The 125,987-nt window shown below is 44.2% G+C and overlaps 1 protein-coding gene across 6 annotated transcripts; it reads left to right on the forward strand.

Annotated features, from left to right (window-relative positions):
- Positions 1 to 9,934: 9,934 nt before the first annotated feature.
- Positions 9,935 to 113,887, forward strand: AIFM3 (AIF family member 3). 6 transcript variants are annotated; one of them, XM_083151536.1, is made up of 22 exons: positions 9,935 to 10,149; positions 35,248 to 35,459; positions 57,036 to 57,249; positions 57,892 to 58,001; positions 59,481 to 59,590; positions 64,921 to 64,965; positions 69,341 to 69,437; positions 70,016 to 70,128; positions 70,323 to 70,409; positions 73,324 to 73,415; positions 74,182 to 74,312; positions 77,212 to 77,327; positions 78,328 to 78,399; positions 80,174 to 80,237; positions 81,574 to 81,650; positions 84,304 to 84,421; positions 93,068 to 93,166; positions 93,781 to 93,856; positions 103,855 to 103,959; positions 106,199 to 106,219; positions 109,151 to 109,228; positions 110,231 to 113,887. In XM_083151536.1, the coding sequence occupies exons 2-21, from the start codon at positions 35,429 to 35,431 to the stop codon at positions 109,188 to 109,190; spliced, it is 1,818 nt and encodes a 605-aa protein (XP_083007662.1). In that variant the 5' UTR covers positions 9,935 to 10,149; positions 35,248 to 35,428; the 3' UTR covers positions 109,191 to 109,228; positions 110,231 to 113,887. The 6 variants fall into 6 exon arrangements, with proteins under 6 accessions (XP_083007662.1, XP_083007661.1, XP_083007663.1 ...); XM_083151535.1 differs by lacking the exon at positions 109,151 to 109,228; XM_083151537.1 differs by lacking the exon at positions 109,151 to 109,228 and having other exon boundaries at positions 9,935 to 10,117.
- Positions 113,888 to 125,987: the final 12,100 nt, after the last annotated feature.

A 125,987-nucleotide genomic window follows, 5' to 3' on the forward strand; every position in this document is an offset into this window, starting at 1 on the left:
GCCCCCGATATTAAGTCGCACGATTTTTCATCGCATCGCATGCCATACACCCGATGCACAGCGATGCGATTTAACCCCCCTATTAAATTTTAAATTGTGTAAGCACCCTAATGGATGCTTTTAAGCATCCTAATGGGTGCTTACAATGTTAAATGCACCCCCACGCCACCCCCCAGTATAAACGTAAACCTCGAAGCGTGGCGAGCGCAGCGAGCCTGCGAGAGGTGGCGGTACGCGTCCTCCGACCTTTTCATACCCCCACTATCCACGTCGGCGTGGAGTTGATTTTATAAAGCGTGGCGAGCCACCCAGCCCAAAGCGTGGCGAGCGCAGCGTATACCTGTGAAGTTATGCGCGTTCCCTCGCGGGGCTCACTGCGCTTGCCACGCTTCGGGCTCGGTGGCTCGCTGCGCTCGCCACACTTTATAAAATCAACTCCACGCCAACGTGGATAGTTGGGGTATGAAAAGGTCGGAGGACGCGTACCGCCGGGTTCACGTTCATACTGGGGGGGTGGCGTGGGGGTGCATTTAACATTAGGGTGCTTATACAATTTATAATCGCTTCGCATCACATTGTATGGCATTGTATGCCATATACAATGCCATACAATTTTAACATTGTATGACATTGGGGAACATCGCGGGACATCGCATTGCATAGCATCGCATGCCTTATGGTCTGCAATGCGATGGGCGCCGTGATAATACACAAGTACCAAAAAATTTATTAAAAAATAAACATAAATAATAACAATGAATAATGTTAAAATAGATTACATGTGTATCAATACATTGAAAGGGACAATGAAGGCGTATAATTGATATTGCTGGAGTTCTGATACTTTGTACTACTCCTGTGGAAATAATATGCTTATTGTTCCACTGGGTTTGAAGCCACAAACTGATTTGAAAAGTCACATATCATGCCAGATATTGGAATAATGCTGGAGGAAGATCTTGTTCTCCGATGTAGAGATGTCCTTACGATAGTGCGATAATTGTAATCCAAAAAGGGCTGATGGCAATGTCCCATATGACAGTGGAAAGTCCGGGTGACTTCCAAAAGTGTGGTCCCAGGATTAACAAGGAGTATTGTGTAGCAGTGAGTCTAGTAACCTTCAGAGTCCAATGGTTAGATGAAGCAATGCTGAATAACATGTTTCGTTGTAACCTTACGACTTTCTATAAGGTGCCAATTTAAAACCAGAATGGCAGGTCACAGGTCGCATATTAGTGCAGCACTGGAGGGTAAAAGTGGTCCCTCGGAACAACCTGTTCCGAGACACTTCAGGGAACTTAAACATAATCTGGTGACATTGCGCATCAAAATGATTGATCACATCCCCCCCAGCCTGAGGGGAGGAGATCGTGACAAACTACTCCTTCAACTGGAGACTTAATGGATCCACCGTTTGAATACGGTACAACCCTTTGGCCTGAATGAGTCCTGCAGCTTCCACTGTTTTGTTTTTTTATGTATCTTGCTCAATATACGGTTATTGCGATGTTATGCAGCCACAGATCACCAGCTTGCTTATAAGGCAGTTACCGTACATAGATAGATTGTTGATTTGTTCATTGGGTAGTTTCAATGATGATTTACTATGCGGGTCACACAGTGTTTTTAACTTTATATGTTGTATTGTGTTGTTCACTAGGTCGCCTAGCAACCAGTTCCGAGGTCCGGATGCACAGGCGGGTGCGCATCTCTAACTGATGACATCAGATGATCCGGACAAATGGATGGAGGCGGTCGACTGACACATGGGGGTTGGTGAGTAGTAGTTATTTTTTTCTATTTATGTATGTTCCTATGTACTGCACGTCTGTGAGACTGCACTGGCTTCACTGTGACTGGCACTGACTTCCTATTGGAAGTCCGACCAGCCAATCACTAAAGGCAGTCCCATTGGGAGGTGTTCCCTCCCTCTGGGATGCCTCTATGGGCTGCTGCATGGCAGCCCATAAAATTCAGGGTCTGCACAGTACCTACGGCAGTACTGTCTATGTGCTGGTCCCTATATTGTACAGGCTCCAGGACTGTGATTTCACCTCTAGGGCTGTTGCCGAAGCAGTCCATAGAAGCTGGCTACATGCGCAGTACAAATGTTGGTACTGGGCATGCGCTAGTCCTGGTGCCTGTCATCATTGTACAAGTACTGGGAACAATGCAGCGGGAACCAGGAGGAGCAGCGGTGGCAGGGGGGAGCTGGCATCACAGCCAGCGGCAGCCCCCGTCCTACCATAAGGTAGGAGCCACCACTGACAATCTCTATTCACAATATCTCCATATATGGAATTAGAGATGCCCTTTGGGTGGTGCATGACACACCCCCTCATAAGGTGCCGTGCAAAATTCTACTACCAACTGTAATCTCCCTGAAACTAGTTTTCAAAAGTAGGCAAGTATGCGGTGAACCCTCTCCCTATGCTATATATATGCCAGCCCTCTGACGAAGTCCAGCGTGACGAAACACGTAGGGGCGTGGCCTAGCGTCAAGTACGACCGGAGCCTTGAGTGTAACCTCTCCAACGCTTGTGTGCCCAGCACCGTCCTATGCCTGATCTGTGCGGCGATTTGTAAGCCGCTGTATATGGTACGTTACCCATCTCTTGTCTTGTGCAGTTTTTGAATAAATATCTTCTTTTAAAAAAGTGGTAATTTTTGCACTATTGGAGTGCCCACATTTGTCTTTTCTAGATAAAACAATTCCCGTGTTTGGATCCGGGAGAACCGCTGTGTTCAGATTGTGGAGCTGCCGGCTTGAATATAGCAGTGCATTTAAACAGTGTGGAGCGGTGTCCCACCTGTGTCCATCAAGGACGGATTAAGACTGTGTGGCTATCATATGGACTGGTATTTAATACCACATTACTGACATTTTATTCTCTTTTGCGCACTGCATTGTTATTTGTGTATATATATATATATATATATATATATATATATTGTGACAAGGTCAGTGGTATAGTGATGAAAGGCAGGTATATTTCTCCCAAGTTTCTCACATATGTGGTTTATCAACCCCAGGAATTTTGCTGGTCCTGTTATGAGCCATTGGGCTCTTAATAAGAACCATATAGGATCCTGGGGTTGGGTGCTTGACAAGAGGGAGGGTCCAACATCCATTAGGCCCAGTTTGGGTCTTTGGACTGTTAGCCTTAGAGAAGCTAATCAGTACCTCCAGCTGTTTGGGTTTGGCAAAAGGCTGGTACGGTAGATGTGCCTTAAGATCCTATCCACGATCCGATCAGATAGGATCGTGGAAATGATCTTAAGGCACATCCGATTTGCATCCTATCTTGACTATATAGTGCAGATCTGCACTATATAGACAAGGCAGCCAAGACTTTCTGGCTTCCGATACGTCAGCGCGCATCGGGATCGGATCAGGATTGCAAGGGTTAAAACCCTTGCGATCTGCATCCGATTCCGATCCGATGCCGATCCGATGTTGACTATATCGTCAACATCGGAAAGGAAATCGGACCATGTGTACACAGCATGAGAGTTAGAGGTTGGGGAAAGGAGACACTATTCAGTTCTCTATGTGGAAGACCATAGACAAAAGTATGTATGTGGTACTACATACTCTAACTGGTATGCTATTGCTTTTATTTTCTAGTGATTTAGGAGATTATTTTGTGTATTAGCTAGAGGCAGACTTCAAGGATTTATTTTGATGCTTTATTTCTGTTTTGTTTGATTTACTAATAAAGCACATGTGTCTAACAGGTAAGGCACTCAAGGAATTGTATTGTTCTGAGGACGGTACTGTTGTCCCAAAACGTTAATCTGAAAACCCATATATTGAAGTTAAAAGTTTTCGGGACAAAAGTCCCATCCTCAGAATTAGAAGTATGCCAGCACTGGCTGAATAATATGCACAATACAGTTCACATTTATAAATTATATTTAATAACTGAAAATAAAAGAAATGTAAAAAGCAATAATAATATAAATAATGATAATGGTAAACACAATTTCTAAAAATAAAAAAGGGAGAGTATATATCACATACGTGACTTCAATTGTGGTATATATTGTTAATAATTATTGATATTTAAAAAGTCACAAAGTTCTTTTTGCCGTGAAATCACACATTTTGAAGTGGCGATTTTTAGTCACACTTCAATTCACATGTTTTCCCATTGTAAAGTATCTAACTTGAACATGTAACAGGGTGCAAATTTGGTAAATGTTACCAAAAATCGCTAAAAAGTTAGACCAGGTTCTGACTGGCGAATTTGACTGAACCATGCACAGATCATTGTGATCTGTGCATGGTTCTGTCCAAAAAAGGGTTAAATACAAAAGAAATGGGGAAAAAACCGGCATGGGGTCCCCCCTCCTGAGCATAACCAGCCCCGGGCTCAAAGAGCCGGTCCTGGTTTCATAAAATCACAGGAACAAACAAGTTGGGGTTCCCTTGATTTTACAAAACCAGCGCCAGGCTCAAGGGCCAGTCCTGGTTCCCAAAATACTGGGGACAAAATGACTAGGGGTCCCCCCGTATTTCAAGAACCAGCACCGGGCCCAACCAGCCAGCAGGGTAATGCCACAGCCGGGGGGAAACTTTTTATACAAGTCCCCCCAGCCAAAGTCCTAGGGAAGTTGGGACCCCCCCAAAAGAAGGGTTTGTCCCCCTCCAGAACTTACCTGCCCATCTTGAAGCCCGGGGCTGTCCTCGATGCCCCTGGGCGGTGGGCATCGACCTGATAAAATGGTGTAAAAAAATAGAAAGAATCCTATTGTATATTGCTGTGGAACTATGAGTCCCAGCAAGCCTGCACCGCATGCAGGGATTTGGAGTACCACAAGTCCCAGCATTCGGGGCAATAAAGGGCCTTCTGGGACTTATAGTCCCACAGTAGCACAAATACATACCTCCCAACAGTCCCGATTTCAGCGGGACAGTCCCGATTATCAGGGCCTGTCCCGCTGTCCCTCCCGCGGTCGGCAGTGTCCTGCCGGCTGGGGGCATGGCTACAGGCTCACAGAGCCTCTGGGTCATGCCCCCATAGCGGCAAAATGGGAAATTAGGCCACACCCCTGACATTTACAACGCGCCTCCGGCGTGAAGGAGCTGCGTCCCGCATCCACGACGACAAAAGTTGGGAGGTATGCAAATAGTTAAATAAATACACACACACACTGACAGTAAAACTTTACTACACACAGAGCCCATTCATCCAATACTCACCTATGTTGTCACGGAGCATCAGTCCCCTTGTCCAGTAGTATCCATTTGGGTACCTGTGGATAGAAAACATACTCAACAGCCGTCTTCAGGGCTTCTCCGGGACCGCTGCACCGCTGTAAGCATGCTCCGGTCTACTGTTTACTTCTGGGGCTCTGCCCCCGAACTAGGACTTAGGCCCTCCCACCAGCCAATCATGGTCCTGGATTTCCCGATTTAACTCACAAATTTTTCTTTCACTCATGGATAGTGGTTGAGTAAAGCCATTTATTGTCAAACAACTGTGTTTACTCTTTATAAATCATAATGACAACAGAAACTACCCAAATGACCCTGATCAAAAGTTTACATACCCTGGAGATTTTGGCCTGATAGCATGCACACAAGTTGACACAAACGGTTTGAATGGCTACTAAAGGTAACCATCCTCATCTGTGATCTGTTTGCATGTAATCAGTGTGTGTATAAAAGGTCAGAGAGTTTCTGGTCTCCTGAAAGACCCTTGCATCTTTCATCCAGTGCTGCACTGACGTGTCTGGATTCTGAGTCTTGGGGTATGTAACCTTATGAGCACAACTGTATATCGTTTAGAAGGGCCCTCCTGAGTGATCTCTTTTACATTCTCATCTAGTGTGTATGGGGCTTAAATGGAGGGATCCTTTATGAGATCATCATCATTTTGTGGTACACTTCATATGGAAAACAAAATCTTCTGCACATAAATACTAATGGAATAAAACCTCGGAGTGACACATGAAATAAAGAATTTCTTTATGATATACAGTAACTCAGTCTCACAAGAGGCACTACTAAAGAAGAAAGAAAAAAGGAAAATATTGACTTTAAAGTGAGAGATTTAAGCCCGCACACACTAGGGGCTATAATGAGCCATATCGCTATTTCGGCAGTTCTGAGAGATATCGTTCATTATATTGCTCGGTGTGTATGCCCCCCAACAATGAATAACGCATACTCCCGTGGTTTGTTAATGACCCTGGGTACTTGTGTACTATCACGGCGCCCATCGGGTCGCATCGTATACCACTAATTAAGGTATATGATGGGACCCGATTTCTGGCTTTTAAGAGCCGACTATACAATTTTTTAATCTCGTCACATCGCATGCCATTACAATGGCATGCAATGTAATGGGACGCGATTTCCCATAGAGTCCTATGTTAAAGGCACACCCAGACCCAATTTTTAATTGTACACCCACCCAGATGGGTAATTACTATGTGAAATGTCCCCCAATGTTAATGCCACCCTAGTATCAATGCCAACCCGAATCGTGGCGAGCACAGCGAGCCCACGAGGAGTGGCGGTACACATCCTCCGACCGTTTCATACCCCCACTATCCACGTCGGCGTGGAGTGGATTTTATATAGTGTGTTGAGTGCAGCGAGCCACTGAGCCTGAAGCGTGGCGAGCGCAGCGAGCCCCACGAGGGGACCCGGAATACATGTGAAGTAATACGCATCCCCTCGCGGGGCTCGCCACGCTTCGGGCTCGGTGGCTCGCTACGCTCGCCACACTAGATGAAATCAACTCCACGCCGACGTGGATAGTGGGGGGTATGAAAAGGTCGAAGGACGCGTAACGCCGCCGCTTCAGGTTGGCGTGATAGTGGGGTGGTGTTAACAATTGGGAGGGGGGGGGGCATTTAACATAGTAATCACCCATCAGGGTGGGTGTACAATTAAAAATTGGGTCTGGGGGGGCATTTAACATAGGTATCAGCCATCAGGGTGGCTGTACAATTAAAAATCGGGTCGCATCGCATCGATTGTGATATGATTGCATGCGATGCGATACGATCGATTTTTTGGTCGTACAATGCGATACGATGGAAATCGTGGGCGCCGTGATAATACACAAGGGGACGCGGAATACATGTGAAGTAATACGCGTCCCCTCGCGGGGCTCATCATGTCAAGAGAGGAGACCAACATGTGATCTTCTTGTCCACGCATCCGAAGAAGGCCTTTGGTAGGATCGCTTTTTAGAAGGTCTTATCCGCAGTATGGGATTGGGATCTCACTGTCTTCATCGTATCTTGGCTTTATATCGCTCTCCCTCTGCAAGAGTTAGGATCATTTGGGCTCTTTTGACCATTTTATGATATGCAGTGGTAAACGTCAGGGCTGCCCCCTTTCCCCAGTTATCTTTGTTTTGTGTATGGAGGCCTTGACAAGGGCAGTTTGCGCCAATACAGATATTAGGGGTGTTATGGTGGGTGATCGCAAATACACTTTAGCTCTATTTACTAAATATTCTCCCCCAAAGTTCTCTATCTTTTGCAAACTTTGCCTATTGTGATCCAACTATCCTATTTTAAGTCATTACACGGCCTAATAGGGTGATTTATCTGGGGAAATAGTTCGACTCATCTTTCTCAGGCAATTCTAATACAAAATCAAAGTAGAGTAAGTCTTCAACTTCCTCATTTCTTAAGCTACTACTATGCAGTCTACATAGCTAGAATAGTTGATAGGTCCATAATCCCTGCCTATAAAAACAATGGACACACATTGTATGTCATGACACTAACTTACCCTCCTCCACCTTCCCCTAGATCATTAAAGTACCTCACATCCTACATTAGGACCTACTATTAAATGTTGGCAGAAATTTAAAAACATGCTTTGTTTAGCCCTGTACTATAACTCCTTGCATAACTTTGTTTTCAGTAACCCTGATTTCCCTCCTGGTCTCTCCGCCTCCTCTCTGGCAAACTGGTCCTACTGGGGACATCTGTAACTGGCACTACTGGGGACATCTGTAACTGGCACTACTTGGGACATCTGTAACTGGCACTACTGGGGACATCTGTAACTGGCACTACTGGGGACATGATATGTAACTGGCACTACTGGGGGCATGATATGTAACTGGCACTACTGGGGACATGATATGTAACTAGCACTACTGGGGACATCTGTAACTGGCACTACATGGGACATGATATGTAACTGGCACTACTGAGGACATCTGTAACTGGCACTACTGGGGACATGATATGTAACTGCCACTACTGGGGACATGATATGTAACTGGCACTACTGGGGACATTATATGTAACAGGCACTACCGGGGGCATGATATGTAACTGGCACTACTGGGGACATGGTTTGTAACTGGCACTACTGGGGACATCTGTAACTGGCACTACTAGGGACATGATATGTAACTGGCACTACTGGGGACATGATATGTAACTGGCACTACTGGGGGCATGATATGTAACTGGCACTACTGGGGACATGATATGTAACAGGCACTACCGGGGGCATGATATGTAACTGGCACTACTGGGGACATGATATGTAACTGCCACTACTGGGGGCATGATATGTAACTGGCACTACTGGGGACATGATATGTAACAGGCACTACCGGGGGAATGATATGTAACTGGCACTACTGGGGACATGGTTTGTAACTGGCACTACTGGGGACATCTGTAACTGGCACTACTGGGGACATGATATGTAACTGGCACTACTGGGGGCATGATATGTAACTGGCACTACTGGGGACATGATATGTAACAGGCACTACCGGGGCATGATATGTAACTGGCACTACTGGGGACATGATATGTAACTGCCACTACTGGGGGCATGATATGTAACTGGCACTACTGGGGACATGATATGTAACAGGCACTACCGGGGGCATGATATGTAACTGGCACTACTGGGGACATGGTTTGTAACTGGCACTAAATATGTTCAAGTAACAATTGCTTGGCATTCATAATCAGTGCCTAAGATAGTACACAAACTTTGTGTCATGCTCAAATGAAATATATTTGTTTGTATTTCATGCATTTGATGTGTTTATACAACATAAATGCAAGATACATCATTGAAATATAAGAATATTCAAAAATACGAATAATCCATTATCCAAAATACTTCTAGTCTCGAGCATTTTGGATAAGGAATACTCAACCTGTTTGGGAAATATTAATAGTATGCTGGATAAGGCGAGTTTGCACGTGCACTTTTAAAATGGGTTTGGTTCATAGGGGCAGTTATTAGGTTGACTCTAAAAGGTCAACATTCATGATGTTGACATGAGATAAAGGTCCACACGTGAAAATGTTGACATTAGTTTTGACATTTTTGTGATGTCATTTTTGCATGGATTGTATGCAATAGGACCGCAAACAATGTAGGTGACTGACATAATTAACCTATTACACTATAAGACTAATGGTGTGACTATATAGTCAAAATCGCATTGGGATTGCATGCAGATCGCAGTTTTTTTTACCTTGCGATCCCAATGAGCGCTTCTGTGGCAGCACAAATCAAAACCCAGATGGACTGGGCTGCAATGACTATATAGTGCAGATCTAGTGCAGTAATTCAGTAAGGCTATTATCTGTATATGACTCTATGTGCATATACCAGACAATGCCCATTCCATTTCTGGACACCATCTGTCAACATAGTACTACTTGACCAGATATATGTTGTAGGCTTAAGATATGAGTACTGAGGTCAGTCTGACACATTACATCTGCAGGAGAGATAGGTAAGTGTTTATCAGTCTATCAGGTGCACTGTTATAGGCGAGTCTCCTGACTGAGAGTGACACAAGGTTTATTACTCCAGGGATTTCTTCTCTTGGAAGTGGATCTGGCTCACACCATGGGATAGAGTAGGTGGGAGGGGGCAGAGTGTTTGACAATTCTTGCTGTGCTTGCATCCTGACTTACTTCATCAATACTGCATGCAGCTGTAGGGAGCTGGCTGTGTTCTGTGCTGCAAACCTAGGGCTAGCAGTTGTCGCTCTCTTTTCCAGCTATACACCTCCAAAGATACTCTAAGTAGAATGCAGTGAAGAGAATTTGCTGTCCAGTTAATGTCAGTTTCTGCAGCATTTGGATGAGCCAGAGGAAGGTCAGTGGCTGTGACATATACTGTTTTATAAGGTAAGAGGCTTCTTCATTTCATAGTGACAGTTATCTTGCAAGTGGACAGTGAGAGTCGCATCACAGAACCTGCAGACTGGAGATCTGTGTTTTGGCTGCACACCTATTGCAGTGCAGGCTTGGAGTTTGTCAGAATGCAGGTGCACACAACATTGCCTAATGTAATGGTACAATCATCTTGCTATAGTATTGCATACAGTAGCGTCATATGTTGGATTGTATGAACCATGTGGAAATCAGGACAGGGCAGGATTTTTTTCTGTCTGGACAGGGATACAGTTTGTATAATTTGAGTATACACCAGATTGTGCAGCCCGAGTATCTGTCAGATTCTCTTAGCTACAGCAGAAGCCGCAATTGGTGCAGATCAAATGCCTGAGCACACTGGCCTCTTAATATCTGCACCAATAAACTTATTTATGGAGTTCCTTACATAGAAAGCATGCATTTCTCACTGACATTTGTAAGGGGAGAACAGCAATGCTGCTTCCATATCTGTGTAACTACTGTATAACAGATTTACTACATAACACGTCTCATTGTAGTACATCATTATAATGATGTAGGATATAGTGATTCATGCGAAATGACAATATCGCCCTCTGGGTTTCAGTATTGCTGCCAATGTCATATAATTGCTAATGCTGATAGTGTCACAGAGGTAGTATTGCTGCTATTGTCACAGAGTTAGTATTGCTGCTAGTGTCACAGAATTAGCATTGATGCAGGTGTCACACAATTAGTATTGCTGCTAGTGTCACAGAGTTAGTATTGCTGCTAGTGTCAAATAATTAGCATTTGTGCTAGTGTACTGTTACTAGTGTTACATAGTACTGTTGCTAGTGTAACATAGTTCTGTCACTAGTGTCACAGAGTTAGCACTGTTATTATTACTGTCAAAGAGTTAGTACTGTTACCAGTGTCACATAGGGGGTTATTTTGGTTCACTCTTTCTGACAAATTCCTTCTTAGATGGACAAAACCATGTGCACTGCAGGTGGGGCAGATGTAACATGTGCAGAGAGAGTTAGATTTGGTTGGTGTTTTACTTCAAAGTGAGATCTATATTGCAGTGTAAAAATAAAGCAGTCAGTATTTACCCTGCACAGAAACAAAAATAACTCACCCAAATCTAATTCTCTCTGCACATTTTACAACTGCCCCCTGCAGTGCACATGGTTTTGCCCATCTAAGAAGGAATTTGTCTCTAAGAGTGAACTAGAATAAGGCCCACAGTTACTTATTTTGCTAGTGCCACAGAGTTAGTACTATTGCTAGTGTAACAAAGTTAGCACTGTTACTACTGTCAAAGAGTAAGTAATGTTACTAGTGTCACAGAGTTAGTTCTGTTGCTAATGCCACAGAGTTAGTTCTGTTGCTAATGTCACAAAGTTAGTACTATTGCTAGTGTCAGAGAGTTAGCACTGTTACTACTGTCAAAGAGTAAGTACTCTTACTAGTGTCAAAGAGTTAGTACTGTTGCTAGTGTCACAGAGTTAGTACTGTTGCTAATGCCACAGAGTTAGTTATGTTGCTAATATCACAAAGTTAGTACTATTGCTAGTGTCAGAGAGTTAGCTCTGTTACTACTGTCAAAGAGTAAGTATTCTTACTAGTGTCACAGAGTTCGTTCTGTTGCTGGTGTCACAGAGTTACTTCTGTTGCTAGTGTCACAGAGTTAGTATTGCTGCTAATGTTGCAGAATTAGTTGTCACTCTGCCTGTAAAACAGCGAACATGTGAGCTATATATAGTACAGCATATGCACAGGGAGATTCAGATGAATGTGTAATGTATATCTTTAAAAGTGAACACAACCCTTTTTAACTATATAACTTATAGGGTAGATCCTATTAAATGGGACAGGTGCGATGCGCCATTTGCCATGGAATTTAAACACAAAGGCACCCGATCTTGCATCCATTCATGGATTGGTTTCAGCCTGAATTTGCACAAAACTGCTTGCAGCGCTATGGGGCAGTTACCACTTCTGTGCGACTTCCGGCCACCTTAAAGTGCATCTGCAATAAATCACACCCTTGAATTCATCGTGGCTAATGGGATCGACCCCATAGTATTGTTATTTTCATTTTAATTTTAGCAAATTTATGCCGTCTTCTGGTGGGAAAAGATAATAATTTATTCATGTCTTATCTTCTTGTGGCTGAAGATGTGACATTACTTTCAGTGAGCCCTGCAACCCTATTTCTATTAATTTTACATTGTTGAAAGAAAGCTACAAGTCACTGCAGATCAGCCAACCCTTAGGCTGACTACCCCCTTGCAGTAGTAAAACTACAATGACAACGTACAGTACAGTATGTCAGATACAATCACCTTACTCTTACAGTCAAGGTGGTAATTTAGGACACTCTAATGATCCCAATAGAGTAGGCAGCATTGAACACCAGTGTCTAAAGGTACATTGTTCTCTGAGATCACTGGCATGGTCTCAATATCCAAATCCATGCACACACTTCTCCTAGTGTCAGAATGTTTTAGTTATGCCATATGTAAGGGTACCAATATTGCGGGCGAGGAGCATGGGGTGGCGGGCCAGGGTATTCGCCCATGGCAATGCCCAGCGTTTCATGCTAACTTTGGGGATCCGAGTAGAACAGAGTCCCAGCTTGGATCACTTTAAAGATCTATGTGGCCCAAGTCCTGAGTCAGATCTTCCCTTGTTTTTAGAACTCCAATACAAAAAAAAAATCTGGGGTATTGGATTGCATGTAAGTCCCTCCCTCCTGATCTAAGGAACCATTTCTCTCAGGAGGGTGTATTAATGGTATGAATAATAACATAATACTATAGGAAGAAAAACAGGTCCAAGTTCTGTGATTTTATCTGATTTTTTTTATTGTATTGAGGCATCAGATAAAAAGTATTACAGCAATCTGTAATATTAGACAGCAAGCACTGTAGATTAATACAATCAAGGTTAGGGTAAACAGTATTATCATTCAATTTCAGAACAATTGTTGTCACAATAAAAATAAAATCATTTTGATGAAAAAATGAAATCTGTTGTCAGTTGTAAATATCCAGCCTAAATGCCCATACACACAGGGCGACTTTGAGCTTAAAGCCGCTCAAAACACCCAGTTTGAGCGGCTTTCAGCTCAAAGCCGCCCAGTGTGTACTGCCTGGCGGTGAGTGGGGGACTTTCTGGCGGCGAGGTTTCCCCTGAGCGGCGAGGTTTGCCGATATTGCAGTGTGACCGCTGCACTTAGCCGCAAGCCTCGCTGTTTTGATGGCCACACTTGCCGTTTCTACCTCACTGGAAAAACCCAGCTAGGTGGAAACGGCGAATGCAGGGGTCAGTTGAATACTGACATGTGAGCTGTGACGGTGAGCTATTGGCACTCTGCTCACTGTCACAGCTCGCCAAACAGCATTGAATATACCGCTTAGTGTATGAAACATAGAAGAAGTAATTTCATATTGTTAAAATAGAATCTATGTGAACCGCCCTGGACTTGATAAATTATAGCGAGCAGCTAAAACCAGATATAAAATCAGTTGATTCTTCGGGATGATATTTATTTAAAGGTGTGTTGTGTCTTTCATTTCTACCATCTAGTACATAATGTAACCGTTTTAGTGATAAGTACATGGGCTTTCAGTTCAGGAAATGTGAAACACAGTCTGATTGGGTAAATGCTAAAGCTGTGATTTTAGTAAATCAAAGGGACAAAATTGGGGACAAAATTCTATCCCAAAAAATGTGTGGACCATGTATTACAGTAGCTGGACGCATCATAGTTTACTGGTGGAACGCTATACAATATCAGACCCTCCAACACGACACTTTCCAACAAGTACATACTGTAAGTCTCTACTCCCCATCCTCTTACTTCATTTAAAACTGCTGTCACCTGTTTGAGAATTAATTGATGAGAAGGGTGTTTCACTGCAGGTGACTGCAATCATAAATGATGTGGGTAGAGCAGGAGTATAGCATTTTGTACATGGTGTAAAGGTATACATGTTGCAGGCTCTGTAATATATAAAGATACAGTATTTAGAGCAGACCTGGCCAAAAGGTCGAACGCGATCTACCTAAAGGTTGTGGGGCACCCGCTAGATCACAACCAACTGAATTAAAATAAACCTGGTATGACACCTGGGGTCTCGGATGTCCAGCTCCAAATAGTGCAGTGCACCCCTGACATCTGCCAGCACTGGCACATAGGCTCCTCACAGCACCAAGCGGCTCCTGGAGGTAGTTGATTGCTTTATATGTGTGGTACAGGGACTCTTGGGTGATGCTGCCAGGGCCAGAGGCGGATTAAGCATGGGGCAACAGGGGCGGTCGCCCCGGAGCCCCCACACCGGCACTGTTGTGTGGGGCTCCTGTCACCCCGTGCTCGGGTAGCAGGGTCGGGCAGCGTAGAAGGGTGGCGCAGCACAGGCGGGCATGGGGTCCCTGCATCTGGCTGGGTATTAAGTGTTGTGGTCCCTGCTGCGGATATAGGATTACCACCCGTCCGGGATTACTCCGGACAATCCGGTAATTGACACCGGCGTCCGGAGTCCGGAAGGGTGGCTGTCCCGGACTATACTTAGTCCGGGAATCAATTGATGCCCGCCCGCCCGGCTGGCACCGCCGATTACAGCGGGCAGCCATCATGCATCCGATACGTAAGTTACCCGCACCACGTGAGGAAGCCAGGGGAGGGGAGCAGAGATTGATGTTGAGTGACAGAGTCACTCCGCCGCGGCGCTTGCAGGGAGGAGGAGGGAGGCGGGACACACAGACTTGTGAGTGTCACTGTGATGTGTCTGTCTCCTCCTCCCCGGCTCCTCTTGCAGCGGCTGCAGCACGTGACACACGACGACGGGACGGGGACAGTGACACAGTGCGGCTGGACAGTACATGACGTGACGGACGGGACGGCGCTGGCCCGGCGGTGAGTTGTGGCGCCGCGGCCCGCGCAGCAGACAGGCATTTATACTGGGCAGAGTGCAGGAAGGCAGTGATACTGAGCAGGGGACAGGCCGTGAGACTGGGCACACACTGCATTACACTGAGGGGGCACTGCAATGGGGGCATAGCACCGGGCAGGCAAGGGAGCAGCTGTCTCTGGGAGTTAGAGTGAGAGGCTCCTGCTGCAGTAATCCTGGGCCGAGGACTCCGGGACTGTCGCATGTGGGATCCTGACTTCTGCACCCGGGAACAGGACTGACTGCAGCTGACAATGGCAGCCCAGGGGTGCGCACCCTGACACCCAGGCTGTGCTGGCGTAGAGGGAGGCTACCTGTGGATCACCTGCTGCTGCTGCCACCTCCGTGCCCACTGGGAGGATCTAGGTGTTAGGGGAAGACTGAGAGCGGATCCTGCGGGAATGAGGCTTCTGAAGGGCTGCTTCCTGACACTGCTTCTCCTCCTGTGTCTGCCAGGTGAGTGCCACTGCCACCACTACCACGGGCAAGCTGCTGTGCCCTGTACTTCTGTTACTGCTATGCCCAATTCTGACTGTACCTGGTTACATACTGGTGGTGCCAGGTAGTCAGGACTATGTGTTACTGTGGCCTGCTCTTCACTGCTCTGGCTGTAATGTGTACACCAGGGGCACTGCCAACTACTCTATCCTGTGCGATTAGGGCATTTGCCCACTGTGGCTGCAACAGGTCTGCCCAGTATCATGCCCAGTGTGTGTGCACAGCAAGCCTGCCCAGTAATGTGCCCGGTGTGTCTGCAGCAGGGCTGCCCAGTAATGTGCCCGGTTTGTCTGCAGCAGGGCTGCCCAGTAATGTGCCCGGTTTGTCTGCAACAGGGCTGCCCAGTAATGTGTCCGGTGTGTTTGCAGCAGGTCTCCTCTCTGTGCCAGTGTGTCTGTTGCAGGGTTTGCCCACTAATGGGCCATTGTGTCTGCAACAAGTCTCCTCACTGATGTGCCCAATGTGTTTGTGTGTGTATGTAGGGCTGCCCAGTAATGTGCAGTTGGTGTGCTGCAGAGCTGCTCAGCGTGTGTTGTTCTCCTCTTCAATATTGTGCCCAGCATGACTGTAGGTAGCTACTTATACTGTGTCCAGTGGTCTGTAGTTGGTTAATCATACTGTGCCCAGTGGGTCTTCAGGTACAGTACAGGTACAGGTCATTGGGCCATTAGGCCTGATCCTCTCTACGTTTTCTCAATACAGGTTGAGAATCCCTGGATACTGTTGCTATTATTATCCCAGGTGCTGTGGTTTTTCTTTTTCCTGGTGGTACCAACCTGGGTTTGCTGCTTTAAATCTAAAGCCTATCTCACCGGAATTGCGCCGGCTCCTGTAACTTGCCGGCCATTACATTTAGGACCTTATTCTGGTTGACTCGCAAGGCGGCATATTCGCAGCCTTGCGGGTCCACCAGACACCGCCCTACGAATGCCGGGGCGGCCGCCCGACATTCGCTCGCTGTGCTTGTTTGCCCGGCATGCGAATGGATGTTTTACATAAACATCCATTCGCAGGCCAGGGGGAAACTTTACAAAATATTTGAGTCCTGGCATAACGAGTAATGGGCATAATGTATAATGGGCATTACGGTGTGTGGCATAGCATGTAATGGCCATTATGGCATGTGGTATACTATGTAATGGGTGTGTGGTGTGTCAGCATTATGTTGAAAATTTTGAGGGCGCGCCTTCGGCGCGCACTGTCCATGTTTTCCCTCGTTTGCAAAAATGTTGTTGAGTCATGGCATAACGTGTAATGGCCATTGCGGTGTATGTCTTAACATGTAATGGGCATCACGGTGTGTGGCATAACTTGTAATGGGCATTACTGTGTGATGTAACATGTAACTGGCATTATGGTGTGCAAAATCAAAACTGAAATTGAAGCAAAGGTTAAAAAAACAACAACATAAGGTGGGTCGAGGGGCGGGACTGGGGGCGGGACTGGGGGCGGGTAAGTGGGTGGGCTGTGGGTGTGTCAAGGGGCGGGCCACTGTCCGGGAATCTCTCAACACAAAGGTGGTAACCCTATGCGGATATGAAGTCAGCGGCGGGGTTCCTGCAGCGGATGGGAACTAGTAGTCAATACCACTACTAGTTCCCATCTGCTGCAGGGACCCCGCCACTGACTTCTATGTATGTGTGGATGCAATTTCATAAGTGTTCGTATTTGCAAAATTTAGAAGTTGATGTCTGTATTGGTCAGGCGTATTGGCGGTGGTAGATCCCCACTAATTAAGTGAACAAAAAGTATATCTTAGGTCACAACAGTCTGGCCACCTCTGATTTAGTGGATCTTACATTGCATTTCTTTAATCTTTACAGCAGCGTATAACTTTAGGACCACTAAGGGAAACCAAAATCCAATAGATGTATTTCACAGTGACCGGAGCAATTGCCAGCCTAAAACATTCAGCCAAAAATCTCTTACATCTATTTGCTATGCAATATTTCTTCCTTACTAACAATCTGTGCATTGCAGTTTAGATATAGTGACAGTCATGTTTTGGACAAATAGGGAACAGCGAATCTGCTGCCAGTGATTTAATTCTTTGAGTGTCAAGTGAATTTGTCAAAATAGGTGTGAAATTTGCCAAGCAAATATTATTATCCATCATAATGACCTGTAATGTTTACCTTCTATAGGAAATATAATCATTTTTTATTTTCATTTATTTAACAAATGTGATAGCTGCTGCCATTTTTAGCGGATATTTTGATCATCTTTCACAGAGATGTTGGCACTCAAAGGGTTAAGAGTCGATTTTTATTAAGTTTGTGCCATGTTTTTTCAAAATTTTTTGTTGTTGTTGAAAGAAGGTGTCATGAACCTGACCTGTTTCACATTATTTTCTGATGTTCCATGCCTGTCTGTGTCCTAGCTGCTGCTGCAGCTACAGCTGCTCTGCATTCTCAGTGATTAAGACTCCAGTGAAGCTCCCTGAGTTCAGCACCAGTCACATGATCCAGGTAACTCAAGGCATACTTCCTGGTTCTGTCTGCTGCTGCAGGCAATCAAGTAATCACCTGGAGGAATATAAGCCAGCTTCCCAGAGTCCTCCTTGGCTTGAACAAATGTTCTTTCTGCTTCCTGTGTGGTTACCCCAGAGACAGAGAATCCCAAGGCTCCTGGCTATCCAGTCTCCAGTGATACCTTCTCCGAGTGTCCTGCTGCTACTTACCTGGTTCTGTTCATCTCCAGAGACTCCTGCTAATTCCATCACTGCGGTTGAGTTAGCAAGTTATCCCCTGCAGAGGATACCGCTGGCACTGGCCAGCAAATCCCCACTAGCTCCCAGGCTAGACCTCTTGGCTCCCAGGCCAAACTACCTTCAGACTTTTCAGTGACTTTATACCATCACAGTCCTGATCTGTCGACAGGCACTGTCTACCTCACAGTCGACACTCAGCTTCTGCCGTCTATCCTTGACTAACATCATCCGTGTCATCCCTGACGTCCATCAGTTGCTGCATCCAAGTGTTGTCACATTATCGTCTATTGTCGACATTTGTGTCAACTGTTTCCCAAAGTGCCTCCAGAGACTCTGTGCTTCTGTCGTCCCCTGGTGACTAACATCATCCGTGTCATCCCTGACGTCCATCAGTTGCTGCATCCAAGTGTTGTCACATTATCGTCTATTGTCGACATTTGTGTCAACTGTTTCCCAAAGTGCCTCCAGAGACTCTGTGCTTCTGTCGTCCCCTGGTGACTAACATCATCTGTGTCATCTCCGACGTCCACCAGTTGCCGCACTCAAGTATTGTCATACATACACCTGTTGTCGACATCCTGTGTCAACTGTTTTCCAAAGTGCCTCCAGAGACTCCGACATTCTCTCCTGGTTATCGATATCATAGATCAACGACTCCCAGGTCGTCATCTCCGGCTCCCAGGCCATCCTGCAGCTCCCAGGCTGCCAACTACAACCTCGGCTCCCAGGCCGCCTCGCAGCTCCCAGGCTGCCAACTACAACCTCGGCTCCCAGGCCGCCTCGCATCTCCCAGGCTGCCAACTACAACCTCGGCTCCCAGGCCGCCTCGCAGCTCCCAGGCTGCCAACTACAACCCCGGCTCCCAGGCCGCCTCGCAGCTCCCAGGCTGCCTGCTATCATCCCCGGCTTTCAGGCCGTCTGCAAAGACATTCTCAGCATCCCTGGTCATTCCACTCCTGCCAGAAGTCTCCACGTGTTTCCATCTGCCGTGTGATCCTGTCTTCTCGTGCAGCCCAGGTTACTTACTCAGTGTCCGGTTATCCGTGGGTTCCGTGCCCATCTCCCCTCGGCTCTCAGGCCGCTCCAGCGATCCCCAGAGATCTCAAGTACCGGCTCCCTAGCCGCTCCAGCGATCCCCAGTGATCTCAAGTACCGGCTCCCTAGCCGCCCCAGTGATCCCCAGTGATCTCAAGTATCGGCTCCCTAGCCGCCCCAGTGTCTCCAGCATTCCCCCTGTGCTACCCTCGTGTCATCCTCGGCTTCCAGGCCGCATCTCTCACTCTCAAGTACCCTCTGTGTTGCTGTATAGCATTCAGTGCCATCAGCCACCATCGATGGTTTAAGTACCCCGTAAAAGACTCTTGTGTTTCAAACCCTGCCAAAAGCCACAGGGGAACCTGGGCAGAGGGCAGCGACCTGGTCGGCAGTTGCAGCAAAGTCCATATCCCCTTGCGGGGGTCCCTGGTGAATACCACTGTCGGCTTAGACTCCGCGCCTCTGCTTTAGGTCTCAGCCAATCCTCTGTGTCCCCGGCAGGTCGTCTTCCTCCATCCTCCGTGCATGAGTTCCGACTAACCTCCTGTGTCCTGCTACCCAGCGCCCTCCACTGGTCCACCACGGTCACAGCCGGGAACACAAGGAACCCCGGTGCATGACAGATTGTTCAAGGCCGATGGACTCGGCTCACGACCCAAGTGTGGGACCAGCGGCTCTTCCAGATGTCTTCGCCCGTATGAAGATCCAAGAAACCACTCAGCAGTGGATAACGAAGAGTCTCCAGGGAGTATCCACTCGATTGGACACTATACAGCAGTCGTTGACACCTCCTGCGTCGACTGCCCAAAGTTTTTTTGCATCACCTGCTGTCCCTTCCTGTTTGGACGATCTCCAGCAATTCCTGCGTACTTCTAGTCCATGTTCCAATTCAACTCCGGTTGTTCCAGTTTCCTGTCCCCTGTCACCCATGAATTGTCCACGGATTTCCCAGTTCCCTTGTCAAAGGGATTCTGAGCCTCTGAGTGTTCTTCATAGCTTGTTGGAACAGCTGCAAAGTCTTCTGTCCACTATAATAATGCTAATACCAGAGATTCTTCAGAGTACACAAGTTACCGCAAGAAGTTCTGCTCGACCCACTGCAAGGAAACAATCTCCTGTTATAAACTCCCTCAGAAATAATCCATTCTCTTCCATGCAGTGTGAAGATAAAGTCATTAGATTCTCGCATCCCAAATGCTCGGAAGCTGAACGCCAGCGTCGCAGACAGCTCCACCTATGCTTCTATTGTGGCAGTGCTAGTCACCTTATTCGAGACTGTAACCTCTGTACATCCAGGAAGGGTGACAAGCCTCAATGCCGCAGGCCTCTTATGCATAAGTATTCTAAAACATCTGCTTCCACGTTCTCTGCCTCAGTCACGCATATTCCTAGTTCCAAGTCTGAGAACCAGAAGAGGATGTACAAGTCTCGCATCGCTAAAAGGATCTCAGATTCCTTAGTCCCAAGTAAAACATCTGTATCTGTAGCCTCGGATGAGGTACCTGATCCCGTAGCTCGTGTTAGGACATCTGAAGCTACAGTCCAAGGAAGTATATTGAAAATATCAGCCTCCAGTGAGGCATCTGATGCTCTGACCCCAGCAGGGGTATCTGTTTCTCCAGTTCCAGAAATGGCACCCAAACCATATACTCCAGGTCATCCTTCTTCCAGTGCCATGATGTCTACATCCTGTGTAGTCCAGGTCCAAGATGGACCATCTGAATGCCCGGATTCAGTCCGTTCCGGTTCCAGCCCGGATTCTGTCTGTCCCAGTGTCAAACTTCAGTCCGATCCTCTTAGTAATGAACTTCCCATTGTAAACCCAAAAGGGGGTTTAAGTTCAAATTCTTCAATAGACAGTCTGCTCCCAACGGATGAAGTTATTACCACAGTCCCAGAGACTTCTTCCATCGTCCCAAGTACCTCACCTAAAGATGCTACTGTAAGTAGTTCCTCGTTATACTTTGAAGATGATTTTGCCCAATTTCGCTGTATTGTTCAAAAAATCCTCGCACAGATGGATTCTGATCCATCATTAGTCATAACTCCTGTTAACGCAGTTAGACTTTTACTGCTCTCCTTCAAAGGTAAAGCCTTGGAATGGGCTAATCCCCTCATCGAATCTAAGGATCCTATACTTAGTGACCTCTCGGCATTTCTAAAAGCAGTTCAGAAAGAATTCCCTCCAAAACCAGCTCCTTTGGGATCTTTGAAAAGTTCCACCAGGGTCACTAAGAGCTTATCCACTACAGCACCATCACTTTCCGAACAAGAACAAGTTATATTGGATCAAAGCATTTCTCAATTAAAAAATTGGAATTCCCCCACTGTATATCAGCAGTCTCAATTTTCTGGTGTATCCAAACTTGAAAAAGACCAGGTTTTCCAGGATCCATATATTAAGAATCATCATATCTCCAGAACTAAAGATGTTTCTATACCCCATTCTCCTGACTTGAGGTTGGGTGTAGTTTCACTCTGCTCTTCTACAGGTCCTTTGAGAAATTCTAGTCCCATGGATGTACCAGCTAACATCACTTCTGTCCCTAAAGAGAAGAATACTGATCATTCAGACTCTGCAATCTATATTGGTTCTTCTGCTTTACATTATTTACAGGACTCTCTATCTGATGCCTCCAAGAGAAAGAATCATATACGTCCATTAGAATTGGACTCAGATTCCGATTATGACCCAGTTTATGATGAAACTCCCTTCCCGGGAGGTTCTATCCTTCCCGACCATGTTTTTCTCCAGGAAGATACTCCAATAAATTCAGTTTTTGTCGATGATGGATGGTCCACCTGTTCCGAAGATGAAAACTGAGAACATCTGTGAAAAAGCTCAGTTTGGGAGCTCTTCAGCTCTCCTACCTAGTTCATTGGGGTGTTCGGAGTCCACCCCTAAAGGGGGGGGTACTGTCATGAACCTGACCTGTTTCACATTATTTTCTGATGTTCCATGCCTGTCTGTGTCCTAGCTGCTGCTGCAGCTACAGCTGCTCTGCATTCTCAGTGATTAAGACTCCAGTGAAGCTCCCTGAGTTCAGCACCAGTCACATGATCCAGGTAACTCAAGGCATACTTCCTGGTTCTGTCTGCTGCTGCAGGCAATCAAGTAATCACCTGGAGGAATATAAGCCAGCTTCCCAGAGTCCTCCTTGGCTTGAACAAATGTTCTTTCTGCTTCCTGTGTGGTTACCCCAGAGACAGAGAATCCCAAGGCTCCTGGCTATCCAGTCTCCAGTGATACCTTCTCCGAGTGTCCTGCTGCTACTTACCTGGTTCTGTTCATCTCCAGAGACTCCTGCTAATTCCATCACTGCGGTTGAGTTAGCAAGTTATCCCCTGCAGAGGATACCGCTGGCACTGGCCAGCAAATCCCCACTAGCTCCCAGGCTAGACCTCTTGGCTCCCAGGCCAAACTACCTTCAGACCTTTCAGTGACTTTATACCATCACAGTCCTGATCTGTCGACAGGCACTGTCTACCTCACAGTCGACACTCAGCTTCTGCCGTCTATCCTTGACTAACATCATCCGTGTCATCCCTGACGTCCATCAGTTGCTGCATCCAAGTGTTGTCACATTATCGTCTATTGTCGACATTTGTGTCAACTGTTTCCCAAAGTGCCTCCAGAGACTCTGTGCTTCTGTCGTCCCCTGGTGACTAACATCATCTGTGTCATCTCCGACGTCCACCAGTTGCCGCACTCAAGTATTGTCATACATACACCTGTTGTCGACATCCTGTGTCAACTGTTTTCCAAAGTGCCTCCAGAGACTCCGACATTCTCTCCTGGTTATCGATATCATAGATCAACGACTCCCAGGTCGTCATCTCCGGCTCCCAGGCCATCCTGCAGCTCCCAGGCTGCCAACTACAACCTCGGCTCCCAGGCCGCCTCGCAGCTCCCAGGCTGCCAACTACAACCTCGGCTCCCAGGCCGCCTCGCAGCTCCCAGGCTGCCAACTACAACCCCGGCTCCCAGGCCGCCTCGCAGCTCCCAGGCTGCCTGCTATCATTCCCGGCTTTCAGGCCGTCTGCAAAGACATTCTCAGCATCCCTGGTCATTCCACTCCTGCCAGAAGTCTCCACGTGTTTCCATCTGCCGTGTGATCCTGTCTTCTCGTGCAGCCCAGGTTACTTACTCAGTGTCCGGTTATCCGTGGGTTCCGTGCCCATCTCCCCTCGGCTCTCAGGCCGCTCCAGCGATCCCCAGAGATCTCAAGTACCGGCTCCCTAGCCGCTCCAGCGATCCCCAGTGATCTCAAGTACCGGCTCCCTAGCCGCCCCAGTGATCCCCAGTGATCTCAAGTATCGGCTCCCTAGCCGCCCCAGTGTCTCCAGTGTCTCCAGCGTTCCCCCTGTGCTACCCTCGTGTCATCCTCGGCTTCCAGGCCGCATCTCTCACTCTCAAGTACCCTCTGTGTTGCTGTATAGCATTCAGTGCCATCGACCACCATCGATGGTTTAAGTACCCCGTAAAAGACTCTTGTGTTTCAAACCCTGCCAAAAGCCACAGGGGAACCTGGGCAGAGGGCCGCGACCTGGTCGGCAGTTGCAGCAAAGTCCATATCCCCTTGCGGGGGTCCCTGGTGAATACCACTGTCGGCTTAGACCCCGCGCCTCTGCTTTAGGTCTTCTTCCTCCATCCTCCGTGCATGAGTTCCGACTACCTCAAACCTCCTGTGTCCTGCTACCCAGCGCCCTCCACTGGTCCACCACGGTCACAGCCGGGAACACAAGGAACCCCGGTGCATGACAGAAGGTAGTTGTTAAAAAAGCAAAACTGCTTGATTCTGTTAAGTAAAGCGGCTTAAAACTATTAAGGTACTTCAAATAAAGAATTAATTTGAAAACTGGAGCCAGTTCTGCTATAGTGAAGATCTGATGTGAAAATAGGACCTGCGAGAACTCGCAAATCAATTATAAAACCTTGGCAAGAAAAAACTATAAATATTTTTGGTCCCCAGTGAAGTAAGGGATAAATTATAAAATTCAATTACTTTCACCTTTTGAAGTATCTTACTACTCTAGGCCACTTCTGTTCTCTGTATCCTCACAGCTCATTTATATAGTGTACAATTGAATTTTACAATTGGTACTTATGTAGTATCTGGACGCCCGATTATCGCATCGCATCCGACCAAATTGCATGCGACGCGATGGACCCGATTTTTCCATAGGATTCAATGTTAAAATGGACTGAGTCCATTTTAACATAGGATTCTATGGGAAAAAGGGTCCTTTTCATTTCCCCACTATCCAACTACGCATGGAGTTGGATACAAACCTGTGGCGAGCCCGAAGCGTGGCGGGCGCAACGAGCCCCGCGAGGGGACGCGGATTTGTTAAAAAGTATTCCGCAACCCCTCACGGGGCTCGCTGCGCTCGCCACGCTTCGGGCTCGGTGGCTCGCTGCGCTCGCCACAGGTTTATATCCGACTCCATGCATAGTTGGATAGTGGGGAAATGAAAAGGACCCTTTTTCCAATAGAATCCTATGTTAAAATGGACTCAGTCCATTTTAACATTGAATCCTATGGAAAAATCGGGTCCATTGCATCGCGTCGCATGCGATGTGATGCGATGGACCCGATTTTTTAATCGGGCGTCCAGATACTACATAAGTACCTTACAATTTTACAATTTTTCACTATATTAACTGGGAACCAAAACAAAATATTTTTTCTCGTCAAGGTTTTAAGATAATTTTTTCGAGAACTCGCAGGTCCTATTTTCACATTAGATCTTCACTATAGCCGAATTGGCTCCAGTTTTTAAATGAATGAAAAATTATAAAATTCAATTATTTACTCCATTTGAAGTATGTTACCAGTCTAGTCATTGTCAGGGAGGGGTCCTTTGAATAACTCTCCAAGTAATTTATACATTCTGTAGCCCCAACCCCAAGTCTCATTTGGAAGCTTGGTGAATTCCACAGTAAATGGAATAGAAATGGGGGCTGCTTTTGCAAGCAAAAAGTGTTTCGATTATCATATCAATATTTGCAGGTACTTCTCATGAATGGGTGTTTCTGGGGGATATCTGTAAATGTTAATTGATAGTTATGCCACTAACTTCAACAAAACACAGATCAGTTTGTTCAGTAGCTTAGAAATTTAGAAGGGGTGGCATTGGAATGAGGTCCAAAGGAAAGATACAGAGGAGCCTTGTTAGTAATGTGTACGTAAGTCAAATACGATTTTTTTTGGCGTATTGTATTTTTGGAATTTACTATGCCAAAAATACAAATATTTGTATTCGTATTTATGGCACATTCGTATTTGTATTTACAAATATGAATGTATACACCATCGAATACGAATCACCATTCAAAATAATTTTCAATACGGACGCTAATTAGCATAAAACAGCCGCTAATTGCCGGCCAAATACCCCAGGAAAATACACTTCATTTTCCTGTCGTATTTGGCTTTAGCCTACACGGATCCGTCAGATCTGTGCAGGCTTCAGTGTTAAAAAAAACCCGAAAAGTAAATAAATAAAAAAAACAGTGTGGGGTCCCCCCCACGGCCATAACCAGCACCAGGCTGAAAGAGCCGGGGCTGGTAATAAAAAAATCAGGAAACCGGCCAAATAGGGGCTTCGCTGAATTTTTAAAACCATCCCAAGGCTCCAGGGCTGGGGCTGGTTCCCAAAATACGAGGGATAAACTGACCAGCGGTCCCCCATATTTTAAGAACCAGCCCCAGGCCCAACCAGCCAGCAGGGTAATGTCACAGCCGGGGGACACTTATTATATAAGGTCCCGCGGCCAAAACATTAACCCTGAAGACTAGTTAGCCTGGGCAGGGGTCCTGGGGGAGTGGGGAAACCCCCAACGAAGGGGGGACACCCTGTTTCTGTCCCCGGTACACCTGAGCTGTGGGTACCGGGCTGATTCCAGTGTAAAAAATAGAATAAACCATTGGGTTTTGCTGTGGAACTTTGAGTCCCAGCAAGCCTGGATCGCATACTGGGACTTGGAGAACCACAAGTCCCAGCATGCGGCCCATTAATGGGCTTGCTGTGACTCTTAGTTCCACAGCAAAACCAATAGTTAAATATAATAACACTGACACATAAGAAAAATAAAACTTTAATACATACATAGCCCATACATACTGATACTTACCTATCTTGAGCCCGTAGGTAGCCCTCAGTCCTGGTCCGGTGTCCTGGTCCAGGGTCCTGGTCCGACGTCGGCGTCCTGGTCCTGGTCCGGGTCCGGTGTCTGAAGAAATCCATAGGGGACCTGTGGAAGCAAATTATACTTACAAGTCTCCTCCGGCGAAGATCTGTCCTCTTCTTTCCTGAAGTAGTCCGGCAAGTCCCAGTATGCGATCCAGGCTTGCTGGGACTCATAGTTACTCATATTTTTTACACTGGAATCAGCCCGGTACCCACAGCCCAGGTGTACCGGGGACAGCATTAGGCTTCAGCCTGGGCAGGTAAGTTCTGGAGGGGGGGACCCCTTCATTGGGGGGGTCCCCACTCCCCCAGGACCCCTGACCAGGCTGACTGGTCAGTAGGGTTAATGTTTTGGCCGCGGGACATTATATAATAAGTGTCCCTTGGCTTTGACATTACCCTGCTGGCTGGTTGGGCCTGGGGCTGGTTCTTAAAATACGGGGGACCCCTGGTCATTTTGTCCCCCGTATTTTGGGAACCAGCCCCGGCCCTGGAGTCTGGGGTTGGTTTTAAAAATTCAGCGAAGCCCCTATTTGGCCGGTTTCCTGATTTTTTTTTATTACCAGCCCAGCTCTTTCAGCCTGGTGCTGGTTACGGTCATGGGGGGGACCCCATGACATTTTTTTTTCTAATTGTTTTCACACTGATCTGTGCAGATTGCCTATACGTATATACGGCCGCTAATACAAATTCATACAAATGGATACGCCATCGGAGGTTTACAAAGCAGTCATATCTGACTGCTTTGTAAATTACCCTCCGGAACTCGAATTTGCATATGGCTGACACAGCCATATGCATTCGTATTCATTTGTGTTAAGAATACGAATACAAAATATGGTATTTGTATTCTTAGTAAATTTCCCCCAATATGTCTACCACATACTGTGGTTGCAAACAATGTTTTTTACATTTTGTCTGGAAGTATCATTAAAATCATGCATTTATCCAGCAGTGGCTCTGCACGTATAAGGCAGGGCCATCTCTTCCATTGGGTTTTTATGGGCAGTTGCTCCGGGGCTTCGGAAGGCTAATGGCTTGTGGCTGATAGCAACCCCCTTGAATGAATAGCCACACCCACATGCATGCAGTATAACCTACTGACACTGATAGCGAGACCCCCCCCCCCCCCACACACACACACACTATAGTTTGTGGGCTTCATAGCCACTGCCACCGATAGTACCATTTCCACTGCTGGGAAGGAGCCCCTGTACATTGCTCAGCCTGGGGGCCTACACTGTTGTTAAGATGGCCCTGCTGATATACTGTAATGTGAGATATAGCATACTGTAGGTGCAAAAGTTCATTTTATAAAAACACTTTTAACTTATCTTGTTCTTGATCACCTATTATATGACTTTTTGACTATTACCCATTAACAGTATATAAACAAGGTGTTTAGGTTTGCATTGCAAATAGGAAAGACATACAAAATAGCTGCATTTACTTACCAGCCCAGAGTTGCCCCTGGGGATAGATACACTGGTATGAACCATAAAGGTGCAATACAGATAGATACCCTAAAGCTACCAACAACCAATCAGCTTCTAATTGTCATTTTTGTAGCACAGCCTTTAATATGATAGAAGCTGTTTGTTTGGTACTTTGGGCCTCATCCAATTTCTGAAGGGTGTTGTATGACGCTCCGACAGTCGGGATTCCGACGGTCAGTATACAGACGTCAGAATCACCACCACCGGATCTCTGACAGGGGTGCGGGCACTAATATGCCCCTTGCAGTATCCCGGCGGTCGGAATCCCGGCGGTCGAAATCCCGGCACTTTATCCCTCTATGGGTGTCCATGACACCCAGAGGGAGAATAAATTAGTGTGCCGAGCGTAGCGTGGCACCGGGAACGCTGCGTGGCGAGCACAGTGAGCCCGCAAGGGGGGGCGATCCATGCCCCCCCCCTTGTCGGAATTTTGACCGCCGGGATTCCCCTCCCATGGCTGGCTTCGCTTGGCTAGATATTGTCAATCCACTGACTGCATACCACAAGTCTATGGGCTTCTTTTTGCCGGAAGTCCTCTCAGAGGGATACAAAGGAAGAGCTGTCCTAGCAGATACAGTAAGTATAGTAATAAAGAAAATACAACTTCATATCACTTTAAAACATATGTCAAAATGTTTAATAGAAAATGCAATATAAAAGTACAAATATTGTAGAAATGACATAGCACCTAATACTGGTATACAATCAGACATAACAAAACAACTTAAAAAAGATTCAAAAAGTAAAATTTCCTAAACATTCATGTGCCAAAGATTCTCAAAAGTACTTGGAGTATAACTTAATCGTGTGCCAAACTCTGAGTCGGGAGCTTGCCCTAAATGTAAGCACCATAGAGCAACATTTTTCCATAATTTTTAGGAAGTGTACTAAGATTAGACATATCTGGAATATTATTTTTTTTTTCCTTTTTTTTTTTATAAATACTACATTTCAATTTAAACTGACACCGATAACTGTTGCCCTTTTAATCCTTCATTTTTCTGATCGGGATCTTGGCTCACAGAAGATGAAGATACTCCCATTGCTTACGTTCATTATAATAGTTTCACAGAATAGTATTTTAAGATGTTTGTTTGAGAAGAAGGCTCCGTCTTTGTGTAGTGTCAGGAACTCCCTTTTACAATTGCTGTGTTATGTTAGACAGGCTACCATTCCGCATATAGAAAAGGAGGTTTTGCACTTTTATAACAGATGGGATTTTTTAGTGTTATGTGGCTATTTTGTCCCCAACACCCCTCCTCTTTTTGTTTGTTTTCTTTCTTTTTTACACTTTCTTGTTTTTTTTCTTTTTCTTTTCCCGATGAAATTTGAATTTATATTTATTAAACAGATTATTTATAGCAGTTGTAATGTTTGTATTTGTTTAATTCAGATAATTTATGCTTAGTACATTCATGACTAATTGTCAATTTTGGTAAATTTACTATTTGCATTATGACAAATGATTGAATGTACTAAATACAAGGAAGAGACAGTCATACTCTCAAATTTGTTGCTGAAACTACCTTATTGTTTTATACATTTGTCAACTTAATCAATGTGCATTATTTATACTGTTTACATTAAAAAAAAAAAAAAAAGTAGTTCCATAAAAAAACGAAAACAACCCTGAAATAGCCAGACAAGGTGAAAGGCATTGGTGAGAGGAGCTTGGGGTCCAGGAACTAATCTTTCTGGAGGCCCCAGTTTTAGCAGCAAAACTTTCCTCTGATTTGAACCCTATATATCTTTCAGCAGTATCAGCTTGGACACCACAATATACAAATAGGTGACTTTCATACACATCTCTGCGGTGTACCCTTATTACACTTAGTTATATTTATTAGTATTAGCACCGCACAATGGACCTATTTTTTTATTGGAATCTTGAATACTATTGTATCAGTTACCCTCATGGATTATAGAAGACATTTTTCTGCAAGTACGTTTAAGCACGTGTATGTATAATTTATTTACTTATTATTTATTTTTTGTATTTTTTATTTTGAATTGTATCTTTTTTTATATTTATCATGTTCTGTTGTATCTGTTTGTATACCAGTATTAGGTGCTATACAATTTCTATAAATTCTTTGTACCTTTATATTGTACTCTCTCTATTAAACATTTTCACATGTCGTATGACATTGTATTTTCTACTCCTTTTTGCACTGAAATATATCCATTTGTTTCTACTTCATTATACTTTACTTAGGGTTTGGTGGAACCCTAGATTCCATTGCTGCACACATACTAATGTGAAAAAATGCATGCAAATACAGGAGCTATGGGTATGGTATTAAAGTATGCAGTGTTGACTCTCCTGTGTGATGAACTCTTTCTGTAAAGTCAGTGCTCATTGGGACCCACTCTCATCATACAGCATATAACGTCATCCATAAAAATACCTCAGCAAAATAAAAAATAATCTTGGATATTGGTTTTATTTTAAATTAATTAATGACTTTTCCATCAGATTTTTGTGACTCAGAAATAGCAGTTGATTAGCGGTCTTCTTCTTTTTTGACTTATGCAATAGTGAGTACAGTAGGAACTACTTTGTGAAAGCGATATGACGTCCTCTGTTACCTTACCAAACATGCTCACATTCAAATTCAAGCCATGCAAATTGGAAATCAATTTCTTCACATTATGCGGAAAGATTCATTTTACTGCTATGACTTTTTTTTATTTTATTCTTTATATATGCCTATTGCAGTGTGTCTGTTCTTTTCACTTTAGCTTACTGCATATTGCATACATTAATTCAATAGTGTATGGAAATTAGACATTTAGGGGGAAATTTACTAAAGGAAATTTGTAAAAAAATAGGTGTATTTGTATTTAGAAATACACTTATTTTTGACATTTACTATCCCGAAAATACGGCAATTCGTATTCCTATTGATAGCACCTCAATAGGAATACGAATTGCCGTATTTTCGGGATAGTAAATGTCAAAAATAAGTGTATTTCTAAATACAAATACACCTATTTTTTACAAATTTCCTTTAGTAAATTTCCCCCTTAGGATACAAGCTCTGTGTCTCTATTCACATTGACATTGATTGCCCTCAACAGAATTACTGGTTGTCAGTGAGGAGATTGTAGAATTATAATGTGACCACAATTTGAGAAATGACTCTATGGTGCAGTTATAAATATAAATACAGTTGTGTCCTCATACATCTAGCCTCAAAATGCCTGTTGTGAGTGAGTCATCTGGTCTTGCTAGTATCAGGCATTTGTTTTGACAAAAATGCATTGAAAAGGTGCATACACACGTTGCGATTTCAGATTGGGATTTTGGCTATATATGAGACCTGGCGTGCCATGAGGTGCTTCACGCAACCCTCGTCATGTTTTCTGTGGTCAACTGCTGACTAGGTCAGGGTCATTTTTTTGTTTATTTTTTGGCCCCCTCATAGTTAAAGGCAAAAGCCCAAGCTGAAATGTCCTGAGTCTCACTACTATTATGATTATTCAATGCTTTGCATTTCAGTTGATGCTAGCAACACCAATATTTTAAGAGCTGATTATAGAAAAAACACAAGCAGACTGGTCATGCTAATGTACCACTGTGGCTTCCATCGTTTTTAAATAAGGAAATTATGTCCGTTGTAGCCTTTAAAGCTTCATTACAAGCAAATAAAATTGTTTAACTAATGTGTTCCTCCCCTAAACTGAGCCAACAGAGCTGATCAATGTATCCGTTTTTCCTGGGTTTTTTCTGTCCCTCCCACAGTCTTGGCCAAACATATAGGGGAGGCTGTGTAATCAGAGGAGCGATAGCAAGTCAAAAATCAAAAGACTGCAGCTTAGGACTAGTCTTCCTGCTCAGAGTGACACCCCTACCCCTATGCTACCATTGCAAAGTGGTTGCCAGCATTGTGTCTCCTGTTTGTTTTTTTTTTTTGTTTAATTACAGAACTTACAGGGCCAAGGTTTAGCTATCTGCACTATGGAAAGTAGAGGGTGGAGTACTTTACATATTGGAGTACTTTACGTATTACAATAGGTGGTAGTGTAGCTTTATATTGATTTTTTTTTCTTCCAAGTTGATAGTAACTAAAGTAATAGATCTCTTGGAGTATGGGTACAACAAAAGACAGGAAAATATGCAGCTTAGACAAAAACAATATTGTAGAACAAGCAGTGCCTTTATAAGTACGCGTGTCTCTGTGAACCCACAAGAGGATTAGTATTGCAAATCTGAATACATAGAAATATGGTACTTTGCAGACAGGGTCACTTATAAGAAATGCAGAATTAAAGCTGGGATTATATTGTCACTGTTCCAAGCATTCCGGCCTATTGCCAAGTATTTTAATACACGGTACCTCCAACTATAGTGAATGAACCCTCTGGGAGATGATGTTGTAACTAGTTAAACAATGCATGTTGACTTGCCAGCTTCTTGCCATTGTATTAGTGGAGACAGTTCATTTTAGTCTTTCCCCATCATTTCTAACATTCACATTTCCTTTATTTGTTAGGGGGTTATACTGGCTTTGGTTAGACAATGCCATAGCGTGGTGTCTAACTGCTGCTATGGGAGCCGGTTCAGATGTGTTGTATTTAGGCAAAGGCTGCATACAAGATCATTGTGGCAGAAATACCTCATGGAGACCAATGTCTTCTCAGGAAAAATAAAGCACGGATAATGGACATAAGTAATAATGGCACTTATTATTTTCTGCCACTTAATTTACTTCATTTGTCATAAAGGACAAGACAAAGATGATACTTTATGGAATACTGACATCTGATTGAATGCATGATTTAAATTTAGACTTGTAATTGTTAGGTGTTCTATCCAATCTCTCTATAATGACTACTTTAACATCTACATTAATTTAAATTACAATTAGTAACATTATTTCCACATTTAGCATAAAGATCACATTAACATTTTGGGGTTTATTTAAGACAGGAATTAAAACTCTATCACCAAAGCATTCTAAAACCTATTTAATATGTACCACCACAATTCCCTGAAAAGACCAGCTCCGTATTGTGATGTGAAAGCAAGAAATAATTACTGAAAATGTTTTTATTTATACATAAAAAAAAATAGTGGGGAATTTATTCAAATAAATTTCCACCTGTGTTCTGAGGCTGTTTCCACCCTTAATGTTCTGATGACCACGGAAGAGACCTCAGTCACCTCCTTGAGGTCAGCATCTGCCCTGGCCTGATTGCATTTGTGTAAAAAGTTGATAAGCACCCCTGCTCCCTGTCTTACTGCCTTGTTTAATAGCAAATGGGATGGGGCCACTTTTGTTTCAGTCACTTCTGCCACTACAATTACAGTTATCTGTAAGGAAGGTAAGTTCTTTCTAGACTCTTGACATCAAGTTGTTTGCCAAGATCTTACCTACTCACTTGAAAATATGACTGCCTCACCTTATCCAAACTTACCAGGTGGGGTTTGTCCTGGGCCATCAAGTTCTTGATAATGCCAGATGGAGGGATTGATTTCATTTAACATATCAATACTACTAGTGTCCACTGATGAGAAATGTAGTGCACTGTGAAGATCCGGGCCGGTAGTTTGAAACCAGAAGTGGTCATTACTGGGGCTGGAAAATATCTCTAAGGTTTCCTTAGTATGCTTATATTGTAGTCTTGTCCAAAAACAAGATTATTTGTGGAAATGAGAGTGCAATAAATTGGGAAGGTGCAGCCCACTACAACATAAGAAAGGGGGGTACACCACCTCCCACAGGATCAATTTTGTAGTCTTGTGGAAGTGAACCAGATCACTAGAAAGAGTGTAAAAAAATATATAGACAAGATAATTTTATAATAGCAGTGCACATACGCATACGGCATATGAGCATGGCATTTATTTGGTGATCACCAGTTGCAGATCAGCAGTGATCACCTGCTCCCCCAACCTACCCCCATGTGGGACTGGTGGGAGGTTTGGAGAGGGAACAAGACAGCGACAAGCACTGCTCAAAAGCACCCATCATCACAGGGGGTGCAGGTCTCGATCCACACGGTTAAAGGTGGACAATAAGCTGGAAGGAAGGTTTGAGCTGTGGTGGTGGTGGGGGGGTGTACGGTAGGGGGCAGAGAGGAATGACAGGATGGGCTCAGGACAATACATTACAAAGGAAGGAGCCAGATGCTCTGATAATAAAATTGGGGAGCCAGACAAAATAGACTCTGCGCTCCCCGGATGACCTGCAATATTTCTGTGGCACCGCTACCATCACCCTTGTTACAGCCCTGCCCCCAAGTCTCTGTAAATTTTTTATTTGTTTAATTTCAAATTGTATTATTTTTAAACACTGCAATGCAATTGTCGGCTGTAGTGTACTAACTAAAGGCAAATTGCAGCTGCTAGGAAGTCCCCCATGCAGATGAATATGTCTCTGCTGTTCCTGTTAATTCTGATCTTTAGCAAAGTGCTCAGGATGAACAATAATATGAGATTACAGTGTTTCAATAGACATCCTCCGTGATGACTTGTGCTGTTGGATAGATGCAATGGCTGCATCTACAGATATCTGTAACTTCAGCAAGTAATCAATGTGAATGTCTTGTGAATTACTTTATGCATTGTTCCATGAATATCTTGTAATTGAATTTAAGCTGTGACTAGTTTACTTTTGTCCGAAATGTGTCTCCTCTGTTAGATAGATGGTCTGGAGAGCATACTGTAACTGTTTTGCTGCATAAGTCAACCAAAATCAAACAAGGGACATTAATCTATGTTGTGCAGACGCAATGCAGATGTTTGCGGGACCAAGTAAAAACCGGAACTGGACCGGACCCTGAACACCGGACTGGAAAGGCTCCAATCAGCAAACTATGCCATTCCAGAGCTTGTAGTGACAGGTCTGGGGGGGTACCTCTCCAGGTATGGGGTGGGGATCCCATCAGGGGGGTGCATGTGACAGCGGTCACCTGGGAGATGGGGAAGGAAAGATTACAGCCTCCCCATATGGTCTGGACCATTCCAGTTTATACTGCATCCCTGGACCATACAGGAAAGCTGTAATCCCTCCCTCCACTTCTCCCTGGTGACAGCTGTCACAGGCACCCTCACCGGATGGGAAACTCCAGGCCAGACACCCCCCAGACCAGACACTACAAGCTCCGGAATGATTCAGGTTTTCACCCATTCCCCATGTTTGCCCTAATTTCTTTGTGTTAAAAGGAAGCCATGTTCATTTAACAAATAATGTAACTTTTGTGTCTTGTACAGGTTGTTAAGGAACCTTGCAGAATGAACAGACAGGCTCCAACAATACAGATGTTCTTTGTATTATGTTCCAGGCTTATACAGTATCCCCACCACTAAAGTATGGCTTAACAACATCTCACCTGGAATCTGTTTGGAACCATTGAATTTTTGGTACATTTTCTTGTCTTTCATTTAACTCATCATGGGGAGATGCTTCTCCAAACCTAAACCAGGTGAGAAACATTATTGATACTCTGCATCTTTCATGTCCAGCTGCCATGCACTGCCGTGCCGACCTTCGTCCGAGCGCCTCCCAGACCATCAAATGTTTTTTTTTTCCGTTTGGATATGTAAGTAAGTCTAAACTGACTTTTATTTCTGGGGGAGAGGGCTGAAAAGGGGCTGGGTGCTGATGTCATGTGATGTCAGCCACCCGCACCTAGCGGGCATCGGCCTGCCTGTGTTCCCAGGAGAACGCCCAGCGGTTTCATGTGGACACCCATAAAATGCTGGTATTTCCCCTGCAACAGCCCCTTGTCCGCCCCCTTCCCTACCCTGCCGGTGCGAAAGCCTTGGCGAGTGTGATACTCACCAAAAGGCGTCCGCATAGGGGGTCTGCACATGTGCATATTTGCGCATGCGCAGACCCGCACAATCAAAAAAAGGGCTGAATTAGGCCCCGACCGATTGGGTCTGAATCAGGCCCAATGTTCCAAGACAGACGTGTACACTCTGCGGGGCTACTGCTGGAAGGAATGTTAATTCTGCGCTCTTGCAGGGAGGATTAAAGAACGCTCTAGGTTACAATTAATCCAAGGAAAATGTTACTTGCTTTCTTTCACGTACAGAACATTCAGCTGGAATGAGCACAGAATGCTTACTATAATGAGATTGGACTAATATAGTTTGTACTCTGCGTGTCTAGGCCACAATAATGATAAAAATTCCAAATCCTATCACTCTTGTAGCAGTGGGGAGCCGTTTGATAAGTACATCATTTTGGCAGTTGATGCTAAATAGAAAAATAATTATTTTTAATTGGAAAGGCAATTAATATAGTTTTATAACTTGTCAAAGTACTCTTAACCCCTTCCTGACAGAGCCAGTTTTTGCGTTCCTGACAGAGCCCTTTTTTTCAAATCTGACATGTCTCACTTAAGTGGGGATAACTTTTTTTTGCTTTTACTTATCCCAGTGGTTTTGAGATTGTTTTTTCGTGACACATTGTACTTCAAATTAGTGGTAAATTTGGGTCGATACAGTCTGTGTTTTTTTGTGAAAAATACCAAAATATCGTGAAAAAATGGAAAATTTAGCGATTTGCAAAATGTTAAATTTTCTGCTTGTGAGACAAATAATCTTACCACTCAAAATAGTGAATAACTAACATAGACCATATGTCTACTTTATGTTGACATCATTATTTCAACTTCCTTTTAATTTTTTGGGACACTAGGAGGCTTACAATATGAATAGCAAATTCTCAAATTTTCAAGAAAATTTCAAACACTGATTTTTTTAGGGACCAGTTCAGTTCTGATGTGACTTTGAGGGACTTGTATGTGAGACACCCCCATAAATGATGCCATTTCAAAAACTGCACCCCTCACAGTATTCAAAACAGCATTTTGGAAGTTTGTTAACCCTTTAGGTGTTTCACAGGAATTAAAACAAAGTGTAGGTGAAATTTCAAAATTTCTTTTTTTTTGCAGATTTGCAATTTTAATACATTTTTATAAGGAACACAGTACATTTTACTAGAGAAATGTGACTAAAAATTGATTCCCCCAATTCTTTTGTTTTCATAAATATCCTATATGTGGCCCTAGTGTGCACGGTGACCAAACCACAGGCTTCATAATAGAAGGAGCACCTACTTGATTTTGGAGCCTCCTTTTTATGAGATTATTTTTTAGGCACCATGTAGGTTTCAAGGCACCATAAGATGCTAAAAGTTAGGAACCCCCCCACAAGTGACCCCATTTTGCAAACTACACCCCTCAGGGAATTCATCTAGGGGTATAGTGTACATTTCAAACCCCCAGGGGTTTCACCAATTGTGGTACAACTGGGCAGTGAAAATGAAAAATTATTTTTTTTACACAAAAATGCAGTTCTGGCTCCAAATTTGTCATTTTCAGAAGGTATGAAGGAGACAAAGCACCCCAAAATCTGTGCCCCAATTTCTCCCGAGTACGGCAATGCCTCACATGTGACCAAAAAATACCAGTTGGGTGCATGGCAGGACTCAGAAGGGAAGGAGTGATTTTTGGATTTTGCAGCTCAGATTCTGGTGGAATTTTGGTGGGTGCTATGTCGCATTAGCAAGACCCCCCAAGCACCAATACAGTGGAACCCCCCCACAAGTCACCCCATTTTGCAAACTACACCCCTCAGGGAATTCATCTAGGGGTATAGTGTACATTTCAAACCCCCAGGGGTTTCACCAATTTTGATACAAGTGGGCAGTGGAAATGAAAAATTACATTTTTTTACACAAAAATGCAGTTCTGGCTCAAAATTTTTCATTTTCAGAAGGTATGAAGGAGAAAAAGCACCCCAAAATCTGTGCCCCAATTTCTCCCGAGTACGGCAATGCCTCACATGTGACCAAAAAATACCAGTTGGGTGCATGGCAGGACTCAGAAGGGAAGGAGTGATTTTTGGATTTTGCAGCACAGATTCTGGTGGAATGAATGGTGGGTGCTATGTTGCACCAATACAGTGGAACCCCCCCACAAGTCACCCCATTTTGCAAAGTACACCCCTCAGGAAATTCATCTAGGGGTATAGTGTACATTTCAAACCCCCAGGGGTTTCACCAATTTTGATACAAGTGGGCAGTGAAAATGAAAAATTACATTTTTTTACACAAAAATGCAGTTCTGGCTCAAAATTTTTCATTTTCAGAAGGTATGAAGGAGAAAAAGCACCCCAAAATATGTGCCCCAATTTCTCCCGAGTACGGAAATGCCTCACATGTGACCAAAAAATACCAGTTGGGTGCATGGCAGGACTCAGAACGGAAGGAGTGATTTTTGGATTTTGCGGCTCAGATTCTGGTGGAATTTTGGTGGGTGCTATGTCGCATTAGCAAGACCCCCCAAGCACCAATACAGTGGAACCCCCCCACAAGTCACCCCATTTTGAAAACTACACCCCTCAGGGAATTCATCTAGGGGTATAGTGTACATTTCAAACCCCCAGGGGTTTCACCAATTTTGATACAAGTGGGCAGTGAAAATGAAAAATTACATTTTTTACACAAAAATGCAGTTCTGGCTCGAAATTTTTCATTTCCAGAAGGTATGAAGGAGAAAAAGCACCCCAAAATCTGTGCCCCAATTTCTCCCGAGTACGGCAATGCCTCACATGTGACCAAAAAATACCAGTTGGGTGCATGGCAGGACTCAGAACGGAAGGAGTGATTTTTGGATTTTGCAGCTCATATTCTGGTGGAATTTTGGTGGGTGCTATGTCGCATTAGCAAGACCCCCCAAGCACCAATACAGTGGAACCCCCCCACAAGTCACCCCATTTTGCAAACTACACCCCTCAGGGAATTCATCTAGGGGTATAGTGTACATTTCAAACCCCCAGGGGTTTCACCAATTTTGATACAAGTGGGCAGTGAAAATGAAAAATTACATTTTTTTACACAAAAATGCAGTTCTGGCTCGAAATTTTTCATTTTCAGAAGGTATGAAGGAGAAAAAGCACACCAAAATCTGTGCCCCAATTTCTCCCGAGTACGGCAATGCCTCACATGTGACCAAAAAATACCAGTTGGGTGCATGGCAGGACTCAGAACGGAAGGAGTGATTTTTGGATTTTGCAGCTCAGATTCTGGTGGAATTTTGGTGGGTGCTATGTCGCATTAGCAAGACCCCCCAAGCACCAATACAGTGGAACCCCCCCACAAGTCACCCCATTTTGCAAACTACACCCCTCAGGGAATTCATCTAGGGGTATAGTGTACATTTCAAACCCCCAGGGGTTTCACCAATTTTGATACAAGTGGGCAGTGAAAATGAAAAATTACATTTTTTTACACAAAAATGCAGTTCTGGCTCGAAATTTTTCATTTTCAGAAGGTATGAAGGAGAAAAAGCACCCCAAAATCTGTGCCCCAATTTCTCCCGAGTACGGCAATGCCTCACATGTGACCAAAAAATACCAGTTGGGTGCATGGCAGGACTCAGAACGGAAGGAGTGATTTTTGGATTTTGCAGCACAGATTTTGGTGGAATGAATGGTGGGTGCTATGTTGCACCAATACAGTGGAACCCCCCCACAAGTCACCCCATTTTGCAAAGTACACCCCTCAGGGAATTCATCTAGGGGTATAGTGTACATTTCAAACCCCCAGGGGTTTCACCAATTTTGATACAAGTGGGCAGTGAAAATGAAAAATTACATTTTTTTACACAAAAATGCAGTTCTGGCTCAAAATTTTTCATTTTCAGAAGGTATGAAGGAGACAAAGCACCCCAAAATCTGTGCCCCAATTTCTCCCGAGTACGGCAATGCCTCACATGTGACCAAAAAATACCAGTTGGGTGCATGGCAGGACTCAGAAGGGAAGGAGTGATTTTTGGATTTTGCAGCTCAGATTCTGGTGGAATTTTGGTGGGTGCTATGTTGCATTAGCAAGACCCCCCAAGCACCAATACAGTGGAACCCCCCCACAAGTGACCCCATTTTGCAAACTACACCCCTCAGGGAATTCATCTAGGGGTATAGTGTACATTTCAAACCCCCAGGGGTTTCACCAATTTTGATACAAGTGGGCAGTGAACATGAAAAATTACATTTTTTACACAAAAATGCAGTTCTGGCTCAAAATTTTTCATTTTCACAAGGAATGAAGGAGACAAAGCACCCCAAAATCTGTGCCCCAATTTCTCCCGAGTACGGTAATGCCTCACATGTGACCAAAAAATACCAGTTGGGTGCATGGCAGGACTCAGAAGGGAAGGAGTGATTTTTGGATTTTGCAGCACAGATTCTGGTGGAATGAATGGTGGGTGCTATGTTGCACCAATACAGTGGTACCCCCCCACAAGTCACCCCATTTTGCAAAGTACACCCCTCAGGGAATTCATCTAGGGGTATAGTGTACATTTCAAACCCCCAGGGGTTTCACCAATTTTGATACAAGTGGGCAGTGAAAATGAAAAATTACATTTTTTTACACAAAAATGCAGTTCTGGCTCAAAATTTTTCATTTTCAGAAGGAATGAAGGAGACAAAGCACCCCAAAATCTGTGCCCCAATTTCTCCCGAGTACGGCAATGCCTCATGTGTGACCAAAAAGTGGCAGGACTCAGAAGGGAAGGAGTGATATTTGGATTTTGCAGCACAAATTCTGGTGGAATGATGGTGGGTGCTATGTCGCATTAGCAAGACCCCCAAAGCACCAATACAGTGGAACCCCCCCACAAGTGACCCCATTTTGCAAACTACACCCCTCAGGGAATTCATCTAGGGGTATAGTGTACATTTCAAACCCCCAGGGGTTTCACCAATTTTGATACAAGTGGGCAGTGAACATGAAAAATTACATTTTTTTACACAAAAATGCAGTTCTGGCTCAAAATTTTTCATTTTCACAAGGAATGAAGGAGACAAAGCACCCCAAAATCTGTGCCCCAATTTCTCCCGAGTACGGCAATGCCTCACATGTGACCAAAAAATACCAGTTGGGTGCATGGCAGGACTCAGAAGGGAAGGAGTGATTTTTGGATTTTGCGGCTCAGATTCTGGTGGAATGAATGGTGGGTGCTATGTGGCATTAGCAAGACCCCCGAAGCACGGTGAAATTATGAACCTAATATTCCATAGATGTGTGGTATATTTTAAAACACTCCTTTATACATAGGCCGGGTTTGTCGGGGCAAGTGTCACACTGGAAAATAGTTTGCTTTCTTATTCCCTTTTTATAGCAAACTTTGCACCTTTTTTGTGTCCTGCCCTTTTTTCCAGTGGAGGGGATTTCATCAGGAAAATGCTGCCCTGGTACAATACGGGGGCCAGTACTAGAAGTACTGGGGCCCTCTGCCTGCTGGTTCCCAAATATTAGGCCCTTTATGACTTCCTCTTGAAAGTGCATAAATGTCCCCCTCTGGCCGGTAGAACGGAATAGCACGTAAGCGTTATACAGTGCCATCTGGATGATATACACGGCCACCTTCTTGTACCAGATTTTTGTTTTCCGCAGGGCACTGTACGGCTTCAGTACCTGATCTGAAAGATCCACTCCGCCCATGTACCTATTGTAATCCAGGATACAATTAGGTTTTGAGGTGTGGGTACTGGTACCTCGTACAGGGACGGAGGTGGTACTGTCTCCGTGAATTGTTGTCAGTATAAGGACATCCCTCTTGTCCTTATATTTGACCAACAACATATTTTCGTTGCATATTCCCCTGCTTTCACCCCTTCTCATTACTTGGGCAATGTGCGTTTTTGGGAGGCCTCTTTGGTTCTTGCGCACAGTACCGCAAGCTGCTGTACCTCTTGAACCAAGGGCCTTAAACAGGGGGATGCTGGTGTAAAAGTTATCCACATAGAGGTGATAACCTTTATCCAGGAAGGGGTGCACTAAATCCCAGACAATTTTCCCACTAACACCTACGAGGGAGGGGGGGCATTCTGGCGGTTCAATTCTTGAATCCTTCCCTTCATAAACCCTAAACCTGTGAGTGTACCCTGAGGTGCTTTCACACAGTTTATACATTTTTATGCCATACCTTGCCCTCTTACTGGGAAGGTACTGTCGGAATTTAACCCTTCCTTTAAAATGTATAAGGGACTCGTCGATACAAATAAATTTTTCAGGGATGTACACCTCTTCAAATTTGGCACTGAAATGATCAATGACCGGCCTGACTTTGAATAGCCGGTCAAAGGTGGGATCATCTCTGGGTGGGCACTGTGCATTATCGGTGTAATGTATAAATTTAAGAATTGTCTCAAATCGAGCCCGGGGCATGGCCATACGGTAAAATGGAGTACTGTACAGAACATCTGTACTCCAATATTGCCTAATTTCTGGCTTTTTTACTATGCCCATATGAAACACCAGACCCCAAAACGTCATCATCTCTACTGCATCTACAGGGGTCCACCTAGCAAATGATGACGTGGGGTTTTGAGCAATAAACTGCTGGGCATATAAATTAGTTTGGTCCACCATTAAATTTATAAAATCATCAGAGAAAAATAATTTGAAAAAGTCAATTTCTCTGAGACCTGTGGAATCAAATTGGATTCCTGGCATGGCCAAAAACTCAGGAACCTGGGGCTCAAAATTGTCTGGTGGTGGGGTCCATACGAGATCAATTGTTGGGGGGGGGGGTCTCAGCTGCTCTACGGGGGCGTCTTTGAGGGGGTCCCTCATCACCAGAGGAGGAAGAGGAGCTTAAGGCGAATCCTTCAAATTCCCCGCTTGCATCACTGGCTGTGTCAGAGTCAGAAGCAAGCATGGCATATGCCTCCTCCGCTGAATACATTCTCCTGGATGACTGGGAGGACATTTGGGAGGACATTTGGGAGGACATTTGGGATGCCATTTTTATTTTTGTGTTACTGGTAGTGAAATGTTTCAACACGTGTATAGTGTAGGGGGGGGTACAAACTTTATTTCAATCCGGGGGGTATGTAGTGTGTAGTGTGTATGTGGTGCAGAAAAAAAAAAAATACTTTATACCAATAAAAAAAAATAAAAATGAAGGGGTTAAAAATAAAAAATTTAAGGGGTTAAAAAAAAAAAAAGGTCCTGCGCCAAAAATTGAGCACAGATGTTGGTCAGTAACGTCTGTCACTGAACAGCGCTCAAAGGCAACAGGAATTTGATCAAAAAAAAAAAATATAGATCAACCCTGTGCCGAAAAAGATGATCAGTGATGTACGTCACTGATCAGCGCACAGCGGCCACAGGACACCCACAAAATCACAGTGTGTGTAAAAAAAAAAATTAAAAAAAGACCCCACAGCACTCACAAAAAAAAAAAAAGGTGATCAGTGATGCGACACTGATTACCAGTGAGGTGCAGCAGGTGCACAACCTTTGGTGCAACTGACAGGTATATATATAAAAAAAAAAAAACCTCTGTACCCCCAAAAAAGTTGCTGATCACCTCAGATATAGTGATCAGCACAAAAGGCGGGGGCAGCAGACACAAAATTTAGCACTCTCTATCACTCTCTGTCACTATCTCTCTCTATCTCTCTATCTCTCACTATCTATCACTCTATGACACTGCAGCAGCAGCACTGACAGGTATATCTATATATAAAAAAAAACCTGCGCCCCCAAAAAGTTGCTGATCAGTTAATTTATACTGATCAGCACAAAAGGAGGGGGCAGCAGTCAGTTATATCAAAAATATATAGCACAATCTGTCACTATTTCTCTCTATCTCTCTCTCTCTATCTCTCTCTATCTCTCTATAACTATCACACTGCAGCAGCACAAAATATAGCACTCTGTCACTAGGCCTCTCTATCTATCTCTCTCTCTCTATCTCTCTCTATCTATAACTATATCACACTGCAGCAGCACAAAATATAGCACTCTCTGACACTATCTCTCTCTCTATCTCTCTCTCTCTATCTCTCTCTATCTCTCTATAACTATCACACTGCAGCAGCACAAAATATAGCACTCTGTCACTAGGCCTCTCTATCTATCTCTCTCTCTCTATCTCTCTCTCTCTATCTATAACTATATCACACTGCAGCAGCACAAAATATAGCACTCTCTGACACTATCTCTCTCTCTATCTCTCTCTATCTCTCTCTATCTCTCTCTATCTCTCTCTATCTCTCTCTATCTCTCTATCTATCTCTCTCTCTATCTAGCTAGTACACTGCAGCAGCACAATTTCACAGGAAGGCACAAGTAGCAACAGGATCCAGGAAGCAGTGATGAAGCAGCGATCAGGTAAGTATGGAGCAAGTATGGAGCAAGGTTCTGGTCAGTATGGCGGCAGGGGGGTACGGTGACCGCACTGCACGCTATTCCAGACCGGAATGGCGTCTGCAGTGCAGTCACCGTTAGTTTAAATCCCCCTCCTTGGCTGTGATTGGTCCGTCGGTCCGACGAACCAATCACGGCCTTTGGGGGCGGGCGGGGTGAGGTGGGGTGACACCAGTGTCACCCTTACACCCCGCGGTGATTGGTGCTGTACTTTACAGCACCAATCACCTCTGATCCCGTGTCACCGGCGAACGTTATTCGCCGGTGACACAGGAAAACGCTGTAATTGGCTGTTCACACTGAACAGCCAATCACAGCGATCGCCGACGGGGGGGGCGGCATCGCAGCCCCCCCTGGGCATGCACGGACATGTCTGCTGTCAGGGACAGCAGACATGTTGAAACTGTCACCGCGTCTATAGACGCGGTGACAGTTTAAATCCATGACGTACATTTACGCCATGTGTCGGGAAGTGCTTCCCGACCATGACGTAAATGTACGTCAAATGTCGGGAAGGGGTTAATAATAATAACTGGGCACATAGTTTTATAACATAGGCAATGACAATTCTAATTGTAGAAAGCTGAAAACAGCTTTAATAAGTAAAAATGGTGGCAGAGCCCAAACTATGTGGAAAATTCAGGAATAGGTACCTTTCACTTCTATGCTGTTGGCATAAATAATAGACACTGCAGCACCCTCTCTATCGCCTGTTGGTGTAGTCGCAGATGCGATAAAATGCCAGTGCCAGTTTCAGGCTTCTAGCATGTATCTGAGAGTGTATGCCCCTGTATGCAGTGGTTCTAAATCTAGATAGTCTCACTATAGTCACTTGCACTTGCCTATGACATATGCATTGTCTCAGTTTTATTACGCAATCAGCTTTCACTGACACGCCCACGACACTCCCATAACATGCCCACATGCTCGATTTATTTTTTCAGTGTTAAGTTCAAGCCACCGTCAGTAATTGCTTAACTACTCCATTTCTGATACCAGTGGGCCAGTATGCAATTGCACCTGTGTGCGCACAGTAAGGGTAATGCTTCCAGAATATTATGCATGTGCCCAGTAGTAAATTACCAGTACCATCTGTGCGCCGCACGCCAGTGTTTTCTGGGAGAGAGAACACACAGGCGGCGTCCTGCTGTTGGGAGGCAGGGTCGCTGGCGTCAGCAGTGGCCTCTGTCTCCCCATGGCCATCGCAGCTTTGAGTAAGCTTCGACTTACTCGCCGGCTACAAACAGGGAGAAAACCATTTGATGGTGGGTGATTGCAAATTGTTTTCCCTCTGTGTGCACGTCTGCAAACGTTTTCATAAACCGTTCGTATCGTTCATAAACAGTCCCTAGAAGTATAATTCTCAGAAAAAATATAACTCTTAAGGTGCTTAAACACGGTACAATTACCGGGTGTGATGAGATGCGCATATCCCATTGCACATCACATGTGCTGCATGTACTTTGAACTAGATTGCATTACATCTGTGTATGGGCACCTTTACAGCTTTAGGGTTACTCTGGGAGTCACTGTTTTCCTGTTATGTGTCTGATGCTGTGTGTATTGCAGAATGCTGCGATGACCCAAGTGAGCATCTCATTACAGTCTCTTTGGTCTGCTCCATTAGCAGATTTTTACAATACACTGTTCACTGTATGGATGTCGTTTCTATCATCAAAATTTAACAGTGACCAATAGATTGAATACAAATCAATTTATACTGTATTATAAATCTAACAAAGCAGGAGTAATAGAGCCTACACACAGCAATTTTAGGGCATTTTATAAGCAATCTCACTAGATCTCTTAGAAAATGCCTCTACATCACTCCAGATCGTGTGTAGGGGCATAGCGAAGTGCGGCCCTACTCTGGCCCTTACAGATCGCTCAGCACACAGCGCGACATGTCGCTGTGCAGTCCTGTGTGCTGAGCAATCTTGTTGTGCCATCTACATTGCTCAGATCGCTCAGCAGTGTGTAGCCCCATAACACTCATCTGATCATCATCGTGTGTCTACGACATCTGTTATTCATCTTCTTAATGTAAAAGACCGTCTTCATATACCAGGAGCCCCATCATCTCTCTTATCAGATGCATGGATCAGTCAGTATACACAGACAGGCACCATAATGCAGGTCCTGGTAACAGCAGAAGAGCTTTTGTCTATACAGCATCTTGCATTATACACCAAAGTCTCAGGGGTATAACTAGAAGCTTGTGGGCCCCATAGAAAATTTTTGAAAGCCTCCCCCCCATTGTCAATGTATAAATCGATTTTGGCGCTTATATAAGTAAATAAAAGATAATAAGGGTCAATGAAATGACCTAATCGTAATCTCAGCAGTACATAAAACAAAGATCACAGCACTAGGAGCACAAAGAAAAGCTAATTAGTAGTCTAGTATTATAATAGTATTCTACAGAGACTTGCATGTACCCCTGTATGTGACAGGACCCGCTTCGCCCATTTACTGCAGCGGAGCGGGTTCCTGTAATGGCAGTATGTATGAACCGCCACTTTGCTGAAGAGGGAGAGTGTTAAAGTACCTGTGGTCCGATATGCACTCTCCCTATTTGGCTGCTCCTATTGGTGCTTGTATAGATAGTATGCATGTGCTGGTCAGAAACCCCCAGTTGCATCCGCGGTCGCATTAAAACTTTTTTTAAATTGTTTTGTATGCACAGTTCCTGGCTGTCTGAGTTAGGGAAGCCAATCCCGGGGCATTTTTCAATCCCGGGATTGAATAACGTGCCATCCCGGGTTGTCTCACATTTCAGGGCAGTAGGATAATATGGCTTTCATTTCATCAAAAGGTGAGCTGCTGAGCTAAATAACATACAGTCATGGAGAAATTGGTATGTTTATAGTGACAGACCTCTAATCATTTCAGTTTACTAAATCTTATTTATGACACAATAGGTGTCATGGTCCCATTTCTGGGGATATCAGGCCCTTTTAACCCCTTCCCGACATTGCCTTTTATGCTAATTTTTTTTTTTTTTTTTCCTCCTTGCGTTCAAATAAGCGTAACATTTTTCATTTTCCGGCTATATAGACACATGAGGGCTTTTTTTTTGCGGGACAAGTTGTACTTTGTAATGGTACCATTTACTATACCGTATAATATTCTGGGGAATCAGGAAATAATTCAATGTGGGGTAAAAAAAAAAAAAAACGCCATTCCACAATTTTGCGCTGGTTACGTTTTTTTTGGAGTTCATAGTTCGTTTAAAATGATGGGTTATCTTTATTCTATGGGTCGTTACGATTCTGGTGATACCAAACTTATATAGTTTTCGTTATGTTTTACCACTAAAAAAAAAAATCGCAACTTTTACGGTTTTTCTAATTTGCGTTGCGTCGCCATGTTCTGCGGCTTATAACTTTTTTATTTTTCCACCTACGGACCTGGGTGAGGGCTCATTTTTTGCGGGCTGAAGTGTACTTTTTAATTAATTTAATTATGGGATATGGGCGACTTTCTGATCTCTTTTAGTTATTTTTTTTTGGGTACGCGATGCGACCAAAAAACGTAGTTTTGGCGTTTGGAATTATTTTCCGTTTACGCCTTTAACCGTGCGGGATAACTAATGTTATATTTTAATAGATCGGACTTTTAGGAACGCGGCGATACCAAATATGTTTATTTTTTTTATTTTTTATTTATTTTTATTTGTGAAATGGGGAAAGGGGGGTGATTTGAACTTTTAATATTTTTTTATTTTTTTTAAATTTTTAAACTTTTTTTTTTTTTTTTTTTTTACTTTTACTACAAGGCCCCCTAGTGTACTTGCCCACTAGGGGGCGCGATCGCCTGTACTAGGTTCAGCCATAGAGCTGAACGTAGTGATTTTATGCACTTCCTATTACATCCTGCCTGAGGCAGGATGTAATAGGTATGCATACACGGCCAGCACAGGGGTCTACATTAGACCCCTGGCTACCATGGCAACCGATCGGCACCCTCCGATCTCGCTGCGGGGGGCCCCGATCGGCGCCGGAGGGGGGCGCCCCCCCTCCGATCAGCTATTTAAGCACTGCGGTCGCTTTGCCCGCGGTGCTTAAAGGGTTAAACGGCCACGATCGGCGAACTCGCCGCTCGTGGCCGTGAGAGCAGGGACCTGGCTGTAATATACAGCCATTACCTGCTCTCTTTCAAGCCAGCTCACTCCGTGAGCTGGCTTGATTCCCCCTCAACCGACATATGACGTAAATGTACGTCATATGTCGGGAAGGGGTTAAAACACTCCCAATACCCATTTCCTACCCTGGAGAAAGCTGGCTCTTTTTTGTACTTCCCTATTGCCATTGGGAGGTATGATGTAAATATATTCACCATATGAAGCAGTACATTGCCATACTAAGGGAGAGTGCTACTTTAGCCAATCAGGTAGACCTGACCCAGCATCACCTACAGTCTGCACAGCCAGGACAATGAACTCCTTACTGAACCAATCTCTGTACCAGAGCCATGGTTCATCAATTCTGTGCATTCCCTATTCACTCTGCATGCTTTCTGCCCCTAGCAGAGTGTGTTGTGGCATGGCCCACGGTGCAAAGCTGTTAGGGGTCAAGGGTGCAGGGGTAGGAGGAGGATAGGAGGAGAGAGGACTACATTGTCCATTCTTTTTACCTGCTGCCTCGTGTCCTGACCATCCCTGCCATGCTCACTTCTTGCCTCAGGTTTCCTTACCTGCACCTCATGTCACCTGTCTGTCTCCCCCACCCTCTAGATTGTAAGCTCCTTAGAGCAGGGCCCTCCTCCCTCCTGTTCTCAGTGCACTCTTCTTGTATTTCAACTACAGCGCTCTTACTCTTCTACAATCTATACCTGCATCTGTTCTCATTCACTTCCTATATCTCAGCTGTATTGTGTACTAAGAATTGTGCTTTAATTGTGTTATGTCTAGTTCTGTGTACCCTGTACTGTTCTTTTGTGTTCTATATGTACAGTACTAGCTGGTGCAATCACCATGTGGCGCCGCTGATTGGCTGCCTGGGTGCTGCACAGCTCAGTAATTATATGTTCCCCATGTCTGTGTCCCTCATTAGAGTACATCTAGTATATATATCTGTACTGTTACTGGCTAGCTAGCTGGCTGTGCAATCACCATGTGGCGCCGCTGAATGGCTGCCTGGGTGCTGCACAGCTCGGTAATTATATGTTCCCCATGTCCGTGTCCCTCATTAGAGTACATCTAGTATATATCTGTACTGTTTCTGGCTACCTAGCTGGCTGTGCAATCACCATGTAGCGTCGCTGAATGGGTGCTGCACAGCTTGGTAATTATGTTCTCCATGTCCGTGTCCCTTATTAGAATGCGTTTTGTGCATATCTGTACATGTGATGTATATCTGTACTGCCATTGTTGCCTGTTCCTTGTACTGATAACCCTTTGTATTGCAGTATGTGCACTGTTATTTTTTTTTTTTAAATAATAGATTTTTATTAGGTCACGGTATTTGATCACAAAATGTGGAATACAAATGTGTGCGTACATAAAAACTTATGCATCATATTTAAGCAATGCAAAGAGTAAAGTTATATGTCTAAATATTACAATCCACAATCACAATAATAAACATTGACCTATATTTGGACAGTAAGGGGATCGAGATTGAAAGTATGGGAGAAGGGGAGAGAGAAGAGGAAAGGTGGGGGGCCGCCCCAGTCGGCCGGCCAAGTTAGTATATTGTAGAAAGAAAGGAAAAGAGGGGAGATAGACACAAGAGGAGGACAGGGGGGGGGGGGAGTGGGTAGCGGTGCTTGGGCAAGCGGCCCTCCTGTTTAGGTCACAGGTCTATCTGAATTTGTCAGAGTCAGTACTCTTGCGACAGGGGGGGGGAGTTGAGGGCTGTCAGCTCCTGTGTCTCCCCGCCGAATGGGGGGAGGGCCCGGGACTCCTGGTATTCACTCCATTTAAACCACCTCAGATGGATTGAGGAGGCCGAAGAGGAGTATCGGGCGTTAGTCGTCTCGAAGAGGAAGTGGCTATGTACTTTATTAATAATTTGTCGCACCGAGGGGATTTCCGCCGATTTCCATAATTGTCCGATTGCCGCCTTGGCGGCAATTAGTATATGTCTCATAATGTATAGGTCCCCCCCTTTAATTGTGTCGGAGTGATGTAGTAGTGCCACTACTGGGTCTAACTGGTGCTGAGCTCTGAGTACATCACTAATAAGGGTAGCTATTTCGGCCCAGAATGGGGTTAGGAGTGGGCATTGCCAAAATATGTGTAATATAGAACCTACTCCTCCGCATTCCCTCCAGCACATGTGTGAGACATTCGGCCAAATAGCATGTAGTCTCTTGGGGGTAAAATACGTCCTATGACAGAGTTTAAAAAACATTTCCGCATGATGTAAGTTTTTGGACATTTTGAAGCCAGAATAAAGAATAGAGTCCCACACTTCCTCGCTGAAGGATACCTTTAGGTCTACTTCCCATTTAAGCTGGGCTGGCAATTTCCCCTGCTTAGTTTCCGAGATTAAATAGTCATACCACTTGGAAATGCCTCCCTTGTGTGTCTGATTATATATTCTGGAGGTGAGGAGGGCCGGGGCAGGCACAACTGGGGTCTGGTCTGTTCTAGTAGCAGATAGCCAGTGGCGTATTTGTAAGTATTTGTAAAAATCCTTTTTAGGTAGTCCGTATTTCCCCTGTAGATCAGAGAATTGTGAGAGGGTTCCTGCCTCGCACAGATGTCCCAGGCTGGAGATCCCTGCTCCAATCCATGAGTCTAAATTCAGATTGGGAATAAATTTAGAAACTGCTACAAGCGAGATTTCTGCCCCAGGCAGGCCCAGTCCTCTCACCCCCCCGAGTACCCCGTGCCATACCTCCAGTGTCGCCCTTGTGGCTATGCTAAGTTCTGATCTTCCCGGGATATCCCGAAGGGGCACCCAAAGGAGATCTGCGAGTGGGATGGTTGTAGACATTGCCCGCTCCTGTGTGACCCAAGGTTTCGGGTTGCTAATATTTAGCCAGTCCCTAGCTTGGCTAAGTATGCAGGCCATGTGGTATTTTTCAATATCAGGGTACCCTACTCCCCCCAGAGCTTTTGGGAGTACCATAATCTTCCTAGCTAATCGGGGTTTTGAGCCTTTCCAGATATATTTAGTGAAAAGGGAGTTGATTTTACAAGTCAGGGACTTGGGGAGTTTCCTGGGGATTGCTCGGAAAAGGTAGATAAGTTTAGGGAGAAGGACCATTTTTGAGGCTGCAATTCTACCCATCCATGAGATTTCATGGACATACCACTCAGTTATTAGTTTTTGGAATGAATGTAGGAGCGGGAGAAAGTTGCATTCAATCAGGTGCGCGTCTCTAGCGACATGTACTCCTAAGTATTTAATTGCTCTCCCTTGCCACGCGTATCGGTATCTATCTTTCAAGCGAATCACCTCCTCACTGGGGATATTCAATGGGAGAGCTTCGGTTTTTGACGTATTAAGCTTATAATACGAAACTGAGGAGTAAGCCTCCAAAGCCTCGTGCAGTGCTTTCAGGGATCTTTCCGGCTCTAGTAGGCATAATAAAACATCGTCTGCAAATAGACAAATTTTATGTGGGATATTTCCTATGGTCGGGCCAATTATTCGGTCATCGGATCTGATCTTCTCAGCTAGGGGCTCCATTGCTAACACAAATATAAGCGGAGAAAGGGGGCACCCCTGCCTTGTACCGTTAGTTATCGGGAAGCTTGAGGATAGACATCCATTCACGAATACTCTCGCGGACGGACATGTATATAGCGCGAATATGGAGTCTAAGAACCAGCCTTTAAGACCAAAGCGTATCAATACTTCTCTTAAATACCCCCAGTGGAGTCTGTCAAACGCTTTCTCCGCGTCTAGTGAGAGCAGTAGTAGTGGGGATTTAGTGCGGTCACACATATCTACAACGTTGAATACCCTACGGGTGTTATCCGGGGCCTGTCTTCCCGGTACGAAGCCCACCTGGTCCCCTCTCACTAGCGATGGGAGTAAGGGGGCTAGTCTATTGGCTATCAATTTAGCATACAATTTCAAATCTGTATTTAGCAGAGCTATGGGCCTATAGTTCTGGACCGATGTGGGTGTTTTGCCGGGTTTCGGAATGGTTACTATTCGGGCTTCGAGCATTTCCTTTGGGAACCCTTTCGCCCGTGAGGCCTCGTTAAATACTCTAGTCAGAACTGGCCCGAGCTCCGCTTTAAAACATTTGTAGAAATTTGAGGGATATCCATCAGGACCAGGTGCTTTATCCCGGGGTAGGCCATCTATAGCTGTTTCCACTTCTAACAGGGACCAGGGAGCATCAAGGGTTTGACAGACCCCGGGTTCTAACATTGGTAGCCTAATGCTGTCTAAGAAAGTGTTTATTTCGGCTTCTGAGGGCTGAGGGGTGTGCAGATCTGTTTTAAGATTATAAAGTTTAGTATAATATTCCGCAAATGTGTCCGCGACTTGGAAGGGATCCACAACTCTGGTGCCTTTAGAGTTAATTAAAAGGTCTACTCTTGCTTTGGCTCTTCTACCCCTCAGTTTTCTGGCTAAAAGCCTTCCGGCCTTATTACCATAGAGGTAAGAGTGCTGGTTTAGTCTAGCTATGTTTTTTTGTACTTCTCGAAGAGAAGCGGCATTGATTTTATCTCTAACCTGTAGTAGTGCTGAGTGTGTAGCCCTGTCCGAAGGGTCAGCCTTATGGGCTGCTTCTAGTCTAGAGAGCTCCTCCTCCGCCACTCTCAGTTCCCTGGCCTCTGCCCTCTTCACCCTGGCTGCTGTCTGTATAGCGGAGCCTCTCACTACTGCCTTCAACGCGCACCAATGATTGAATGTTCCTGTGTCCTCTGATTTATTTGTAGTGATATAGAGGGAGAGAGAGTCCTGAATGGACTTTCTTGAGTCCGTATTTGTCAGAGCCGACCCTCCCAACCGCCATGGACCCGGTGGGGACCTGTAAGAGCTCGAATCCCACACCAGTGAAACCGGGGAATGATCTGACCACGTGATGGGCAATATCTCGGCTTTACGAATAGAAGCCAGAGTCCATTTATCCGTGAGGGCGAGATCTATCCTCGAGTACGACCGGTGCGGGTGAGAAAAAAAGGTATAATCTCGTTGTCCAGGATGCCTAGCGCGCCAGGCATCCTGGAGATCGTATTCATTAATAAGTTGTTTAAACCTTTTGGAGTGGTCAGGGGATTTTTGGTCTCTACGGCTTACGAGGCGGGATCTATCCATAACTGAGTCCAATACCATATTAAAGTCTCCTAGTATCAAGAGGGCCCCTTTAGTGTGTTTCTGCACAGTGGAAAGGAGTTTCCTGCTAAATGCAATTTGCCTAGTGTTCGGGGCATAGCAAGTGACGAGTGTAGTCTCAATCCCATCTATCTGGCCTACTAGAATTAAAAATCTGCCGTCCGGGTCAGCGTACTGTGAGTTGATTGTACAAGAGCAGGAAGCAGATATCAAGATAGCTACGCCAGCTTTTTTTTTGTGGGCCGTTTGCGGTGTAGCAGTGTGGGTATCTGTTATTGGAGAATTTTGGCGGGGCTGTTTTAATGAAATGTGTCTCTTGGACTGCCACGATATGTGCCTTTAGTTTATGAAAATAGGCCAAAGCCAACTTCCTCTTCTGGGGGGAGTTCAAACCCTTGGCGTTTAATGTGACAATGTTAACCATAATCAAGTTTCCTGGTAGGGAGCATATGAAACGTTACAAGGTAGCGCCTAGTTGCCCAAGGTGAGACCGCATGAGACATACAGGGGTGGGGACAAGACACATGGGGGAAAAGGAGGGGTGAAGAGATTGAAAAGAGAAAGAGAAGAATAGAATTAGCGACTCCGTATGGAGCCGTAGTGAGAGTCCTGACAGAGGACATCTCAACCAACTCGTGTGGGGGTAGTGGTCATTCACCCCACAATAAACCTGAGGAACAAAACATCTTAACTCAAAGTACATCACAACATGTCTTAGTTTGGAACAATAACATTGAATTAGAGTTTGAATTTGCGAGGCATGCATGTCTGAGTAGCAACTGGGCACTCCTGTGCATACAGGGCTGACTCAAAATAGCTAATGTTACTGTCATCTAGTTCTATACTCTAACCTTAATATAACTTAACGGTATCTCTATTAAATATCAATAACACTCTATAATTTGTATAGTATGTAAGTCTGTCGGGGAGCTCGGGACAGTCCGGGCTGCACCGCCAAGTACCTATGGGGCCATAATGCCTATCATTTGGTCTGGATAATCCAGTCAACTTATCCTTATCTATGTCTTTCTGGTAGTAACTCAGCGAGATAAGGATACATATTTCACATAGTCTATGACTTGCAGAATGACACTTCTAGAGGTACTTAATATGGGAGGCTGGTCAAATATTTACTACTCCGCCAGCGACCAGTCCTGCTGAAGTCGCCGGGTCGGAGGCTCTAGGGAGGCCCCTGCAGGGGTGTCGCATAACTTCCAGGCATACATAAGCTTCAAACCTTCCTCAGCCGAGGATACAGAAATTGTAGAGCCTTCTCTCTGTATGAGGAGGCGGGTGGGGAAGGCCCAGCGGTACTGGATATTCGCCTTCCTGAGGACCGATGTGACGGGCTGTAGTGAACGTCTTTTAAGTAGAGTTGCTCTGGAGAAATCTCCATAGAGTTGCAAGGAGCCCAGGACTGAAGCTGACTCCTCTGTGGGCCTTGCGGCCTTAAGGAGTGCCTCCTTAATGTGGAAGAAATGTACTCTCATCAGCACATCTCTCGGGGCGCCCTCAGGGGCCGATCTGGCCTTGGGTAGTCTGTGTATCCTATCCAGAAGAAGATCTGCTGAGGAAGCCGATGGGAGCAGTTTCTTGAAGAGGTCGACTGCGAAGTCGTGTAGACTGCTATTGGCAATGTTCTCAGGAATTCCTCGTATCTTAATGTTGTTCCTCCGTGATCTGTCTTCCATGTCCACCAGTTTTTCCCTCAGCGCGGCTACTTCTTCCTCCAAGGAGGCATGAGAGTCTATCAGATCATTATGAGAGCCTACCATCTCCCCCATCTTGGTCTCAAGTGCGTCAGTACGCTCCCCTAGGTCGTCAATAGAGCGCTGGCATGACTGCAGTGAGGTGCGGATTTCTGATGTAACCTCATCTTTCATTTGGGTGAGTAGTATCTTCAGGGTGCCCACCGTTAGGGCTGCATCATCAGAAATCTCTGAGCTTGTCGGGGGTCCCGGCGTGATAACCTGGGAAGTAGAATGGTCCCTGGGGGAGGGTATAGGCTCGGAGTTCCGGGAGGGTGTGATGTTGGTCTCCAACCCGCCACTTGAGCTCCTGGGGTTCGGTTTGAAAAAGGGTACCTGAGACACTGGTTTGGGGGCTTTACTCTTTTTGGGAGGCATATCGGCTGTATAGATACTGTATAGAAAGCTGAAACCAATCCGATGTTAGTGCGATGGGGGGAGGCAGGTTTGATCAGACATGCATCAATACATCAGTTATTAAGCATATGGTGTTCCATTGCAGCTCATCAGGATACGTGGGGTGGTTGATTAGAGAGAGTCATATGCTTGCGCCCATCCCTGCTGACAAAGGGTATGTAGCTGGGCACTTCCTTGCTGCCAGGGGGTCACTTCAGGGAGTCTCTGTAGTGGGAAGGGGTGCTGGAGGTGCTGTATTAGTTAGGGGTGGGGGGGTCAGCCAGAAGGTGTCCTCCAGCTCCGGAGTGCACAGCAGGGCAAGGGTTCAGCCTCTGGTGTGGCGTCTGGTTGTGCAGCCTTCTTCCCTTCTGCCCTAATGAGGAGGCAGTGTCAATGCTGGAGGTTAAGGGTGCAGTCCAGGGAGTGGGGGTTGATGGATCCCTTCTTCCCTCTTTCCCCTTCTCTCCCTCCTCTTTTGTGTCCCTTTATATTAAATGGCCTGTTCAGTTCAGAGGTTGGCAGGTGAGGGGTCTTAGTTTAGGGAAGGTCAGGTGGGGGTTAGCGGCTGCAGGCTGGACTTCCCAGCAGGTGAGCAGTGCAGGCTGCTCACCTAAGATGGCGGTGGTTCCGGGCGGGCAGGGGTTAATGTACCAGCCCAGGATTCGGTGCTATATAGCGCCCTACCCTCTGGCGCTTAGGTGCCGCTGCCGCTTCCCCCTCTCCCCGTGTCCCCCCTCTGCGCGTGTCGGGAGCTCCGTCTTCTCCCGTACTCACGCGTCAGAGGTGTCTTCACTGCCGCGTCTCTTCTGTGGAGGCGTCGGAGCGTCGCGCTGTCACGGAGCGATGCTGTTCCCCGGTGCAGCAGTCTGAGGGTCCTCTCCGGCCGGGGGTCTTCCCTCTTGGTCTCCGCTGCTCCCGGGGGTCGTCTTCCTCTCTTCCCGCCGGCTTCGTCTGCTTCCCTCTGATCCGGCTGCAAACTCGAGGCCGCGGCTTCACCCCCCAAGTAGGCCGCAACCTGCAGGAGTCCTGAGAAGGACTCCCCGGCTCCGCGACGCTGTCAGAGGCGGGTCGGGTGCTAAGGATGGAGGTAGGGAAGGGTTGGGGCAAAGATAGGAGATGTGGCTGTGGGTAAAAAAAGGTATTTAGCTGGCTAAATATCAGGAGCTCCTGTGGAACACGTTTGCTCCGTTTAGCTGCTAGGCCACGCCCCCGTGCACTGTTATTTTTAATGTCTGTAAAGCGCCTTGAGTCCTGTTGGAGAAAGTGCGCTATATAAATAAAACTTACTTACTTACTTACTTACATTGACTGGCAACAAGGAGGCTTGTTTTGCAGCACTGTACAGTATTGATGGGTGAATTATTTACTGCATTATCAGTATTTCATTGCAATGGAGCAATTTAGAGAATGTACAAATGCTGTTTTCTTTTGCAGTTGAAGTAAAAGTTGAAGTTGTTCTACCTGAAAAAGAAAGGGAAAAAGAAGAAATGTCTCCCAATGGGAAAGCCAGTCCTCTTGCATATAAAACAAATGGAACAACTAGACACTATCACCATGAGGAAAGACCCATTGTCCTTAATCCATACACAAACCCCAAAGATATGGTGGAAGCCTCTGTATGCCACGTAAAGGATCTGGAAAATGGACAGTATGTATTAATCATATATAAATTCTCTGAGCCATTTGCTTTTACAGTGTTACTCTTACCAATTAGTGCCCTCTGCCAGATTAGCCAGTAATTTCCACATCATTTCATACACTATGACTAGTCTTTTTTCTTTACTTAATAGTAGTTGTATTATTGTTATTCTAACTGCTGCTAAACTTGAATATGTGGCTAAGAGGTCTATATATGAAATGGAGAAAAAACCTACCTCTAACAATAAGCACTCGATAAGATTGCTTCCTGTTTATTAAAGGCTAGACCCTGACAGACTAAGTATTTGGATATTTAGACAAGGGTCTGGCTGTGGAATTACTGCCACAATCTTTCTGTAAGCACCATCTCTGGATGGCGATAATGTAAGAGATTCAATGAAAACAGTTTTTATCTAAATAAATGGTTTTTTTTTTTTTTTATTTAAATTTGATTGATAAACTGTATTGATAGCTGACATTCAGCTCTGTCTAAATATGGTAATAAATAGGCTTTTAAATCTATTCAAGTAAAATGGAAGTTTAATTTTGTCAATGTGCAAACTATTAGCATTGAAGAATTAAATGTATTTATTATTTGCAAAGATACTTTTTGCTTTGCTAAGCTAATTGTTTTGTTTATGTTTATCACTAGGATGCGGGAGGTTGACTTGGGATGTGGTAAAGCTTTGCTAATTAAGCAGAATGGAGAATACTATGCAATGGGACACAAATGCCCTCACTACGGGGCCCCACTAGTGAAAGGTTTGGATTTGAGTAATACTCTGTATTCTCAATGTCTCCACATTTTTGTTGGTGGTACACATAGAATGTATAGCCTTTAATACCCTCTTATAACCTTTTCTAATGCCATTACTGTGTGCCGATTCTATGACTCATCATACTAATCTATACTAACCTTTTCATCTAATTGTTGTGACACTTTGATTTGAAAAAATAATAAATTCACATATTGTACATTGTGCTTAAGAAACAGTTATCATTTCCCTTTACTGTTTTTCTGTACATCAGATGCCTTACTGTAGATTATTAGTATTACTTGTTAGTTGTTACTAGTCTCAAATTCCCCATACTTCCTCCTCTGTAATTCTTATGTTAAGGGGGGTATTCAATCTGGGGGTCACGGCTGTTGAGCTTGCTTTTTCCCAGTTTTTTCTCTTTTTTCACACATTGCAATAAACTATTGTCACTTGGAGCAGTAGTAAAGGGAGAGGCTATGTTATTATGAATAATGATACATGACACTTAGACGTAAGCATTGGTGCTTTAATGTGGATTTTCACTATATATATATATATATATATATATATATATATATATATATATATATATATATATATATATAGTAAGAACGTACGGCGTTGTACGGAGTACCTGCAAGAAATATGTTGCAGGTATCACTTACCCCTGACCCACTGTCAATTCTATTTTTATTTTAAGTCTAAATATAATGCATCCGCAGCCCGCCCACCCAGCGATATGATTGGTGCTGTATTCAGCTACCGGCTACTGCTGATTTAGCCTGTCACACTGACAGGCATTAGCGGCACTGACAGCATGAAGAGCAGGCTCCACAATTATAAGCACAAGCTGCCCGTCTCTCCCCCAAGCAAGAGCCAACCCACCTCCAGTCATTCCCTGTTTCTCATTCCCTGTCTCCTGATGCCATGCTACGATTGTCATTTAGTCACTCCTCTAGCTTTGTGTGACCACGCCCCCTCACGACACATGGCCACACCCATTTTTGGTGGAGGCTATCAGTACCAGCAAGAAAACAATTCTACTTGCACCACTGTAGTATATATATGTGTATATATATATATATATATATATATATATATATATCTTCACCATGTGTGGCACTCTTGTCATAACACAAATTCAACTGTAGTCTAGTGTGCATTCAACATTTTGGTAACCTTTATTACCGTCTTCAGGATAAAGGTTACCAAAACCTTTACTTCTTATAAGCCAAGTCTCAGGGACATCACCAAGGTTGTGAAATTGCCTGCATGGGCTCACCCAATTACCGTAATAGTATCAAAGGCACCATTGCCTGGGATGAACATTCCCTTTTCTACAGTGGGGGTAGTGCGATTTCCTTAATTCTCATCTTTCATTTCCACATACTATTCTTCTAAATACTGTTCTGTACAGACACCTGTGATCTCCTTAAGATTGAGGTCACTCAAAGGAACTTATTTTTTTTTTCTAACCAAACAGGGGTGCTATCTCGAGGTCGTGTGCGTTGCCCATGGCACGGGGCATGCTTTAATATTGCAACTGGCGATATAGAAGATTTTCCAGGGTTAGATGGTCTGCCAAAATTCCAGGTACATTCTATTAAACGTAAGGAAAAAGTACTTGTGTTCCATAATACAATAGTAAAAAAGGTTAGCTGGGATGTGCTCTGATTTAGTGATTAGTATTGTGTTAATTTGTAGTGAGATTAAAATCTAACAATGGATATCATGATTCCCTGACAAACATCTACAGTATAGTTATATTCATAATACAATATGTGTTGTATGAGAAACATAAAAGCTATGAAGAGATGGGGGACTAATTTGTTTTACCACCCAAAAGGGTAGTTATGCACACCTTTTATTTTTCTTTTAAATTGCTCACCAATCATATACTAACCACAAGCACTTCTGCTCACCAATATGATCGTAAATAATTTGAATTGGTCATGGACTACCAAACCAGGGCACCCCTGCAAGTCCCCCAAGGCATCCCAGGGTGCCACGGGACACAGTTTGGGATCTACATGTCTAGTGTGCATGTACTTTTTTCTATGTTAAAGATAACAAAGTCTGATTCGTATACAGTAAGAGACAAACCTTAAATGTTTTTTTTTCTTTTTAAAATCGTATGCCACCATTTTTCCGGTTGAGTTGATCAAGACAACACCTGCTACACTGTACAGATTGCCTATAGCCATATTGAGTATATTATCTTTTAGAAACCCATCAATTGGATCAATTAGGGTCATATCTGATGGCAAATACAATAGTATAGACTTGACAAGCTTACGTATGTGCTCAGGTGTGCTGCTTGTCTACTTAGCGCAGAGGCATGTCCACTTCCCAATGCTTAAAACTGCCCTGTAAAGGCACCTAGCTGAAAATGTGCATGGTGCAAAGAGTGGATATGGCCCTGTCAAATTTAACGTATTGAAAGTTTATGAACAACCCTTCTATTCATTGTTAATGCTCTTCATATACTATAATAATATTAATAAAAGTTTTTTACCCGCACAAGTACAGTTAGTTGTTCAAAATAGATTACTGCTCCAATACTACTCTATAATCTGTTTATTACAAATTACGGTTTAGTGGGAGGTGCACCCTAGATTAGAAGCACTGCACAAAAGATTAGAAAATAAATTATTCTACAGTGGGGCACTTATATAAGCAGTGTATAATAAAATATTCTACAAACATGTATTATCCTGTGGTGTACAACAAATGTGTGTATGTGTGTGTGTGTGTGTGTGTGTGTGTGTTTGTACACACACACACACACACACACACACACACACACACACACACACACACACACACATATATGTGTGTGTGTGTGTCTTGAAAAATGCACACCCCAGTTATAGGGTATTTCCAGTGCATGCCTAGAGCTAGGCTGCACCAGTGTAGGGGTATTTTTCCATTCAGAAATATTATATTCATATTCTTCAAAAAATGATAACGTGGAGAGTGATAAACAATCAGCCAAGCAGCTTCGAACTGATATTTTGCAAACATGAAAAGTAACATGACAATTAGGATCTGATTGGCTGTTCACTCTCCATGTTATCGCCTTTTGAAGCTTGGTGATAACCCCTTACTACTCTCTATGCCTAAAGGGTATAGTCTCCTCTTGTGGCTCTCATATGTAACTAATGCAGTAACAGTATTTTCTGTGCAACAATGTTTCTTTTTACTGAGTGTTAATGTAGTTAGATTATGCCACATAAACCATTCCTTTAGCCACAATGGTCAAAACAATAGACAATAAACAATGTTTTGCCAGCTGCCTATGTCAAAACAAGCTTGCCCATTGGTAACACTGGATAAACATATGGGTGCCCATCATGATCAAATGGTATCCTGTTGATGATTTCACATTGGAGGTGCTTTCTCAAAAAATTTCCATACGCTGAGATGTTAGCGTACAGCTCCAGGCCCACTCTCCAAATAGGCCCTAATCTCAGTCTAATCTAAATTGCTGGTCCATATGGGTTCATTGTTTCTAGAGATATTGCGGGTAAACCATTTTTTTTTTATTTCTGAAATATAATTTCATGGCTGTTCATGTTGTTTGAGGACAGATTTATCTGAAACCAAACGTCCCGGTTTCACGGGACCAAAATCATTTGAGCCCACGTGTAAATGGGTCAGTTGGCTCGTTCCGAATATATAGCTGGTTGTTTAAAGGGGGGGGGGGGGGGGGCTGTTCTCTCCCTCTCACACCAGAAAATGCAGGGACTAGGTCAGGGGTATCAAACTCAAATTCATCGGGGGCTGCATCAGCAGTTTGGTCACCCTCAAAGGGCCGGTTGTATCTGTAGGTCCCCCTGTATAATTATAATGCCATGACACCACAGGCTGCTCCCCCTGTATAATATAAAATGAATGCCATGACACCACAGGCTGCTCCCCCTGTATAATAATAATAATGCCATGACACCACAGACTGCTCCCCCTGTATAATATAATAAAAGTAATGCCATGACACATAAATGATTATACAGGAGGAGCAGCCTATGGTGTCATGGCATTATTATTATTATACACGGGGACACCTCAGGAAACAGCATATATATTTTTTTTTTTATTGTGAGTGTGATCCTCATCCTCACTTACTGTTTCTCCATCTGTCCTGCAGCTGCTGCGTCTTCCAGCTTTTCTTCACTGCTTGCTGCGGCCACACTGTCCCCGACTCCCGGTCCAGCTTCCCTGCCTGCTCCTACTTCTCTACAGACGCATGGGCGGGCGGCGTCATCGTCATGACGTCCCCACCCAGTGTCTGTCACTGCCGGGCATCAGAGGGAACAGGCGGCCGGGCCCTCCTCCACGTAGCCGTGGAGGCCGGCGGCCATGTTTCTGTAGCCGTATACATATGTGCCTACAGGAACATGGCCTAGACAGTGGAGGAACAGGTAAGGCAGCCGCGGACGTGGACGCGTCCCGCAGCACTCCTGTTTTAGACACACTGCCCCTGCGTGCTATCTCCTCGAGCGGGCCACATGACGAGGTCTGGCGGGCCGGATTTGGCCCGCGGGCCTTGTGTTTGACACCCGTGGACTAGGCTGATGTAAAAGGGGCCAGCCCGGGAATGTCCGTGCAAGATCCAAGGACCATATTCCCGGGTAAGTCCCTGCATTTTCTGGTGTGAAAGAGGTATTATTTCAAATAGCCGGGACCTGCAGTGCTCTGAATACAGCTGGGCAGCCCCCTGCTTTCTGCCCGGCTGACAATGGCTGTCATTTCTGCCCAGCGGCAGCTGTCCCCCAGTTACTGCGGGCATGTATTCCCCCTTAGCAATGAGCATGTAATCCCACATGGAAATTAGCATGGAACCCCAGGCAATGAACATGGAACCCCTGGCAATGAGCATGTAGGTAAGCAGCACTTATCTAGCATAATTTTTAATAGGCATTATGGTGTTTGGCATAATACATAATGGGCATTATGGTGTACATTTTTAATGCGTGCCTTTGGCGTGCAATGCCCCTGTTTATGGAGCATATTGTACATTATTGCTCAATCTGCTTGGTATAGTGGGAATTTTGCCTTAATCTGTGTGGCATAACGTGAGTTTTGAATCAATCCGTGTGCCATAGTGTGAATTTTGGCTCAATTGGTGTGAATTTTGGCTCATTCCATGTGGCATAATGTGTAAGAAGCAAGTACAGTATAAGGGGGTTACTATTGTTTTGCATGATTTGTATAAGGGGTATATGGTGTGGTAAAGTTAGATGACCACATAAAAGGTGCTGAAATGTTGTCTACCAAGTTCCGGCTTTCAGTATTTTTTTTATGATTGGAGTGCCACCTCACCCCGCAAGTGTCTTAGGACATGGGCATCCTGCGGGTGCACCTTTGGAGGGCACCCGCCAATATATCTCCCTGCATTTTTCCTATGCCAGCCCCCTGCCTTTTCCAGGTATATATAATTAGTTGAAAGTATTTACACAAATAGAGACACACCCATGAGCAGACCACCCAACCAGAACACTGGTCACGCCTCCCACATTATTAGGTGCTGGCTATTAGGTGCTGGCTATTGCGCATAATAGGCCCTTGATAATTTTCAGCTCCAGGCCCATTTAGACCTTAATCTGGCACTGGATGTTAGTATGTCAAAATGTTAGTTACTGTATTGGTATTGTGAAGGGGGCTTTATATGATGTTTTTTTTGTGGGCATGTGCAGTGCAAATGTGCAATTTTTCCCCACTAAAAAAAATCTGACTTTCAAATAAAATAATATTCATAAAAAATGTAGCACTTTCATTTTTGGAGCTTACAATCCAAACCGCTGTCCTCACGGCCCACTAACAGTGCAGGTTTTAGTGATATCAGGGCTTCAGAACAGAAAACTAAATCAAAATAACTGAGGTACTAATTAAATCACCTATTCTCAAGCATGGATATAATAAAACCTTGGACTGTTCATGTGCCTTGAGAACCAAGGTTTGGAATGCCTGTATTAGAGTATGGAATAGAATGTAAGTTTTTAATTTGGATTCCTTGAAATCAGGATTAGTTTAGCATACTTGCCTACCTGGCCCTCTGCATGAGGGAGACAATGCTCTGTTCCTAGACTTCCCTGGTAATGTATGATTGCCAGCACCTGTCTCCCCTGTGTCACACCCTACCTCATCTGTCCCACACTCCCCCTCACCCATCTCCCATGTCAGACCCCCCATACCCGTCATCCACACTTGCCTACCTGACCTCTCCATGAGGAAGAAAATGCCCTGTTCCTGGTAATGTATGATTGCCATCAACTGTGGGTGAGCTAGGTAACTGATAAGAAAGGTGTTTCACCACAGGTGATGGCAATCATACATTACCAGGGAAGTCCAGGAACAGAAAATTTTCTCCCTCATGGAGAGGGTCAAGTAGGCAAATATGGTCACTCTGGTAAATGAATATGCTTTTTCACATCAGAGCTGTGTTCCAAACCCAATACTGTATATACAACACATGGGGTTTATTCTAGTTCCTTCTTTCTGACAAAATCCTTCTTAGATGGACAAAACCATGTGCACTGCAGGGGGGCAGATGTAACATGTGCAGAGAGAATTAGATTTGGGTGAGTTATTTTGTTTCTGTGCAGGGAAAATACTGGCTGCATGATTTTACACTTCAATATAGATCTCACTTTGAAGAAAAACCCCACCCAAATCTAATTCTTTCGGCACAAGTTACATCTGCCCCACCCGCAGTGCACATGGTTTTGTCCATCTAAGAAGGATTTTTTCAGAAAGAATGGACTAGAATAACCCCCATTGTAATGTAAGTTGGGGCTTTTGATAACTAGCAAACATAAGTTGGTATCCCTCGCTCATTCATTTAAGCAAATGCTTAAGAAATGTTTAACAGATTTTTTATTTATTTGATTTTTGTATTAATACTGCTTTTATGTGCTTTGCAGGTTAAAATAGAGAAGGAAAGAGTATACATTCGTGCAAGTAAGCAGGCAAGTCATCTGTTTTAGACTATTCATAAATATTAGCAGTATAACCTTAAACAATGTTGAAACAAACTACATGTACAGGATGGCGAACAAACTATATAGCTTGCAAATAGCCTGGGGCACATGATAGCATATGAGCAATTTCTAATAGCTTTTCTCCCCTCCCTTCTGGGGCTCCATTCTCTGTTTTGCATGGCTCTGTGACACACTCTAATATAGACATGGAGGATGGACAGTAATCTGTGGCGGTGATGTCATGTATGTGATGACATACATTAGTTGTTTGCTTTTGTATAGGTGTACGCATTACTGCCTCACTGCAGTGAGGTTGTGGGTTTGGTTCTGGCCAGTAGACTATGAGGCATGCTGTATGCACAGAACCTCACTGGTTCCATGAAAACTGTGGACTCTTTGGGCGGTATTCAATGTCCTGAATCGCTGGTTACAGTGATTCAGATTTAACATTCGCCTGCCAATCGCCGGTTTTTAGCAGTGAATCGCCATGCATGGGGATTCGTGGGGAGTCGCCAAGTCACCCTATTCAACGTGGCTGAGAATCGCCGGCCCTAACGGCGATTCTCAGCCATACCGGCGTTTCCCTACACAGCCTCATTAATGTAGTCAGTTGTTTAAAAAATCGCAGATAAATGCTAGAAACAAGCAAATTACCCTGGACAAACGCTTCCCATACAGCAGACGGCAAACGCTGGGAAATCTGGTCAAAGGGCAAACGAAGGAGTGAGGTGGGGAGGAGAATCATGGGTAAGTGAGGTGCACCATGGGTAAGAACAGTGCTTTGTGGGAGAAAAAAAAAATACCTGAAAAAATTAAATATATATTTGTATAGCACTTCTACGACCATGACATCACACAAGGGCAGCAAATAATAATACATTAGACTTGCATAGTTAAATAGAGCACTTAAAACCAATTATTTCACATGTTCCTATAAAAGTTCACCATAAAAAGATGACGAGGGGCACTCGGAGAGGAACGGCGATATGAAAGAAGAAAAAGGAATCGCCAACTTCACATTGAATACACTTTTGGCGATTCCCCTCAACTACCGTCGATTCCCCATGAAAAATCCTATACACAAAAAACGGCGATTTGTACAGGAAAACATTTGGCGATTGCAGCTTCATTCACCGGTCGTCAACGGCGATTCTAGCTCATTGAATACGGTGATTCGCATTTGGAGCTCCAAAAATCACCGTCAGCCACGAAAAAACCCCGGAATCGCCATAAAACTTGGCGATTCCGGCTCATTGAATACCGCCCAATGTGTTTTTCTCACGTGCAAACTCCACTTGTGCCTTGCAAGAAAAAGTACAAGTTTGGTTAATCACACACAGGTGGCTCCCAGCTAATTGAATTGTACTGCCCTATGAAATTAAATATATGCCTACATGCCTACATAGTAACATATACCCAACGCACAAATAACCCAAGTTAAAAGAAGGATTTTACCTGGGTTGGGCCGGGTTGCTGGGCAGTGTAAACTGGGTCGCTGCAGGGAGCTTCACCTTGGAAAGGCCGGTTTGCTCCCGGGTTGGACCCCCCAGATTTGTCATCCTCTCTTTTAAATATTCACTTTATTATAACATTGACTAAATAATGGTTATAGGTTGTAGCCCTGAATGTTTTTTCCAATAAATGTTTATTTAACCTTATTTTAAATGTGTTCAATGTGTCTGCTTTCACCACCTCTTCTGGAGGAGAGTTCCATACCCTTACAGCCCTGACCATAAAAAAGCCTTTTAAGGTTATATAATCTTTTTTCCTCTAGTCTGAATACATGCCCACGTGTCCTAGTCTCTGATCTCAAAGCAAAGAGGTTGCCTGATAGTTCAGAGTATTATCCTATGATATATTTGTACATGTTAAGCATGTCTCCTCTTAATTGTCTCTTTTTCAGTGTAAACATTCATAATTTGGCTAATCCATCCTTGTAGTTTAAAGACTCTATCCAATTTATTAACTTTGTTTCACTTTTCTGAACTTTTTCCAGTTCTGCCATGTCCTTTTTGTAGTGTGGAGTCAGAATTGCACTAAAAATTCCAGATGAGGTCTAACCAGTGCCTTGTATAGTGGAATGACTAAATTTTTTGTTCCTATTTTCCATACACCTTTTAATAAATGTAGCATACAGTACTACATAGTAACATAGTAATTAAGGTTGAAAAAAGGCATTACTCAAGTCAGTGGTTACAAGTCAAATAGGTTGAAATTGATGGATTAATTAACAGTAGCTGCTGTAACCACCCCCACCGGCAATCAGTTCTAACTTTTTTTAAACATGTTACCTCAAACCATATTTGATCCTTATTTTTTGTAAGGATATCAATATGCTTATCCCAAGCATGTTTAAATTGTACTACTGTATTTGCGTCTACCACCTCTGATGGTAGGCTATTCCACTTATCTACTACTCTTTCTGTGAAGTAATTCTTCCTTACATTTCCCCTGAATCTTCCTCCCTCTAGTTTCAGTGCATGTCCTCATGTTCTGTTGCTCCTCTTCCTGTGAAGAATGTCTCCCACCTGTACCTCTTAAAACCCTTGATATATTTGAAAGTTTCTATCATGTCCCCCCTTTCCCTTCTCTGCTCTAAAGTATACATATTAAGATCTTTTAGTCTTTCCTGGTACGTTTTGTGATGTAGGCCATGCACCATTTTAGTTGCTCTTCTTTGTACAGTCTCTAATGTATTTATATCCTTCTGGAGATATGGCCTCCAGAACTGAACACAATACTCTAGATGAGGTCGTACCAATGACCTATACAGTGGCATTATTACTTCTTTCTTTCTGCTGCTGATACCTCTCCCTATGCAACCAAGCATCTGACTTGCCTTCTTCATTGCTTTGTTACATTGCCTACCTGCTTTTTTTAAGTCCCCTGAAATAGTGACACCTAGATCCCTCTCTTCCTCAGTAGTTTCCATTATAGTGCCATTTATACTATATTGAGTCTTTGGATTTCTGAGACCCAAGTGCATGATTTTGCATTTTTTGGCATTAAACTGTAGTTGCCATTCTCTTGACCATTTCTCTAATCTACCTAGATCCTCAATCATTTGTTTTACCCCTCCTGGTGTGTCTACCCTGTTGCGTACCTTTGTGTCATCTGCAAAAAGGCACATTTTACCCTCAATTCCATTTGCAATATCACCAATAAAGATATTAAAAAGCACCGGTCTAAGTACAGATCCCTGGGGTACTTCACTTGTAACCTTTCCCTCCTTTGACTGTACTCCGTTTACTACAACTCTCTGTTTTCTGTCCTGCAACCACGCTCTTATCCATTCAACTATCTTAGAATCCAATCCCAAGCTTTCAAGTTTATTTAACAGTCTGCGATGTGGGACAGTGTCAAAAGCCTTACTAAAATCTAGATAAGCTACATCTACAGCCCCACCTTGATCTATGACTTTAGTCACCCAGTAAAAAAAGTTAATAAGATTTGTTTGACATGATCTTCCCCCAGTAAACCCATGCTGTTTTGGATACTGTAAATTGCTGGTTTTGAGATATTCTACAACTCTTTGTTTTAAGAGCACCTAGTCCCAATTCCTCAATTTTATTAATCAGTCTCTTATGTGGCACAGTTTCAAATGCCTTTGCAAAATCCAGGTACACCATGTCTACAGTATTGCCAATGTCCAGGTTCGCGCTCAATTCCTCATAAAAACGTATTAAGTTAGTTTAGCACTAATGCAGTTGGCTGGGTCATCTCTCTCTTTCCTTTTTTAAATAACGGTACAACTCACACAATTCTCATACACAAAGACACTGTCTCATAGATCTCTTAAATGTCTCATACTTACATACAGTAGTACTTCTTGAAATGGCTGGTAGTAAGCTCCTCCTACAAAGGCACAGCCAATGCTTACTGGCATAGCCCTAACACAGACCTGTCTATAATTTTATAAGGGGTATTAATTCCTGGCCTAAATTTTAGGCAAAAACGGTTGCGAATTCACAAAAACCAATGTGCAGCAATTTTGCCAATTTAAGTGGTTTTCGCCGATACTGTATTTTTCGTCTGCCAAAAAATGATCTGGGATTGAATACCTCCCTATATCCATTTTCTGCAGCCAAGGAGCTATTCATTCTGCACTATTGTACCCTGTACTCAATGTATCAGTGTCAATGCTGAGGCAGAAGCACTATGTGTTTGCAGTCCTTAGTGATGTTACTGATATGCAGTGCATTGATAATGTGTGACTAATTATTATAATTAGCAGAGAAAGTGATTATCCTAACTAAATTTTTCTAACATATTGTTTATCAGTATCACAGTTATTAATCTACCTGGAGTTTTCCAATTTCTTTTTCAGGATTAATTCTGTATTTACATTTTTTCTTCTTTACAGGCTTTACAGACGCAAAGACGGACCAAAGTTATGGCGAAGTGTTTAGCGCTTAGTAATTATAATACCGCCAATACTAATGTTCTTATAATTGGAGCAGGTAAATCCTATCCACTACAGAATATTACTTTTGAATAGTGGTGACTTCAGATGTAGTGCTGCAGGACAGTCGATAATCAATAAGGTGATCCACACCAACTGACAGTGAGGGGGTTATTTTGGTTCACTCTTTCTGACAAATTCCTTCTTAGTAGGACAAAACCATGTGCACTGCAGGTGGGGCAGATATTACTTGTGCAGAGAGAGTTAGATTTAGGTGGGGTTTTACTTCAAAATGAAATCTATAATGCAGTGTAAAAATAAAGCAGTCAGTATTTTCCCTGCACAGAAACAAAATAACTCACCCAAATCTAATTCTCTATGCACATGTTACATCTGCCCCCCTGCAGTGCACATGGTTTTGTCCTTCTAAGAAGGAATTTGTCAGAAAGATTGAACCAAAATAACCCCCTGAGTCTCGGATGGCAATGTTTGTCAGTGATTGGGGTGGCAGTAAGTGTGTGTCGCCCCCTTATTTGAACTTTGGACTGTGCTGCCTGCAGCCCCACCTCTGCATCCACTACTGCTTGTTAGTAATACTACATTCAATGGTTTTTTTAAGTTATATTTTTTTTTCAGGGCCTGCTGGCTTAATGTGTGCAGAAACATTAAGACAGGAGGGATTTTCGGACAGGATTGTAATTTGTACCTCTGAGAAGTATCTGCCGTATGATCGATCCAAATTAAGCAAAGTATGTATTTGCAGTTTAAGCATACTGTATTTCTACTCTGTATCCTTCAGAGTACTGTGAACTGATGAAGTGTTTAGACAATTTTGACTGGCCATGTACCGTATATGGAAACCATAATCTGCATAGACAGTGACAGCTTTGTAGTGGTGTGTGTCAAACTAATGCAGCAACTTTTTGATTGATTTTAATTGCAGTCAATGGATTCTCAGGCAGAACAGATTTTGCTACGATCCAAGGAATTCTTCCATACATATGACATTGAGGTTCTGACCGAATCCCAGGTAAGACTTTTTGATTGGGTAAAATATTTTCCTTATTCAATAGTAAAAGTATCTAAAAATAAAAACCATCCATTAAGCTCTTTAAAGCTGACTACACACCATGGGCCTAATTCAGACCTGCGCGCTAGGCTGTGAATATTCAGAGCCTAGTGCGCAGGTTAACGCTGAACCACTGCCCATGAGGCACATAAGGACTTCCATTGTGAAGGTGAGGGACAGGCAGGCAGGGTGGACAGTGAGCACATGACAGTAGGTTAAGATCGGACGGACAGTGAGCACGGGACAGTAGGTTAAGATCGGGTGGACAGTGAGCACGGGACAGTAGGTTAAGATCGGGTGGACAGTGAGCACGGGACAGTAGGTTAAGATCGGGTGGACAGTGAGCACGGGACAGTAGGTTAATATCGGGTGGACAGTAAGCACGGGACAGTAGGTTAAGATCGGGTGGACAGTGAGCACGGGACAGTAGGTTAAGATCGGGTGGACAGTGAGCACGGGACAGTAGGTTAAGATCGGTTGGACAGTGAGCTCGGGACAGTAGGTTAAGATTGGGTGGACAGTGAGCACGGGACAGTAGGTTAAGATCGGGTGGACAGTGAGCACGGGACAGTAGGTTAAGATGAGAGCTGGATTAAAATATGATGAAGAAGTGGGTCTTGGGAGCCAGTTTGAAGTTTGATAGAGATGTGGAGAATCTTATAGAGGGAGAGAATCCCAGAGGTAGGGTACAGCGCAGGCAAATTTTGGAGGCTGGAGTGTGAGAAAGCGATCAGTTAGCTATAGAGGTGGCATTCATTTGTAAAGGAGAGAAGATAGGCAGGAGTTTAAAGGGAGATAAGATCAGATATGTAAATGGTAGATGATTGGACGAGGGCTTTGTACATGAGTGTGAGATGCTTAATTTGGGTTCTGAAGAGGAGCTGGTGTTGGGCTTTTAGGAGAAGGGTGACAGATGTAGTACATTTGATGAGGAAGATGAGCCGGGCAACACTATTGAGGACAGAATGGAGTGGAGAGATGTAAGAGTCAGGGAGGCCACTTAGGGGATGGCTAAAGTAATCCAATCTAAACATGACCAGTAGTTTTTATTCTAGTGCTCTGCGCCTATGACAACCTGTGCAATTACGCTTTCCGGTCAGAGATTTCGCTCTGGTCTGTATCTTTATGTTGAGATGATTGCGACAATTACAGGGTTTTAGAATGAACACTAGACCAGTGAGAGGGATTTAGTAGCATCCAGTTTGAGAAAAGGGTCTGATTCCTTGAAATATTTTTTAGATGAAAACCGCAGGTTGCGAATGATACTGAATGTCTGGTTTGAAGGGGATGGAGCAGTCAAGGATAACTCCAGCACACTTGGGGTCTAGAAGAGATGGCTGTGTTGTCAATAAATAATTAAATTGTGGGAGGGACCATTGGACACAATCCCAATGAGGAGAGAGGGAGAGAGGAAAGGTGGATCAGAATATCAGGTTTAATTCAGCATAGAGAATTCGCAGTGGACTGTGAGCAAAAGTGACCGCCCAGACAGAAAAAACTGCCCCTAATATATTTGTAGATCCATTCAAAAAAACTGTGCTAGTCTAGAGCTTCCACGAATCTGCTCAAGTGTCAGACTGGAAGTGGTCATTTGTGACATCAGAGATTTACACCTGGGTAAACCTGCATTTTCACAAACACACCAAGAAAACACTGTGTTTTCCCCAGCCTCCTGTCAATGAAACTGATGCAACTCTGCGTCTTCTACCAATTTATGAATTCTCTGATAATCGATGCTGAATTAGGAAGTAAAAGAGCTAATTAACCAGCCTAAAAAGGATGTATAGAGGAAGAATAGGTTCAAGAACAAACCCTTAGGGGACACCTACTATTAGTGGAAGTGAGGGGGAGATGGAGTCACGAGAGTAGAAAGGAGTGGTCAGAGAGATAGGAGGACAGACAGTAGTGGGCAGTATCACATAGACCTAGTGAGTGTTGGAATTGCAGGAGGAAAGGCTCCACAGTGTCAGAAGCTGCAGAGAGGTTGAAAAGAATGAGCATAGAGTGGTGTCCCTTCGATTTGGCAGCATGGAGGACATTGCTGACTTTTGGGAGGGCAGGTACAGTGGAGTGGAGAGGGTGGAATCCGGACTGAAATGTGGGTACTTATGTAATATCTGGGCTTCCGTTTTTCTTATGAGACCGCGTCCCCTCGACACGCTTCGGGCACGGTGCCTCGCTGCGCTCGCCACACTATATAAAATCAACTCCATGCGTAGTTGGATAGTAGGGGTATGAAAAAATGGGGTACATTTAACATGGGAGTCCAGATAATACATAAGTACCGAAATGTGTAAAGCCACGTGGAGATGAGAGATGAGTAGGTAGTTAGAGTGTTAAGGGTAGGTTGTCCTAATATGAACATATACTCAGTGCTATTTTTCAGTAGGCTCCAGCAGGAACTGAGGCCCTTATTCTAGTTCACTCTTTCTGACAAAATCCTTCTTAGATGGACAAAACCATGTGCACTGCAGGTGAGGCAGGTGTTACTTGTGCAGAGAGATTTAGACTTCAAAGTGAAATCTATATTGCAGTGTAAAAATAAAGCAGTCAGTATTTACCCTGCACAGAAACAAAATGACTCACCCAAATCTAATTCTCTCTGCACATGTTAAATCTGCCCCTTGCAGTGCACATGGTTTTGTCCATCTAAGAAGGATTTTGTCAGAAAGAGTGAACTAGAATAAGGCCCTCAGTTCCTGCTGGAGCCTGCTGAAAAATAGCCCTGCATACTGTATACTGTTGTGTTAATGTCATTGTCTATGTCTATGACAAATTCCAGTTTTCCTTATTTGTTAATGACCCTTAATGTATGTGATATTTCACTTGTACTTCAAGCTTCTCTTAAATTCACATTGTACAGAAATGATTTCAGGTTGTCACTGTGGATACAAAGAACAAGATGGTTCTTTTTAAGGATGGATTTAGAATGGAATACAACAAGCTGCTCATCGCCACTGGGAGCACGTGAGTTGCTTTATTCTAATATGTCTAAAACAAAGTTCTGAGCTATTTTATGAAAGACTGCTGAAACCAGCTGGTAATATAATGCACCATGTTATTCCAACAGCCAGTCATCTAGGGGCCCATTTACTATGGGACGCATATACAATGCGATTTGGGCGGGATCTACCACCCAGGATCACATCACAGTATGCAATCCTTTTGGCAGAATGTATGTTTGGGCAGAGGCAGAGACAGGAGCTCCAAAAGGAGCATCTCCCTGCAATCGGCTTCGCTAAGTGCCTGCGCATGGGTGTTTAGTGCTGCCCCGCCGGCAATGTGATAAGTAGCCCATAGGCTACACAGTGGGCTACCTCCATCTCCGAATGGCAGTAACCCAATGTGATGCTGCCCGAAATTTGTACATCAGGCAGCATCGCATCCCCCATAGAAGCCTATGGAGAATGCGGCTGCCGGCGGGGCATAAGGTATCGTAGCAGGTATTGGAGATTCCTGCTGCGGTCCCTCCTAGATATATTCGGGGGGTACTTTATATGACGCAGTGTTTTGGGGGAATTGGCTGCAAATATTAAATGGTAAATGGGCCCCCTAGTGAGTTGCACAAAAATGAAATTACATTAGTTATATATTTTACAAAACAGTATGTTGTTAAAAAAGTCATATGCTAATTTTACAGCATTTCTTGTTACACGAGGCACTCTCAGACACATACACTGGACCTATGTCATAGAGATATTACAGGTAGTAACAAGTGACCAATTGTCCACAGCCCGAAAACATTGACCTGTAAAGGAAAAGAACTGGATAATGTTTTCACAATAAGAACTCCTGAAGATGCAAACAGGGTGGTGAAACTGGCAAGCAGCAAGAACGCTGTCATTGTGGGGGCATCTTTCTTAGGTGAGTCATTATCTCCTCCCGTATGTTGTCATTATGGGGGCATCTTTCTTAGGTGAGGCATTATCTCCTCCCGTATGTTGTCATTGTGGGGGTCATCTTTCTTAGGTGAGTCATTATCGCCTCCCATACGTTGTCATTGTGGGGGCATTTTTCTTAGGTGAGGCATTATCTCCTCCCGTATGTTGTCATTGTGGGGGCATCTTTCTTAGGTGAGGCATTATCTCCTCCCGTATGTTGTCATTGTGGGGGTCATCTTTCTTAGGTGAGTCATTATCTCCTCCCATACGTTGTCATTGTGGGGGCATCTTTCTTAGGTGAGTCATTATCTCCTCCCATACGTTATCATTGTGGGGGCATCTTTCTTAGGTGAGTCATTATCTCCTCCCATACGTTGTCATTGTGGGGGGCATATTTCTTAGGTGAGTCATTATCTCCTCCCATACGTTGTCATTGGGGGGGCATCTTTCTTAGGTGAGTCATTATCTCCTCCCATACGTTATCATTGTGGGGGCATCTTTCTTAGGTGAGGCATTATCTCCTCCCATACATTGTCATATATATGGCTGCTCGGGGCTCAGCTAATGATGCAGCAGAAGCAGTGGGTGAGAGGAGCATGTGACCAGGGCCATTTGTAGACAATTGAATGTCGCAAAAGTGACCAAAAGGAGGGTGTGGTTTTGCTGTAATGTGTGTAGCTTGTTGCAATGGGTGTGGCCTTTCAGAAAAAGACTGCCATACACTGACACTATAGTGCCCCTTACACCTTATTATTCCTCACACAGTAATGCCCCTTGCACAAAATTATGCCTCACACAATAATGCCCCTGACACCATATTATGCCTCCACAGTTATGCCCCAGTCAGCATATTATGCCCCTTACTATATATGCCACAGTACCTGCTCATTGTCAGAGGCACCCCCTGTTGTCACCCCCCCCCACACTTTGGCCCTTATTCTGAATCGGACGGTACGGCCCGCGTGCGGCCGTACCGCCGATGTTTTTAGTCTGCACATGCGCAGAGGTCAATCTGCGCATGTGCAGCCCCATTCGCCGCAGACGTATTTCGTCCGCCGCAAAGGGGGCGTATAGGGGCGTGAGGGGCTTCATACCCTCATTTCCCTATGTATACGCCCCGCGTTTCATGGGCGTTCCCATGCAAACGCGGGGCGTATGCATGCTAATCAGGGTATGACGCCACTGATGGGGGCGGAAAGCTGACGTCGCCGGATGTCAGCTCTCAGCCCCCATACAAGCTATCACACGGACGATTGTCCGTGTGGTCTCAGCTTGCGGGAGCTGCTGTGGCGTGCGGCCCTGCCTTCGATGGTCGACGACCATCGAATGCAGGGGGCAGCTCCCACCATGGTGGAGGCGTACGCCCCACCATTTTTATGCGGATCGCCAGCCGTCCGTGTACGGACGGCCGTGGCGATCCGTCTCGTGGGCGGGGATTGGTTTGTGCGGCCGGAGCACCGTGTGCGGCTCCGGCCGCACCAACCAGAATAAGGGCCTTTGCCATCAGTCTGCAGCCGCAGTACTTACCAGACCTTCTTAGTTTCTTGACTGAACTTCTATTAAATTGCCCTCCCAAATTGCCTGCCACCTCCTCTAGCATCCTTAACAACTGTCTCCACTGAGGCGGCAGCTCTTTTAAGAAGGTAATTTTCAATAGTAATCCATATGAGATAATGTGTACAGCAATGATAACGCTCTAAAATTGTCCCTGCATCTGCTACTGGATGTGTGTGTCCATTTCCTGAACAGAGCACCATTGCGTGTCCTCCATTGGCCCGCTTGAGGTACAACAAAGGTGAGACGCAGCATTAGCCCTAGATATATAGATAGATAAATAGATGGATATATCGATAAAAATTCAGTCAAAGATGGATTAATACCCCACGGGCCCTAGGCAACATACTGGTTTGGGCCTCTTTGATCCAGCTATGGGTGCAATGACCTCTTTCCTAGCTATGTTTAACATTGAAGTCTCGGGTCTGACTCAAAATTCCGAAAAGAATTCCAAACTAGGTCATTGCCAGGACTCCCCCAAATCAATCGCAGCGCTGGTACGGGTACAATAGCAACCATGGGTCTCAGCTGTAGGAGACTACAGTTCCATTCCCTGTCATCACTGGCGGAACATTCAGCCACTGTTAATACAGTGCTGGATTGAAAAGTACTGACACTTTTCAATAAAGAATGTGCAGATACTGGGTTAACCATTTTTTTCTGTCTGGCCAGACAGTGGACAAAAAATTGTAGCTACTGATAATTATTGTGCCCTAAATATTTGAGGACACACTGTGGAGATCACAGCTGGATATAACCAGCTACCAATATAATCAGATAACAGTGCCACATTAAAGAACTAATTAATTGTCATCATCAATTGTATATTTGATTTTATTATGTTTTATCTTATCACTGGCCAGTAAAATATGTCTGTTTAATACATTCTTAATCCCTTTTTCCTCTATACACTGTTTCTAGCACGTGTTTATATACTTCTACCTTTCTTGTTATCACTTCAAGAATTGGCAATTCCCTCTCACGTTGCCTGAACCATATATGTTTTAGAGTTTCTTAACTTTATTTATAAATTGTATAACATTTTCCAAATGATTTTTTTATGATATTGGCACACATCTGCAGTTGTTACTATTACGGCAAACTCAACAGAGTTTTGGGCCAACAGGGATAAGCGCCGGTTCCCACCCTTAAGCTCCTTACCTGCATCAAGGCATGTATCAAACTGCTGTTCAAATACTATTAGATCTCTAAGCTCTTGTTTTGTGATGACTCTCTCATTCTAAAAGGGCACGTTATATCACTTTACCTGAACTCATTTCTCATTTTTACTTCACTCATTTTTCTTCACATGAATTGTTACATTATAGGCATGGAAGTGGCCGCCTACCTGTGTGAGAAAGCTCACTCCGTCTCTGTGGTAGAACTGGAGAACATTCCCTTTAAGAAATTTCTAGGGGAAAAGGTTGGACTAGCTATCATGAAGGTATTGACCTTATGACTATAAATATATAACTGTATTTAAAAATTGGTATGCAATCATTCAACAGTTGTGATACACAACAAAGTATAATGCAGCGAAGGGTCTAAGTATTCTACATAATAATGTATGTAGGAAAGTAGGGATATTAACCTGTTTTGGCCCGGTGAGTAGTTTAATTTCCAACACTTTAAAATGTTTTCATTATATTAGAAAAACAAATTCCATAAGATTTTTCTTAAATGGGACAAAATTAGCTATCCATTAAGAAATCTCAAAAGTATTCCACAGGATTTAGGTAACGGGCCTAAACAGGATAATATATTACTGTATGTCTGCAGAAAGAAGATAAATCAATTTTTGACCCTTTGTATTGTGAGTATATATATTGATCAGTTTGTTACATTAACAGATGTGCTTAGAAATTGTACCACGGCTTTGGCAACTTTTCAGTTGTCAACGACAACTTGTCGTGTCAGCTTGCACGGTATGTTCCAAGCCAGCTGCTGCTAAGCTGTACTTAGTCCTTTCAGTCCTGTTCAATAGGGGTTTGTATCACTATTATATAGGACTGGTTGGTTGAGCTATATAGTGCATAATCTAATACCTGCTTGTTAGCAGCTTTGAGATTATAGTTGTCTTGATTCCTCCTTTTCAAAGAAATGTTACAGTACAGTATATGCTGCTTTGGAACTTGAAGAAAGGGACAGCTACCCCTTGTGGTCAAAATGTGGTAGTGCAGAAACTAGCACTCACCTTGTTATCAGATACATATTACAGTATGTGCACTAGTAATGATTTGTAGACTGTTATTGTAAAAAGCGTAATATGCCCTGCAGGGATGTTATGCAGAGAACTATGTGAACTATACCTTGCACTTGCTGACAATCACAAATAACAGTGACATATCATTTCCTACTACAGTACTTTTGAGTTTAGTATGACATGAAACATTGCAGCAGATAAATGTCGCTGTATACAGTAAGAGCATATGTCTTTATTGCAGGTGTTTGAAAACAACAGAGTGAAGTTTTACATGCAGACAGAAGTTTCTGAACTTCGGGAACAAGAAGGAAAGGTAACTGATAAACAGGAGGCTCTTACACATCTATGCTGATTTACAAAGACACGATTAATATTATTTTCTTAATTTAAACATTGTAAAACTAATATCAATGGACAATAGCCTGGGCTGTACTGATGGTGATTTTGCACGGGGGGTCGGGCGACGGATGGCTGCCCTGGCAGCACCTGTGTCCAGCTGATGGGAGAATGTGTGTAGTAGCACCCTGCTGCATGTAGTGGCACTGGGCACATACCATATTTATTTATTAATAGTTTCTTATATAGCGCACACATATTCCGCACAGGGGCGTAACTATAGCACCGCAGCCCCCGCGACCGCGGGGGGGCGCTGTGCATGTGCGGGCGCCGGGGGCTGCAGTGCTATAGTTACACCCCGCCGCCCCGCCGCCATCCCCCACAGTCTTACCTGTCAGTCTTCAGTACGCGCTGGTCCCGGCTCCCTTCTTCTGCTATGAGGACCACAACAAAATGTCCGCCCCCATGTAGCAGATAGTTCTCTGAAACTGTCTGCTGCATGGGGGCAGACATTTTGTGGTGGTCCTCATAGCAGAAGAAGGGAGCCGGGACCAGCGCGTACTGAGCGTAGCCAGGTAAGACTGGGGGGGATTGCATGGGCGGCGAGGCGGGGGTTGGTGCGGCGGGGCGGGCGGGCGTTGGTGCGGCGGGGTTCGTGGGTGGGTGGTGCGGCGGGGTGCGTGGGTGGGCGCCCTCCCTTTAACGGCGGGGGGGCGCCCAAAAGCTAGTTACGCCACTGATTCCGCAGCGCTTTACAGAGTATAGTTGAACATTCACATCAGTCCCTGCCCCAGTGGAGCTTACAATCTATATTCCCTACCAAATGTACACACAGACACACAGACATTCTAGGGTTAATTTGTTGGGAGCCAATTAGCCTACCAGTATATTTTTGGATTGTGGAAGGAAACCAGAGTACCTGGAGGAAATCCACGCAGGTACGGGGAGAATATACAAACTCCGCACAGTTAGGGCCATGTTGGGAATCTGATGTGATGATGTTACATGTACTAGAGGTGGCAGGTTGCAGGGGCTGGTGGGCACTGTATTAAACTAATAAACTACATATTAGATGCAGTTCTTCTCAATAAACAGGCAATATTTTTCAATATTTGCCTTTATCAGATCTTTTCCTTTTCGCAAGGGGATATGTAGCTGTGAGTTACCATCACTTACAGCGCTGTTGTTCTGGTAGGCTGCTGAATGGATATCTAATGTTGCCTACTAGTGTAATGTACCCAATGTATGGATTCCATGGCACAACTTGTACATACTGTATAGTGTGAGAACTAATCTCAGTGTTGCAGTTTTGCCACAATGTATTAAGGTCCATGCGCAGAGCGATTATGCCCAGTGTGTATGGTGTGCGCTGATGCGGAAACTAGGTGGGCTGAACAACACACTGAGCGTTTTACCCCAGCCATTTTCCCCAGAGGTGGACGGCTTTCCATAGCAGAAGGTTATAGAAAGCCATCCACTATGTCGCTCCGGCCACCGGTGATGATGCAGGAGCAGGCCGCAGCGCTCACCGCTGCCCCATACACACTGGCGCACAGACGAGACAACTGAGTGGCTTTCACATGAAAGTCACCCAGTGTGTACGGGGCTGTGCCCTGAATTTCCATGTGATGCATAATATGTGAGTTAATATCTTACTTTACTCACTGAGTAATGTGCGATTAATAAGAGAGTATTGTGTTTCCCTTCTGGTAAGCCATGTTGCATTCCCTAATGGCATCATTTGATTTCAGCTGAAAGAAGTGGTGCTGAAGAGTGGGAAAGTGCTCCGTGCGGATGTGTGTGTCATTGGGATAGGTAAGACTACTGCAGGAGCATAGTGCTGTATTATAGTGTGAGCATACATGAGTGCTGCTCAGTAACGCTGCAGGTCACAGCTTAACACTGTACCAACAATCATCATTGTGTGGGCTATGAGTCATAGGGTCGACAGTAAGTAGGTCGACCGATATTGGTTGACAGGCCATAGGTTGACATATGAAAAGGTCAACATGCCTTAGGTCAACACACAACACACTAGACCGACATGAAAAAGGTTGACATGAGTTTTTCACAGTTTTTGTTGCATATGTCGACATACGTGGCTGGCATGCTTTGGGCACAGTGCCTCGCTACCCTTGTCACAAATCTAACTTTATGATCACTTGGATAGTAAAGTCTGAAAAACCACCTGTTTTGGGGGGAAAAAATGGAAAAAAACATGTCCTTTTTCATGTCGACATATGGCATGTGTCAACCTTTTGACCATGTTGACCTAAGGTATGTTGACCCTTTTTCATGTATCGATCTGCGGCCTGTTAACCAATAGTGGTGGACCTAACACGGGTGGACCCGTGTTGTCACCAGGTAACCATGAAGAGATTCTAGGACAGAATACACAGTGCTTGTGTGCCATCAGCCTATTAGCGTGTATGGCAGTGTTGTCTTGATTTTCTGGACCTCCATGAACTACACAAAAAGACAATCATGATAATGATGAAGATCAATAACATATATGTTTCCTTTAGCTTAGTGATCTTCAAATTATTGTAGTGCAAGCTTATGGGGCCTACACATGGGGAGATGTGCTGAGCATGTGATGCTAGATCATACAGAGAGCTCCGCAAGATCGCTTAGCACACAGCGATGTGACAGTGCTGTGTGCTGAGCAATCTGTCACCCTGTCTGCACTTCACTATCGCTACGGTCCCTACACGCGGAACTATGTAGGATCATTTTCTAAGCAATCTTGTGAGATCGCTTACAAGATGCCCTGAAATTGCCTCATGTGTAGGCCCCAACCATTGCTTTTTAGAAAATATTTTTTGCCGGGTGTCAGTGAACAGCAGATTTTTAATGCAACCTTATATTGTTTTGTTTTCATATATTACAACTTTTAACAGCATCAGTATATTGGGCACTTTTGGAATTGAGTAAGCGATGGATTTGCAGAATAATAATAATAATAATAATAATGATGATGATATTTATAGAATAGAAATATATAGAATGTAACATCATTGTCAATAATTAAGCTATTGTATGCCATTGCTTTTCAGTAAAACTTAGTAAGATTAGTGCATTAACTTAGAATACTCTCTGTACACCAAATAAAAACCTACAAGTTATAACTGCAAAAATTGTCCTATTTTAGGAGCAAGTCCTACTACTGGATTCCTAAGACAGAGTGGTGTTACCATTGATTCCAAAGGATACATTCCTGTTAACAAGGTAACATTCACACAATTAATTTGTTATTGGTTACCCGAGGTGTGTTTTAGAGCTTAAAATGTAGTTGTAACCATGGAAACAAACTGTTGAATGCAATATTTGTTTCTGAATGTACAGTTTTGTAAGACAGGTAAAAAATCAATCACATGGCAGGGATGGGAATAGAATGATGCTTCTTCAGAACCATTGATGTTTTGATTCCGACGGCAAATGGCTAACCCTGCAATTGGGGACGATGCAATGTTTCCACACCCATGCAAGATGTTCTTCCAATGTACTGGGGGGGTAGGTTACAGGGGCAGGTAAACACTAATTTGATTAGCTTCTGTGTCTGGTAACTAAGCCAGCATGTTCAGGAGATAAGTGCACCCTCAGGCAACCCCCCCCCCCCCTCCAGTATATAAACCCGATTATTTTTAACATAATTTTCAGGATTTAAACTTTCAACTTCGTATACCACAGCCAGACACTTAACACATGAGCTATTTGCGGCTCATCGGATGCAACATTCTAAGGACCTTATTCTGGTTGATTCGCAAGGCTGCAAATTCGCAGACTTGCGAGTCTACCAGATGCAACCCTGCGAATGCTGATACGCACACTCCCCCCTCGCACGCCACATTCGTATGCATGGGCTGCAAATGGATGTTTAACATTAACATCCATTCGCAGGCTGTGGGGGAACACCCACATCATTCCATGGTCGCCGACCACACATCTAAGGTTGCTCTGAGGTATTCACAAAGAAGTGGGCGGGCAGTTGACATCCGGTGATGTCAGTTGCCTGCCCACGTCAACAGGCGATTTTAATGGGAACGCCCATGAAACGCCCATGGACACGACTATCCGCCACTGCCCCATGCTCCCAGCCTTGTATGCGTTCACCCAGCGAACGGTCTGTTCACCGTGGATGTACGCACCCGGCGTACAGGGGCGTGCAGTCAGGGGAGGCAGGGGAGGCAGAGCCTCCCCTGTCATAATGATGAAAATAATAAAAAGAAGATATATTTATATATCTTCTTTTATTATTTTCATAATTTCTCTCCGGCTGCCTCCCACCCTCTTACACTGCTGCATGTGAGGGTGGGAGGCAGCGGGAGAGGTGCCTCCCTCTGTTAACATTAAAACTGTGGGCAGCGTGGGCGGGTAGGGGTGGGCAGGAGGCAGGGTGCAGCAATGGGCTGTAAAAGCCCATTGAAAATTAATGGGGAAGCGGCACTTATACTGATGCCGCAATGACAGGGGCACCAGTATGAATGCACGCCCCCAGATATGATTGGGCCAGCGGATCCAGTGCTGGATCCACTGTCCAATCACACACATGCAGGGCCCACCTGGAGAGGATGCAGCAGCGCGGCCAGCGGGGAGTCTGGCGCTGCTGGGAGAAAGCCACAGCCGAGGAGAGGAATGTTCGCCGCCACCGCTGAGGAGAGGACAGGTGAGTCCGCCCGGGAGGGGAGGGGAGGGGGGGGGGGGAGGCCTGTGCTGTGCCCGCTCGCTGCAGTGTTAAGGGGGGGGGGGGGGAGAGGCTGCTGCATGTACCCGCTGCTGCCTGTGCCCGACCGCGGCAGTGCGGGGGGGATAGGCTGCCGCAAGTACCCCCTGCTGCCGGTGCCCGCGGTCAGAGCCGGCTCTGCCATTAAGCAGCTGCCTAGGGCGCCAGGATCTGGGGGGGCGCCACCAAGTCTGCAAATCACAAAATCAAGGGTGTCTATGAGGATCCTTGTTGTACTTAATGCTGGAACTTCTAAGACCTCACCTCCATACGTTCCCTTGAGACATACTTCCCCACTCTGCTGCCACCTCCTCCTTGTACTCTGTGTGAGTGGCAAAGGGGAGGGTGCAGAGGGCCTCCAAGGAAAGCAGGGGACTTGCCTTCCTTCCCAGGGGCTGGGATGACCACAGTATTTTTTTTTGGGGGGGGGGGGGGTAGGTTGAAGTTTTGCCTATGGTGCTGAGAAACCTTACACCGGCCCTGCCCGCGGTGAGGTGAGTGCCTCCCCAGGCAATGTCCTCACCGCACGTCACTGCCGGCGTATGCACATGGGCAGAAATGCGGCTGCACATACGCACAACATCGGTTCCTGTGCGAACCACAGCTTAGTTAATTACTTTCTGTAACCTACCGCTTGATTAATAGACAACTGCAGCTGTGGTAACTGACTGGGACACAGCTGACAGCAATGCCGTTTGCCATATCAGCTCATTGCTTCACCCGGTCAGTTTGCCAGCAACACAAGACACAAATATTGCTGAGCTGTTTAAGCACACACTAACACAGCTGCAATAACCATAAAAATACATTGTCTAATAAGCATCCAAAGGTTGGGCATGACATTATAGGATCATACAAGTCTTATTTAAATGAGCTAAAAGGTAAGCACCATGGTAAACATCTATCCATTGGTTGAATAGTTACAGATCTTCCCCAGTGCATTTTACATTTCCTTAGCAACCTAAAGTAATCCAAATTGTAAGATATTTGTTTGGATTGTGTGGCAAAATTAGCCAACAACTAAAATACTCCACAATGCTACACTTTGATTTATTTACGTAGAACAGTAACTGAATCGAATGCACCCATGTGAAATGAACATTTATACCACTTATATATTTTATTTGTACATTAAATACAATACTTTCTTATCTGCAGATGATGCAGACAAATATTCCCGGTGTCTATGCTGCAGGGGACGTTGTCATTTTCCCACTAGCTTTTCGGAATAACAAAAAACTCAATGTACCTCACTGGCAAATGGCACACATGCAAGGTAATAGTGTGTTGGCACATATGTAAGGTAATAGTGTGTTGGCACATATGTAAGGTAATAGTGTGTTGGCACACATGCAAGGTAATAGTGTGTTGGCACATATGTAAGGTAATAGTGTGTTGGCACATATGTAAGGTAATAGTGTGTTGGCACACATGCAAGGTAATAGTGTGTTGGCACCTATGTAAGGTAATAGTGTGTTGGCACACATGCAAGGTAATAGTGTGTTTTGTACACAACCTATTGTTTATATATATGTGTGTATGAAAAAAAGTGTGAAAAGTTAAAACTAATCATTAAATGACCAAAGAAAGCATGACATATGTGATCTGCATGAGATGCCATCCAAACGCAGCGCTTTGTTTTTTTAAAGGGGAGGCACTTACAAGTCACAGCTGGCAAACTCGGCGGCATTATATTTGGCCTGTAATGTTTGCTAGAAACATTGGATTACATAGAAAACAAAGTAATGGATGCATTTTACATAGCTGCCTATGACTAGATAATAGATGCAAAAGGCACTTCAGGGAAGGGCAGAAAAAGTTGCAGGATGGCTTTCTATGGTGAGTGAGGACTGGGATCTTGACAACGTTGCTGTGAGCGATCCTCAAAATATCCGCTAAAAATGCCAGCGCCGCTCACAGCGACTGTTCGTCTTTTGGGGGGTTCAATATTTAACTAACCTTCAATTAATTGTCTTAGCCATATTTGTATTTGTTTATACTAAAAGAACAGTTGCTGTGAGCGACGCTGGAATTTTTAGCGGATATTTTGAAGATCGCTCACAGCAACATTGGCACGCAAAGGGTTAAAGAGAGGCATGCCGATTTTGATAAAATGTCAACAGGCAACATGTTGATAGTCTAAGAATGTCATCAGAATGTTGACATTAGGGCTAGATTGTGGAACAGGAGGGCTAGGGTTTAGCACTAGGGGATGTTAGGGTTAGACTACGCGAAAGAAAGACATTTACAGCAAAATAACAACAAAATCTACTACAATGTTCATGTACATTCGATATAAACAGTTTCTGATAATTCCTAACTCAAGTAAGCGTGAGAGATTGTGCAGATAAGAAACAATGATAAAGCATTTTAACAATGTCAACTTTTTTTTATCGCTTTACACCTATAGTGTTCAATTGCATAACATGAACTTTGACATATACCATAAAGTAATTTGTACATTTCCTTATATTGATTTATCTGTCAGATTGAAGATCATGAGCAAACAAATTTCTTATCTTTATAGAACACTAGAGGAATGTATGCTATCCTAATGAGGCCTACACACATACCGATTTATTGGCATTTTCTAAGCGATCTCATCATTTTGTGTGTAGAGGCCATAGCGATAGCCATGCGCAACCATGCATGTCGCACGCACCCAGCGATTAATATCCAGCATGCTGGATACATCTGCTTAATTACCAGTCAGTGCCGGTGTTCTCACCGGAACACTGGAGTGTTCTCACTGACAGATCGCTCAACACACAACGATGAATCATCACTGTGCAGCATTGTGCGCTGAGCAATCTTGCTCTAGATTGTTCTGATCGCTCAACAAAATCTCCCGTGTGTAGGCTCCAGTAGGCTTTATGTTCCACAAATTTCTAAATAACAATTAGAGTTTCTAAAAAACCAAAGTAGAATTCCAAGATTGAATTGCCAGAATTTTGAAGCTCATTCATGTTACAGTAAAGACCCATATCCACTAGAACAGGGGTGGCCAAACCTGTCCCCGAGATCTACCAGTCCACATTTTCCAGATCATCTAGGTGGTGCACAACTGTAGTCATTACTGACTGTCACATTGCACAACTCGCTGCATTCATTCCTACTATAGATCCACAGGTTGCCTGACAAACATGAACTTTTGTTAGATCTTGAGGACAGGTTTGGCCACCCGTGAACTAGAAGATCCCCGCCAATGCCAATATTGTCGGCGGCAGGGACCCGGCGGGGGGGGGGGGGGGGGCAGGCAATGGCAAGTGCATACACACTTGCTGATGCCGCACACAAGTGGGTCTCAAAGGTCTTGAAGTCTCCCTTGTCCGAACATCTTTGGACGAGGGAACAGGTCATTAATTACGCGCTGGAGCACACATCATTAATTATGCACAGTGTAAATCACTAGGCGATATTGTTCACAATATCGCTCAGAAAGCCCTTTCTGAACGATATTGGGAACAATATCGTCTAGATTGTATGGGGTTTTAAGACTATACTTATTCAATATCTGTAGTTCTAGGTAGAAGTATTTTGTTGGCTGATTTTTTTTTTCTTTTTGCAATATTAGTATTTCTCTTTCAATGGTCCTGGTGACACAGCTCAACACTGGGATGTAGGAGGGTCCGAAGGAGCCAGGCACCTATCCTAAAGCTTTTAGAGGGTAGGCTCCTCCCCTACTGCATCCCGGACTCTTCAGTTCGTGTTAGGTGCCCACTGGAGTGGGTGCTATTCTAAAGGGCTGCAGGAGCAGCTGAAGAAATAGAGTAGTTAGGGGAATTTTATTATTTTATTAATTTTACTCTAGCTAGGTAGGCACAGTGTGAGGATTCTCATAGTGAATCCTCACACTGCTAGCGCAGCAGGAGCTGACAGAAAGCGTGTCCTGTCAGCTCACTGTGAACAAGGGAGACGCTGTCTGGCCTCCCTGTGCAGCACTTACAGCTTCTGTTAAGAAGCTGCCTGGGCTCCGGGGCGTCCTGAAACCGGCTTCACGCTTAGGCGGGGATCATGGGGGACAGGCGCTCCGTGATGGCGGCGGCCATTTTCTGCGGAGCTTACACACTGAGCTCCTGTATGAGAGGACAGCAGTGTTGTTACAGGCATGTTCCAAGTGGTCCCCAGTCGAGGGGGAGATACTGGAACTAGGAAATCCTACCAAGGGAGCGGCTGACTGGGGGTGGTTGGCACCAAAAGTCATGGACACCGCAGCAGCAGGGACTTTGGTCTCTTCCCTCACTCTGCTTTTGGCGCCTTGCAGTATGCTTGCAGCGGAGCTGAGCTGGCTTACAGATCCTGGCAGAGTGTTTGGATTTCCTGGGCATCGTTTCCCCACATCTGAAACCGACAGACAGCTAAGTGACTGAGTGCATTAAACCTGTATAATCGCTTTTGTACATTGTATGCACTGTGTAGTTCACTTTTCATCATGTCTGAGCAACATGCTGTGGTTTTCGGGGAGGGAGCCCTTATTGCACTGAGCGCTTGTAATGTGTGTACACAAAAATTTGTTCCTGAGCAGATGGCCAAGGGGGGCTCATGTAATACTTGCGCTGCTGTGAGACCCATGGGGAGTGAACCTCAGAGGGCAGAGCAGATTGAACCCGCGTGGGCTAGTGCCCTGGGCAGGTCAGTGAACGCTTTGGTGCAGTTACTGGACAGACAGAGTGATGTCTTGGTAGAATCCCAGAGACCTATGCCATCATCTCAGCAGTCCTCTGGCTCCTTGCCTCTTACCCAGGCAGATCCTGCCTTTATTCAGGTGATGCAGGATACTGCAAGGGGGATCAACAGGTTTAGTGAAATACTAGACAAGATTGATGTTGATGTTGCAGGGACCCCTAAAAGGTCTTTTGCTATGCCTGTAATGGTAGATGAAGAGGAGGGAGCGTATACTGACATCCCCTGGGATCAGGGTGATGATTTGGAAGATGCCTCTTCTGCAGGGGTAGAGAATCTTATTATAGCTGTGAAACAGGCTTTGAAACTTTCAGTGGAGGATAAGACTCCTGCTAAAGGTGTGTTTAAGCGACAGCGTAAGGAGGCTGTTACTTTTCCTTTAGATGAAGGTTTACAGGAATTGTTGGAAGGGGCTTGGAAAACCCCTGATAAGAGGCTGCAGATGCCTAAGAGATTCCTTAGTCTGTACCCCATGCCAGAGTCTCATGCGGAGCTCTGGGAAAAGGTGCCAGTTGTGGATGCCTCAGTGGCACGTTTGTCTAAGGCTACTGTATTACCAGTACAAGGCGGTGCAGCTTTCAAAGATCCGGTGGACAAAAAGCTGGAGGGAAACCTCAAGGCTATATTTGAAGGGGTGGGATTCACCCTACGTCCTCTTATTGCTTCAGCCTGGGCCTCTAAGGCCATGATTGAGTGGGCTAATGATTTATGCACCATGCTACAGGCTGACCCTGGTGTATTGCTGCTGGCGGAGAAGCTTAAGGCTGCTGCAGAATATGTATTGGAAGCAGAGGAGGAGGCACTCAAAATGGCGACTAGAGTGTCCACAGTTTCTATTAATGCCAGGAGAGTGCTCTGGCTTAAGGCCTGGGAAGCAGACAATGAGTCTAAGAAGGCCTTAGAAACTTTAGCTTTCAAAGGAAAGTTATTATTTGGATCTGAATTAGAGGAGATCATTAAACAGGCCACGGGCGGCAAAAGTACATTTCTGCCGGCTCCCATGGCTAAGCAGACATCCAGATTTTCTGCCTTTAGGCCGTCCCTTTGGCCCTCCCCTAGAGGTGGTGCGTCCTTTCGAGGACAGTCTTTCAGGGGAAAGTTTCAGTCTTCCAGGGGCAAGGCCCCGAAGTCTAAGTTTGGCTCCTTTCACAAGAAGCCTGCCCCCAAAGGAGAGGACAAACCCTCCGCATGACTGTCAGGGGATTTGCCCGGCAGTGATAAAGGTGTGGGGGGGGGCGTCTATCACAGTTCAGGGACGCATGGGCTTCTCTAGACCAGGATGCCTGGGTGTTAGATATTATAGCCCAGGGCTACAAAATCCCTTTCGGAGGTCTTCCGCCGAGAAGATTTATCCTCACGTCTTTGCCAAAGGAAGCTCGGCTCCGTACGGCTCTTGTGAGTACAGCTCACTCTCTATTAGAGAAGGGGGTGGTAACTCCGGTTCCCAGGGCAGAGTGGAAGAAAGGCTTTTATTCCACTCTGTTTCTGGTGCCCAAACCAGACGGGTCTTTCAGACCAATGCTAAATTTGAAGTCTCTAAATGTCCATTTATGGGAAGACCATTTCAAAATGGAGTCTCTACGGTCAGTGCTCCTAAGCCTGGACCAGGGAGAATTTTTGGCGTCCATGGATGTCCAGGACGCATATCTTCATGTTCCTATACACCCAGAACATCAGGCTCTGTTGAGATTTGCAATAGGAGACCTGCATTTACAGTTCCAGGCGTTGCCCTTTGGTCTGGCCACTGCGCCAAGGGTATTCACAAAAATAATGTCGGTGATGGCGGCTGTGCTGCGGCTCAGGGGAATCACAGTGATACCTTATTTGGACGACCTGCTGTTCAAAGCAGAGTCAGCAGCCATGTTACAAAGTAATTTGGCAGAAGCCATCAGTTTTTTGCAGGCTCACGGCTGGATTTTAAACTTACAAAAATCTCAGTTGATACCGTCACAGAGGCTCCAATTCTTGGGAGTCATTCTGGATACCCATCTCCATCGGGTATTTCTCCCGGAGGCAAAGGCCAGGGATCTGGTCGCCTTAGTCCAGGAGATTCTCAGCGCTCGGAGCATTTCAGTATGGAGGTGCCTCAAGCTGCTGGGGAAAATGGTGGCGTCGTTCGAGACGCTGCAGTTTGCCAGGTTCCACTCTCGGGTGTTCCAATGGAACATCTTGACGGCTTGGTCAGGAAACACACAGACAATGAAGTCGGAGCTGATAGTGCTGTCTTCGGACACTCGAGACTCCTTGAAATGGTGGACAGAAGTGGATTCCCTTCAGTGGGGTCGGTCATTGCAGACCTGGAACTGGCTGGTGGTGACTACCGACGCCAGCCTCAGGGGCTGGGGGGCAGTAGTCTTAGACCTCAGGCTGCAGGGCTTGTGGACTGCAGAGGAGTCGGCTCTACCGATCAACATCTTGGAGCTGAGGGCTGTCTGGAAAGTGATTTCCTTGGCTGGAGACAGGTTACAGAACCTCCCTTTAAGGATTCAGACCGACAATGCCACAGCTGTGGCGTATCTGAATCACCAGGGAGGTACACGCAGCAAATTGGCCATGTGGGAGGTGTCCAGAATCTTCCTGTGGGCGGAACAGAATGTTCCAGCTGTATCAGCTATATTCATACCAGGAGTGGAGAATATAGAGGCCGACTTCCTGAGCAGGGAGGAGCTCAAGGAAGGGGAATGGAGCTTAAACCCTCAAGTGTTTCAGCAGATCATCTTGAAGTGGGGAACTCCGGATGTGGACCTGATGGCATCCAGGTTCAACCATCAGGTGCCCAGGTTCTATGCCAGAATGAGGGATCCACTAGCGGAGGCGGTGGATGCCATGACTATCCCCTGGGAGGGGAATCTCCTTTATGCCTTTCCACCAGTACCAATGCTGGCGAGACTTTTAAAGAAAATACAGGCTCAGGCGGTTCCGGTGATCTTAGTGGCCCCAGATTGGCCAAGGAGGTCCTGGTACTCGAGGCTTCAGAGGTTGTCTGTGGACTCGTGGCGTCTACCTCTGAGGCCAGACCTTCTAAGACAAGGCCCATTCAATCACCTGGATTCAGCTCGATTAATTTTGACGGCCTTGCTATTGAGACCGCCATTTTGAGAAGTAAAGGTTTTTCTGACGCAGTGGTTCACACTATGATTAAAGCCAGGAAGTCTGTATCCTCGGCAAATTATTATAGAGCCTGGAAAACTTACATTCGATGGTGTGAGAGACGGAAGTCACACACATCTCGTTTTAAGTTATCAAAAATGATAGAATTTTTACAAGATGGTTTCTCATCGGGACTAAGCCTTCAGTCATTGAAAGTGCAGATCTCGGCCTTGTCCATCTATTTCCAGAAGAGGATAGCCATTTTACCGGAAATTCAGACTTTTTTACAGGGGGTATCTAGGTTGAAACCTCCATACAAACAACCAGTAGCGCCTTGGGATTTGTCGCTGGTTTTGGAATGCCTTCAGAAGGCACCTTTTGAACCTTTGAGGTCGGCGGACCTTAAGTTTCTCACATGGAAGCTGGTGTTCTTGTTGGCAGTGGCATCAAATCTCCTTTCTTAATTTTTCATGACGATAGGGCAGTTCTTCGGACAGTGCCTCAGTTTTTGCCGAAGGTAGTCTCTGCCTTCCATCTAAATCAGGAGATAATTCTACCTGTGTTTCAACCCCCAGAGGGTTCTAGAAAAAGGGACAAATTGAGGAATTTGGATGTTGTGCGTGCTTTACGCATTTATGTGGACAGAGTTAAGAGTGTCAAAAAGACTGACACCTTGTTGGTGTTGTATGACATACACAAAATTGGTTGGCCTGCATCTAAGCAGACTATTGCTAGGTGGTTGCGATCTGTGATAGCATTTGCATACACCAAAGTGGGAAGGCCTGTGCCGGCCAGAATAAATGCGCATACCACCAGGTCAGTTGCCACCTCTTGGGCGGTTCGACATGGGGCAACAGCTGAGCAGGTTTGCAGGGCTGCCACTTGGTCATCTGTTCATACCTTTGCCAAATTCTATAGATTCCATGAGTTCGAGTCGGAGGACGCATCATTCGGGCGAGCAGTGCTGAGAGCTTCAGACCTGAGCGTACCCACCCAAAGGACCGGCTCTGGAACGTCCCAGTGTTGAGCTGTGTCACCAGGACCATTGAAAGAGAAAAAGGGATTTTTGTATGAACTTACCGTTCGAATCCCTTTCTCTGATATGGTCCTGGTGTCACAGCGATCCCTCCCTTACGCTCAGTAAGTATGCCAGAGTTCATGATGTTCATGTTAAAATGGTTAAAGTTAACAGTTATTGTTAAAAAATGTGCGTATAATAATTGCAGGCGTTTGTACTGAGTTAATGTATTCCAGTGGCTTTGAAAGATTGAACTGAAGAGTCCGGGATGCAGTAGGGGAGGAGCCTACCCTCTAAAAGCTTTAGGATAGGTGCCTGGCTCCTTCGGACCCTCCTACATCCCAGTGTTGAGCTGTGTCACCAGGACCATATCAGAGAAAGGGATTCGAACGGTAAGTTCTTACAAAAATCCCTTTTTGTGCAATAATGAAAAAATCATAATAACTTGCAATAACCCCTCCCTCTAAATCTCACCGAGGTGAATTTATTGACATATTCAGATGTAGTGGAGGGGTTGGGAAATCCTGGTGGTTGGGATCCTAGTGGCAGTAAACTAAACCGGAATACCGATGCTCAGCAAGCTGACATATACCGATGAGTATTTTAAACCTACCCTTTACTCTAACCCTTCCCTCCTGCATCCTAAACCTAGCCTCCCCCCACAGCCTAACCCTTTGAGCATCTGTTAGCAATGTGAGCATCAGATTCTGGTGTTAAGATCCTGACCTTCAGGATGTGGTTGGATATGCATCCTCTTTAATGAATATTCCGACTGACAGGACATACCATATAACCCGTGATGGCAGGAGGAGCATATAAGTAGCTTGCAGGAGACACAAATTGTACCCTCAAGGGCTCACTTTGCTCGCCATGCTGAAGGCATGGTGGCTTACTCTACTTCACTCGCCACTTGGTTACTAATGGTTACTAACCGGCGATGGCGTGGACAGTAAAATAGGGGCTCCACCGACTTTGCCGTCGGGGGTCACATGGTATTTTCCATTGGTCACGTGGTCCAAACTACACTTACTGCATGGGAACTAGCTGCTACCATATACTGACTACATCCCGTAGCGGTGCGCATTTTCTGTTACATTCACACTTCTTATTTCCTGTTCTCTTGGGATCCAGGTCGTATCGCAGCACTGAACATGCTCGCTCAAGGAACAGAAATAAATACGATTCCTTACCTGTGGACGGCAATGTTTGGGAAGAGCATACGCTATGCAGGTAAAAGTACAATTGTGTATGGTGAATGTGTAGATGTTTCCACAAACTTTAAGCTAGAAAATTACAATATTGGTAGGACTTTGTGTCACATATAACAACAGACATAGAGACGAGAGTGGGCCAGAGACTGGAAAAAGTTGATGGTGTATCAACTTTGAGGAAGAAGAGCTATAAGTGATGGAAATATAATAAAAATTAAATAAAGAATGGATTAAAATATGAATAAATTAAGGGGATTCCTTACGGAAAAAAATGTTCTGCCAAAAATGCATCTTATACGCATTCATATGCAGACACAACTGCAGTCACACATAGACTATTGGCAGGCTGCATTCAATTTCATTCAGCAGAGTCTACATGCATTTTATTTGTAAATTGATGCAAATAAGATGTATGTTTGGGAAAAAATGCACCAAACAAAACGCCCGGGATTAGTAAACGCATTCAAAACTAGAAGGGCTGTTTAATGTGACCGCAGCAATGATGAGAGAGGACACATCTGTAAATGCATGTTACTTTTCAAAATATTTCTTAGAAATAACTGACATACTGTATAGAATGTTGCCTATGTGTATTATACAAGCTGTAACTGCATCTTCATTTTCCTGGTTCAGGCAATGGTGAAGGTTTTGATGATGTCATAATTCAAGGGGATATTGAAGAATCAAAATTTGTGGCATTTTATACAAAGTAAGTCCTTTTTCTTGTTATGTGCCTTATTACCTAGTCTCTCACCGTTTCTGATTAATCAGTGACAGCCCAAAGGTGGATAAAGAAAGCTCTATCAGATACAAAAAATACTACCCCCCCCCCCCCCCAAAAAAAAAAAAACAATATAGAACTCACTTTTGTATATGATGGTGTAACAGATGTATATCCTGTAAAATGGAATAGCCAGTTTGCGACAAGTGGCCTGGTCCACACGTTAAATGATGAAGATACAGGGGTGTATGTAATATAGCCCACAAAATGCAGACACAGATGCAATTCCAACGAGTTTGCAGTGTTTTTAAAGCAGCAATAGTTTAAAGGCAAAATCTACCTGATTTTACCTTTTTAAATGATTGCCACTTTAAAGAATGCAGACAGACTCACCAGAATCGTGCCCTTTTCTAATAAAGAATAATAGTTTTAGATGTCTACTTTTTATTTAGGAGACCACTTAGCAGCTTCTACTTACTTTTAAGAGGTGGGGGGGGAGTGATGCTACCTTTGTGCTCAGAGAGGAGAAAGCCAGCCCTGGGTCCCGGGAACCGGTGCAATGGATCTGGTGGGCATTGGGACCATGTGTAGATGTCACATTCATAAAACACCAGCTTGTATGGACTGCATTGGCTGCAGCCCATAGAAGCCCACTGCATTGGCTGCAGCCCATAGAAGCCCACTGCATTGGCTGCAGCACATAGAAGCTGTATTGGGCTGCACAAAAGGCATGGCGTGCTTCCTACTGGAAGCCCACTCTTTGCTTATGGCAGCCTGGTCTGGCAGTCCCAGATGGAGGAAATACCTCTAAATAGGACTCTCTGTAGAGTATTTTCCAAAAAAAAGCTACTACCAGTCACAGTAAAGCCTGTGTAGTCACTGACTGCATTTGGCTAACTGACACTGAGCAGGGTGGTGGATTTTGCTTGAGGCAGGCAACATTCCTGCAACCCATAGGCAAAATCTGCCACTTTGTTGACAATTACCGATTTTGTAAAGCAGCATCCATTTGTCTGCTGGAAAAATACTTACTATGAGCCAGTGATAAGAATCTCCTGATAACCTCAATAACTTCTATGGCTGCACAAAGTGAACACTTGAGTCCGTTGTATCTTACACAAGAGAATATACCAATCCAATAACTTGCCAATGGAAAAAACAATATCTGCATAATAATGACATCAGTGACATGGTCTAAAATGATGTTATGTTGATAACATTTCTAGTATTGTGACTTTTCTTGTGCATAATTGATATCTATAAAAAACGATTTGACAATAATTACAATGAGCTTTGCCTCTGTCACAGGTTATTATCTAGAGCGTCAAAATAGTTGTGTAAAGATTTGCGTTATTTTACTATTTAGGCGATCCAAAAGGAGCTTGTATCCCAATAGTAAGATGACACCCTACGTAGAGCAATGGAGGTAATATTTAGGAGCACTAATTGAAAGCTCCAGGTTAAGGGTGACTTTCTCTGGTTCTTCTAGACTGAACAATAGAGCTGACCTCCCTATCTATAACAATGGTGCCATTCTACTACTAGCGTACACTTCTGCGTCTTCTAGTGATGTTTTTTAGCATTATTTTACTACATGTATAAACTGGAGATCTCATGCTTAGCCATTCAAAATAACCCAACCTAGGTTCTAGTGCCTTCATCGCATATAGGGGTCTATTCAGACCTGCTCTTTGAGCAGCGAATTGGGCCCCGTCTGCTATAGTGGGGGTGTGTGCATGTGCATAGTACCTCATGCGAATGTGAAACCCCCCGAAGCGAATGCCTTCAGTGAGTATTTCACTCACTGCGGCGTTCGCAGAATGATTGACAGGCAGGGGGTGGTTGTTGGGGTGCGCCTAGCGTTTCATGGGCGTGTCCAGGGCAGGCGGATGACACCACATGACATCAGTGCCTGCCCTCAATTCGCAAAACACCGGCAGCTTTCTCCTCTGTGTGGATGCATGCTCGCATCATGTTGCGGGGATTCGGTCAGCAGCAGGGGGTGCGTTTGGTGGGGCGGCGTTTACCTGTTCACTAGGCAGCGAATATATGCAGCCTAGCGAGCAGCCTGATTCTGGCCCATTTTACCATGTGTTTCATTTGTACTGTTGCAAAGAACATTTGCAGATTTTACTCCTTAGTGCACATTGGGGTATATTTAAGTCTGCCCTTAAACTATGTGGAACTGCTGTTTCTGCATGTTAAGGGTGAACATTAAGCATCCATTAAATGTACCAATACAGAGAATCAGGGATATCTTCAGCTTTCTGTCCGCCAGCCCCCACAGCAGCCGTCACTAAAGGTTTCTATGGAGTAATATTTATTTCCATAGGATACCTCCCTGGCACTCGCAAGGAGAAAGGGAAATGTGCAGGTTCCATTGGCCACAGTGTATCTCCACTCCTCTGTAATTAGCTGATGATACTGGAGTTCCCCTGATTTATTAGCTAATATTAGTGGAGTAAAGATAAATAGAGGAAAACAGAACACGCTCAGTGGGGGGCACACTAGCTTTGGCAGGGAAATACACTCGGATAGAAATGGCCCTAGGCTTCGCAATCAGGTCGCAGCTGGTGATGTGTAAACGCTTTCATTTATTTACTTATTGACAGTTATTTATATAGCGCACACATATTCCGTAGCGTTTCAGAGTTTGAACATTCACATCAGTCTATTTTATGGCGAAGTGTACGCACAATAACTATGTGCCTGCATAATTTTGGGGCATGTCGTGGAGAGGACCAGATGTGCGGGGTGTCCTTGCCCTGTGTTGGACTGCCGCCAGAAGTTGTAATTTTGCAAAACAACGTAAAATTGCAACTCATGCTGAATTAGCCCCTTTATTTGCTAATTGTTGTTGGTTAGGATGTAGATACTGTGTATATGGACATAATAATGTCCTCGTACATCTTTACTGCAGTCATACCAAACAGCCCCTCTAGATGTGCCAGGTCATGTGAGAATCTTCTGTCATCTGAATCTGTTTCGCTGAAAATGCCTGAGCCTGTATTTGAAGCACAGCAGACTTTGGTATGGTAAAAAGCTGCAGCTGCTGAACCATAGCACTTTGTGAAACCCAGTCACTCACAGATTTACAAGTATTGCATATCAAATTAATCAGCACAGTCTCCTGGTGTGGCCTCATTGCATTCTGTTGTGTTCAAGATGCCAGCAGACTCTCATGGAATCTGATGTGCCAAAAGAGACTGTGTGGCATGAATACACAGCTGTATAAGCCACAAGCTCGGGACTCCTGAAAAAAAAAAGAGGCACGGCCTCTGTGAAAGTGGGCGTGGCCTTGTGGCAATTCCTACCATACACAGCCCATTTTCCATCACTATGGTGACATGGCCAGTACCCTGTAAACTGCTGGCCATGCCTCCAGCCTGCAGCCCCATACTTGGATGCTATGCGCATGTGCGCAACGTATAACCTGCTGCCCGTAGGTGGGATGTGGGACAGTCCCAAAAATGGGACTCTCCTGTGAAAATCGGGACAGTTGGGAGGTATGGAAAAAATGTATGAGGTCTCATTTATATATCCATATACACAGTATATACATCTGTAGAGATCACTGATCTCTATGGTTTGCTGTAGTGACAGCAGCCGGTGTTCTGTATGTGCAGTTGGCTGTACCTAGGTAAAACACTCTACACGCTGTACTCTGTTGTGTGCAAGGCCTAAAGGAAACCAATACATACTGTATAAAAAAATGCATTTATATCCAGACATCAGGACTACTTGTAAAAATGTCGACATATGAAAGTATGAATGTATTAGAGATAGCTGCCTTTTAGTTTAAGGGGCCATCTACTTGCATGCACAGTACAGATACAGCTGCTATAGGGACAGGGAAGTATAGAGCCTAGCCGGACCCAGATATTTATCTGGGGCATATCAAATACAATACATAGAAAGCACCCAGCACACAGCAGCACTGTATGTGCTGGTTTGAGTAAAATAGCTGCTACAGCTCCTGCTTCCAGGTAATGGGGGAGGACCAGGGCCCCCATTGGTGAACTCCATCAGACCTGAGTCTGGGTATTTAGTACCCCCCCCCCCCACCCCACCCCACCACCACCACCTCTTGGCACAGGGATATGGCACAGTTATTTAAAATTAGGTGGTAGCTCTATTGTCCAGTCATTCAGTAATAACTTTACCATTGGGATCTTCATTTCATCCTCAGTGGTATTTCTTTTCCAATCGTCTGCCTTTATAAAGCCACCATCACAAATCACACATTCGTATGAACTTGACACATGGTGTAGGAAATAGAATGTTAGCATTTCAGAAAGCATTCCCTCTCAGTGCATGATACACAGCTAATTGTCTTTTGAGACTGTAATGCAAGCTTCACTTACAGACACACATAAAGAGTGTGTGCCTGTGCGTGTGTGTGTGTGTGCCTGTGCGTGTGTGTGTGTGTGTGTGTGTGTGTGTTAGCATCCCACAAGCACACACTTGCTGCATAACAAGCATTCAGTAACTATTTCAGCTTTGGCCGTCAAATCTATTTTCAGCATTGTTTGCAAACTTATTTTGCCCGGCGTCCAAAAGCCACAAACAGTGTAATGTTAATTAATCCTAGTATTAACACAAATTCTTGCATGTCCAATTAATACATCATTTACATCAATGTCAAACAATATAATTGTTGTTGTTTTCTTCATTTGCTTACTGTTACTCTGAGGTATATTGGGCAAAGAAAGAAAGGGGACTGCTCGGAGGGGAACGCACTAAAGAAATAGAGTCATCAAAAATAACTTTTAATACATCATAATTAATATTCCCACAATTAGCTTGAATGGGAGTGCAGCGAAAAATGAGAGTTTAAAATATTAGACATACACACATATACACACAATGTGCACAAAAAGACAGAAAATAAGTGCTTTAAAAAATGACACTTGAATCCTGACCAAAAATAATGCTCACACAATAATAGCCAAAGATGTGGTGTTATTGATCCAGGAAAAATATAGCCCTATTTAATAATTGTTTGATCTCCAATTGATAGCTGTAAATTTCGAATTTCAACTCAACCTTTTTGTAGTAGCACTGCCACCTTCTGGCAAATCAATGACAAATTATGAATGGTTCAGGGACCTTTCTCACTAAGGACCTCTGATACACTATCCTGTTGCACCATCTAGTGGTGATTTTAGGGATATTATTTCAACTTTTGTCTGATGCAGAGGATTTTCACAAAATTTAATTGACAGCCCAGAGGGGCATGATTATAGCATAGTAATTATGGTTGAACAATTTGAAAAAAGAGGAGAAAAAATCATAAAGAAATGAGAGCATAAATTGTTGAGGGCTTTCCTAACATCAAGGTTTAAAGTGCTCAGGAGGGTATGATAGGCTGAAAATCGGAGTTATAATTATCTCCTTAGATTTTTATTCAGCAACTCAGGCACATTTGTAGGGCATCTGCTACCTACTTCATCCAAGGTGCGAGTAATTTGACACCTGGATGGTCTGATAGCGCCCTTTAAAGAACCAACATCATTTTAACATACATTAATCAGGCTAGTAAGCATATTTGGACAGGTTTAACCGACACTAGTGTTTCGCTTTCTAGTTCAGCTTTTTCAAGGCCTACAAATGTGCCTGAGTTGCTGAATAAAAATCTAAGGAGATAATTATAACTCCGATTTTCAGCCTATCATACCCTCCTGAGCACTTTAAACCTTGATGTTAGGAAAGCCCTCAACAATTTATGCTCTCATTTCTTTATGATTTTTTCTCCTCTTTTTTCAAATTGTTCAACCATAATTACTATGCTATAATCATGCCCCTCTGGGCTGTCAATTAAATTTTGTGAAAATCCTCTGCATCAGACAAAAGTTGAAATAATATCCCTAAAATCACCACTAGATGGTGCAACAGGATAGTGTATCAGAGGTCCTTAGTGAGAAAGGTCCCTGAACCATTCATAATTTGTCATTGATTTGCCAGAAGGTGGCAGTGCTACTACAAAAAGGTTGAGTTGAAATTCGAAATTTACAGCTATCAATTGGAGATCAAACAATTATTAAATAGGGCTATATTTTTCCTGGATCAATAACACCACATCTTTGGCTATTATTGTGTGAGCATTATTTTTGGTCAGGATTCAAGTGTCATTTTTTAAAGCACTTATTTTCTGTCTTTTTGTGCACATTGTGTGTATATGTGTGTATGTCTAATATTTTAAACTCTCATTTTTCGCTGCACTCCCATTCAAGCTAATTGTGGGAATATTAATTATGATGTATTAAAAGTTATTTTTTATGACTCTATTTCTTTAGTGCGTTCCCCTCCGAGCAGTCCCCTTTCTTTCTTTGCCCAATATGCTACATGCTTGACTGCCGGGAACAGCACCCCCTCTAGTCCATTTAAGAAAATTTGGGGTTCCTTTTCTAAAAAAATATCTTCAATTCTGGTGTGCAGGAGCGCAATAGGCTTCCTAGTGGAGCCACCACATGCTACAATTGTTACTCTGAGGTGAAATATGTCTGGAATGTTTTACTGTTGCATATGTTATTTGGTTTGTCCGTCCAGTTATATGTACCAGGAAACTGCCATTTTATAGTATTTTGGGTAAATTTACTAGGATCGGAGTTCTATTGAAGATGGGATGTTGCCCATAGCAACCAATCAGATCTATTATCTTCTAGAAGGCGCTAAATTAATTAGAAGTACTAAATCTACCTCCCTTCCACCTCTCCACTCAATACTCGACTCCTACAGTGCGGCTTCTTACTACAAGCTCAACACAACTAAAACTGATGCTCTCCCGATAAACCTCACCAACTCTTTACGCCACCTAAAAACTACCTACAAATATAATTGGCAAACAGATTCGATAAAATATCTAGGCATACATATTACACCCCTTATGGCAAAAGTTTTCGATGCCAATCTATCCCCGCTCCTCACATCCCTTGCTGCTATATCCAAGTCCTGGTTATCATTTGAAATTTCCTGGTTGGGGCGCATGGCAGCATTTAAAATGTCACTTCTCCCTAAATTAATGTATCTGTTCCGCACTATCCCCTATGTCTTTCCCAAAAAGTCTCTCCAACTTGCTACCTCCATTCTGCCAAAATATGTCTGGTCAGCTAAACCCCCAGCAATGGGCCGCTCAAAAATGTCGATTCCCAGAGCCTTTGGCGGACCCGACCTCCCCGACTTATTCCAATATCAAACAGCTTGCCTATTAGCCTAAATTAAGAACTACAATGACCATGCTTCCCCTAGAGCATGGGGGAACATTGAACAAACCCATTCTTCCCTTATCCTATTATCGGAACTACTTAAGATCCCAAAACATGTCAGAATTCCCCTCCCGAACCTACTCCCATCCACTAAAGCCACTCTCCACGCGTGGGACCAATTGTTTACCACTCTTCCTGCGCCTACTTCCCTCATCACTACCCTTCCTATCAATACAGGGGCGAAGTTGATTCCCAACCTCCGTCTATCTGTCTGGACCTCCTGCGAGAATACTTCCCTTGGCGACGTCTTAGACGCTCACTCTATGAGTCCCTTTACCACCCTCCAGCGCCGATTCTCACTTCCCAACACAGAACATTACCATTATCTACAACTTGCACATTGGTGGAAAGCCAACTTCCACAACTACTCCCCCCCAGATACACTCTCACAGATAGTTTTCTCCAGGCCCTCCCTGTTACACTCTACGGGAGACATCTCATTCTGGTATAAAACCCTGGTGACCCCCTCTGAGTTCTCCAAGACCTCAGCCCACAAGAAGTGGGAGTCGGACCTTGGCGGGTCATTCACACCTTCCCAGTGGTGTCGGATCTTTTTATCCTCCTACACACTGTCCCGCTGCCTTAACCACACTGAGATGCACATTAAACTCATCAACCGACTCTATCTGACCCCTGATCGTCTCCACACCTTCTGGCCCTCCTGCTCTAACCAATGCTGGAGGCAGTGTGGCTGTGTGGGCAACATATACTACATCTTCTGGGCCTGCCCTAAGCTCCGGAGGTACTGGGACGAGGTCTTCAAGTTAATCTCTGATGTTCTCCAATTTACTCTGACCCCATCACCATATATCGCCCTATTCCATGTGTTCCCCCCAGGAGTCCCAGTGGAAAAAACATATGTCCTCGGACATATACTTATTGCTGCACGGGCGAACTTAGCCCAGCAATGGAAACAGCCCTCCCCCCCATCCCTCCTCCAGGTTATCTTGAAAACAAACCACCATTATCTTATGGAAACCAGTCCTCTACCTTCCTCATCTGAACCCCCCCCCCCCCCGCCCCCACTGGTTACCATGGTACACATACACCACTGAAGGAGATGGCTCCAGACTTCCTCCTTCTGCAGCCCCCCTGCCTTCATCACAGTTCAGCCAAAATGAACTTCCTGACGCCTCCCCATCCCAGGACCAAGGCCCTATGCTTAATCCCTCTTCCTCCTACTCTTGTTAGATTCCTCCTATTTGTTATATTTGAGGACCACTGTGTTAGCCATGTTTTGCTATGTTCATAACCATGTTTCCTCTTCAGTCGCTCTGCGTAGCGACATGTTATGTGTTATTTGTCAATTTGTACTTGACTACGATTGAAGTCCATGTTTCTCCCCCCCACCCCTACCCCTAAATGTCCTCTTTTTCTTTTTGTACCCCATATAACCTTTCTGTACCAATAAAAATGTATTGATGGAACAAAAAAAGAAGTACTAAATCTGATCTTCAGTAGAACTCCCAAATTTACCCCTTTGTGTCTACCTAGAAGCTTTGACATGTGTACATTTAGTTATCATTTATTACCAGTTATTTATATAGCGCACGCATACTGTATTTCTTAGCGATTTACAGAGAATATTTGAACATTCACATACAACCTACAATATGTGCTGTATGGAGAATAGAGGGCTTATTGTCCCCACAGGATCAATGGTAGGCAGCAGGATGGTTTTGGGGTATCACAAACACAAGTATCTCCCAAATATGGGCATTTGTGAAGAAGCTTTAGATCGTACTAGGGGATCTGCATGTGATGTTCCCACAGAAAATTTATCCTACTTTATGTCCCCTAGTGAAGGTAGTGGGGACCATGGAGTGGCAGACCAATCTGCTGCATAGGATGTATGGGTCAACTGCACTCACTCTATGACCTAATGAAAACATACCGTAGAAGGGAAATTACTCTGTTCAGCTTGGCCACGTGTCCCCTTTGAAGGACACCAGTTTTCATTGTCCCACCCGTAAGTCACCTGCGCTCAGGTCCAGTGTCGGAACTTGTGGTCATTTGGCCCAGGTGCAAAAATATAATTTGGGCCCCCCTCCTCAACTCCAATCCAAGTTAACAATATGGGGCACAGCAGTGGGTGGTAGCAGTGGGCCCCTTAGTCTTCAGGGCCCTGGTGCAATGCACCTGCTGCACCAATGGTAGTTCCGCCTCTGCTCAGGTCTCTTCATTACTGGCAATTACAAATAGTTATTGTTTTATTGTGATCAGGGGGTGGAACAGTGTATTACTGGGCTGGTTTGCAAAATTTGTGTAGGGGCCCTCATAATGCTGCTCAAGACTCTGAGCAACTTGCCATGGTGCCCCCCCGCCTACACACACACACACACACACACACACACCACACACTCCACTTAGAGCAACTATTCCCTAGGCTTTGTTAAGCAGGGGGCATGGACGGATTGGTAATGACCTGGCATTGTTAAGCAATCCCAAACCTCTCTGCCCCATACTGATCACCCCTGCTGCATTTCCATAACATGTAATGAGCCTGATAAGACCCCGGTCACTGTGCTAAATCACTTCTGTACCTCCAAGTCTGAATAAGGGATTTTTAAATGATAGCAAGAATGTTTTATAAAATGTAATTGTGTTACATTTCACAAACCTTCAAGTTTTCTGATCCTGAAATTATTTTCGATTTTTAAATTTGATATTAAAATGCACATGCTAAAGATACCAAAATGTGCTTGTTTCTATATATTGCAGGAATGATGAGGTTATTGCAGTAGCCAGTATGAACTATGACCCTATAGTATCCAAGGTGGCCGAAGTCATGGCATCTGGAAAATCTATACGCAAGAGGGATGTTGAGTAAGTGAGGATTTGTGTAGGTTTTGTGTTCTAGACAGAGGTGCAATTATGGCTTTCGGCGCCCAGGGCAAGAGGCAAAATCTCTACCCCCCCCCCCTCTCCCCCCAAGTGTATGTAAGGGATCCACTCTGTTTTTGCCAACAACTGAACAACTATCTGGACAATTTACAGTACCTAATTCATGTTGGTGAGTAAAGCAAAAAAGTAAGCAGCTGGGCAATACCATGCTGTACTACCGGTGGGGCAGATGTACCATGTGCAGAGAGATTTAAAATTGGATCGGGTGTGTTCAAACTGAAATCTAAGTTTCAGTGTTAAAATAAAGCTAGCATTTGTGGGTTTGTTCAATACACAGAGTCTTGCTTTTTTTTTTTTTGCTTTACTTACAAACATGAATAAGATCCAATGTCCCTTACTATGGAAGACAGGGCACAAGCACAATAGAGCATAACATTTTAGTTTGGGTGTGGTACTTTTAACAAATAGATGCTTTCTTAGCTCTGGAAGGCTGTGCATGGCCTAACCTGTAATGGAAGTATTTTATCCAGTCTTCCTGCAGGAGTGAAAGGTAATAATGGTCAAACTAGGCAGAAGTGAGGAAGCGGTCGGGGCAATGTGAAAAGACATTACAGCTTTCCCTCCAGCTTCCCCCAATGACAAACCCCCCCAACATGGTGCCTACCCACCAGTTACAAAATCTGATACTGGGCTTCCCACTTCTTTTATGATTCCAGTCACCTGTGTTAAGCCCTGTACAAACTGGGCGATTTAAGCCATTTATCACTGGTGAAATGGTCGCTGAGCGACCATATGTTGTGGGAGATAAATCTCTAGAAGCGCGCTCCCGTAGCCAGCCCTTAATGGTCGCTAGTCGCAGGAGCGTGCTTCTGCGATTATGGCTAAAAATCGCTGGTCGCTGGTGCACAATGCACTGTGCACCAGCGACCAGCCATTTCTAATCAAAATGAGGTAGAGATAGAATGAGACACAATAGCTGGCAATTTTCAGCCAAAATCGCTGGTCGCTGATGAAAACGGTACACTGAGCAATATATTGCTGAGAGATATTACGCCAAAATTGCTCAGCGACCATATTGCACCATGTGTACACACCTTATGACTAATTAGTTGATTAAAACAGTGATGGAAACCATAATTTCAGTGAGAAATCCAGGAGCAGAAATTTTGTACCTGTTTAAGGGTCTTAAAATCTATGTGACATATTTAATGACTTCAGTAATGTCACAATGACTAAAAAAGTCAATGAAATACAATATGATTTGTTCAGACAAATCATTTTTATGAAAAATTATAATGAAAATTAAATTACTATTATTATTATTATTATTAAGTTTCTATGTCTAGCAGAAATCCATTAAAAAAAATAGCATATCACTAAAATCCCACACACAGGAGGGATGGTATGAAAAAAAGATATTTATCTACTAAATGCTATGACGTCAATTTAATTTGGAGAGTGTTGTAACAGAGTGGAAACATTGCCAATGGCACCCCAGTTCTCGCCCTGGACTCCTGTGTGTGCAAGTTCGTGCCGCCGATGTTTTGTGTCTGCGCATGTGCAGAGGCGTCTCTGCGCATGTGCGAGCGGGACGCACGGCCACATTCCGCATGAAATGTGTACACTACCAACAGGGGGTGGAGAGGGGTGTGAAGGGCTGTTTGGGCTCATTACCATATGTTTACACCCCGCGTTTCATGGGCGTTCCCATGCAAACGCTGGGCGTACGTATGGTAATGCGGCCGTGACGCACGTGTAGGGGGCGGACATATGACATCGCCGGATGTCAGCTGCCCGCCCAGATCCCTGCTTTTGCACGGAGAAATGGCCGTCTGTGACCATCGAATGATGGGGGAGGTTCCCTGAGATGGAGGAGGTGTATTCATGAGAAATACACGTGCGGTCCGTTCGGACAGCTTCTTACCGCGTTCGGACGGAGTTGGCTATCCGTATGGAAGGCGGGGTTTAGGACGCACGGTGCTGGCCGCATATTCGGATCCGGCCGCACCAATCAGAATAAGGGCCTATATCACACCTAATTGAATTGACCTCTATATCTGGATAGTATACTCTGTACATTGATTTTTGTGAAACAGCTTACTGAACTATATTAAAAATAATGTTGCTTTAGTTATTATTAATTACATGAAAGTTATACCAAATACGTAAGTAATGTAACATATGATAATAATTCTTCTTTTAATGCTTCGATCCAATAAAGGATGTTTATCTGTCATGGCAAGTATGTACATAGATAGTGTGTTATTGTTACGTGTGTCTTGTTTTGTGCAAAAATACTTATTATTTTCCTTTTTTACTCAGTGGGCTCATGTAGGCTCATCTTTACTTAAATCTTCTATTAAAGATGGGATGTTGCCCATAGCAACCAATCCGGTTCTGTCTATTATTACTTCTAGAAGTTGCTTAATAAATAAGAATGATTTGATTGGTTGCTATGGGCAACATGCAATCTTCAATAGAACCCCCATTTTAGAAAATGTACCCTGTAAAGTTGAAGGTACATTTCTAGTTTGAGCGTGTGTGCTATATGAACATTTTTGTACTGATCATGTGTGACAAAAACAGATTCCTATACTGTATGTCAGTGGTTCCCAAACTGTGTGCCGTGGCACCCTGGGGTGCCTCAGGACAGTTGCAGGGGTGCCCTGAGTTGGTGGCCCAGGACCAATTAAAATGATTTATGATCAATATCACAGACAAAACAAGTGCTACCAATGATAACATTGACAAACTGACCCTAAGGATGACATATAAACACAATTTAATATTTTTTTTCTAAATTTATCGATAATTAACATTCGGCCTAGGGGTGCCGTGAAATTGTTTTGAGGCTCAAGGGCGCCGTGATTCAAAAAAGTTTGGGAACCACTGCTGTATGTCCTTACAGATGTCAGCATCCACCATGAGAAAGTACTGCTAATTCATTTTACATTTTCACCATTTCTCCTAACATACAATTAGCTATAATCTCATTAACTATCGCATTAATGAAAAGGAACACAATCTTTTTACTCAAACGAACAATTTCTAGAGTCTGAAATCTGAAGTACAGTGTTATATATTGTTTTGCTGTGCGGTCTGTAAGCTTTCCTCAGCATCACCTAAATGGAAATAGTCCTTTGTAACAATCTGCAGGTCCTTAAGGTCCATACACACTGGGCGACTATGCCCAGCATGTATGGACAGCGATGATAGCGTTCATGGCTGGGGGGAAAGCCGCTCAGTACATATACAATGAGCCGCTTTCCACATGCGCAGAGCTATGCAATGCCGCCCTCAAAGCCACGCATCTGCTGGTAATACCAGCAGATGAACGACTTTCCCGGCGATGATGAGGGAGCGCGCAGCAGCGCTCACCACTCATTGCCGGAGCATACACACTGGACGGCTTTCAGCTGAAAGCCACTCAAACATGATGTTTTGAGCGACTTTCAGCTCAAAGTCGCCCAGTGTGTATGGGCCTTAAGTCAAGCAGATAGTTATGTCTCAAAAACAAAACAAAGGTTCAGGTGAAAATTAAAGCATAGTGGTTTTAAAAAAGTGGCAGTTTAATAAATTCACATAAAATGAACACATTAAAAGATCTTTGGATGGTCTAAAACAATTTATGTGGTAAAAAAAGGTAAAACATAGATCAAAAATCTAACGTTACAAGGGGATCGTACCTGTCTTTGGTGGTGAGTGTTATCTGGGATTCAAAGCATGGAGGCTCTTTGAACTCCCTAAGATACACAAGCTTAGATAGGTCCTAAAGTCTTTATATAAAAGTGGCTAAAACTGAAATATGTAAAGCGCAACGGAATATGCTGCGCTATATAAGAAACTGTTAATAAATAAATAAAATAAATATCCTTCAAATGCCATCAATAGAATACAGTAACTCTTGTTATTACAACTCACTTTTTCTATTATTAATAATATTATTATTATTATTATAAGTTATTTAGTGCTTTTCTAGTTAGAGGGAAACATACGGTATAGTATAAAAAAGCATTACTATGTGTATTCTAGAAAGTGATATTTTATTGTATACTAGAACACCCCAACTTTTTAATCATTGGCTCGGCCATCAAGGGTGTGTGTGCCGAAATTGTGGGAGGCGTTGTCATGTGCCTTTCCCAAAAAAATGTGAAAAAACTACTATGAAATTTAGTTTAGGGGGAGATAATGAGTGTGATCACCACCCCACCCCACCCCAAAACACTACTGCTGCTGTATAGCAATGGCAGTGGGACATCATACAGTTGCTGAGCAGCACCAGTCTTCTCTCTCTATTTCTCTCCCTTCCTGCCGATGTGTAACTGATCCAGGCCACTGCCAGCATGGGGCTTGGTAGGTAGTACCAACTTCCTTTTGACACCCTTGCTCATTGGCATAAGAAGTTGAGGAGAAAATGTTGGTATAATGTGATAGAATATGAGGTAAAAGTAAAGCGGTTCCCAGGGCTGGCGCTACCCCCCTCAGCAGCTCCTGCAAAGCAGGGAGGCGCCATGCTGAAAAGGTGCTCTCTCCCTGCTCTGCTAAAGCTGCCTCACTGACACTGCCTGCACGCCGCAGCACCTGTTTGACAGAGGCGGCAGCATGAAGAGCTGCTCCCTGCAACCCGCTGCACTGTGCACAGCAGCACACACACCTCACCCTGTCTGTCCGTCCTCAGATTCCTCCTCCTGCCCCTTCTTCCTCAATGGAAGGACTTGCGCTGAGGGTGGCAGGCTCAGGTTGTCATACATTAACAGACAGCCGCAGTGCCACCCATAGCGCTGTAATAACAAACAGCGGTGCCCTTCCCTGGCTCCATAGTAGTCATCTCCTGCCGTCTGTGCAGTGCATTGCCGCTGCTGCCGCGCGCTCAGCTAAATTTTTATTACTTATTTTGAATCTGCCTACTGCTGGCTAGTGAGCTCCCGGGCGGCTGCCACAGCCTGTCAAATATTATGACAGGCAGCGAACAGCACTGGCAACCTAAAGAGCGGCTACCCCTCCCCTCACTCACTGTGTGATACGCCCCCTACCCATTCCTCCTTGCACCTGTCAATCAAATAACGAGCAGGCCCTCTTCTTAGTGTGCAGTGCCAGTCCTCAACACTCAGCCCCCTCTATCTCCTCCCCTCTTCTTCTATCTCCTCCTTCTCTCCCCTCCTTTCCCCCTCAGTCACGAGAGGGGTGTAATGGCGTCCTCCCTATGCAGATAGAAGAGGAGGGCTGCAAAAGATTTAAACAGCAAAGAACAGTGAGTCTTTTATTATACATGTTTATACAATATCTTTTTAATAATTGTGTATTTCTTTATATTAATTTAGACACTTTTTAAATAATGGGGTGGGTTATGTGCCTACAAAATTTTGCGGACACAGCACTGAGATGCGAGCAGTTTGCTACACAGTGAAATGTTTGTGCAGTATCAGCTGCACCCTGGCTGTGCAACCTAGCTGTGTTGGGTTGTGTGTGATGTCACCCAGTCATCGAAGCTCTCCCACTGACATGTCTGCATTGTCTCGACCGCTCACATGAAATTCTGAAGCGATGCCCCCACAACAGGCCTTCGGCGGCGGGGAAGGTAGGCGGTGATGGGGGCTTGCATGAAATGCTGAGGGTAGACGGCGATGGGGCATCGCTTCAGCATTTCATGCGAACGGTCGGGAAAATGCATGCATTTCGGGGAGGATGTCGACGGTACAGGCACAGCTATTACCAATCATGTGGCTCTTGGGGTTCTCTTTTAAAACTTGGCAGATTAAATAACCTTAATTTCCTAGTGACATTAAAAGTGTCCTGATTTGTAAAGTAATCAGGTTTCTGTTCTGAATAACATGTGTTTAGGCAAGTTCCAGGTAGCTGTGAAAAACTGCCTTTAAATACATTTAATTGCCAACTTTAGTATTTTATTACGAAGCAACCTGATCCTATTTCCTATATATAGTTCCCTTGTTAACTACTGACCATTTCCAGAAAACTAATAGGAAAAAAATGAATAGATGGTGCATTTTGTAAAATAATATACAATACTAGCTAAACCTGCTTGAAGCAAAAGCTTTGAAAGCTAGTCTGCTACCTTGTGATTGCCTCTGTGTTTCTGTATGTGTGATTGTCTTTGTGTTTCTGTATGTGTAAAAGAGATGTAGTTTCTCTCGCTGCCAGCAGATGGCAGTGTTTTGGTTAAACACTGACACTAGACATATATATTGATGATACTACAACAAATACTATATTTCTTGATCCACTTTCCTTCTAGAACTGGTGATATCTCTTGGCTAACAGGGAAAGGCTCTTAGTCACCTGAGATCGGCCAGGAAGTATGGAGGACAATGCATGCGGAATGGTCAGACAACACTCAACAACTCTTGCTGATTTGTGCTGCTAATGAGATTACTGTTTGGCTTTTGCATCCTTGGTGAAATCCAAGCAACGAAATTCATGTAACACTAAAGTTAATGACAACTAGACACGGAAACCATTCAATTCATCAGGCTATGAATGAGAATTATGCTGCAAAAGTCAATTATCTTTATGTACCTGGAACTTGCCAGAATATTAAAACTTCACATAAGATGAGGATGTCCATTCATTTTATAGTCTGTAATGAAGACTTCACCTTGGACTGAAGCTTTTCGTATATTATTTCATTTCCTCTCATTGACCAATTTCTTTACTTGAGGAAAAATCGTTTTATTCAGCGAAATGTCTTTGCTGACTCTTTGATTCTTCATTAAATGTCAAGTGTCAAACAATTAGTTTCATCTCTATCATCTATTCATTCCATAACTATTTTACTGTGAATTGCATGAGGTGCTGCCCTTTACCAGACTGGTATAATTCAGGTTCCTCATTCCTGGCATTAGTAAATAATTAGTAATATGTTATTAAATAGCTCTTGTTTGGCTGCTGTTTAAGCAGAGCCCTCTGGTTACCTGCAGATGTTATTGTTGGTGTTTATGAAGTGGTTTCATCTATGACTAACCCTGTGTCCTGCACAATATTCAGGGAAGAGTAAGATGGAACCAGAGTACAGCTTACAGTATAAAGAGGTTTTACGAAGGGATCCATTTGACAATCAAATTGCCATTCCTGGTGCAGAACACTGGATGATGATTTTCATAGTGAATTTTGATCCCTTCTAGTGTATGGCCTCCTATGCAGACTTTTCAACAGAACTGAGGTCTTCTGGAGGGGCAATGGCCGCTGACCACATCAGAGCATGTACACTAGAACATGTGCACTAACGGCAGCATTAGAGGAAAATCGGTGTAATAAATGAATTACTACAGATGTGTCCTCATCCACAGCATAAATCCTTTTTCAGCAGACCAGGTCTCTGGCAACTCTTTCACTCAAAGGAGTATAGTTAGTGACCTAATGCTCGTGTCAACCTTCCAGCCCTGTCGACCTTAACCATGTCAACCTATTTCAAGTGTCGACTTAAGGCTTGTTGACCTTCAGTGGTTGACCCAATGCATGCCAACCGAAATTGGGTTGACCCAATGACCCTAATCCTTAATACCTGTGTCACATTTAATCCTTTTAAGGGGCCAACATCTCTGTGAGAGATGTTCAAATAATCTTCTAAAAATGCCGGCATCGCTCGCATTTGTTATATAAAATATTTTTTTTAAATGTTGCGTAAAAATAAATAATATTTCCTATAGAAGGTAAACATTACAGGTCATTATGATGAATAAAAATGTTTCATCAAAGAACATCAAAGGGACTTTGGGAGTGTGGGCAGGTCCATGTGATGTCATAACATCACCCGGTAGTCACGCAATGTTCCTCTGGGAATGTTTTGGACATCAGGATATCTTTATGAGGCCCTTGGGACTTGCTGGGCCCTAGGCAAGGGGGAAAACCACCTCTTCGGCTCATGGCATATACATGCCCCAAAATGGCCATCATAGGCTTGCTCTTTTGCTGCCACTCCCCATTAGCGCCAAACCCCATGGTCCCTTCTGGTCAATCACTCTGGGATAAAAATCTCAGTCTGATTGCAACAAATTCCTGTGGTGTTATAGGACCTTATTCTGATTGACTCACAAGGCTGCGACCATCAAATGATTTCTCCAGCGCTCGCCGTTCCGAGACACCTATAGGGTGTCTCTAAACTATGGGTGCCCTGTGCGAGTAAATTTGGGCAGCTGATATTCGGTGATGTGATTTGCCGGATCACAGCCTCATTAGCCTGAGAACGCTGGTCATCCTTTATGATAATAGGGCTGCCCGGCGCCCCCGCCATTCTCTGCCCTTCTCCGCCCCAAAGCCCCCCCCCCCTGCTGTGTAGGGTTTGTGCACCCGGCAAACAGAATATTTGCCATGGGTACACGTACCCCGCATCTGCGCATGCACAGAAATACGCACCATTTCAGAATCAGAATAAGGTCCATAGTCAGAGCCCAGGATCTCTAGTGCGCTTTCAGTGGTTTTTCGCTACAAATAATATCCCATATTTTAAGGAAACAAAATGCACGCCCTATGGCTTATTAAGGAGTGTTTGAGGACACATCTGTATATAGTAATAGAATGAGTAAAATGTTTCACATATATTACTATATTTATTACAAAGTACTAAAAATCTATTATATTTCTTAAAAAATATTAAAAGCGTATTAACAGTATTTTCCTTAAATACAAATAAATCCTGTATATAGATCTCAGAAATTAATATAACTGTTGAAAAAGTAACGATGGCCAAAGCTTGTATTATTTGTGTAAATTATAAAGACTGTACTATTTTATTCAGATTTTTACAGTAAATTGTTGGCTACATGTTGTAAAAATGTAATTTGGTTTGCCAGAGATGGGACGATAATCATGTTAGCATATTGTGAGAGAATTATTATTTTTTACTGTGATTTTTGTACAGAGCTATTGACTATATTGTATGTAGTTTGTACATCAGAGGGCCGGCCATTTCAGGCTGACTAAGAAACCAATCAGTGTGTGAGAAAGGCATTTCTAATGGAGTCAGTTTAATATAACCAAGGTGCTACAGATTACAAATGCTGCTTAGTCAAATGGTTGCAATTTTTGTATCTAATGATACCAATTATTGGGCCAGTTGCACTAAGCTTCAAAAGTGATAAAATGAAGAGTGATAAAATGCCAGCCAATCAGCTTCTACTGTACCTCCCATGTCACAGGCTGGGTTTGAAAAATGTCAGGAAGGAGCTGATTGGTTGGTTGTTTATCACTCTCCATTTTATCACTTTTGAAGCTTAGTGCATCTGGCCCATTTTTAGATATGATACCAATTATTTTCAGAATGATAACAATTATTTCCATGGACTTACGGCATATTTTATTTTTTACAATTATAGGCCAGTTCTATTTGTCCCTTTGTCTGCTGTAAATCCTTATGGAGAAAGAAGGAACACTCTGCATTTTGAATTCCTGTTGGTTAATCTGCATATCTAGCCACGCTCATCATTGCCGCGATACGGTTACTTCGTTTGCCAAAATCGCACTGTGACATCACCGAACAATGCTTTTCTATGAGCCAAGGGAGCTAATTAGGTGGTGATTGGTGCGACAACGATGAGCATAGCTACATCTGTATGTTGATGGGCTGGTTTATTTTCCAGGCCTTTTATTGGTCCTAGTAGAGCTTACAAGTGTGTGCCGTAGAACTAAAACCACGAGCCATGTACACGGTACATATATAGTAATAGTTAAATAACAAATTCTAACCTATTTTAGTAGACTGGACTAGTTTGTAACAAGTCAAAAAATTCCCAACATTCCCAAATCACGTAAGTGATTGCTAGTGTGCATCTACCACTGCCTGCCTATAACTACCAGTGTATGGAATGTGTATTCTCTCTCTCTTTCTATACACACAGACTGAAATATATATATATATATATATACAGGGCTATTTTTGTGCAGGCTCCAGCAGGAACTGTGGCCCTTATTCTAGCTCACTCTTTCTGACAAAATATTTCTTAGATGGTCAAAACCATGAGCACTGCAGGTGAGGCAGGTGTTACTTGTGCAGAGATAATTAGATTTGGGTGGGGTTTTACATCTGCCTCACCTGCAGTGCACATGGTTTTGTCCATCTAAGAAATATTTTGTCAGAGAGAGTGAGCTAGAATAAGGGCCACAGTTCCTGCTAGAGCCTGCACAAAAATAGCCCTGTATATATATATATATATATATATAATATATATCAGGGTTGCCGACCCTCCCGGAATTACCGGGAGTCTCCTGAAAATTGGGTCCCCCTCCCGGCCCCCCGAAAGGGTGGGCAACCGTCCCGGAATCAGGGGGACCCCCACTGAGCCCCCCCGATCGCGGCATTTAAATGCCGCAATCCGCGGGTCTCAGAGGAGGTGCTGGAGCTAAAACGACACACTTGTGTCATTTTAGGCCCGCCCCCTCCATGGAGATCAGTGATTTTGGCTATTTCCCGAAATGGGGGTGCGGCTTAATGACATCACAGTCAAGCCACGCCCCCCACTTTATATATTACTGGTAGAAATGACAGCATAGTAATTGGGAGACTGCAGCTGTTAGTATGGATGTTTTTAGTTAATGTTATTTTAACCATATGATTTGGGAGGGGGGTCTGCAAAACTTACTTTGGGATTTAGTACTCCAGAGTCAGACTAGGGGGTACATTTACTAAGATGGGAGTTCTATTGAAGATGGAATGTTGCCCATAGCAACCAGTCAGATTCTCTTTACTTATTTAGCACCTTCTAGACGATACTAGATACAATCTGATTGGTTGCTATGGGCAACATCCCATCTTCAATAGAACGCCCATCTTAGTAAATTTACCCCACGGAATCAACAAGGAGAGGGTTACAGTGTACTTACCTCTGTCACTGTTGATTTCCCCATGTATGTTACTAAATTGTTTAATTATTGGTTTAGGAAAATTATCTCTGATTATATTTTTAGTTTAGGAAGACAGTAGCAGCATATTCATTTTACATTTCTCTTTTAGGCTGTGGATATTACTTTATAATGGTTCTTTGGATTGAAATAAATAATGGAAAATAATGTTTAAATTTTATTTTTGACAATGTAATAAAAATATTGCATTTGCAAGCATCCCAACATGCCTGTCTTTCCTTTCCTAATGACTGTTATATAAATATTTTAATTATGCAGTTGAATAAAGGTTATATTATTTATAATATTGTGTTTACAATTGTGCTAGCATGAAACTGGTGCCCCTAGTGGCCTTTTACCTGCACTGACATGCAGAAGTGTACTTGGTATTAAATTTCTAACTACTGCACCAAAGGCATACAAACTAGAAGATATTGCCATCAATATCATTCAGAAGCCCCATTCTGAACAAGATTGATGCCAATATCTTCTAGTGTGTATGGACCTTTATGCAGATAACTGCTTTTGTCCATTTTCCAGCAAATGGGAGCAAATGGTTGATTGTAATTTGTTCCCAGAAATATCCAGATTTTCATTCCAACCAGCCAGATTGGACTCAAATATTTGTCGCTAATTCAAAAAAATATATAAAAAATTATATAGATTAATAAATCTATTAGTAATATAAAAATGTAATAATTCAATAAACTGCAGGCTTCATGTGTTGATGTATACACACTAAGGCCCTTATTCTGATTGATGCGTACTTTTCCGCATACTTTCGGATCGCGTCTTTACGGCGTCTGCGCATGCGTGGAGAACGCTACGCGCATGTGCCACGCCTTGACTCCGTACCTGTTCGGGCAAATCCCGTACAAAACTGGTCACCGCAATCATTCGGGAAATATGGGCGTATTATGGGCGTCATGCGGAATGACACATGGGCGTAGTTTCAAAGTGGGCAAAACGGGGCGGAAACATGGGCGGACACGGGGGAGTACACTTATGTTGGGGGGCGTACATTCGGATAGCACTCCGAATGCACGCGAACAAAAAGGGAAGAAATGTGCGGTGTCCAAAAGGCCACTATTGCTTTGCGGACACCACTCGTTCCTGCGGGAGGCGAACGGACCGCCTAATGACTACAAGCATTAACACCTGAACCCAATAAAATCGACTCCTTTACTCATTACTCACTAATAGGACGCTTGTCAGTGCTTTAATTGAAACCATTGCTGCTTCAAGGAAACCTTACTAATCACCCACATATGCTGTACTTCTGACACACTTTAAACCTGCTAACAATGGACATGACTGAATATTAATACTAGCAATACACATGTGTATGCGACATGTACTAATTAAACCACACAATTGTTGTAAAGTAAAGAAATTTATTTATATACATTTCACAGTCAATGCCACTGTGATGCAATGACAAAAAAATAAAAATACCAAAAAAAACAAACCATGGCAGGAATGTACCAAAATAAATTATAATACAAAACAAATATAATTGCACACAGATGGACTCCAGCACCTCCTATGTGCCACTGCACATGCAGCCAGTGGGAAATGAGGAGGCTGCTGGCCCTTCTACAGCAGGGCAACCTGCACCTGACCATTCGACAGCAGGGCAACCTGCACCTGGCCCTTCTGCAGCAGGGCAACCTGCAGCTGGCTCATATGCACCATCAGCAGAATCATTTGGAACACAACCGGGGACTTAGCAACATCACTTCAAGTACAGCTGACAGTAATGGCAGGCAAAAGAGGGCAACAGGGGAACCAAAAAGGACATTTGAAGCAAGGGCTCATCTGGTTACCCTCAGCACGTGATTGGACATAAGAAGCTGACACACACAGTACAATGGAAGATTTGGGATGAGATAACGGTGGAGATTAATGCAGCCACAAGTTCATTTTCGACCACGTTTGGCCTTGGTAGGCTCCTTGGCCTGTGCAGCAGCTCTTCGGGCACGGCCAGATGCTGGGGCAGGTGGAGCAGATGCTGGTGAGGGGTTGGCTGGTCTACCCCTCCTGCCAGCAGGGAGTGTTGCTGGTGGTAATGCACCAGAAACGGATGACATTAGGACCCTGTTGCTGGTAACTAGCTCCACCATAAGCTCATTATGGTGGAGGAGGAGATCATTTTGGCGGGTGGCTTGCTCGGCCAGCACCTGAGCACTTGCAGCCATGGCCTGATGCGCCTCAGCCATGGCCTGCAGGCTCCCAGCGATGGCCTACTGGGTGCTGACCAAGCTCGCCATGATCTCCTCGGTCCTATGCATCCGTTCTGATGCCAACTCTCCCTGCTGGTTTATGTCCCCAAGCATCTGGGCCAACCTGGCCAAATCGGCTTGGGCCGATGGCTGCTGCTGCACAGGCCTACCACTGGGGCCAGGTGGCACGGACTCCTCCACCTCCTGACCAGAGTCGTCACCAAGCAGTGGGGTGTCTGTGGAAAATGATAAACACAATTAGGACACATTCTAAGATAATTACTTGCACAAGTTTATGGCATGACAAATATTTACCTTCAATAAAAGACGCAAACACTTCAGCTGGGGCCTCGCTATCCATCGTGCTCACCCCCCTGACCTCCTCAAGTGATACACAGCTCTCGGCCATCAACTCCAGGGGGGTGAACTCTAGCCCTGATGGCATGGGCCCGGCCCCAGATGTCTGGCTGTGTTCCCACCGCTTGGTCATCTTCCTCTTCAGGTTGGTTTTGAAGTCCTGCCACCTGCAATGTAAGTTGACATATTAATACATGTCACTCCAGATGTTTGCTGTTGCTGCCATTGCTCTGTGCTACATATTACGACATGTGCTTAATGTCCAAAAGATAACATTACATGCAACTATGATATCAACCGTTACAATACACATTCACAATCACCCTACTCTAACTCTCAACCAAATAACATGTCAATAATGTCTGTGTATGGTAACAACCTCACCGGCCATTTGCAAAATCCATCTAAGCATGAATTCAATCATTACTTGTCTATTACTGGGCACATGTATCACAAAACAACTTGCCTCTTCTTGACATGGTCGGCCTCACGAACTTGTGGCGCAACTTCATTAATCTCTGCCGTTATCTCTTCCCAAATCTTCCATCTGCGTGTGTGTGTCAGCCTCTCTGATGGACACTTCATCAAATCACGTGCTCGGGGAACCAGGATGGCAAGCTCCTGTGCTTCATATGCCTTATTTCTTGTAGTTGGTTCCTCTGTTGCCCTCTTTCTCCCCTTGCCACGTCCATGGCCACGCCCCCTGGCACGTGTCGCTGCACTTGAAGTGCTGGCCATGGTACTATCTTGTGAAGTCCCCGGTTGTGTTCCAAAAGATTCTTCTGATGGTGCATATGAGACAGCTGCAGGTTGCCCTGCTGCAGAAGGGCCAGGTGCAGGTTGCCCTGCTGTAGAATGGTCAGGTGCAGGTTGCCCTGCTGTAGAAGGGCCAGCAGCCTCCTCATTTCCCACTGGCCGCATGTGCAGTGGCACATAGGTGGTGCTGGAGTCCACCTGGTCAAATAGTTGCTGCAGCTCCTGGTCCACCTCTGGTTGTGATCCAGACATGTTAGCAACAACATTGTCACATTCTAATACACCTTTATATACTGTTTGTGTATCCTGTTTGGCGGACATCAGCGGCAGCTGCGTTCCGTGCACGAGCGTACGTCGCTGTTTTTTCGCGCCGCATACGGTGGCGGAAATTCCATTGTGTAAAACCTGGCGAAACTTCTACATGAAATTCTGGTCACCAATTCTAACATTGCATAGAATCTTCTGATACACCTGTGACTATCGCACAATACACATGCTATTTGCTAGCATGACATGCCATTTGGTTCATGACTACTGTGGTATTGTGGCGTTTGATTGCAAGCTAAAAGTAGCCCAATCCCTTAGAAATTCCAGGCCACAAGTCATGCAATACTCATCACTACTGTTATAGACCACACATGTGACAGGCCTATAAATAGTGATTTGCTGCTAGAATCATTTGTCTCCAGATCTGGACTTGTCAGGGTCTAAGGTAAGCTCTTCCATGGTCCTTGTAGATATGATATCCATTAACAATGTAAGTGTATGAATGTATGCACCATTGCCTCACTGACTACAGATTGTTGGGCCAGCAAAGTCTTTGTAGCATTATTGCAACATGTCACATGTTCACTATTTCACTCACAGGTCTTAAACCTGTGTGTGTTCATCTATTGCAGGACAACATGTCCCAGCAATAGCTGGAATGTCTCATAGTACATGATGTCGGCAACAAATGCAGACACCTTTGATACTCAAGTAGTGTTTAGTAGTTCGATGTTGTAAGCATCTGTGTGTTTAGGACGGTGTGTATTGAGTTCATATTATTGTTACATCATTATAGAGTCAAATGGATCTTCGGGATTTTACAGGGCGGCCATCTATTGTACGTATTGAAGCCTACAAATCTATTTGTAGTGGGATATGGCCATTATGTGCATAGGTGCATCAGTATTTATGTTCATTTCTTTATAGGTTGCTGAAGCAATGCTGCGGGACATGGAAAGGAGGCTAAGGTCACTTGCGGCTCTCCCCACTCGTCGGCCAAGGAGGCCAGGACGTGCTAGAATCTATCGCACACGGGTGACTCTGTTTGCTATGCCCGATGATGAGGTACTTACTAGGTACCGGTTACCGCCACATGTCATTCTGGATCTGCTCTCGTTAATTGAGAGTGATCTGGAACCTCTACACGGGATCACGACAGCAATTCCGCCTCACACACAGCTGCTGGCGGTGTTGCATTTCTGCGCCTCAGGATCATTCCAACAAGTAGTGGCAGTACTTGCTGGAATATCTCAGCCGGCCTTCTGCCGAATCCTGAGGCGTGTGACGTCGGCCATGTTCAGGCGCAAGGGGCACTTCATGGCCATGACATTTGCCACCGAGACCCTGCGCAGAAGCCAGCAGGCCTTCCATCAAATTGCTGGCTTCCCTAATGTGATAGGGGCTGTGGATGGCACCCATGTACCATTTGTGCCTCCATCTCGAAGTGAGAAGATATATAGGAACCGCAAATTGTTCCACTCACTGAACGTGATGGTGGTATGTGGCCCATCCATGGAGATTCTCGCCTTCAACTCGAAGTTTCCCGGAAGTGCCCATGACTCTCATGTCATCCGACAAACCGGGATATGGCAAAGACTACAAGAGCTGGAAGGCCGTGATGCGTGGGTTCTGGGTGACTCCGGTTACCCATGTACGCCCTGGCTACTTACGCCGTACAGCTACCCAGCACCGGGCCCACAGGAGGCATTCAATGGGGCGCATGTTGCCACCAGGCAAGTGGTGGAGCGCTCAATTGGCCTTTTAAAGGGTCGATTTAGAGTGCTCCACCGCACTGGTGGTGACTTACAGTATGCGCCTCAAATGGTGTCGAGGATCGTGGGCCTGTGTATATTTTTCCACAACATTGCTGTGCGGCGTGAGATACCCTTTGATGAGTGGGAGGTACCATCTGAGCCGCAAGATCCGCCCATGCGCCCATCCCGCGCCCCTGAATGCCGGAGGGGATACCAGCTGCGGGACTCTGTGGCGCAAAGATACTTCAGGTACATTTTATCTAGTGGACCAGAACACACCAATTGTTGTAAAAATCACCCCTTCAAATAAGTACAGTGTGGTAGTTGTCAGTGTTACAAAACGACAATTAGCCAGCCTGCCCTCCTAATGGCAAAGAAATAGGAGATATTTATCATATGTGCTTAGTTTTGGGGGAAGTACAATATAGGTGCTCATTATTATACCTTGTACAAGGGATCTTATGTGTTTGTTATATCTTCATTATTGTAGTTGATACTATCCCTGATGACTGGTGAGTACATTGATTTATTCTCTAATGTGTTGGGGATTTTTTCCTGTGTTGATGTATGATTTGTTTGCAGATATATATATATATATATGATATTTCAATTTATTAACATGTTTAAACATTTCAAGGAGCAGGCAGGCAGCCAGGCAGGCAGGCAGCCAGGCAGGCAGCCAGGCAGGCAGCCAGGCAGGCAGCGCTGGTGTATAATGCTGGTCTCAGGATACCTGCAAGTATGTGTATGTGTCTTTTAAACATAAATGTACGCATACACATAGATGCATAGAGTAAGTAATGCTAAGTACAGCTAGGCGTTGCTAAGCTATAGCACGCGTTGCTTGGCGGAGCGAGGCCTTATTGGATTTGCTAAGTGCATACACACTGTGTTTTAGATATATCAGATTTGCTCATTCCCATACATCAGCACTACTGTTTTTAAGGCATGCGAAATTGTCACCATTTGTGTTGGCGCAGAGACGCTGTTCATGTAAAGATGAACAATAAAGTTATTAACACAAATAACTGTGATAAACCAATGACACCACCTGATTGGTTGATTGATGCCATTGTTAACATGGCGGAGACACGCAGGGCAGAGCCATTTTCGCCTGCGGAGCTCAGGGCTCTGGTCTCCGTCATGGAGACAAGGCTGGGCCGTGCGGGGCCCTTTATCACAAATGGCCAGAAGCGGCGGGCCTATGCTGCGGCAGGGCGCCGGATTTACGCCCGCACCCGGGTGCGGAGGAGCCTCGGCCAGCTCGAGAGGCGGTGGTCGGACCTCCGCAGGCGCCAGCCCCAGCTTCTCCAGCAAATTAGGGGCGAGATAGCTGATTGTGAGTATTTTAGCTATGAAATTTCGCACTTACATCATACCATCTATAAACAATAAAATGTGTCTCATGATAAGTGGGTGTCCATGGGTTTAAAAGTCCATAGACTGTTATGTGTGCTTCTTCCTGGTTAACATGCAGTCATGTGGCTTTTATATGTAATGACATAGCATTCATGATTCAGATGCATACAATGTGCCAGATCTAATATGTGTTCAACATTGATAAATGGCAGGGTTGTAATGATTGAACAAATTACTAACAATCACATAATAACTTAAATGTCTCATTTTGGAGTCCATTAACAGTAAGGAGCTACTTTCAAGCATCGTTTGCCAACATTATCACCCTTCCATGTATGTCTTGTTATGGATTATTACATGTGCCCCAATGACCCGACATTGACCATGATTTTGTTTTCTACCACACAGCACGAGCCCGAGCACGACAGGCACGGGAGCAGGCCGAGGCTGCCCTGGCGGAGGAGCAGGCGCAAGAGCGTGATGAGGAGGTGGCGGCGAGGGTGGAGGAGGAGCAAGTGGAGGAGGAGGAGGAAATGGTGGAGGAGCAAGTGGAGGAGGTGGAGGAGATGGTGGAGGAGATGGTGGAGGAGGTGGAGGAGATGGTGGAGGAGGTGGTTGAGGAGGAGGAGGTGCCTGAGGAGGTGGTGGTGGAGGAGGTGGAAGAGGAGTTGGTGGCAGAGGAGGAGGTGGAGGAGGTGTTGGTGGCGGAGGAGGAGGTGGAGGAGGTGGTGGTGGTGGTGGAGGAGGTGGTTGTGGCGGAGGAGGTGGAGGAGGTGATGGTGGCGGAGGAGCTGGCGGAGGAGGGGGCTGAGGAGGCCACGGTTGCCCCAGAGGTGTCAGAATCCGAGGGGGAGGAGGCGTGTGAGGCCCCGGAGTCCCAGCAGATCGGTATGTTTACATAATGCTTCATTCATGAAGTAGTTGGACTGGTATTTGTTATGTAGCACTGCTGATTAAAAATTTTGGTACAATACTATTAATACAGACCCCAAAGTGGGTAGCTACAGATACTGGTACGGGTTAGATGGGGTGTCCAAGGCATCCCTTTCATCCAGGACACCTCTGAATTACACAGGTTTGTGGGATGGCTTGGAGCTCCATTTTGACTGCCACATAACCGTTGTAGTTAAACAGGATCCTGGAGTAAAGGGATGAGTGGATCATTTGTGGATTAAATTCACCTGCTGCAAGCCTCGATTCTGACCCATCATATAGTGGAATCTATATTGTTGTTGAATGTTATTTATAAACTATAGGATGTATGCTATAAATGGAGTATGGGCCGGCCTACCTTGGAATGGAGTCACAAGTTGCCAGTGTCCCTGGAGCCTCCTCTACCTAAACACCCCCTGTAGTTCAGATTGTTTTTTTGCCCTCACAGAATTGTAGGTTGGTTTAGACTGAATTATGATTTTGAGGATGTGTACTGTGCATTCCTGACATTTGCATAACTCCCATGCCACGAACCATCACTGAACTTAGACTGAGGAGATTGTGACAAGTTCTTATTGACGGAGGCCATGACATGCTTGTAATTGGTTAGTCATGGGTGGGTTGTAAATGAGAAGAAACACTATGACTGTTATGTCTTCTGCAGAGTAAAGGGTAGAGGGAAAAAAACACAGTATATAGTAAATAAGTTTGCATGTATGTATATATGTGTGCGTCATATCTATTTATCTATGTGTGTCTCTATCTCTCTACATATATATATATATATATATACACATGTCACCTAGCATTTCTGCAATTTATGTAGCAGTATGTGAAATGTATGCATGAATATCATGACTAATTTTTGCCCCTTTGACATGCCCACAGATGACACAACACCGGCAGATGAGGGGGTTCGTGGGGCCCTCCTGCGTGCAGAACACCATTTAAGATTACTACTGGCGGATCTGCAGGACCTGCGCGATTTACTTATTTAATGTTTTTTTTTTTTTTTTTAAATTTAATTGTTAATTGTTCTTCGTAATAAATAATTTATGCAAGTTCAAAGTTGTTGGTTTTCTTTGCACATTAAACAGTATATGTGTAGATTGTTTACAATATTTAACACAGGGTCTAATACAAACCATTGCACTTCAATTGCTGTAAGGGTTAATGTGTGCAATGCATGTGTTAGGCATGCTTGTAAGGATATATTGGCATCTAATTGATTCCAATTCCAAATAAGCATTTTTTTATGAGGATAGGTAATTGAATAAGTGGGTCATGTGATGTATTGCAGAATTGACATAATAGTGGGTTGTTTGGCGTAAATACACCGCTTACGTGCGGTAGCACCGCTTGGCTCCCGTTCGGATGCGGTATTCCCGAGCATACTCTGTAATACTCTGTTATACCGTGCAGAATTTGACTGTTTCCCCCGCACACGCATGGTTTGTATGTCGTTTGTAAACACGCCCTGTTCTTAAAGAGTGAGTCCGTCCGAATGCGGAGGACCCGTGGGCGTTTCTACGGACGATGGCCGCACGCGGCAGAACACCGTGGCGTGCGGACCGCTCCGTAAGAATGCGGGAATATCCGCACCGATCAGAATAAGGGCCTAAGTGATTGGATGCTGCTTGGACTCCTAAGGGTACAAAGCAGCTCCAATTTTTGGAACAAAAACAAGGGAGTGGAACCTCTGCGCTGTGTTAACCAATTACACCATGTGGGAATTCACACTGCTTTTTAATTAATACAGATAATATTTATTAGTTAATAGTAGATGTTATTAAATATGGTGGCCACCACAATATAAAACATACACTTGGATATAAAAGAATTATGTAACAATTGTAAACCTCAAAGAAACTTCTGAATGTTTATTCAGAAGTTTCTTTGATGTTTACAATTGTTCCATAATTCTTTTATATCCAAGTGTATGTTTTATATTGTGGTGGCCACCAAATTTAATAACATCTACTATTAACTAATAAATATTATCTGTGTTAATTAAAAAGCAGTGTGAAAACCAGCTAGATTGGAAAGATAATGTTCTAGTGTGTATGGGCCTTAAGGGTTTAACCAAGATCACTAGCAGAGCTTTGCTTAATTTAACAATCATGACACCATCACACTAAATCATAGAGTAGATAACTCTAAAAAGACAGATTCAAATTCATACTTCAAGAGCTGTTGGATAATAATTCTGCAATATAGCAAACTGAACATTCCAGTCTATAGGGGGGTATTCAGTTATTGCCAAGTTTTTTGCCTATGCAAAAACAGGTGGAAACACCCACAATGGAATACACAGGGATCAAAAACTTCCAATTTTTTGGCCAGCCAAAAAAGAGGGCTGAACTGATTACCCCCTACAGTATATAATGATCGGTTGGAGCGCTAACATCCTGACACCAGTGGAGGCTTGCTTTGGCCATTGAGGACTGCAGTCAGCAGCAAGGTTACAGAGAGCGTATGGCAATCTGTGAAGCCATGCACTGAGTCCACCTAAACCTCAATGAAACACTGATTAAAAATACATATATAAAGCAATCAGCGCTGCATATACCATATACTGTACTTATTTGGTTGTAGAATTCCGTTTCTTTAGTCACTGGTATTTTATTTATTAGCACACCTGACCACGGCTATACAGTGAGCTGCACTGCCGCTTTCTATCATATCCATTATTATCTATATAGCTCTTCCATGGGATAGGACCATACAGGCCAACCTTCACTCCCCACACACATCAATGAGCCTTGGGTACCCATCAATGTCACCGGTTCACTGGTTGTCCTTCCTTGAATCACATTTGGTACGAATTAAGCACTGCATACTGGAACCACCCCACAAGACCTACAGTTTTGGAGATGCTCTGACCAAGTCATCTAGCCACCACTACATGGCATCTGTCAAAGTCCCTCAGGTCCTTATACTTGCCAATTTTTACTGCTTTCACAACATCAACACAGCAAGTGCTCTCTTTCTGCCTAATATACCGCCCCTTCACTGAGGCATTTGTAATAAGATAATCAATGTTATTCATATCACCTCTTAGTGGTTTTCAAAATATGGCTGATACAGTAGGTGCATTGTGTCAGCGCTCACCTTCATTTCCCTGCAGCTTCTGATCAGGGTATATGACACATTATAGTTATAGTCCAATTCAACACACTGTAGGAATACACTGGCTACAAATACACAGACTCTCGGCTTATTAATATTTACAAATACACATATTTGCTCTTAAGGTACATATAATGATACATTCCTATATTGTGCTTTATGATGATCATCTGTGCTTTATTATTATGTATTACTGTTATTTATATAGCAACTATATACCGTATTAAGTAGCACTTTGCAGAAAATTATTAACCATATATTACAGAAGAGTTTAACTATAGATTGAACAAATGGAGTGTACAATCCTTAGTCCTCACCATAGAAACACACGTACTGTACACATAATATCGGTTAATATCATCAGATGCCAATATGGCGAAAA

The sequence above is a fragment of the Crinia signifera genome, chromosome 1, assembly GCF_055691185.1.
Source record: "Crinia signifera chromosome 1, ASM5569118v1, whole genome shotgun sequence".
Classification (NCBI taxonomy): domain Eukaryota; kingdom Metazoa; phylum Chordata; class Amphibia; order Anura; family Myobatrachidae; genus Crinia; species Crinia signifera.

Excerpts from the sequence above, each read along its gene's own strand:
- AIFM3 (XM_083151536.1), top strand. The coding sequence starts at position 35,429 with ATGGGGAGATGCTTCTCCAAACCTAAACCAG. Across the intron at positions 70,129-70,322 it reads ATCGATCCAAATTAAGCAAA|TCAATGGATTCTCAGGCAGA; the intron begins GTATGTATTTGC and ends TTTTAATTGCAG. Across the intron at positions 93,857-103,854 it reads TTTGTGGCATTTTATACAAA|GAATGATGAGGTTATTGCAG; the intron begins GTAAGTCCTTTT and ends TATATATTGCAG.